Source organism: Tympanuchus pallidicinctus, unplaced genomic scaffold, assembly GCF_026119805.1.
Source record: "Tympanuchus pallidicinctus isolate F22 unplaced genomic scaffold, pur_lepc_1.0 scaffold1, whole genome shotgun sequence".
Lineage (NCBI taxonomy): Eukaryota > Metazoa > Chordata > Aves > Galliformes > Phasianidae > Tympanuchus > Tympanuchus pallidicinctus.
The window spans coordinates 55,707,625-55,829,520 of NW_026294618.1; the positions used below are offsets into that span (position 1 = coordinate 55,707,625).

General features: G+C 40.1%; 2 protein-coding genes and 1 long non-coding RNA gene across 9 annotated transcripts; 2 read left to right on the forward strand and 1 right to left on the reverse strand.

Annotated features, from left to right (window-relative positions):
- Positions 1-14,815: 14,815 nt before the first annotated feature.
- Positions 14,816-100,557, forward strand: ARFGEF3 (ARFGEF family member 3). Of its 7 annotated transcripts, XM_052674412.1 has the most exons (36): positions 14,818-15,130; positions 16,187-16,238; positions 30,941-31,022; positions 33,806-33,937; positions 47,555-47,623; positions 50,181-50,312; positions 52,768-52,890; positions 54,310-54,352; positions 55,346-55,424; positions 58,586-58,690; positions 60,737-61,061; positions 62,365-62,477; positions 63,210-64,120; positions 67,389-67,472; positions 68,805-68,971; positions 69,869-70,034; positions 72,158-72,265; positions 72,558-72,773; positions 73,024-73,134; positions 74,274-74,424; positions 74,895-75,209; positions 76,224-76,357; positions 77,632-77,777; positions 78,289-78,468; positions 79,141-79,285; positions 80,422-80,544; positions 81,731-81,834; positions 82,224-82,368; positions 85,153-85,281; positions 85,831-86,007; positions 86,555-86,669; positions 87,279-87,381; positions 87,978-88,109; positions 89,488-89,618; positions 92,594-93,821; positions 94,540-100,557. In XM_052674412.1, the coding sequence occupies exons 1-36, from the start codon at positions 15,046-15,048 to the stop codon at positions 94,729-94,731; spliced, it is 6,753 nt and encodes a 2,250-aa protein (XP_052530372.1). In that variant the 5' UTR covers positions 14,818-15,045; the 3' UTR covers positions 94,732-100,557. The 7 variants fall into 7 exon arrangements, with proteins under 7 accessions (XP_052530403.1, XP_052530372.1, XP_052530383.1 ...); XM_052674443.1 differs by lacking the exon at positions 94,540-100,557 and having other exon boundaries at positions 14,816-15,130; positions 89,488-89,649; positions 92,594-92,676; XM_052674423.1 differs by lacking the exon at positions 67,389-67,472.
- LOC128076854 (uncharacterized) lies at positions 100,353-121,381 on the reverse strand. Its single transcript, XR_008204689.1, has 3 exons — positions 119,862-121,381; positions 104,864-104,951; positions 100,353-100,472 (listed from the first exon to the last, which is right to left on the reverse strand). It is a non-coding gene; the product is annotated as an uncharacterized LOC128076854 (long non-coding RNA).
- Positions 109,633-115,778, forward strand: SMIM28 (small integral membrane protein 28). Its single transcript, XM_052675012.1, has 2 exons — positions 109,633-109,983; positions 114,551-115,778. Exons 1-2 carry the CDS (start codon positions 109,873-109,875, stop codon positions 114,947-114,949), a joined length of 510 nt encoding a protein of 169 aa, XP_052530972.1. The 5' UTR covers positions 109,633-109,872; the 3' UTR covers positions 114,950-115,778.
- Positions 121,382-121,896: the final 515 nt, after the last annotated feature.

A 121,896-nucleotide genomic window follows, 5' to 3' on the forward strand; every position in this document is an offset into this window, starting at 1 on the left:
ATCTGCCAGCTGCAGGGACTGCGGAGTGTGGTGGAGCATCCATGTAACAAGCTCAGTAGCACAGATGGATGAAAGTTCTCTGGGCCTCAGATTTGGATTTCACCTTGTGCAGTTCTTTGCAACATCCAAAGTAGAATTGAACAGTACTGAGGCGAAAATCCTACATTTAACCATAATAACATATTTTCTATATTCCTGTGTCTGTTTTAAATTAGTACCTATTTCTCTTTATGCTTTATTTCTGCTTTCTTCTGTCAGTATGGAAAAGACAAAAATAAGAAAAGGAAATGGAGATCTCCCTCCTTACATCCTCATTTGAATAAATCACAGTGAATCTTGTCATTCCTGGTGGTATGAGACTGACAACATGAAGACAACAACAGCGTGATTGTGCTTATCACCTGGGCAATGCTGCAAAGCACTATAATGTGCATTCCTGGCAGAAACTTTTTCTGGGTTATGACTCATGCTGAGCCCTGCTTTTCCACTCCAGTGCAACCTGCTCTGACAAACAAGAGATTTACAGGTAAATAAATAAATAGCCAGCTCTCATCATCAAACAGAATTTAATATAGAAATTCAAGATACTAGTACATCTGTTGTGTGCAGATACACCTGGATCCTGAATCCAACACCACACCTGTGCAATGACCTGGAGCCTTGTTCCCCTCCTGCTCTGAAGACCTAGGCAGAATTCTTTTTCAGATCTTCTCATTTACAGTCACCTGCCTGTAGCGAGCAAGGAATGGAGGTTTCTGGGGAAGAGTAGGTGGAGAGTTGAGGGGAAGGAATGAAAAGACCAGGTGATGCAAGCAGTAGGGTAACGCAAAGACAAGTCTGGGCAGTGGGTGAGAGCTTGCTAACAGTAGCTCTATCCGTGCACTCTGATTAAGATCTTTCTTATGTTAAAGATAGCGTTTGGAGTTCGTAAGGGTTTCACATTTGAGGGATGGTACATCTGCCTCCCAGCACAGTTAAAAGTAACCAAATGGAAAGTACAAGAGTGGGTGGAAGTGTATCCAGGTGAGGTGAAACTGCTCTTCACCTTACCACAGTAGCAAAGCAGAGCCTGCAGAGCTGTCAGCAGCTGAATGCTTGGTAGTTGAGCAAGTGGTGCAATACTATCTGGGTAACTTGGGCAAAGAGAATTAATACAGGGGGCATCCTACAGCTGTGAATAATGCACAGGTGCCCACTTTGTCTGCACTGCATATTGTCTTTTGGGCAGTTTAGTGAAGGAGCGAAATTTTGACACGATCCTAAAATCCTGACTAAAAGTCAGAACTGCCTTTATAAGGCTCACGGGAAAAGGTCCTCGGTGTCTGCTTCAGAGAACTAGGCACACTAATCACTACATGAATGTTCCCGTATGACACGTTAGGATGCAAACAGCTTGACAACCAAGTGACTTAATCCTTTATGAAGATATTTTTATCGGGAACCCATTAAAAAGCTGCCATAAATTCATCCCTTTGGCTGAACTGATGTATTAGCACCTCAGAACATAGCAACAGCATTCCATTTTCTTGAGCATTAGGCTTTTGTGCTCATCTTTTTGAAACACTTGACAGTTTCCCCCCAGTCACTTCATGTTTGTTTTTGTTTTTTTTCTTTTGTTAGTGGAAAAGAGTTGTGTATGTGTGCTAATACTACAGAAGTGAAGGTCTTCCCTCAAGCTTCCCTCAAACTGGTTTATTCTGAGGACATTAGTAACATTTGGGATTGGATTACATACTAGCAAGTAGAACAATGGCACTGCCATAATGAACCCGAGGCTAATTTATAGGCTTTGCAGTTGTGAATGTATTAGCATGCAAATCATGAGCAGCCTCCACCTGTAAATAAAAGAACTTACGTTCACAAAGAGATGGCTGTCCCCAAAATATAATAAGTATTATAAATTATAGATGGGTCAGATTTCGGCTTCCTTTGTATTCTTGTACATATTTCTCTAAAGGAGAATTTAGTAACACAGTGCACAGCACAGGCAGTTATATTGTTTTCTGCCCACTTATTACCTTTTGACACTCCTTCATTTATAAGGAAAAGAGCCATTCTGATTTACCAGTAGCTTTGAATAATATGTTATTAAATGCTAGTACTCTGAAAAGCTAGGATAGCTATGGCTCAGGAGATCTCTGCCCACAGCTTTGCCTCAGACACAGCACTTCTCAAACTGTGTGTGGCTTTAGGCGAGTAATTTAGTAATTTAGTAATTTAGTAATAAAGCAATCTATTCCTTAATTTCTTTAGAGAAGAAATAAACAAAACTGAACTTTGCTTAACCTGTGTTCTCTCTTTAAATAATGTTTGGGGCAAAACTGTTTATTGTCTGTGTATAAAGGATTGTGTATGTTGGTACACTGGGCACTTCTGGTAGCAGAAATAACAAATCTCCATCGTCCCTAGGCTTTAGTTACATTTTTGTAAGACATTTAGAAATTACCTCAGATCCCAAAGGAATAGGAATCTAAGGCGTTTGTTTGTGGGTTTGTGTGTGTGTATGTGCTTTTCAGAGGTCTGGGAGTTTTTTGAAACTTAATGAGAAGAACTTAATGAGGCAGCACTTACATCATTGGCTCTGGCAAGTCCCAAACACATGCAGTGCTGATGTCTGTACGACAGCTTCCTGCCACTCCACACTTCTCAAATACATTTTTAATGATAAAAGAGCAAAAGCAGCAAAATTGAGGAACTCCTACAAGAGTTCTCAGAACACGTTACCTGGTGGATGAGAGAATCCCAACATAGCACTTTCCTAGGGGAGAAGCTCTATAGGGAACTCAAAGAGAACTGTTATTTCCTACTGCTCCTTTCTGCCTACAGTCACAATTTCTTGAGGTTCGTTCCAGCTGAGGAAAAATTCTCCTAAAAGTGAAATGAACTTCTGACAGAAGTCTCACTGACAGCTTTGTTTATTTTATGGACATGTTACACCAAGCTGAGCCCCTGACATCTGCTCAGTCCCCAATCATAAATGCATTAAAAACAATAAAACAAACAAACAAAAAAACCAACAACCAACCCCAAACTAAATCAGAAGTGCAACCAGGAAATAAAAGTGATTTATCTGCCTGTACATGCTCCCCTGACAATGCAACTTGCACTGAAGATGGCTGTTCTTGTGATTCTGAAACAAATCATATGAAAAACAGTTCACACATGACACAGTAAATTTCCTTCTGAGCTGGAGCTTTCTTGAAGCAAACCTCCACAAGACTGTTCAACTGCACATATATGACATTGTGAGATTTATGTAAAGACTGTCCTTAAATATCTTGTATGCAGCTTTTATGCAAAAAATATCTTTTATGTTGTTTGCAGCTCAGGCAGTAAGGCACAATGGAGCGTGAATTATTTAAGGCATAATGCCTATGGTAGAGGAATGTATGAGGTGATAAATGTTTTTCATACATAACTGAATTCCACAGCAAGGCTGTGAGATATCTGAGGAGCACAGGAGGCATTCACTGAAAACATTGCCCAGTGCCATGTTCAATAAGAAGAAAGTTAAACAAACAGAAATGTGGCTCTCTGGTCTCGTGAGGATTTGAGAAACCTTTGCAACTACTTTTCTAGAGAATTATCATCAGAAAGCACTGAGTGCTGAGGTGAATAGATGAAGGGGGAAAGTAATTGGGAGTGGAAAATAACTGATGAGACACATGCAGGTGATGCACCATCCTTAGGAAGCATACATCTTGCTATTTGAGACAAATCCTCATCTAGACGTGCAGCTTTGTTACATGCTATTTTTGCTTCTTTCTAAACATAAAGGACATGAACCATCTATGCAACATAACCTGAATCACTATAATGCCTATATAAGGGCTTTCCCTCGCTAAATGAAATTACAATTTAATGTCTCGCATTCACGTGTGGAATGCAAATTACTGTAGAATTGGTTTCATTGCTAACTTAATGGGCAAAGATATTAATGAAAAGATTAACAAGAAGTATGTCCATTCCTTTAATTTCTCTTCAAATTAATTAAGTTAATAAAATATAATTAGCATATTTTATTTTCTCTTTGGATTATGAGACTAGAGACTTTAAACTGTGGCACATATATACTGCAGTATAAAGCAGGATAGACTTAGATCTTCTGTTGTTGTAACTCTACTGGATTATCTTCTGTGACTTTAAATACCCTGTGTCAGATCATAGCATCTGAGAAATTGATTCCTTATGGTACATTTCAGAGATGTGCACTGAATTTCCTTCTCAGAAGTGCATTTTGATCAATTATGAGACACATACAGAAAATATACAGCCTTGCAAATACAGACACCAGCTATCCTCTGTGTAAAGCAGCAGTCTTTGGGAATGAAGGCAGAGAGTACAGGAATTACTGTTGCCCTCCCAAGAGAGTACATGAACTGAAGCATCCAGCAGCTGCATGTGTGAAATATGTGAAGTATGTTAACTCATGTTGCTGGGGAAGACTGTGATAACTACTGGACTTATTTCCACTGCTGAAGAGAAACCCTGAAATGGTTGTTGGCCTTTGTCTTGATTCATTGGTCAACGCTTTGCACAAGGCTGAACCAAAACAAGTTCGTGTTGAATATTAGGAAAAAATTTATCTCAGAAGGAGTGGTAATGCATTGGAACAGGCTACCAAGGAAGGTGGTAGAATCACTGTCCCTGGAGGTGTTTGAGAAACATGTAGATGTGGCAATGAGGGACTTGGTTAGTGGGCACGGTAGGGATGAACTGACAGTTGGACTAGGTGAGCTTAGAGGTCATTTCCAATCTTAAGGCTTCTATGATTCTGTGGTTCTATGAAATGGAACCTAGGAACTTAATTAAAGGAGATAGAAAGGATTATTTATATTTCATATATGCTGCATTTGTGTATCTTTAAACAACATGACTAAATCCTTTTATTCTGATATCTGCTTTGTTGTCTGTAATGAGACAACAATGTTCTGCTCTTCTAAACTATAAAGACCAGCTTTTCTTTGTTGTGGGCAACCATAGGACTAATTTGTTCTTGAATGAAGAAATCATTGAAGTTAGGCACTTGGTATTTGTTATCATTCTACAAACAGGTAATAATTGCACCAGTAAGTGAAATGAATGATATTGTTGTGGCTGTGTGAAACAAAGGTTGTGTTTGTAAAACATATGCATGTCTCCAGTTGGCTGGTGTTCAGATGGGACAGTCTGAAGTTTACCTGGCAGCTGCCACAGTCATGACCTCATTTTCATTAGCTTTGCCGAACACTAAGTGGGGCTGAAGTCTCCCATCTGGATAGGAGTGGGGGTGACTGCTCAGATTAGTTTCACTAGACAAAAGAAAGAAGGTGTTTTGTCAATGTTAACACAATGTGATAATCTTTCTATGAGAAGATGTGCTGCCACTGTTAGTTGGCATGAAGAATTAAAATAAAATTTACATGCAGCTTGTGCATTAGAGTTATGCTTCTTGCTGCATGTTTGAAAACGTGTCCAAATCTTGCCAAATTTTGTAGTATCTGTCTACGCAAGTTTTATCAGCTGAAACTCTGGATAGTCTTTTTATGTTTAAATGCATTGTAAGCGACTAAATACAAATTTTCTTGTATTTGTAAGCCTGCACAACTGCGGGCTGTTATGAGTATGTGATGAGCTGAGAGCAATCAGATTTTATTCTCTTGTACCTAATGGTGTCCAGGTCAAGACCCAAGACATAAATTGTCCCAAAAGGAGACTACTGAAGAAACATGCAATTCTACCCAAGTTAATCTAACCTAATTCAGAGTAGAACTGTCCCAGTTACTGGAATATGTCATCTAACTTTAAGGATCTATGAAAGTATAGAAATTTTTTTTCCCTAAAAAGACAGAAGGGCTGTCTGGGATTAGGAATTGGCAAGGGGCAAGGCAAAGTAGTGTTTGTACAGGGTGAACTTTGTTGTGGAGAGAAGCATGGGAAAAGAAGGCAATGAGGATAGCTGAAAGCGTCTGCACATAGAGAAGAGGAAGAAGCCATGGCAAAAGTGAGAAAAAAGAACAAAGAGGCTGAAAATGGGTGGAGGTATGAAACTGGATGAATATCTGGACTTCATCATGTTGCACAAGATGTGCCTCCATGTCAACGGATTACTAGCAGGACAGAGGGATTTCACAAAATCCACGCCTCTGGAAAAAGGGAACAGAGGACCTCACAATAATTAAAAACAGCCACAACAATCTCAGGAGAAACAAACTCATTTGATTAATATAGTATCAGAATGCAAGATAACACACCATAATACAATATAATTAGAATTGAAGCTAATAAATCAAATATAATGAGACAGAAAATGTCCGAAAGGTGGATAGGCTTCACTACAACACTGAGGTGAGATGTGCAGTCCAGTTGAGCAGCAGGGAGATGAAGAATAGCTGACGAAGAAGAGCGCATGAGGTGACCTTGCCAGGAGTTCTATCTCCTCTCTGACTGCAAAGCCCCCTGAGGAATGTAGTTCTTCTCTTCTGGATAGGTACCCGGAATTTGAGCATTAACAGTTAAACTCCCAGTGCACTCACTACATGATGTTATGATATGGAATACTGATAACCAAAAATCATAAAACCATGGCACTCAATGTTTTTTCAATAATTGTACTTTTGGATCTATATTCTAACTAAATACTAATACTAGAGCATGAAGTATTTGGACAGAATTGCAAAGAGATGAAAAAGAAAAGAGGGCAGACTCATCATTAGCTTTTGGTTAACTAGCTGTCTGGAAATCATAGTGTTATTAATTGAGAACATCATGAACTCAAACTAGAACTTAAATATTATTGTACATAACTGTACATTCATTGGTTTTCAAATTTTAGACAGGAGAATTTCCATGTTACAATCTAATGTCTTCTCTTAAAAAATGCCATACACACAAAATTATTCTGAGGAATTAAACACTGAAAAGGCAAAAAGATGCCTTATCCTCAATCAAAAGAGCAGTCCTCCTCTGTCCAATGTCTGACTTTGTCTTTCCTATCTCCCTATTCCCAGTTGTCCAGGAGACAAAAAGGGCAAATCTGTGTGGCTACTGTGCAGCAATCTAAGTTCTTACAGATCAAATGACAGAGAATGTATTACAAAAGCAAATAGCTAAGTCAGAAAAGGTCCTGTTTTTTCATATCAGCAAGACTTTAAACTGGACAGTTATTCTGGCTGCAATTGTGGCAGTAACCTGAGGTACAAGAGTTACATAGGTCAAATCATGTAACACTGCAATCAGTGAGACTTACAACAGTAATGAAGCCAGGCTTCTGCTGTGTACAAATATGTTAAAGATCAAGCCAATTAAATAAATTCTGACTGTATCACTTTAAGTGTTCTTTAAAGAGCCATCATTCTAATAACGTCCCAGTCATCTGTTTTTATGTCTGGTTACCCTCAAGTACAACACAGATAGGAAAAAATCCAATTTTACTTGTATAAACTGAAGCATCTGTAGCCTTGTTTATTGGACCCCTATTTCCTCAAGTTCTTTTCTTTTATATCTTGAGTGTAGCTGAGCTGTAAGCTACAGAAATTGCAGCACAGAAGTCTGCAATGACATTCTGTGAAATCCCCTTTCAAACAACATATTAGTAAACACTGTCTTTCTGCTACATTTTCCATTTAAATTAAGACCAATTTTCAAAAGCTTGTAAAAATGAACATTTGGATATCAGTAGTCTCCCTCAACCCTAAAAGGCTGTGTGCTTATTTGCCTGTTGTTGTAATAAGAGATCTTGTCAATAGCCACTTAACATTGGATTTTCAGATCATGACTTCAAGGCAATTACTGTCTATTCTAGGGAAATTGGAAGCTGATTTCTATATTGCCTCGATTACAATTCCAGAAAGGATATGCCAATAGTGATCAGAACATTGACTTCATATTGCTTAATAGAAGTAATGAAATATAAAAGGGCATCACTAAGAAGAACCTCCAAGCCAGTCACTATACTACAGGTCTACTTAGAGATCATCCTTTCTGCTAATATGCAGATTTAAATGTCAAATTCAAGAATTCAGTCCTGAGCCCAGTCACATGGCAGAAAGAAATGTATAAGCAATTGATAGTCTTCTGATGGATGAGTGTGAAGAAGAGAAGGACCTGGGGGTGTTGGTTGATGCTCGGCTGAACATGAGCCGACAGTGTGCCCAGGTGGCCAAGAGGGCCAACGGCATCCTGGCCTGCATTAGAAATAGTGTGGCCAGCAGGAGCAGGGAGGTGATCATCCCTCTGTACTCAGCACTGGTGAGGCTGCACCTCGAGTACTGTGTTCAGTTTTGGGCCCCTCACTATAAGAAAGATACTGAGGCCCTGGAGCGTGTCCAGAGAAGGGCAACAAAACTGGTGAGGGGTCTGGAGCACAAGTCTTATGAGGAGCGGCTGAGGGAGCTGGGATTGTTCAGTCTGGAGAAGAGGAGGCTCAGGGGAGACCTCACTGCACTCTACAACTTCCTGAAGGGAGGTTGTGGGGAGGACGGATTTGGCCTCTTCTCCCAGGCAACAAGCAGGACACGGGGCAATGGCCGCAAGTTGTGTCAGGAGGTTTAGATTGGACATAAGGAGGAACTTCTTCTCTCAGACAGGTCAGGCACTGAAATGGCTGCCCAAGGAGGTGGTGGAGTCGCCGTCCCTGGCAGTGTTCAAGAGGCGTCTGGATGACGTGCTGTGTGATATGGTTTAGTGCTTGTGGTGGCAATGGTGACGAGGAGACGGTTGGACTAGATGATCTTATAGGTTGTTTCCAACCTTGTGATTCTATGATTCTATGATTCTATGTATGTTGGAAGTATTGAACATACTTTACTATATGGGGTATAACAGATCATTTGGAAGAGATTTTGGAGCCCAAGGTTTGCCTACCTTAAGATAACTTTCTGTGAAGAAAGAAAGTATACTAAATAGGAACTAAAGTATGTTCAGGATCTAATCTACTCTTTTAAATCAGAACATTTTTGCTTTTAAATCTGCTAAGTTGGTCTTTAAAATTGGGCAAATAAGCACTGTTAAATAACAGAGCCAAACCACATCTCCGAACTTTCTGGGGTTAGCAAAAAGAAATAATAAACAAAATTATCACATTTAATCTTTATATGTGAATAATAGATGAATGCATAAAAAGAAGACTGATTTAACCTTTATCACTGCTGCACTGTAAAACTGGTGACATTCCACTGAAACCAGGGGATTCGTTTCAAACCAATCTGTCTGGAGCAGAACAGAATCAGTAAATCAACACTATCAAATAAATTTCTATTTGATCTATATCTTTGTAGTTCTGTTGACTTGTTTCTAAATGTAACAAACATGGGGATCTGTCTCAGAGGAGCCATTTATTAAAATTAAAAATAGTGACGTGAGAATCTACTTATCTATTTTTAAAAATCGCATTAGATGGAATCCTAACACAAATTGAGGTTTTCTGGGAATATTTCTAGTACTTCAACACGTTTATTTACATGTTTAACACCTAGCAGAGTATGTAGATAGCAACCCATTTCTGTCCTGGTAGAGAGATATACTTAGGTCTCACTGACCTTTCTCGACTGTGTTTCACAAGCATCTGGCAGATATAGATTCTATGAAGTCCTTTTTTCCTTGGAGTGAGAGAGATCTTTCTCAATCAAAGGCCTCAAATGTATACGACCCTAAATATGTTTAATGCATTTCTAATTTTGAATGACCTACATTTCATACAGCATCACGACAATTTATCAGTTCATTGTCCTAGACACAGCTTCAGACAGTGTTTTTTTAACATTTTGAATATACTAAATATATGGTGGTCAGATGGTACAGTCTTTGCTTTTACATTCAACCAAAGAATGAACTGTTGTTACCATCTAGAATAGAAGCATAGAATATCCCAAGTTGGAAGGGACCTATAAGTATCACTGACTCCCATTTTTATTTCTCTTTCCATAGATTAAGACTATGGGAACCTCTGGATTAAAGCAAGAATAGTGGGACACAGCAAATTCTCTGAAATGCATCTTTATGGCCACTTTTTTGGAACTTTTGTGATATTAAGGTTAACTCTACAGTTGCTTCTAATTTCCTTTCCTCTTGAAGCCTTTTAGTTTCCTTCCCCTTTTTCAGCAGAGTCTGACAAAGAAAGAGCTTTAGTTCAAATCTCCATGCTACCTTTTCCTCATGTATTTACTCTTTTCTCCAAGCTTTTTCAGGGTTGAACAGAACAGGATACGGTACAGAGAAGGGCAATTAATATTACCAAAGATGATATATGAAATAATTAACAATAGTCTCCTCTGGACTGGAAAGAAAACAGCTGAGAAAGTATATGATCAATGCATAAGGAATAATAAATGGCATGGAAAAAGTGAATAGGGAATGCTAATGCAGTATTTTTCATAGTACAAAAGTTTGGCAGCATTAGCAGAAAAAAAAAGGAAAAAGCTAGAACTGTACAAAAATATTTCTTTTATTTGTGTGCCACTCATCTACAGAACTGGCTGCCAAAAAATGACTGTGAAGGTCAAAAGGTTCAAAAGGATTAGACACATTCACAAAGAAAAATCTGCCAGGTACTGCTGAATACATAAAGATAAAACCCCATCTCAGAAACTGCTTAGTCTGCAAATGAACAGAAACTGTGGGAGTTTACTGGAGGAAGGGACAGTCTTTCCATCCTCTCCAAGAATACACAACAAATCTGTCACAAATAAGTCTGTGGTTAGTAAGGATATTGATCTGACCTAGAATGGCTGTTTTGCATTTCTGATACCTTGTTGATTGCCTTTGTAATTCTGTGGGGAGATGAGAAGATTATGGTAGATTGAAGGCAGTTAGGAGGATTTTTGCTTTTCATTTGTCTTTGCAGAAAGTACATCAACCGGGGCAGAGTCTTGTCTCACATTTCTATCCTGATATGAGTCTCACTTTAATTTTGCTTTGCGTGTTCTTTACAGAGTAAACAGTGTATGGTTATACTGAACGGGCATTGCTGAATATACGCTAGCTTTGTTCACAGCTCCCAGTCCCTGCTCTCAGCAGCACCCTTTGTCACTGCACTTTACAGTGCTTTGCCTTTGCTCTGCAAGGTCATGTTGTGGAGGGTGCAGGAAGCAGCACCTGCTCAGGAACAACTTGATTGAGTATTCAGCCTCTAGTAACTCTGTGTAATCAAGCGAAAAATGATAGATGCCATCCCATCATCAGTGACATAGTTACAATCTCTACAAGCAAAACTAAAAGCAAATCCTTGCTTTGTTTTTCAAGGTCTTGCTGCCTTTCAGGAGAAGTAAGGAAGGGTACCTTCAGCTGATGTCAGCTGTCTGGTATCTAGCTAGTGCTAGCTAGCCCATGTTGCAGCTACACCAATTTTACTGATTATTTTGAACGATATGTTCAGCAAAAGTAAAGCAACATGTACAGAGAGCTCCCAGAAGAAAAATGAGCCCAAGGATTTTTGCAACTCTGATCGCTCCAATCAGTGGGGAAGAGAGTAAGGCAGGAACTCTAGAAAAGTAATTCTGAGACCTTTGGGTCTACATCTTTTCAAAGCCATGGAACTAGATGTTTTTTCATGTCATTGGACGGCATTTCTTTATATTTTCTAATCAGACAGGATTTTTAAGGGACACAGCCCCCCTCATTGGCCCACCTGCCTGATGTCTATAGAGTGCAATGAGATCCTGACCAATGTTGTTGACCCTGACATTGTTAAAAAGGCTAAAGAACAGGTAGCATGTGAATAATAATGACTAAATATATGATCATTTCACAGTCTAACAAACCTTTCATCCTGCTTTTCAATTGTGTATTCTATTCATTTTTAGAATCTCAAACACTACAGTGATCAATCAGGTGCATGCATGGACAGTATGGACATATGCTATAGAGATTTAAACTACATATCCTTCCTTGGCTACTGGAAGCAGCAGAACTGTAGTAGCATCAAGACAAGCATACGCTGTTCCATAATTCTGCTGACAAGTCTAATGGAGTTGTACTAATATGATTTTAGTGCTTTGAATATGTTGAGTAGGTTGGTTTTGTTCACACGCTTCTAAGCTTTTTCTTCATTAATAAAAGGACATCTGCATTTTAACAGCATCCCATTCTTTTAATAGAGATCCAGTCACCTGGGCTCACTGGGTGCTATGTAGGGCATGCAGAGGTCCAGGCTGGATGCGGCTCTGGGCAGCCTGGTCTACTGATTGGTGACCCTGCGACCCAGGGGGGTTGAAAGTAGGTGATCATTGTGGTCCTTTTCACCCCAGGCCATTCTATGATTCTATGATAACCTGCACTCACATATTGCAGTAGATCAGCAGCATCACCAAATGAGTCTCAGAAATGTCTTGCATATCTATCAGTGTTAGTAATATATAACCACAGCATCCTGCAGTTATGAGATCTGCATAGATTCTTCTGGCTTCCAACTGGACAACGCTAGAACTGTGCAAGGAGTCAAAGACAACTCTGTAGCTTCTACTGCAGAAGGTTGCTGGCCATGGCAAAGGAGGACTTAGAGCTATAAGAGTGACCATACTTTTCCATTCTCCCTACTCTGTAGCTAGACTTACATATCTTGTGACATTCCAGACCACCTTCCTTGGAGAGGAGCCCAAAGCAAATAAATGTGACACCCTGTCTGCACAAAATGCATTCAGTAAAAGAGTTTTAGCAGGACATGGTTACTCAGTATTTATGCGTTTACTGTAGATAAGAGACAAGGACTGATGAACTGCTGTTCATGGAGATGGCAAACCTTACATGAACAGTGTCAACAAACAGACTCATGGTATTCTGAAATGAATTTGCTTGAGAAGAGTCATCATGGCTTACTTGTTTTTCCATCTACGTAATTCTTATAGACATATCTTAAGATGCTCTAAACAGCACCTTCAGTCCTCTCACTCTTTTGACAACTGTGAAGAAAAGTGCTTAGGAGCAGCATTGATAGAATAAGGGGAAATGACTTCAAGCTTAAAGAGGGTAGATTTAGGTTAGATGTAAGGAAAAAATCTTTTACAGTGAGGGTGGTAATGCACTGGAACAGATTGCTGAGAGATGTGGCCCTGTCTCTGGAGACTTTCAAGGTGAGGCTGGATCAAGCCTGGGCAAGCTAATTTTGCTGTCTATGTCCCTGTTCACTGCAGGGGAGTTGGACTAGATGACCTTTAAATGTCTCTTGCAACTCTAAGGATTCTATGATTTTAAGTGCAAGTCTTGATTCTAGAATTCAAAAATAACTTAATCAACTGCTTCCTGAAAATAAGCAATTAGTTATTTACAATGAATGGACACATACATATTTATTAGAGTTCTATGGGTCTCAGTGATCTCTGGCATATCTTATCTACATTTAAAAATACCTCAAACATTACCACAGTCCTTTTTTTTTTTTTTTTTTTTTTTTTTTTTTTTTGCCCCCTAGGAAAAAAAAACCAAAAGATCTAAAAAGGTAGAAAAGGTAGAAATTGACTCCCATGCTTATTCCACTAAGTGCATCACAGAATAAAGAAGACAGACATGTAAGCAGGAAATAATTCATTCCCACTTCAGCCAGATCCTAGACTTAGAGCACCATGGTACATAACAGCTCTGGTCACTAGCTATTGCCAGTAGCTACTGCAGGTTGCTCATTCCAAGGAAGGTGGTGGAGCATGGCCAGAGATAAGAAACTCTGGAAAACAACTTCCAGTTGCTTAAAGGCTAGTTTGCACCCTGGAATCTGAAATGTAGTTGTTTTTCTATCAAAGCATGTTTTTTTAATCCTTAGGTGCTTTAATTCTAGACGTTCCCTGTTCACCTACAGACCTTGCTGGCATCGTTTTTTATCCTTTTCTTCAGACATAAGTTTTACAGTCTGGATTTAAAATGCAACTACGGATTATTCATTCATTATACTTCCTGACACAAGCAGGATCAGCCCTTGTAAGAATTTGGATAACGGACAGCCTTTGAAAGCTCAGTCCCCTATGGGAAACGCTATGGCTGATTCACCACGTGCCAATATTCTGTCTGCTGATTTACAATTGGTACTCTTCCAATTAGTGGTAGGAGACAACCACTAACACAGCCAGCTGCTGCACGGGCTGCCTCTCTGATCTGTCTCTTTTCTTATCTTGTTTGTCCTCTTGCGCCTTTTGAGGGAGTTTATTCTCCAACAAGACAAAGGCAATAAAACAGTCAATTAACGTGATGTAGTCACAGAAGGGGCGAGTTGCATTTCCTAGAGGTACGGCAGGGAACAAGAGACTGAAAAAGTGTTTCGCTGGGCAGAAAGCATTCAGGGGCACAAGGAGGCAGATCTGAGCTAGCAGTGCAAGGGTTGGTCGGCTGGCTGGGGACAGGAAAGCGCACACTTAGGGCACAGGTGAAGGCAAGCAGACCGTGCTGCCTGCCCCTCAGCATACCCCAGATGGGAAAAGCAGTGCAGATCCTGCTGGGCACGCGGCCATTTATTTCATTTCAGAGGTCGATATGCCCTGAGCACACGCCGCCAGGCGGGTCTGGCTGCCTCACTCCGTGGCTCCGCGCCCTCGGCTGCCTCCCGGAGTAGGGCCGACGGCAAGACCCGCGTTTCAGCTCTGCAAAGCCGACGCGGAGCCGCAGGCAGGCTGCGGGCACACCTGCGTCCTGCGGGCAGGGGCCGCCGGTCGTCATGGCGACCGGCCGGGCTGCAGCCTCCCCGGCCCCGTTGCGCTGCCCACCCGTGGGCAGCTGCCGCTACCTCTCCCCCCGCGGTGCCGGAGGAACACCCCGCTTCACCGCGAGCAGCGAGGCCGCAGCCGCCGGGCTCTGACTGCGGCGGGCGGGGCCAGGCGCGGCCCCAGCCCGGCTGCGCCACAGGAGGCTGCCCGGGGTGGGAGGAGGAGGAGGAGGGACTCCGCCGCGGCAACAACTGACGTGTCCCCGCCATGGAGCTCGGCGTGATTCATCAGCGACGGCAGGCAGGCTGCAGGGTGCCGCGCACCGTCCCCGCATAGGCACGGCCGATTTGGGGACAGCTCCAGTGCCGCATCGCGCTGCTTTTCCGTCTCCTCTATCACTGCCTGCACCTGTGCCCCCGCGGCGACGCTACGGGAAGGCAAGATGGAAGAAATCCTACGGAAGCTGCAGAAGGAGGCGTCGGGGAGCAAGCACAGGGCCATCAAGGAGAGCTGCACCTGGGCCATCGGTAAGGGCGGAGGGTGCTGGGGGCTCAGGTGGGCGCAGCGGAGGTGAGGGGAGGGTTCTGTGCCGCCGACGGCAGCGAGACCTCGGCAAAACTTGCTCTGCCACCGGCGGGACCGGAGCGCCTCCAGCGGCTCGAGGATCCGGGCGGCTCGGTGCTGTGGTACCGGTTCAGCCATCCGAGGAACAGCTATGTGCCCCTCCGCCCCGCTCTCGGTGTTGGCTTCGAGGGTCTTCCGAGGCAAATACAGGTGTCAGTGGCAACCAGATCCCTTCTGTGTGGGGCTGTGTTATCTCAACCGCTTCCCTCCTCCCCATTTCATAAATCACGGTAAACGGACACTCTAGGGCAGTTTTTTCTGCTAACTTAGATTCGGGTTTCTATTTCCAAAGCTGGATTATTATTATTATATATGTATTTTTTCTGGATTCCGTGAGCTCTGTGATCCTTGCTGTATAATGCAATGCGTAGTTGCTAAAATGTGTTTTTTTATGTGAATATGAGGTTAGGTAAATTGTGGATTGTGATTTGAGGTTCTTTTGGCAGTAACTGCTTGGAGCTCTGGTCAGTGTGACCCGAAACAGGATATATCAAGATTACTGTGCACCTAGCTTTGCTTCAGGTTTTGAGAGATGGCAATCTTTATTTTTAACGGTACACTGTTACAGCAGAGTCCATACCTGTTGCTGTCTCATTACTGGCCTTTCACTTTGGTATTCTGTGTGATTCATGAATTGATGCTGTGCTTGTGCAGCAGCCATGCTGATATCCTCTGTACTGTTCCAGTTTTGTGATGCTGAAATGCTTGCATGTAAGAGGGAATTTACTGAGGAAAGGCTATTATTTCACAGAATTGGAGAATCACAGAGTTGTTGGTGCCTTCTCATTGATACCCAGTGTGCTGTTAGGGCCATGTCAATCTATGGAGAATTGGAGCACTTGTGACAGATAGTCTGTCAGCTGGAGTAGGTGTAAGCTTTGGGGATCACTGCTTCAGAGATTCTACTACTAATGTGGAACTCAGTTTATTTTATCTTACTGTTTTCTTTTGTTATACAGAAACCTTGGATTCTCCTGACGCTGCTATCAAGATACCTCCTTATCAGCTAAGGTAAGAATATGCAATGTTGACATCGGTAGAACTGTGAGCATTTGTTAAATTAAAGGAAAAATTCAACAACAACAACAAAAAGTGAGGTAGATAGGAAGAGGCTGAATCTGTGTTTTCATTAGTTCATATATACATGCATCTCTAAGTTAACCCTAATGAGTAATTTGTTGATACACCCTTGGCCTTCATACATGAATAAAATATAAGAAAAATTGTAATAATGGGAAGAAGTATGTATAGCTGTGTCTTTTCACTTAGAAAATAGGGCTGTCTTATGGTCTGATACAGTTTGCTTTCAGTATGGTGATGCTTCTCAATTCTCTTTGTGTCTATATTTTCTTTTAAATCTAGATCTGTTCCTCTTTATTGAAAAATAAATATTCTAGAAATATAATAGTATAGCTAGGACACTGTCTAGGAACTTAAATAAAACAGTTCCTATGCCTGCTTCCTCTAGCCTGCTGAATTATCTTGAGTAAGTCTCATCCTTTTTTCTTATCTTCACTTGGCCACACCTCACAATGGAGGTGCTGTTTAAGATCTCCTTTTAGAAATCAATGCTGTGAAGGAAGTAAACAGGCAAAATTATTTGCTACCATAGAATGACTTGGATTGGAAGGGACCTTAAAGATCATCCAGTTCCAACCACCTCGTCATAGGCAGGTTTACCACCCATTAGACGAGGCTGCCCAGGACTCCATCCAGCCTGACCCTGAACACCTCCAAGGATAAAACATCCACAGCTGTCCCTTCCGACAGAACCACTAAGAAGCATCAGATGAGAATGTTGAAAACCTTAGGGTACATACTACGTGATGTAGCTTATAATTAAGATGTGAAATGTTTCCTTATTAGGAAACATTATGAAAGCTTAAAAAGTTAGCATTAGTTCAAAGAGCCTCTCAACAGATGCGTGGAAGAAGTCAGTTGAAACCTTTGATAATGCAGAAGTATCCTTTCTTATTCAGAAGTATTTGGCAATACATAATTGAGCTTATAAGAGAGTATGTAGAAGTGCTGCTATGAAGTTATCCTGTCCTGGATATCTTTCTGGACAGCAACCACTAGTAACTGCAGACAAAGATGACCTTTTTTTTCTCAAACCACAGTGATAATACTCTCCTGGGAGTATTTTTATTGCTTAATTTCTCTCCACTCATGTTGGTATAGCTTTGCACAAGGAAATTATGGAATTGGAGAGCTCATTTTTCTAGACCAGTCACCAAACAGGGAAGGAATAAGGGCAGTATTTTTGCTACTCTTGGATGCCTGTCAGGTGCAGCCTATAAGTGTCCGTAAGTGGCGTCCTGTCAATAAGGAATGGATATAGCACAGATCTGACACAACTAAATCCGGATACATGCACGTCCAACACAGTTAGATGAATAATTCCCAGGAGATCCATTAGATTGTTTACTGTGCAGTGTGGTTGGAGAAAATTTAGCTTTTTTCCAATTTGACAGTCTCTGTCTTTTATAAAGGGTATGGTCTCTTGATTTTAAGTACTGTTTTCATTCCGTATGATTTAGCTGGCTGTTAGCTCATTTTTCACTGGACTAATGGTTCTTTACAGGTATGCCTATTTTCTTCTTTCAATGTTTTTGTTGTTGTATTTGTTTAGTTTTGCGGTAGAATCTTTGTTGCTTTTTGTTTTTTTAATAAAGCTACTATCTTGACAAGTGTCAATGTGGAGGCAGTGTGTGGGTTTTTTGTTGCTGTGTATCATTTTTTAAGAAATGAAAGGTACATTAGAGAATTGGAATAACAGCTTTGGTAACAGGACCTTCAATATGGCACTGCTGCACAACCTGAGACCATCCCTGAGAAGTACTAATTTCACCAGCACTCTGATCTTACTCTTCTATTCTCTGCTAACAAGTTTCTATTAGACTCCAGCTGATCATCTTGGGCTGGAGTTTCCTTTGTGATGTACCCATGAAACTACGATAAAAGCTCATTTTTGCTAGTTAATTGTTAAAGAACAGCATTGTGACAAGTTGATTCCTAACACTGTAAAAAGATAGCCTTGAAAATGAGGCAATGACCAGAAATACAGCTAAGACTGATGCATCATGGAGAGATCCTGACTGTACTCCTTAACTTTTTTTCATCTTGAACAGCAGTGGATTGCATCATCTGCTTTAACACATATCAGCCTTTGGCTGCTTATCCACTTTGAATCTTCTGTTCACCCTTTCTACTATAGCACTAGTGGATGTAGAAGCAAGGAGGCTGGGATGTAGTCTGGAATATTCTGCAGTATTAGAGTTGGTGGGGAAAATGGCATGCATTTTCACTCCAAGTGGCCCTAGTCCGTAATTTGGATCTGAAATCCTTAGTTGCAACATACTACAGTTGCAACAGTGCTAAGGGCAGATTGGAAAGTAGTTCAGGAGAAAAATATATATTTTTTGAGTTCTATTCCAAGAACAACAGATAAATGAGTATTTTGAGTACCCTCTGTGCAGAGGGAATATTTAAGCTTGTTTAGTAGGAGATTTTTGAGTCACTAGAATATACTGAATACAAGAAAAATACATCAGTACTTCCCTCTGTTATATTTTGGCAAGTTCACAATTTAGAGTGTATCTATACTGTAGGAGAATGTGGGATAGAGATTCGTCAGCTGTCATGCCCAGTTGAGGTAGATACTGGCTCAGTTCCAGCAAATCTAGCAAGTGCCCGAGTCAGTGTTGTTTCTCTTTCTTTACAACACAGTATTTGGCTTCTGCTGGTGTTAGTGCTTTTGTTACTTAAATCCTTGTTTTTCTGTTGCAACTCAGCAATGATTTCTGCTCATAAGGAGGAGAGGGTATAAACTGTTACTCTTTCCACGCATCCCCCTCCCGCCCCCTTTTTTTTTTCCTTAAGATATAAAAGGTACGTAGGGCAGGCTGTGCAATATTGTTTCCTGAAGTGCAGGTAGGTAGCTGGCTCAGCTGTAACATTTGTATCAGAGCTGTTTCCAGCACCAGCAGTTTAGACAGTAGGTAATCTGCTGTGTTTGGGAGCACCTGGGATGCTTTTTCTCCAAGGAAGTGCAATGATTGGGCATTCCGTCTGGAATGTCATTCTTTAATTACTTTAATAGAGATCTATTGGGCATATTTTCAGACAGCTAAATGAGACTATTTTGCTGTTCAGCTTCCTTTGGTGTTAATTGAACTTATGAACTCAGTTGATGACCTTGAATATTAATTCTGCGAGGGGCATGATTTAAGTGATTCATTTCTTAAAGAGATTCAAATCTCCAACAAATATAGTCTTCCCCTCTGAGTCCTGCCAGATCTGCCTTGAGGTAGAAATATGCATGTGTTTTTCAGCACTTCAACTTGTGATCAGAGCGTTGAACAAAATGTTAAAGATTAGAGAGAAAAATGGGATGAAAATGAGCTCGTCAGTTCAAGACTTTGCCATTGATGCTTACTAAATTTTTGGGAAGGGATCGTCATGTAACCCTACCCTGGACTGAATAGAATCGTAGAATAGAATGAGTACCATAGAATGGCCTGGATTGAAAAGAGCCACAATGATCATCTAGTTCTAACCCCCCTGCTATGTGCAGGGTCGCCAACCACCAGACCAGGCTGCCCAGAGCCACATCCAGCCTGACCTTGAATGCCTCCAGGGATGGCGCGTTCACAACCTCCTTTGGCAAATGGTGGTGTTTATGTCTCTGATGAACAGGTGCTGTGAAAATTAAATATGTACTAAATGCTTGAGGAGACTGGATGAATGACTTATAAATAATGAATTAGATAAAAGGAGTTGATCACGTGGATGTTAGCTTAAGAGAGAGCTTAATGCTGTCTGCCAACCGACAATTATTTGCTCCTTAGTTGGCCCACATTTGTTTCATTGTTTTTCAGCTGACAAGTTCTGTCCTAAGGCCAACCACCTACACTGAGCTAGCCTCTTTTCTTGGCTAATTCCTGGCAAGGTTCTCCATTGCAGTTCTAGAGGCTGAAATGTGTTTGGTGAAAGGTAACTCTACAGACACGAGAAAATGAGCCTTTAAGAAGAACTAATAAGGCAGATTAATATTCATGAAATTGAGATGGAAATTGACTTCCAACCAAAATAATGGCCAAATGCATAGTGTGCCTGTTAGCTGGCTGTAGTAGAAGCATTGTCAGAAACCTGAGTTTGATCCTGGAGGAGTGTGATTGAGTGCAGAAATGCATGGGCAAGACTCTTGATAGTATTGGTTACTGTCTGTGCCAGCTCAGACTTTTCCCTGTGGATGTTAAAGTAATGGTCGTGAGACATGATGAGTGAAGCATTTTTGCACTGTAAGTAACGTAGCTTGCATTTCTTCTTCAAAGAAATGCAGAAAAGTCTTCCAAATGCTTACTTTTCCCTTCAATGTATTGATTGCAGGAAATAATTAAATAAAATGAAGGTACAGGCTCAGGCCTTCAAGATGCCTATTTTGTGTGCCTAATCAGGGAGATACAGACTGTGGCTTTCACAGGTGCTGAGTGTTTATAAGCCTGTTTCTGTTGGAAGCTGCTCTTACATTTATTTCTGGAAAAGCTTGCATCCCTCTGGTATTTCACATCTATCTCTCAAAACTAGTGAGTGTTTCTGGGGATTAGAGCTGGAAAGATGAAAGGTTGGTGATAAACAAGTTCTCCTGTAATAAGCAGCTTATTTCCAGTTCTGTCTCTCCTGTTTGTGCCCATGTGCTCATCTTGGTGCAAGTTTTTAAGGGCTGTTGTGAAGTCTGAGAAATCAGTGCAGTGAGAAACAGAAGTCAGTCTTATTTTTAGGTAACCTCTGAATACCTATCCTACTTGTGATTTTTCTGCAGTCATGGGAATTCGGGGATGCAATCAGAGGTTCTACTCTGCCGTTAATTTTTACATCTATAGTTTTACATCTGGCAAGCTGAGAAGTAACTGTGGCATATGAACTCTTAAATAAAACAGCATACCAATTCTATCATGTATGTGCTCAACAAGTAATAAAAACAGTAATGTGCTATGATCATGACCAAACATGAAATACCAGAGAGACTTTCATCCACTTAACTTTGCAGACAGTTCATCCATTTAAAGAATATCGAGGCTTGGGATCCATTTTGGCTTCTATATTGTGAAGAAATATTTGTAATTTCGTCATTTCATTTTTCTCTTACCTGCTTTATCTTGTGCATTGTTTCTCATAGTTTCTACTGGATGAGGATGGATAGGGAAGATGATTAGTTGTTATGCTTATTTTCTAAGTCTGATTTAAAAAAAAAAAAAGACTTTTTTTTTTTTTTTTTTAAATACAGTATAGAAGGTCTTCTTTCCATCCAGCACCCCTAATTTTCTTTTTCCTAACTACGAGGAGACTTTCAACTTATCTGTGAGCTGTTGAAGATTCTTACTTAAGAATTTTTAAGCAAACCTTAAGTGGATGGTGAATAGTGAACAGACAGAGTTACTACTTATCTAATGAGAACAATGCTTCTAAAATGTGAAAGTTTACATGTGCTTATTATGGGAATATATAAACAGAGGGGCAGATCTATCAGGAATACAAGCAGATGTCATGTCTCGCTCGACAAGTATGTCATCTATCATCTCTTGTGGCTGGTAGGGAAGTATGATACTCTGCTGATTGTTCTTTTTTGTTATCCATTGCATGCTGATCCATCTGATAAGTGGACGTTTCTGATAATGGTTTTGTGAGTTACAAAACAGATTATCTGAATTATATTTATACATAAACTTAACTGCAATTTCTGATATCCTATTAATGTTTGTAGTTCAAGAGTTGGTCCACAGCATCACTTGAGACGGTGATCTTTGAGTGCCATAGGCCAAGATAGTAATGTAGAGCATGTGTCTTTCTGTAGGAATTTGAAAACAACAAAATAAGTACTTCAAGTTTATAAAGTAGTGTATTAGCATGCTGGTTGGTAAAACATTGGAGTTCATGATTTAAATCATGTAGAACCTTTTAGATAACTAAATTGGGAAAAAAATAATGGATACATAAATGAACAACTTCATTAGTACTCATTCAGCCGTTTTTTCCCCTTCTATATGCTAGTTTTACTTTGGTATCTTGTTAAAATCTATGAATAGCAGTACACTGAATTTCTTATTGATTTGTTTGGAAGTGTTTTATGAGTGTAGCAGTTTGGCCAGGAGAAATGAGTGGAGAGGGACTAATGACTGTCACTGATCACTGAGGTCGGTTTTTGTAGGTTTTTTTTGAGGGGGGATGGGAATAGGTTGTTTTGAACATGCGTCTGTGTTAGTCTTTATTAAAACATTGCTTCCTGTTCTTACTGCCACAACAACCTGGTATTTACTGTTCCTCGGTTTTCCTCTTGAACCTCGCTGCTAAGTACGTGGCTCATCTGCTCATCCACTTCAGAGTTGCTTCCTGGCATTCACCAAGTGTGCAGTGAGTTGCCTGGAAGGCCTGTGGACAAGAAGTTCTAGTGGCAGTGTGGATTGCTGAGCTGTATCTCCTTGTGCTGTTGGTTTACATGCTGTATCCAGAGTTTGGGGGCCTTTGTGTAACCCACGTTGTGTATATAAATGATGTATATGCTCTGATCTTGATTTAGAAAATTGCATTCCTAATGCATGTATGACCAACTGTTGAGAAAGGCAGTGCAGTGTTGCGTGATACAAGATTTTGGTCAATGTGTATGTTTATTCAGAGATCCGTAGCTTGCCCTACTTCTTGTGCAATGAGCGTGTATTTCTGTCTCAGCAGAGCTTTGTGTCTGTCCTGGGATCACAAAAGTGACATAACAGCACTGGGGAGGGAAGGAGTGTATAGGGTCAGTTTCCATTTTGCATATCTGTATTCTTGCTGCCGAGACATGATTCCAGGAATGCTGTAAGGCCCTTTGATCTAGCAGTCCCTGAATGCCTGTCAGCCAGAGTTATGGCTCTTGAAGGAAATGAAGTTGGTAATGTGGGAAAAAGTACATGGGTTTTGAAAGATTATTTCTGTTACTCTTAGAAATCAAGCAGTAATTTGAGGTGAAAGGGGCCTTACAAAGGTCATCTTGCCCAACTCCCCTGCAGTGAACAGGGACATCTGCAGCTCTTCTTTGTGTGTGGTGATGTTGGTTGGTTGGTTTGTTTTGGTGTCTTTAAAGATACGTGCTGTTTAAAAGTTTTTACTATTTCATGAACCAGCTTTTTGCCCTTCCTGACATTCTTTGTAGCAGTGAAACTTTATATTCACCACTGCTTTGGCTCTTTGTTCCTTTTATGGATTTTCTTAACGTCTGTTCTGGATTTGTGGCCAAAGCCTGCAGTTACTGTGGGATTTATGTAATCTATTCTGTATAGGAATAGCACCAATAAAAGATTAGAGCTGTCATAGTTTTGAGCATTTGTCCAATTTGTAACAACTAAAACCTTGCCCTCAGGATGATGATGGGATAGCAGCATGTGTGTGTTAAACATCTGATTGCTTTGAGTACTTGCAAAGGAGAAGAAAGTGAGAAAATCAGGAGTCTGTTGGTAATTGCCCTAGATAAGGAAACATGGCTGGGGTTGTCCAAGAAGAGCTGTGGCACTGAAACTGTGTGAACTGCTTTTCTTGATAAGCTTTTAGAATTGCAGGCTCAGGTAGTTCGGTGAGTGCTCTGCCCTTGGGCAGGAGGTATTCTCTGAGAATGAGTATCTGACCCTCACCTCATCTTTATGCTTATTCAAATGCTAATAAATATGATCGGCTGAAGGATACAGATTATTTTATAATGAAGACTTGTCATCAGAGTTGGGAACAGTGTTTCCCCTACCTCATGCACAAAGGGCAATAATCTTTTTTTTTTTTTAGGAAGAGTGGTGCTGTATCACAGAGATTACATGATATCTTTGGAGACTGGAAGCACCCTGATTATTATTTCAGCCTTGTCCACTCCAATATTGTGTACAATCTGGTTGTCTCTCTTCTTCTTTCATGGAAGGTACACAGTGTACTTACATTTGTTGGTTTTGTGTTGGTTTTTTTTTCTTTTGCTATTGAGAATGGTATCAAGCTACTGTCTGGGAACATTGTGTTGAAATCAAAATGTTATTAGCAAGTATAGCAAGGAAGCGAATGACCTTAAAAGCACCGTGTAGCTGAGTAACAGTTCTGAACTGTTTAACTACTATAGCTGGTATGAGTTCTGTTGTCTCAGCTGAACTGGAGATCTAATTGTTTTATGTTTGCCTTTTCCATGAATAGACCTATTCTTCTGCTGGTTGGGCATATGTATTAGTCTTGGAAAATATTTAGATAATAAAAACTAACCTTTTTAATATCAATATATCTTTACTTATAATCTCATTCAGCATTTCAAACTGAATAATTGTTGAAGTTCTAAGTAATGAACTATATGAAGTCAAGTTTGAACGTTGTCCCTCTTTTCCCCTCCATCATAGTTTTCTTTCATATACAACATGCTTCACTACAGAGACGTGTTCACTTCATTGCAGGGAGGTTGTGCTATACCTTGGTTTGTAAAGCAAAAGGAAGGTTCTCATCAGAAGGCTTCAGCTTTGTCTTTTATCCTATTGCTTTAGGATTTCTACAAATACTATCAAAAATATTGTATCTGAGTAGAAGTGTCTGTTGCAGTCATCTGATCTGCCTTGCTACATTGTGGAGGCTTGTGAACCCCTGTACTTGTATGCTGCAAGCTCCAAACCTCTCTAGCTTGATTATTATTCTCTTTGTGAATGGGATATCCATATTTCTTCAGTAGAAAAAACAAATACCTTGAGTGTGCAAGCAAGGATTTAGAATCTGTTTTCTTCACTAAGAGTTGCTGCTTGAAAAAATGTGTTGATTTTTCCATTCCTCCTCCAGGTTTCTAGTACTTCTGTTATGAACAATGAAGTTCTTGGAGTTGTTTGTCAAGGTTCTTCAAGCAATCACAGGGAGAGAAATGTTACAGATGTTTCTACTTCTATATGCACATCTGTTCATATCGACACTGCTGGAGCTTTATACAAAATCATGTTTTTTTTTTTTCTATGGGGATAATATTTGTTTCTCTTTACTGTATTTAATGGTAACAGCTGGGAGTATGTCCAGAATTTTGAGAATTTATATTTACCACTTATTTTCTCATGGTGGGCCAGATTTTCTGCTTGAGTAAGTGAGGTTAATGGTGTTGCATGCCGTGATTGTTCATTTTAAGCTGTCAGGACTGAGAAGCTCTTCTCCACTGTCAGTGTTACTCTGACTAAAAAACGTCAGACTCTGGCTATGATTGTTCTGCTGCTTAGCAAACAGCTTATCAGAAAATGGCAACAGCGGTGAATCAAGTCATTATCTGTTCTTTGACAGGGTTGTGAATTATTCTATGGAATGCAAATTGCATGCTGATAACTAAGGTTATCAGCCCCGAGGTTCTGAATTTTTCTTCTCCTATGTAATTTTCAGGGGGGAGATAATGCAGAGTGATGTTTTGTTTTTAATCTCCTTTTAATCCATTTTCCAAAAGCTAATATGATTACACCATTTGAATGAAAGGAAATCTGTGGTTCTGTGAAATAACTTCTATGATAGTAGCAAACACTTGATTTTTAGTGCCCATGCCCCTCAGTCAATACAGTGGAGGTTAGGTGAGCTCTGGGACCAATTCAGGCCCTCACAAGAAAGAGTTAAGTGTGCCTTTTCCTATTTTCATTACAATTTTCATCATGAGATTGAATTAATGAGCCGTTATTCTCTTCTCACTGAAGGCTTTTTCCAGTACAATGAGGATAAAAAGATTTTTATGATCTCTTATTTAAAACAGGCACCTGTTTTGTTCTGACCTTTTTGGCAGTCTGTTTTGACTGGCCTGTTGTATCATCCCTTGTGACAGACCTGCAGGGAAAGAAGTGGGTTGATGAGCCATGGCAAACTCAGACTTTTAGAAAGGTCATTTTAACCCAGTGTACTGAATGTAAAGGCTATTTATGTTCTCATGACTCATTCTGCAGTTTGTGAAGCTGACAGTGGTGGAGTGGGGCAGCTCAAGCAGAACCCACCTGTGCTTCTCCAGATACTGGTTGTGGATTACGCACCTGTTCTTGTCACAGCCTTCCTGCTTGACCGTGGGCAGGCCTCTTGAGATTCAGTCCCACACCATGGAGGTCTAGTGGCAAAACTCCAGATGGCCAAAGCAGGAGCAGGACTGAATCTTCATCCTTGGATCTCTCTGCTTATTCTGTTCTGCGTGTTGCAAGGTCCACGGTTAAAAATGCTGCTGTCTCTTGTGAAGGAGTATCTGTCAGTGCAAATAGTTAGTGTTTGAAGCCCTTATTTATTTATTGGGCTTCAGAGTCAGTGGGTGGCACTCTTTGTTTTCAAGGGAGGAGGCTGGCTTCATGCTATTCTAACTTATGCTTATGTGCTATACCAGATTATAATGAGAACATTTGGGTTAGGAAAGCTGCTTTGTTTCTGTGCAACTACTTTGTCTTGAAAGAATCCTTATTCCAAACCCTTCTTCTGGAGTAACTCTTGCCACATCCTTTACATGTGTAATCTGAGAGATAAAGAATAATCGAAAGTTCCCCTTTGTGTTCATACCCCCCTCTGTGTCGTACCTGACTCATCTCATTCAGATTTAAGATGGTATGTGCATATATATACATATATATATATATATATATGCACACTTGTGCGTGTCAGTAAGTAAATTTGGGTGTTCCAGTGTGAAACTAGTTTCTCCACGGTAACATAAACAGAAAACACGTATACATTTTAAAGTTTGAAGTCCATCAATGGGCACTAGTTTATTCTGAGAACTTCATGTAAATTAAGTGTCTTACATGTGTAGCACAATGCAAGCTGAATGTATCGTCAACTTGATGCAGTACTGCAGACAGTGGAGTAAGCAATGTGATCCAATGACAAGATACCATGGGACCACTCAAAACAGGCTGCAATTATAAGACAGTTGCAAGGTGTAAGGGGAAGCCTTAATCTCTTTCTTAATTGCATTCTGAGACTGAATTATGGCTTACATTATCCCTTGCACAACCTTATTGAAACCAGTTCTTAAAGGGTACACTTTAATGAGGAGCAACTCTGTTTATTGACGTCATCATCTCTGTTCTGAGGATTGTCTTCCTTGTCCTTCCGTGTTCTCATACAAGCGAGTGATGCACTTAAAGAGCAGATCAAACTGAAGTGTGGGAGATAGTCAAGCTAATCAAACACTGTGAGATATCTCTGCAGGTTTTTTGTTGCTATAGCATGGAAATGCTGATGTTTTATAGACAGAGTGTATAACAAGAATAGGAAATGACAGTGCAGTTTGTTTTCTAGAAGAATACAATGAGAACAGAGGTAGCTGCAGCTACCTTAATTAGATTTTTTTCAATTAAACATTTTTAGCAAGGATGAGAAGTTCTGCTAATTGAATCTGTTCTAATTTCCATCCCCCTGCTTGTCATGTTTTGCTCTTCAGTTTGGGAAATATCTCAAGAAACAGCTCTTGTTGTTCTCTGCTGATTACAGTGTGTGGTGACAGATGGCAGGCAACATGCTGATGTGCAGAGTAGCTACATGTAAGCCATAGGAACTCCCACCTGTCTTCATTATAATGAAACTAAACTGGATCCAGTCCAGTGACTTAGGACTGCCTTGACTTCCTCCTCTACTACCAGTCTCATCCACTTTAATACAAGAAGAAGTTTGTTGTGCATTAGTAATGCCCACAAATATTTAAATACTGTTGCAGTGAACTGTAGAAAGTCTAAAAGAAATATGATATTTAGATCTGCACCTCTTCAGGACAGAGCAACTGCTAATTTTTAGCATTTCTGCAGTTGGTACTATACACTATTGAGATTTCTTTTGGTGTGTTTCTGGCTCTTTGAATACCACTTAATGCATTTAATGTTTTGGCACCTATCAATCGACTAATTTCAAATGTGAGTTTGCCCAGAGGTTGATACTGATGAATTTTAAAGTAGACTAGAATGTGTTTTGTGTTGGAGATGACTTCCTGGTTTAGAGACATGCCATAGCAGTACTTCTCACAATTTACCTGCATGCTACCTGTATTCCCAAGTCTGGGCAAAGCAGGCAATAGATGTGTTGGTGATACTCAGTTCTGTACTGGCTGAAGGTTTGCTGTCTGAACCCTGGATCAGATGTTTTGAAGTTTCTGTGTGAACTCTTGAGGAGATGTTTCCCACATGTGAAATAGTTTTAGCTGTTTTAGATGTGAAACTTATGGTTTTTTAAATGGTCTTTCTAGCTAAAGTGATTCAAGAAGGATTCAAGAAAGGATTTTGTGAGAAAATTGGTCTTTGTGCTTACCCATTTCTCAGAGTGTTCTGAGTGAAGCAAATTGACTACCTTTTTGTTGTAAACCTCTTTTGAGATGCACACGGAGTCTACTCAAGAGTTCTTTAGAAATCTGTGCCATTGAGGATTATTTTAAAAGCTGCTTTTGGTGTTATGCCAGATGGTCTTTTACAAGTTCCCATAACTGGGAAGAACTTACAAACACAGAAAGACTGCAGATTTGTCTCAAGAGATCTTTGCCAAGTACAGAAGCTTACTAGATTGCTTAACTGAGCCATGCCTGTGACTCCAGTCTTTAATTGGTTGTTAAAGAGGGGGGAGCTGTGTTTCAAGGAGCGTACAGCATTTCTGTGCTCCTTAAGGGTAGCCTTAGTGATTTGTGTCCCTTTCGGGGCAAGGTGGAGGGAAAGAAAGGAATACTAACTGGAACCACACAATAAAGTTGATTTTCAGAGTGAGTTTTCAGTCTCTGTTGTAAACAGGATCTGCTGGAGGAGTTTCAAGCTGAGTTCCCCAAAGCTGAAATAGCCAGTGTTTGGTAACCCCATCTTTATTTAATCAAAACAAAACAAAAAGGCAATTTCAGATTGTAGACTGCTAGTTTTGTAGGGAGATTAATAGGTTATGGGCAGACAATGGCAAGGTATGATTTTTAGGTAGCTTTGGCAATTGTCTGAAATTGCAGCAATTACTGCTCTAACCTGGAACTTCTTAGTTAGTTATGAAGGGAAAACTTACAAAAGAAGCAGATTATACACTGTGGCATAGTGTGTTTTAATTTATCAGAATTTGTTCCTTAAGAATTGTAAGAGAGTTGATCAATTTTAATTTTATATACTTTTTGACAGATAACTCAACATTTGGTCAACTGAAACTAAGTGAATTCAGGTCAAAGGCAGCTCACAGGAAAGAAGAGTAAATGAGGGAGAACACTTCATTTTGGTGTTCAGATCAGAGACCAAACATTCTGACTCTGTTTTGACCAGGGTGGGTGAGTTTGAATACATTGAGATTTTAAAACAGAAGCATGCTTCAGATGGTCAGGACTGTTTAGTTTGCATTTAGGCAAGAAAACAGGCAACTAGGTATCTTCTTTTCCTTCTTGCCCACTATACACCTGTCTCTAAGAGTGGAAAATTCATGCAGGTGATTCCAAAGGGGGTCTTTGTGGTATGATGCTGACATTTGAAGAGCTAAGACTCTCAAGGGCTGGCACAGGATGGTTTGCCATATGCAAACCTTGTTATACAAGTGCAAAACTAGACTCTGTGGGTACAGATAAGTGCCTTTATGATATGTGACCTAATGAAGTGTTGCAGACCTTCAGGGAGACTGCAGTCAGACATGGGCTCAGTATCTCTTATTGGGAATGTATTTCCTGCCAGTGAGCAAGATTAGCTTGAAAGGGCTTATGGTTGCTAAGTGTTCTCCAGATGCTGCAAATCCTCTCTGATGTAGAACAAGGAATAAAGAGAGAAGTTGCAGCAATCACAGCTCCAGGCAACGTTGGTTTGCTCTCCAAACAAGAAAAATCCAGTGTCTGAGTACTGAGTCAAAAGCATCTAAACTACTACCTGGGTCACTGGTTTATTTTAACATGCAAAAGTTTGTGTTATTCTATAATCAGGGTACAGTTTTATCATAGTTCTCATACATACTATTTCATGTGTAGGCATTTCATAGAATCATAGAATCACCAAGGTTGGAAAAGACCTCTAAGATCATCCAGTCCGACCATCCACTTATCACCAATATCTCTCACTAAACCATGTTCCTCAGTACAACATCTAAGTATTTCTTGAGCACCTCCAGGGATGGTGACACCACCACCTCCCTTGGCAGCCCATTCCAGTGTCTGACCACAGTCTTGGAGAAGTAGTATTTCCTAATGTCCAACCTGAATCCCCCATTATTTATTTTTTTTCCTCCATTTGCTTGTGTCTACACTGGTTATGGTTGTGGGCTGCTAATATGGCAGGACACACTGTACTGTGAAGGAGGCCATAGACCAAAGCTTCACAAATAAGAGGTTGGGTCTGAAACAACTTTTCTGGCAGTCTAAATATGAAATAGAAGTCAAGTGACTGAAGTACTTATGCTTATAATGCTGAGATGAAGAATCAGTAGTGATCTGTGAATCTTCTTTTTGTGCTTTGCATATTCATTTATGCACACGGAAGGCTAACAATTGAGAAGTATTTTGTGGAATATCACTTAAAAAAGTCATTCTTAAAAGTACATGAGGACATGTGCTAGCTTTCTTTAGAGGGGAAAAGTGCCTCATGGAGTTGTTGTGAAGCTCTCCTTGTATGCAACTACTATCTTATGGACAGTGATACAGACCTTCTGGAACATTGTTGTTTTTGTTTGTTTGTTTTTAATACTATTTTTAATTCCATTGTTCCCATTCACATTTATTTGCTTATTTATTCTTACTTCAGGGAGAAGTGTCTCCTTCCTCTCCAACTGGCTCTGGAATCGAAGAGCATGAAGTTGGCCCAGCAGGCTCTTGCAGGGATGCAGGTATGGCTTAAGAGTGGGGTGTTTATATTAGTAGGTAGTGGGCATCAAGGAAATTTAGGCTTTTCTTTTGAAAAAATGCTACAGAAGATGTGTCTGTCTTCTGGTGGATATTCATTTTTCTGTAACAGTATTCAGAATTTAGAGTGCAATTGAAGGCTGTTGATTCTGTAGAAGCTTGAAATGTTCTGCACATAGGTAGGAGTTCCTGACTTTCAACATGAGATGGAGATGTAGTCTTCCTCACGTGGCTCTTTGCCCTCTGCGTGGTCTTCAGGAAGCCTTACCTTACAGCTGCTTAGTTTCTTAGAAACTAGAGTGAAGTGATGAAGAAGCTAATAAAAGATCCTGAAGCTATTTGCAGGGTTTTTTTCCCATGTTTTTTTCAATATCACTGGATGTGAATGTTTTTGAAATTGCAGACGAAAACAACAGCAAGGCATGAGAAATAAAAAGGCACTATAGTATTTGACAGTATAAAATTAAAACAGTTTACCTTTCTTTTAATTGGACAAATAGCTATGCATCAGTAAATTCTTACCACTTGAGAGAGATTAGCTGTGGAAGAAACCGGTACACTGCTGAATTGTGAAATGCCTGCTACTGTTTTTCAATAAGAAGCTTCTCTCTCAAAGAGTAAGCATAGATTTGTTTGGGGAGTGTTAGGATGTAAGTACAAATTCACTTAACTCTGCATATGAGATATCAGGCATACTGTTAGAGGAGGTGATCCATATGGAGGCACAACATTGTGGTGTGAGGCTTTATCTAGGAAAAAAAAATGTATTTTCTTTAAAGTTACTCTAATTGAGCTTTGCCTTAAGAGTACTTGGGAAGATAAATGCCATAGTTTTTTCCTCTGCTCCTTTTCTCCTTCTTTCCCTTCAGCTTTTCCTGCATAGCACAACACCATATGGTAGGGAATATTGCTTTGGTCAGCTGCGATCAATTGTATCAGCTGTGTTCCCTCCTAACTTCTTCTGCACTCCTAGCCTACCCGCTGGCAGGGCAATATGAGAAACAGAAAAGACCTTGATGCTGTTCAAGCACTGTTCATTAATTGCTAAAACATTGGTTTACATATTATTTATATCAATGCTGTTTTGCTGACAAACCCCATACACAACACCATGTGGTCTGCTATGAAGGAAATTAACTCTATCCCAGGAATACAAAAAACAGTATAAGCATAGAAAATAGGACTACTTCATTCCTACTTCTACAGACTTGAAGCTGGGAGGGAGCTTAAGGACAGAAGTCATGCAGAAAGTACAAGGTAAAGTGGACTATTGAATGAGTGTTCTGGGACAGAGCAACGTTTTGTTCCTGGAAAATAAGACAAGGTTGTTTTTCTCTGCAGTTGGATCATCTAGGAGAGACAGTTCTGGAAAGATATTTGCCTGAGTGCATTTGTTGCAAGAGGCTGTCACTAACGGGAGGTACCAGTGAAATGGTTCTAGACTATGTAGAAGAGGAGTTCAGAGTACAGTCCTGAGGAAATTGTTTCAATGGCTACGTCCCCTTAATGTGTTACCTAACATGTGATTCTGATTAAATTTTTTGTTCTTCATGAGAGTGCATTAAAAAGAATTTGGAGCTGTTACGGTCTTTGAAATATTTTCACTATTGTTGTAGAATGCTGATAGAGCCTGGTTTGTTCAGGTTCAGTAAACAAAAGCAGAGGTGTTTGATTTTTTTGTTTCTTTGTTTTTAAACAAAAACAACAAAAAGCCCACAAACCTTTAGGGAAAACAGCAAGAGTAAACAGTGTTTTATTTGGGTAGAAAAAGAACTTATGGGCATGAACTGGTTGTGAATAAATTGAAGCCGGAATGTGAGAGGCAGTTATTTTTAGAAACTTGTTGATTTTTATGGGAGAAGTGTGAAATAACTGAAATCTTCTTGAAATGGGACATGGTTAGCTCGAGGAAGTGAGAATGTAACGTGAAGAGCTCAGTTAAGTGTTTCTATCTATCAGTCCCACTTTCAAGCATGAAAATAGACTCTCACAAAATCCTAGTGAAAATCTTTCATGTCCCACTAATATTTTTCATGTTGATTCCCTCAGTCTCACACATCTCCAGTTGTTGGAAGATGCTGGCTCTGATGCACTTTTTTCAAGACAAAGCCAGTCTGATTGGTCTGAAATATTTAGCCTGAAGCTTAATCAGTCTGAATTGAATCCATTCCTGGGTACCATATTTCCTATGGTTCCTATGCCTCTCATTTGCTAGCAGTTCTCTCCTTCTGAGGATTTGATAGCATTCGTGATAAGTCAGCTTTTGAATGACACTAAACGTGTCAGTGGTCAGAAATGCTATGTCCACTGTGCTTGTGTTCTGTGTCTTTCAGAATTAGAAGACAGCTGAATCTTTTGTCTCCCACTGAGCAGGGTATCTGCTAGCACTAGTTTGAGGTCAGGGCACTAACCTATTTGGGGATTTTTTTATTTTTTGTTCCCACTTTGTTTTGGAGGGATGGAAGGCATTATTTCGAATGGTTTGTGATCTCACATCAGTTGCTGATAATGGATGCTCCAAAGGCAGGGTGGGAAAGACACTGCTGGAATGGCAGCAGGTTCAAAAGATATGAACTTTTCCTTCATTGCTGCTTGGGTTTCCCAGTTTTTGCTGTACTTCCTTATATTACTGGATCACTTTGAATTTTGTATATGGAACATAGCCACTGTAGTACCAACATTAGTAGGCTTGGTATAGTAGTTAGTGGCAGCATTAGTCAGAGGCAGTATTGTGTTCAATCTGTGCACTGCCATTTTCTCTCTACAGAAGCTGCTGTCTGATGAGAGGTTTGTATCCGTGGAAACAGACTCGGATGAGAAACAGTTGCTTAATCAGATGCTGAATGCCGTCAAAGTGACTCCTTCGCTCAACGAAGATCTGCAGGTTGAAGTGATGAAGGTTAGTGTTTCCCACATGTCAGTTCTTGCAGCAGAGGCTGCGTAAGTGCTGGGATTAGCAAACAAATTAGATGTTGTCTTGGAAATCTTCACCATAAGGACAGTATTTGATTCCTTCCTTCCTGTTGGCGGATGTCAGTTGTTTTCATTTCTGCTTGGTTTGTGTTTTCCTGGGTAAACAGGAGATAGATTGAAAGAACTGTGACCGCTACTGTTAATACAATGTGAGACAGGACAAACAATTCACTCCATGGTAATTCACAGGTAAATGACTTGCAGATTTGGAAGTTTGTGTTTGGTGTTAGTGCTCATGAGTTGGACTGTACACTTTTGTAATTTTGTAACATGTGAATAGGTCCTTACTAGCTTGTGTCTCCATTGTAAAGTGCTAATGGTGGAGCATGATGTGTCTAGACATCAAAATGTTCCTGGATTAATTCATAAGAGAGGTTATGTTCTGTATACTCAGTGAACATTTTCTACTCTAGAAATGCTTTAGCATTCTTCTGCTTGTGTGTTAGGAAGCCTGGATGTCAGGAGCTATAGTTTTGGAAGGGAAGTGCTGTGAATTTTCCTTGCCCTGTTGGAGTTGGTGTATTATAACCTGCTAGTACTGCCATGAAAATAATGACTTCCAATACCGGCATAGTTCACTATGCGGTGGTGGCAGATTGCCATGTGTTTGGATGTAAAATGTGTACTTTGAGGTTTTATGTGCAATTGCTGTTCTCTTATAGAAAAAAAAAATACTCTTCTGGTGGTCTTCTTGTGTCTTTTCCATACCTAGTACTGATCTACGTATTTGAATGTACTTATTTAACTGTTGTTTACTTCCAAGTTCATAGACTAAGTGTCTTTAATTTTTACCTATGTGTGACATCCTTGTACTAAAGCATATATGTTACTTGCTTTGAAATTTCTTTGTACTAGCTGTACTCTACCAAGGAGGCTGGTTGCTTGCCTGCAGCATGCACTCTGTGCCAGAAGATGCATGAGGTTGAGCCTAGCAAGAGCGAAAGAGGATCATAGAATCATAGAATGGCCTGGGTTGAAAAGGACCACAGTGATCTTCTAGTTAACCCCCCTGCTATGTGCAGGGTTGCCAACCAGCACACCAGGCTGCCCAGAGCCTCATCCAGCCTGGCCTTGAATGCCTCCAGGGATGGGGCATCCACAGCCTCCTTGGCAAATCTGTTCCAGTGTGTCACTGCATTTTATGGAAGCAGGATTTTGCCTATAAACAGGCTTAACTTGAGGCATTCAGATCTACAGCTCTAACCCAGCATGCTTCTTTCTTGCCTGTAGTGAGAAAGGTGAAGGGTTACCTGGCAGCACTTCTGAGCTGGCACCTTCTCACTTTTTGGGTTTTTTTGTTTGTTTTTATCCTCTTGAGTATTGCAGAATCAGGATCTTCTTGAACATTGTTTGTTTGAAACAGTGGTGCAATAAGCAAAATAAATAAATGGAATATTTACATACTGTTTCTGAAACAAACAACTACCACTACCAAAAGTAATGCTCACCCCCCATTTTGTGCAAAAAAGTAAGGAAAACATTGTCTTCATTCTACTGAGTGAAATTTTAATGTATAAGTCCTTTCCTAAAGTTCTGTATAAATAAAAGGTAAAAATCAGATTTCATATATGCATCCCAAGAACAATGCAAAACTTTTATTTTTGTTCATTGAGGAAGAGCAGTGGGTCAAAAGATTTAAACAGAGCATTTAATGCTCAAGAGACTTTGTATCTGAGACTTACCTAAAAGCCAATTCAAGCAGTAGATCCTTTTTACGTTGTACCCTGAAGGTTGCAGATGCAGTTGCTACTACCTCTGGCAGTTGAGGTCTGGAAATGTGGCAAAGTCCTCAGGATTTCAAGCAGCTTGTCTCAACGATGAATTTTAATCCCTAGATCTGCTAAATAGTGTCATAAGGTCAGCATACAAGCACACATTAGACTGGGTTACTCCATCCATAGGTTCTCAAACACATTTTTATGCATTGCAGATATTAGATGCTCCTGAATGTGAGGTCTGTATGAAACTGGGTCAGCAATGTTTCCAGCCTTGTTCTTTGTGGCTTGCTGCATGGTCACAGTAGTCTCACAGGTATTGACAGTGCAACCAAAAGCTTTTAGTCATGTAAAACAGATTCTACAATGGAAATACAGGAGTGTAAAATCTCACTGTAACTTGCTGGCACCTGAGCTCCTGAAACACTTTAAAGCTTATTTGGAAGTCATATCCAAAATATCTTTCATCACTTCTGGCAAGTGTCCATCAGAAATTCACACTTTGCTAATTATCCATAGCAAATGCTTTGAATATTTATCTCTATGATTCTTTGTCATTCATCTGTTTTGTAAATGTGTGTGAAGGGATTTTGATGAGCTTGGGAGACAGAGTAAAGTTTTTACATTCAGGTATCTGCAAATTGGGATTGATAGTAGAAGAAGGAACACAAGACATAGACATAAGTGCAGGTAGTTGCTTTGATACACTTTTTGGAACTATTAATTATTATTATTACTCAAAAATTATATATTGTTTTTATATAAGTAATCAAATTATTTAAAAGGGACAGTGTTAGGCATAAATGGAATAGGAAAACTGTAGTGGTTGCTGTAAGTGAATGAAAAGGAATTCTAGCTGGATGTCTTTCAGCACTGAGGAAACTGAACAGCTGAGGCCACTGCTGTAGAAGTGGAACAGCTCTCAGCAGTTTATGGCTAGGTACCAGATCATCCTTATTTTTAAAAGTGAGTGTCATGGCATGCTCCACAGATTCCTGTATTGGAGGATCACAGAAACAGCACAGTGGCAGTGTTGAGGGCAAGGCTGGAAACTGGCTGAATTACATCTTGGGTAGCCAGAGAAGATTAATACTGCCGAAATATAGCTGTCAAGTAATGCTCAGAGCCTTCAAAGACACTGTAACAGGTTGCCCAGAGAGGTTATGAATGCCCCCTGCCTGAAAGCATTCAAGGCCAGGATGGATGGTGCTTTGAGCAGCCTGGTTTAGAGGGAGGTGTCCCTGCCTGTAGCAGGGGGTTGGAACTAGATGATCTTACAGGTCCCTTCCAATCCAAACCATTCTGTGATTCTGTGATTCATGTCTCACGATATCTCTTCTGTGATAGGTGAAGGTGATTTTGGCCTTTCTGTAAACTGTTCAGAAGTGGAATCTTACTCTGTGTAATAAGCAAATACTAAATTAAACTGCAGATTAGAGATTGCTGGCAATATCATTAGTTCTTCTGGATATAAGCCATGGATTGCATCTCTCCCTTAGGTGTTTCATTCAGAGCAATTATGTGGGAGAAAATTCGGAGTAGTTACTCTGAAGTTCTTGCTCATCCTTTTGCAGAAAGCTGTTAATATATTAGTAAGTACTGGGCAATTTCTATGTGAACAGAAGTAGTGTGCCCAAAAGAAGTCTGGTCTTCTGGTCTTTTCTATGAGGAAAGGGAAAAGGCTAAAACTTCCTGGCATGAATGTGCACTAGTTACAAACAGAGGCATCCTGGCTGCATTGGATTTCCCATATACTAATGAAAGGTTTCAATGCTGTTTACGTGCCAAGCATTGTATGCCTTTAGAGTATCTCAGTGACTATGCTGTATGCATATTCTCTGTACCTCTAACATATTTTGACAGCGATTTATTCTCACACTGAGAATTAAATTGAGCTTATTTATGTGTTTTAAATCATGTTTAAAGATGCTAAGAAACCAAGTAATCAGAAAAGCGTGATCAGCAGAAACAATGGAGCTGATGCAAGGCCACTTTAACATTTACCTTGTTGCCATGATACTTCATTATCGTGCTGAAAAACCTCATGTATGCTGAACCTGTTTGTGGTTTTCCTACGCTCAGCTGACTGTGTCAAGGGAAAGGAAAATCACACAGTTATACAGTACCTTGTTGATCTTCCTGTAATCTGTCAGTAAGTCGATTGCAGTTAAAAATGGAATAATATGAGTATTTTTACTTGCATATTTACATTATAGTATTTGTGTAAGCTGGGAGGGAGAGCTCTGTTATCACTAATCAAATGTTATCAGTTTTATTAGTGATGCATCGAAGTGACTCAGTGATCTTTGATATGTTTGCAGATTTATAAGGCAAAACTGGGGGGTGGAAGGGAAGAGGAGTAACACCCTTCACAATAGACCAGTGGTATGGCTGGCTCAGTTATAGGAATAATTCGGTTTTGTGACATAGGGCTGCATTATAACTGAGTGAAAAGCAATGCTGTATCTTGTGTTGAAGAATAGGGATATTTTGCTGGCCTTAGCGCTAGATGAGCAAGCAAGTAATTTACAGCAGAAAGAATTCCTGGAGAAACTCTTGTCTGAAGATAAATATGGGTTTGGGTGTGGCTGTGGGGTATGGAGGATCTTGGTTTCTTTTTTGATTAGCTGCTTTTAAATTCTGACTTCAGGTGCTTTAAACTGGCTGAAGTACTTCTGCTTTGTTTAATTAGACCTTTGTTTGCCAGAGCGCATACAATATTGACAAAAGTGCTACTGGATATGGCCAGACTAGCAGAAGAAAATGAAACTAATATGTAGCTGAGCATTTTTCTTTTTTCTTTGATTTTTTTTTTTTTTTTTTTTTTTTTTTTTTTTTTTGATAATTCTTCAGCTAGAGGAGCTAGAATTTAGCTTTGAACACAACTCTGGTGCCAAAGCAGGGGAAATGTAGCATGAAAGAAGAGGCTAGGGTGGAAAGAATCTGAAGCCACGATGATTTTTTCCCCTTTTTACTGAAGTTACAGTGACTTCCACTTACAATTTGACAGCTGCCTTAACAATGCAGTGCCTTTTTCTGTGTATTTATCTGTCTGTGATAGTATTTTTCTAAAATAATAATAAGATATTAAAAAAAAAAAAAAAAAAAAAAAAGGCAGCTCAATGAGCAATTGCAAGATAGTAGGTGAGTCCTCACTCAGAAATAAGCTCTCCAGATAAGGTGCATAAACCACAAAACAACGGGCATTGGCAGGAAACAAAAAAGGCATAATTCAGCTTTGAAAATTTCTGAGAAGATTCATTTACCTGGTATTTCTGCTACTGTGCTTGTGGTGTTTTTTGAAATAGACTTGTGTATTTCCCGGAACAAGAATCTGTTCTTCCATGTTTGCTTGAGGGAAGACTCTTCTAATCCCTGTATTTACCCACAATGAACAGCATTTTCATTTAGGAAAGGTTAGTTTGTTCCCAGTGACTCTTGCTTGCATTTGTTAGTGTCTTAGGTGTCTTATTGCTGACAAGCATAATTTTTCTGTTTTTATTCTGTAGACTTTCAGTGAACACTCAGCCAAAAAACTCTTTCTAAGCTTTGAATGAGATTTAATGAACCCTTGCTAAATATGCTGTGTTACAGCAATCTTTCCTCTGTACCTCTTCACTGCATTAATACAGCATTTGGGAGCTCTCCAGCAACAGTATTAGACAGCTCTTTCTGGGACTTCAGTTCTTGGTTTTGGCTACAGTCAGAAATGAAATCTGAGTTCTGTAAGAGCAGGTGGAATGGAAAATAGTTCTGCCTCTGAAATGCTGGTTTTAGATTGAATGTTTGTAATTATTTTTTCCAAGACAGGAAGGAAGAAGAGGAGCTGTTTGGTTGGTTTGTACTTTGGCCATTTGTGGTAGAGAAAAATTTACTAGGCATTTGAAAAATAGTTCTAAAATGCTTGATCTGATATGTTGACTGAGCGTAAGTCTAAAATCTTGGTCTCTCTGGACGGTTATATTTACTTTGGATGTTGGTAAGTGAGCTGATCAACATAATAAGCTCTCACAAACATGGATATCTTCCCACTGTTTTAAGCTTAAATGTTTATGGAATATATCTCTCCACATACACCTTGATTTTTGCTTAGTAGAATATTATTTGCAACTGTTTTGCTCTTTCTTGACTTGTGCAATATTATGGACGGGATAGCTGGACTGAAACAACTTGGTTTTAAAAATGTATACATACATTAACTTTTCTATACTTTGTGACATGGCATGCGTAATGGTTTTATTTAGGAATAAAAAGTGATTCCAGAGCACATTTAAAAGTAAGCATTCATTGGTGCAGCAGTAAAATTATGACTGATGAATGTGAATCAGCAACCTAATTACTAATAGTTGCTGTTAATTAATACATTTTAATAAATAACTCTGTGATTACAGGTAATTTTTTCCCTTTGGATACATTTGTGCACTACATTGTTGGGAACATTTTTCAACATCACTTGCAATACAAATTGCATTCTACTCTCTTTATGAGCAGGGAGGGCCCTGTTTCGTATGCAGTAAAAAAATTAATGTCCATCTTTATTCTCATGCTTTAATGCAGAACTGGCTTGAAATGCATATTAATGAGAACAACAAAAAATAAAAATAAAAATAAGAAAAAGAAAAAAGAAAATGCTGAAAATTTACAGATGAAAGTTTCACCAGAATGTGTTCATTATTACTGGCAACAGTGGTGCCTGATATGAGCAATGTACAATAACTACTTTTTTGTCCAGTCTGTAATTCAGAGATGTGATAAGTCTGCATCCTGAAAAGAGAGGAGTCTGCAAAAACCTGCATAATGTTGTGCACGCAGGATTCTTGTCTGCAGTCAGTCCCATCTTGCTATGCTAGGGTTTTTAGTGGCCCCCCTGCTCAACCTTTCCATAATTTTAATTGTTGCAATGTAGGCCAACTGCAAATCTAGACTCTCTTGGGTTCACTTCTCTCTCTCTTTTTTTTTAATTCTTAATTTTAGGTAACCAGGTTAATTCCAATGAACTGGGTAACCTACCTTGTGTATTTCGAGATAAGCTCATTCTTTCCTGAATTAATTAGGACTGTAGTGAATGCCTAGTACTCATAATTAAGATTGTGATGTTCCTATAAAGTCATAACCCCCTCCCTTCCCCCAGTTTTTAGGTGCTCAACCATCATAGCAAAATCCACAGTCTTGAGTTAAATACCCAAGCCTTCTCCATAACGATTGCAAAAGACTGGAAGGATAAGAGGGCAGGGTTTTTGGCCCTCTGTGGTCACTCCTCCTTCAGTCTCTAGTATGGGTAAGACAGAAGGGGCGAAATTTGATCAAAAATGCTTTTCATCAAATATTGTGTAGGTTTTGCTGTCTGTGCAGGTTTGTTTGTTATTTTGAAGGGCTCGTGACTGGCATCTTTTGCATGAGTGCTGATTTTGAAGAAAAACTGTCTCAGAAAGGAGAAATGGTGGAAGTTCAACAGTGCTGGAGTCTTATCAGTGAGCTGTTCTGTGCCAGGCCACATATGCAAGCAGTGTGTCTCTGAGTCGTACCTGCAGATTGCCCTGTGCTGTATGGAAAGTAGCAAGTCTCCAGCACTGGAAACTAACAGCTGTTCAGCATGGAGGGGAAGCACAAGTTCCTACAGGCTTTAGTCTTAGATGTATACCAGGAACTTGGGGATTGCTTAGCTGTTAAGGAAGCAAACCATAATGAAGCTGCATGATCACAAAGCCAAGTACAGAAACCCTTTAACTTTCATATATTGCCATTTCATCTTTCCCCCGCAGCTGGCCATTATTGTTTATACATTATAGTGCCAAGCAACCACGAAGACAACTTATCTGGCTTTTTAATCATTTCTTTCCTGGATGCAGGTCAGGAGATGGCCTGGGTCATGGTGAAGTGCTCTGAAAGGCTAGGAAACCTGTGTGTTTTTTAGGTTGTCTTCAGGCTATTTTCTCATAAAAAATAAATAAAAATCTGGTGACTTGAAACAGTGAGCTCAAATTGGCTGTCCTGAAGTACATTGTCACACAAAAGTTCTCTTGGTGTAATTTCGCTGAAACCTTGCATGTATCCCAGGTATCTGTGCATCTGAGTGTAAGGAAATTCACAACTCTTTTTCCTACCAAAAAAAATTTAGTAAATGGCAAAATCTTCCAGCCAGGGAATACATTTGTTCTTATTTCCTTTTTGGCTGTGGGTGGATACAAGTAGCTTCATTTTTCTGGGGGGAAGTGAGTTCAGTGGGAAGATATTGCAGCTGAGAAGCAGAGGCTTCAATATGTTTCTTTTATTTGTCTAAGTAATACTTAGGGCAATCAGTGTAATCTGCAGTGTGGTTAAACAAAGTAATCTAGTGCAGGAAAAAAAAAAAACCCTCTGTGCTGTGTCAAGAAAAATAGCAAAATTGCTATTGCATATGCATGCAGATTATGTTAGTCTCTACGAATGGGTGGTCGCTAACTTCCTTTCTTGGGCTTTTTCCTTTCTTATAGTTTCTAAATGTTACAGTTATGCTGTAACCATTTATTTTTTTTAATACTAGCATAAATTGTAGCAAGGAAAGAATACTCAAACATGTAATTACTTATGTGTATGTAAAGTGGTTACCTTAAGAATATTTGTTATAAAGATACATGGAACAGATCGATGTTTTGACTTCCTCTGCTTTTAGATGCCCCACCTATAACTTCCTTACTATAATTATCTTTCTTTTGGGTTTTACTAGTTAATTGCTTTTTTTTCCTTTTTTCCTTCCCCCCCCCCCAATGCTGTTAGTCTTTCTCATCCTTTTACACTTTTCCCTTACTTTTTTTTCCATTTTTTGGCCTCTTTTTTCCATTTTTTGACTCATATATTATACTACCTCTTCTATTTTAAGGGAGTTTCCCAGCACCATGAGCAAGCAGACCAAAAAGCACTTATTTCATGACTGAACTGCCTGAATCTCTCTTTAAAATGTCATTCTTCATGAGAAAAGGAGCATAAAAACTTTGACATCTTTCAGTTGTTGTTTTGTTTTTTGGGTTTTTTTTGCTCACTTGAACTGTCTTTGGGTTCATGAAGTACTGCAGTGTACCTAAATACATTGTAACCTGTGAAGTACAAAATGCAAGCCTAGCAATGCTGCTCAGCCTTCTCATTTTTTTCAAAAACCTTCCTTTCTCTTGAGTATTACATTTCTAATGACAAAGTCGCTGTCAGAGCTATTAAGAAAGCCAGTTAAATATCCGTTAAGCAATTGCTTTAAATCACTTCTTCCTACAACTGTACTACGTATGCAGAAGTTTCAGTTGGTTTCATACCACCATAAATAGTGCTCAGCAGTAGTTCTGTTCTTGTCTAGCAAACTAATGAGCACGGTCATCTGGGAGCATTCAGTGTGTCACCACTGATAATTTGTGAGGCTCTTCCATAGCAGATACTACCCTTTCATTTGAAGCCCTGGTGCATGCTGAATGCTGAGCACCAGTTGCTGGTGATAGCAAGGCCTTTCATGGGCTTACTAATTCATGGGAGACACTGCCTCCTTTCTCTTCATAATTAAAAACTCACTGTGTTTTGTATGGTGGTACATGATGGCACTGTGTGCATAAGTTCATTAATGCACTTTATTTCTTCAGCCCTTGTTTTCCTTCCAGAGCCAAAGAATGTAACCTGGCCAGGTTAGTAGCTACTGTGCCGAATACAAAGACATCTGCTGTTCTATTTTGCAGAAATACTGTATGACTGTTTTAAATGTCAAATTATTAAACAAGATGAGTAGTCTTACTTTGTTTTCTGATTGTTTTTACTCTTCTAGGGGAGGAAGTTTTGGGAATCATTCAAGCATATAATGCATAATATTTTACTAGACTACATGTAAATTAAGTCAGGAAAGACTTATTTTATGAGTCCCATAAGAAGATTAGAAATGGCTGGGCTGCAAGATTCAACTCTCTCAGGTCTAAAGTGACTGCAGGCATCCCAGATATAAGAAACACAGATGTTAAAATGGGACTTTGCTGGAAGAGTAAAATGGTGTCACTGGTGTTTTGATGTTGGACTTGCACGCTTAAATGCAGTGAATTGATGAAGCATCCTTTTATCATCGTAGATTACAATTATTTTTAAGATTTGTACCTTTGCCCTCCTTCACTGTCCTGGGGGCACTGCTTGCTTGCTTCCACACCTTGTTGAGTTCATGATTCCACCATAGGCTCTTCAGTGTTACAATTGCCTTTCACTACAAATATGTACTAAGCACTTGGAGAACTTGGCTGGCAGCACTTAGCACTCTCATAACCTAAATGTTCCCTCTGTAAGAGATCTCCTTAAAATAGACACTGTAATGTAAGTTAAATTCCACCTCAGTTTGAATACTGTAAGTCATTTTGTGTCTACTAACTTTCAGTGTAGAAGCACTTTTTTTTTCATTCTTACCTATTGTGAAAACTGCCTGTGTGTGCAATCTTATACTACAATTGGTATCCTGGGACTCCAAGGAGTGGGAATCGTATTTCTTGCTCTATGACAGGCAGAGCTTCAACAGTAATTAAAATTAATGTTTTCATTATGGGTAGGCCATTTACGGAAATCTGATCTCATCCAGGCATTTGCAAGATAATACAAGCCAGTTATAACATCCTAGAGGTTGTGTGATTTTTTTGAAACAATCTCTACAGTTATCTGAGCTCCTCTAAAAACAAAAGGTTGTTTTAAAGTCCATACCAATTAAGATTTCACCACAGTGATGCAAAGCAGAAGCTGATTTTCAACTTTGTTTTGTAGTAAAAGTGGTACTAGGAAATGCTTTGTAATATAAATGTTTTTTCACCTCCAGTACAAGTGCTTGTGAAAACAAAATGTCACTGCATAAGAAAGTCTCTTTTCTTAACTTTTTAAATATAGACTGCTTGAATTAGTATCGTGAGCAGTTAAGCAGCCTCTGGGATTGCATTGGTAGTACGGTAATGCAGTGGTGGCCTCTGTGTGAAGGACCCAGCAGCTGCCCCGTGTCACATAGGAGCCAATTCCAAAACAAGCCAGCTGCTGCCCTGAGCTGGGCTAGTGAGTGATGCTGGTTGTGCCTCATTGATAACATATTTATAGAGAGGGCAAAAAATGTTGCAACTGTGAAAGGGAGAAATGAGAAGATGTGAGGAAACAGCCCTACAGCCCCCAAGGTCAGCACAGAAGGTAGAAGGTGCTCCAGGAGTGGAGCAGAAGCTCCTAGCAGCCCAGGAGAGGCCCATGGAGAAGTAGGTTGTCCCTCTGCAGTCCACAGGCGCTGTGTAGAGATCTCCCCATGCAGACATGAAGTGCTGTGCAGCAGTGGATGTGTCCTGGAGGGCATACAGCCCAAGGAGAGCCCCACAGCCTGAGCCTGAGCTGCAGCTTGTGGAACGGAGCCTGTGGTGGGGAAAGGCTGAGGGAGCTCTGCCCTTGTGTGTTGGAGCAATGCATGGAAAGTTGCAGCCTGTGGGAAACCCACACAGGATTGGTTCAAGAAGGACAGCATCTTATGGGAAGGACCCCACTTTAAGCAGAGGATGACCATGAAGGAGCTGTAGAGATAAAGCATTATGGACTGACTGCAGCCTTGTTCCCCTGAACTGCGTGGGGGGAGTTGAGTCTGGGAAGAAGAGCAGGGGGGAAAGGAGGGAAGGTAGTTTGCATTTTGCTTGTTTTTTTTCAGTATCCTACTCTGTTACTAATTTGCAGTCAATTAAATTACTTGACAGTAATTGGTGAGCAAACTCCCTGTCTTTATCATGGCTGTGAGTTTTTCATCACTATTCTCTCCATCGTAATGAGGAGGGGGAATGAGAGCAGCGTGGTAGGCACCTGGGTGCCAGCCAAGGTTAACCCACCACAGGGATATACTGTCTGGAGAATCAGTGTCTGTAGTGCCTCTGAGTGATTAAGGGTTGTTTGTTTGTTTAATCCCATCTTTCATCCAGTAATCTCAGAAAAAACTGCTGTCATCCTGTTCCATTGAAATGGGAAAACATGAGTTAAGTGCCTGGAACATTGCCGAGACTGTAAATGAGCTCTGCAGCAGTGCTGACAGCAATCATAGCTGAGGGCAGTCTTGTGCATGGTCAGAAACTGTCTTCCAGATCTTAGAAACAATTTGTAAGGGAGGATGGGAACAAGTTAAGTAAGCCAAGAATATGCAGAGTCTGGCAGATAACTTTGTATGTTTCTGTGATTTTGAAAACTGTGAAGAAAGTTGGCTTAGAAACTGTTTATCTCTAAAGCTAAGTGCTAAATATGTTAAAAAAAATAAAAAATAAAAAAAAAATGATAGGACACAAACGTTGTACTACGCAAGAGTAGCATGTCCTTTTCATTTCTCATTACCTCTAGTGTTTGTCCAAATCTGTCAGCATCTACTTACAAAGAACTGAGTGTGAATCAGGGCTAGATATCATATATAAACTATATAAAGCTGCTGTTACATAATGTTGTTCTTGGAACACTTCTGGTTGTATAATCATCTTTCCTAAGAATAGGAACAAGGCCCTGGCCAGTATTTTCTTTTTATTATAAAAATGCAATCAAATAAATTGTGGATAAGGTGTGATAACCTGTAGCGAAATGCAATTCTTCTGCTGAAAAAAGTAAAGAATAATAAATTAAAATATATATACATATATATAAAGATACCATGTATTTCAGTGGGTAGAAGCTTTTCACACTGACTGTCAAAATGTGAAGGAGGTTATTTATGTTCTACAGAAAAATGATGCACTCATCTGTGGGCAGGCACTTTGTCTGTACATGTAAGAGCAAACAGATAATGCTCAGAGCTTCTTTTGTATTTAGTGTTCAAATTGCCCTAAAATTATTAAATGCTTGTTTCCTAGTAATAGATTTTTCTCCTATGGTGCAAAATAACAGCAAGGAGGAGAACTCTCTCAGAGATTAAGTATTATTGAAGAAGGTTCAGGGGCTTCAGCTTGCTTAAGAAGTACTAGAGTTATCTGTGGTTCCTTTGTTCTTTTTGAAGACTTTGAGATGGTTGTAGAGATCATGATCTACAGAGGTGATGTGACTTGCAAATGAGAGGTGATCCAGCTTGCTCCTTCAAACTGTTACAGTAATTTTCTATTGTTCCAACTTACTGTGGAAAGGGCAACACAGTGAAGAAAGAAAGAAAGAGGACAGTAGATCAGACTCTATCAGTCTTCCATAGTGCTGGAGGGATTGGAAAGGGAGATGAGGGAGAGAGTAAGGTGAAAGGAAGGACATTGCCAGATGGTGAAAACATCATGCAACACTACCTTCATTCCTAATCCCTTGTGAACTGGAGTCTGAGAATTACTTTTTACTGTGCATTATCAAGTGACTACAGTATACTTACTGGAAATATCCTAAGGCTTGGAAGTCCTTTCTGTGCCAAGTGGCAATTAATGGCTTGTTTCACATAATACATGCGTCTGTGTCATCTGATAATAATTTGTATTTCATACTTTTTTTCCTCCGTTGTTTGTCACACTAATGATAATAAATGAATGGTCTGATTATAAATCATGGAAAGCTTGTGGGTGAAGTATAAATAGATTTTGGCTATCAACTGGTTTGCAAGGCTGAGATTGATCACAGATTCCTTGGCCAGATGTGTGAGGCTGATAAGTAGTCCGTTGGGCTACGCCTCTGGTGCCAACTGTTGCAACTTTTCAGGAGGAAGCAACTGAGTTCCTTGATATTGCCAACCCCTTTATTCTAGTAGCGTGGTGCTGAAAAGCTTCTGATATCTACTCTAAAAACGAAGAGAGGTAGCTGAAAATGCATGAATGGGGAAGAGAAGCAATAACAAATGAAATTTAAATTTTCTTTCTTTCTTTCCTATCTTTTGATTCAAGGTCTTGCTCTGTATAACATATACCTCCACATTTGAGCTGAATGGGAGCTCAGTGTTGAAGATTGCTGAGGTAAGTTGTACCACTGTTGGAGCCACTTAATGTTTCCCCTCCAGCTAGACTGTGTCTTCTGTGTGTATCCTGCCTGAATCTGAAGTAGTCCAAATCACAGCTGCCATCTTAAGGGCTCATACTACTTTGTCTAGTATGAAAATACAACTACAAGTTGTACAGAACTGGTGGGCTTGCATGAGAAGGTGTACTTTTTGAAATTGACTGATGATAGTGGACTTGCAATGCTATAGCATACAATTCCTCATGTTTATTTTGTTTTGCATTTTACAATAGGGAAACATCCTTGTGTTCTTAATAATACATTATTGTGCTAATTCTGGTGCAACCCTAATACTACTGAGTTTCAATAAAGGGTGATGTGTGGACTACAACATGCCTCACCAGCAGAAGTGCCACAATATGCCTTCTAGTTTTCCTAATACTTCCAAGTAAAGGTTTTATTATGCCTCTGGATACGTGGTGTTATCTAGGTGCTACTAGGTGTGTCTCCCCTTTTTTCCAATCAGATTTTAGTCTGAAAGTCTTAAGTTGTAGAGGAGCTTTGGCTGTAGAAAACCATACATGTGCAGTTCTACAAAGCGAGCATTTCTGTATGAATTGTGTAGCAAACCACTGGACTGTAGACTCAAGTTAGAGAAGAGACACAGAAATACTTCATTCTCCTGCACAGCACACATGGTTATGTACAGAATGTTTTCTGAAATTATATTGTTAATGTAGGGGAGAGCTAAATGAAGCCCATGAAATGCCCATGAAGCAATATAAGGATGACGTACATGTCCTTGCAGTTTTTACATACCATCCATTTCCTCCCAATGTATATGATAACTGTTCTTTTTGAAAATAAAGACTTATTAGTTCTTAATATTGCCATATTTCAGACCCGACCACAGCAAGAGGGTTCTTTAAATGTTCCTTGCTAGACTCCCAGTAAAATTCGTGCATGTAAAGCCTCAGAGATGAATTCTATCTCAGTTTTTACCATTTGTGAGGGGAGTTTTTTTTTGTTTAAACAGATGTTCTGCCCAACTCATCCCTTGTTTTCTTTTTGCTATGTGAGGTTTCCTTTTCCATGAAGTGTGGCTGTTTTTGGAAGTCTTTGTAAGCCCACCTGTCAAGGTTGCAGCAAGATCAAGCTGAACTGGTATTTAGAGCCATTCAAACTGTTTTAAGTTTTACTAAACCCTTCCTAAGTTAACATCCCAAACAGAAGAAAACAGATTGTTTCCTTGCTGCAGTTTTTTGCAGCAAACTTTCCAACATGTAGGGCATAAGATGATTAATTCAGTTTAGTCCATCTCTGCTGCAAGCAAAGAAATCTGACTTAGACAAAATACATGCTGGGAAAAGCATTTAATGGCTCTAAACCCTTCTGATTTCAGCATAAGACTAGAGGAAAATGGTCAATCAATCATGATCTGTGTGCTATGAACTGTATCAGAAATAATATTTTCTGTTTTCTCTGTAAATCTGGATAACAATAGACCTGCTGTTCATTTAAAACATCCTGAAAATATTTTTTCATTTACTGAAATTGAACCCTGCTGTTGTGGATACTTGCAGTTCACTTCCCAAAAGTCCATCCCAGCTTTTAAAATTCCTTGCTAGTATAGTGGTATGAGTTACCACAATGATAGTTTTCTTTTTCTTTTAAAATGGGTCAGATCCATGATAAGTGCTGTTAAGAACTGCCATCAAAACAAACAAAGCTTTTAAATCCCCTATGGAATTAGAATGAACCATGATAGAGAACACAAACGTTTTTATTTGGTATGTTTGGAGGTACAGGTATTTTCTCCACAATCCCTGAGAAAATATTGTTTCACTGAATGCTTACCTCTTTCTATTTAGCAAATCCCTTCAAGCAATACATGCTTCCTCAGGTTCTGTTCAGCCAGGTTTTAGGTAAGGCAAAGACTTTATCAATTGGACTCAGTGTTCCTTTCTATCTGAATTCTGCAGTGTATAGGCGGTAGGAAACAGATAATGATTTCTGAGTTCAGCATTTGCTTAGCCCCAGCATTTATTGTTCTGACTTGCTCTAATATAAAGATGGCAGAGAGGAGCTATGCAATTCACTACCCCTGCTATTTGGCATTTCTTTTCAGGTCCCTTACTTTTCCTAGCCTGCCCTCTGTAGCAAAGCAGGAGCTACTGCAGGATTGGAAAGATGCTGCCTGTGTTACTGGTGGACCTCAATCTGGGGATTCACAAACAAACAGGGCTACCACCTGGTTGTTTTGCACTGTCTAGTCATTCTCAATATGTACAAATCAATAGCGCCATGAATCTTACTGAATATTTTCAGCCTGAAATGAGTGAAGCATCCAACAAGAAGAGTACTACATTATATGGTTTAAGTATTACTAGTAATGAAAACAGATTAAATCTTGCTATGTGAAACTTCTCATGCTTGCCTGGACCACTACAAGAAAGTGTAGCTTATGTTCTAACCGTTGTTTGTCATGTGTGTATTTGTTACTTCCATCTACATTTTGAAAGTTTGTTTGATTCTGTTGTTTCATTAGCTAACCCTTCTGTGTTTTGCTCTTAGTTGTGTTTTGCATGCAATAGAGCTGGAAGTCCCCGAATGCATGAAATGATCAAAATGTCCATTGCATACCTCCTTGGGGCCCTGAGCTCTCGAATTTTTACTGGCAATCCTTCATCAGTGGCTTTTCAAAAGGTACCTTGTCCAGCCATTTTAGAATGCACACCTCCCATAAGATCAGAGCTCACGTGGACAGTGCTGTCACTCTTTCACAGACATGGGGAGGGGGGAAGAAAAAGATGATATCAACCATGCTCTTACCAGAAAGTCAGCCTATCTCTGAGAATGGCATTCTATCAATTAATTCAGGAACTCTAGAGAGATCGAGAACAATTGTTCCTCCGTGTCCAGCAGCTCAGCAGCATTTGGAATGGTATGGCCTCTCTGACTCTTTATGGTAAATAGGCTTTAGGATTCTTTGTTCTCTGGAGGGTGGTAACTGAATGATGGGAATAGTTGATCCTTTCTTTTAACTTACAAAAACACCTTCACATGCCAATTGCTCTCAAGGTCAATAAAATCCTTTGTTTTGGGAGGGGATTGGAATCTTGAGAAAGAGCAGTAAGAACTGAGAGACTGCCATTTGTAATGTCCTATCCCCTGGATCCCAGCTGTATTATGCTTTGGTAGCTATTTGTGTAACATCTTGAGGCAAGAGTCCAACAGAATTTTGGTCACAATGCAGTGTCAAAAAACTGCAAACAGCTGAGCATGGAGCTGGGAACTAGATGATGCACTGATGTTCTTTCATTGTAGGCTTCTCACTGGGGTTCTCCCAGCTAAGGAAACTTTAGGCTGATTGCCAGTATTTAAAAGGCAAATATTTATGTAATTTATGGTGTATCACAATAGTATCTTCTGTAGTAAGAAAAACCATTTAGAGGCTTTCAGATGTAGATGTATGTGCCATATTGAATAATAACTGCATATGTGTATACATATATGCTTCAGTATAATAGAATCGTAGGATGGTATCTGTTGGAAGTTACCTTATATATCATCTAGTTGCAACCCTCTTGATCAGGCTGCTCAGGGCCCCATCCAAGCTGGCTTGAACACCTCTAGGGATGGAGCATCCACAGCTTCTCTGCCAGCCTGTTCCAGTGCTTCACAACCATTCTGAGTAAAGAATGTCCTCCTAATATCTAATATCCCTCTCTTAGTTTAAAACCACTCCCCCTAGTCTTATCTCTGTAAGACTGTGAGAAAAGTCAGTTTCTCTCTGTTTATAAGCTCCAGTTAAGTACTGGGAGGTTTCCCCAGGACCTTCTCTTCTCCAGGTTGAACAAGACTATCTGTCTCAACCTTTCTTTATAAGAGAGGTGCTCCAGACCTCTGATCATCTTTGTGGCCCTTCTCTTGACCAACACTAATGGCTCTGTATCTTTCTTGTGCTGGGGGCCTCAGACCTGGACACAATACTCCAGGTAGGGCCTCATGAGGGCAGAGCAGATGGGGACAATCACCTCCCTGTCCCTGCTTTCCATTCCTCTTCTGATGAAGGCCAGCATAGTTGGCCTTCTGGGCTGCAAACGTGCGCGGCTGGCCCTCATCAAGTTTTTCTTTTATCAGGATCCCCAAGTCCTCCTCAGCAAGGCTAAACCAGGTTCTTCTCTCAGTCTTTACTCGGGACAGGGATTGCTCTGGATGAGGTGCAGCTCATTGTACTTAGCCTTGTTGAACCTTGTTAGGTTCACGTGGGCACACTTTTCAAGCCTGTTGAAATCCCTTTAGATGGCATCCATTCCTTCTGTCGTATAGACTGCACCACTCAGCTTGGTGTCATATGCAAACTTCTTGAGGGTACACTCAATGTCCGTGTCACTGATTAGGATGTTGAAGAACACTGGTCTGAAGATGAACACCTGGGGGGACACCATTAATGGCCAGGCTCCATTTAAGCACAGAGCTAAGGACTGCAATCCTCCAGCTGTGACTGTCCAGCCAATTCTTTATCCCCTGAATAGTCTACCCTTTGCATCCATGTTTCTCCAATTTAGAGATAAGGGTGTCTTTTGGGACCGTATCAGAGACCTTACAGTAGTCCAGGTGGGTAACATCAGTTGATCTTCTCTTGTAAACTGATATAGTCACTGAGTCATAGAAGGCTACCACGCTCATGAGGCACTATTTGCCCTTACGCTAATTACAGAAAAAAGATGGGCGAATACTTATTACTAAAACAACAACTTTAAAGGATTGGAGTGTATTTATGTCATACAAAATACAGACTTGCCAAGTGATAGTTGTGAATAAGTCTCTAGAAAAGATCAATCAAACTAACATTTGAAGATATATTTTTGTTAAAGCGCAAAGCAAGTGCCAAACTCAGTTGGGCTTGACAGAAGGGGAAGATTTTTGCCTTACCATTCCTGCAGCTGTGAGACTTATTAACTAATGAGCTGCATTTTACTTGGTGCTGTTTACTCAGTTACCCATATTGCTGAAAGCTTTTCATGTGCTAATAAAGCAATATGGAATAACAAGGCAGGCTGACTATCTGCATGCAAGAGACCTTGGTATCCTCTTGAAGTGTGTTACTGGTAAGTTACAGTTAATATCTACGTATTGCTATCTTGTTTCTCATCAGGTTTGCATTGAGACATATGTATCTAGCTGTCACCAGCGGAGCATTAACACCGCTGTGCGGGCAACCCTCAGCCAAATGTTGAGTGACTTGACTTTACAGTTACGACAAAAGCAAGAAAATATGGTGAGCCTTCTGGCATCAACAAATGGTTCCATTCCGTAGCTGCATACCTTTTAGTTTCTCTGAATGCAGTTCACTGTACTGGTTTATTGTGCCTTATGGATTTTATTTCAACCTTCCACAACTAATCCCATTTGGAAGCTTTGTTGGGCTCTGACTTTGTGCCTGTCTTAGAGCAGTCTATCAGGAAGGCAACTCTCACATTGGCGGTTCTATTTGGCCGTATTTTGTTCTCATTCTGTTAAACAGAAGAGGGCTTGTTCTGATGTCAGACTACTTTGACCTTTTCCTTTTCTATCTTTTACTTTGTTTGCTTGTTTACCTGAGATTTGTGGAAATCCTTTCACCAAAATATCCTGCGTTACAGATATTTACATCAACCGAACAAATTCTCAGCTGTTGAAAGTGTAATTGAGTTTTTTATTGCTACTCTTTTTAATGAAGGTAATTTAATGGAATCTTTTGTCTGCTCAGTTGTTAGCAAAAATATTACTTCTGTTTATTGCATTATTAAAACCCATGGGAGCTGCTTAAGTGAAATCCCAACACATTGTCCGCAAAACTGTAAATGTTCTGGGCATATCTGAAATGTCATTGGCTTCTTAGATCTGTTTATGCATATTTGTATATAAAGAAGCAGGTACTAATTGTAAAGGTCAGATTATTTTCCCTGTACCTGTTTTGGGTTAAGGTGACCACTTCTGTTTTGGAATGCTGGACTAGATTATTTTTATCCTAATAAGTACCTGCAGAACTGAATTCATAGATTTACTAAAAGTTATTTTCTCTGTGTGCTAAGTATGTTCATTTTACTAGCCATAATACTTGGGGAGGGGGGAGGAACAAGGAAGATTGTTGTTTTAGAAGTTGAGTTTGGATTTGAAATTTGAATTTTGTTAGTTCTGCTCTAAATGCAGCATAGGTGAAGGTATGTGAGAACTGCATTGATAGAAGGAATCCTATACCACAGCTGAGCCAAATGGTGTAAGAGGTTATTTCCAATTCCCGACTGTCATTAATTTGTGTATTGGCACTGCAATATTAATGATGATGGTGTGATAAACTCTCCCATACTCAGAGGATTTGGGTTTCTAAGTATCTTGTGAAATCTAAACTGTGCTTTTTTTCTCAGTTATTTTTATTGAGACCTACATGCCTAGTTATTACTGTGTTTTTGTAGCTGTAGGAAATCCCTTAAGAGTTTACAAATCCCAGTTCAGCTAAATGAGATATGAATTTCTTAGATCGAAGTGATTGTTTAAACATTTCGTAAGGTATTAAGCTTCACTTAAACAACAACAACAAAAAAATAAAGATAGAGGACATGGATTTGTTAAGAAAGCTCTGCTGTTAAAGCATTGCTTGTACGTTGACTTTTCTGCTACGTGCACTGATTATAGCACATCTATCTTTTCTCAACAGACAATTGAAAATAATGAGGCTCTGCAGAAATTCAAAAGTCAAGGTATCTGTACAGCTTTTTTAGTGACTCCTTCCAATCCAACTTCTTAATTCTTCACTTTCCATTCATCAGCACACGGCTGTTGAAATCACAGAAATTCCATCTTCAGGATCTTTCACCTTCTTCATAGCGTGTTACTGTTTGTGTTACTTGTGATAAGAACTGAAACAGCCCTGTTAGCTCCTGATATTGCCAAGTAGTGCCTTCATTTGAGCCATGTTAACAGCATTGCTCTCCACATAGTTATAAATGGTTGTTTCACAGTGCTAACTTCTTTAATTAAGGTGTTTCAGAGCTCTGGAGAAAGAGTCAATAAGTGGATTCCCAAATTGAAGCGGACTCATAGAGCAAGATGGTAGAATCTGGAAGTGGCTGTGTTTACTGTATTTTGGGTCAGGGATGGCATTTGTATTATGGCAGCTTTTGAAAGCACGTTACTATCGAAGTTATACTTGCCATATTATAACCTTACAAGAGAGTTTTTCTGCTCTCATTCTGGCTTATTATCCACCGTCTTCCTTGGGAGTTCAAAATATTCCCTGCTTTTGAATTTTCTCACTGGATTTCTGTAGGACAACTTGCGTGGATGGAGGCTAAAATATTGAAAGTGAACAACGATTCCCTTTTAAGATCTCTGTGGATGAGAGAGAAGCTATATGGAATGCTGCAGAGATGTTTAGCTCCCCAGAGAAGTACTGGAGCTAGTCCCTTTTTTATAGTTATTATTTGCTTATTCTATTACCTGAATTGAATTTCAGCTAACCTTTTCTAAATGCGCGTAAGCATCAGTGCTCTCTCTGGATTTAATACTGCTGCTTTGTCATTGTATGGAGATCAGTTTCCAATCTAGGACTTTTTCTTCTGCGTCCTGTCTGAATTTTGGCTGCCTTGCCTATTGTTTATATGCTTTGACCAACTCTGAAAGTCCATGCAGTGATTTGAGGTTGTAATCTCCCTGCAAATATGTAATGCCTCTGATCTTTGTCCTTTTTGGAGGTACTTCAGCTGAGTCTCTTTGTGATGATGTTGTATCTGTCCTCACCGTGCTCTGCGAGAAGCTCCAGGCTGTCATAAAGTGAGTTATTTCAGTTTATAATTTGAACTTGTTACCTGGAGATTGGGAGTTTCATTGATTATATTTGATTGTATTGTCATAGTTCTGAGATTATGGAATAAAACTGTGATTAAATTGCTTGTGATAAGAAGTATTGTTCATAATGCATTAATTCAATTCTCACTTGATATGAGAAGCTAATTTCACTGTTTAGCACTGTTTAGCTTTAAAGAGCTTCCAACAAATCTAATCTGTAGATAACTTCCATACAGTAGTGAAGAGCTTGTCAAGGGACAAGTTTTCTTTTTTTGGCTTGCTGAATGTCATGAAAGCAATAATTGTAAAGAGAACAATTACAGTGCACGTGGTGAAATGTAGTAGAACTTGTAATATCTAAGTGAACAAAATACACTGAGACAGATAGTGACAGAAAATTTAATTTCATTTAAAGTGCATACATTCTTCACAGATTTCTTTACTTACTGTCATGCATAGATTGCTCTGAAAGTAATGCCTCCGATTTATTTCCATGGAAACTGCAACAGATGCACAAAGAGCACAATAACACTGTTTGATAGAGAAAATTCTCAGCTACAAAAAAGTATTTTTCAACATGATCACTGCCATTAGCTATGCATTTTTTCTAGTGGTGGACAAGAGCATGTGTGCTGTGCTTCTAAAACTCTGCACCAGCAGAGGTGACTCTCTGTTTCGCAGCTGTTGTGATGGCATTGTTGCTAGGAAAATGTTGCCCACACAGTCCATCTTTCATCAACTTGAATGGATGGAAGCCAGAAGGTGCCAAATCTGGGCTATATGGTGGGTGTGGCAGGTCAGTGCAGCTAGGATTGGCAGTCCACAGTTTTCAAACTGATATGAGGCCTGGCATTATCATGTTACAATAGAAAGGCTGTCTTCTTTTCCAGCCTGACTCTGGAAATTCAAGCCTTTATCAGCTTGGTCAGCATCATGGTATAATGGTCAATTGATTGTTTGTCCAGGTTTTGAGAAGTACAGAAGTCTTCCAAAAGACAGTTCACATCTCCTTTATCTGCTGAAAGCTGCATCTTGCATTTTCTCTTCCATGGGGAATTTACACTGCCACTCCATGGACAGCCCTTTTGACTCTGTCTCATAGTAGTAACGTCACATCTCGTCACCAGTAATGATGTGATCCAGGAAGCTGTCACTTTCTATTTCACATTGGTTCAATAGGTCCTGACAAACTCACATATTGTGTTCCTTCTATTCCTGTTTGAGCATTTGTACGACCCACTTGGTGCAGATTTTTTGATGTTCCAATGTTGCCAATCGTTTCCAATACAATAAAGCTGATACTCAGTTCCGTACATAGTTCCCTGATCATAATCTGCGAGTTCATTTGGATGAGCTGATTAAGGTGCTCTTCATTTTGTGGTGTGGCAGCAGTGCATGGCCATCTGGAATGTGGCTTGTCTTATAACTTGCTGTTGCCACTGCTGAAATGCACCACCCACTACCTCCACTGTTATCCATAAACATTCAGCAAGCATTAGTGAATGCCACTGTGTGCCATTTTTGCCACACAGAGAAATCATAGAGTCACAGAATTGTAGGGGTTGGAAGGGACCTCCAGAGATCATCGAGTCCAACCCCCCTGCCAAAGCAGGTTCCCTACAGCAGGTCGCACAGGTAGGCATCCAGGCAGGTCTTGAACATCTCCAGAGAAGGAGACTTCACCACCTCCCTGGGCAGCCTGTTCCAGCGCTCCGTCACCTCACTGTAAAGAAGTTCTTGCGCACATTTGTGCAGAACTTCCTATGCTGCAGTTTCCAGCCGTTGCCCCTTGTCCTGTCTCCACTCACCACTGCAAAGAGTCCGTCCTCGCCTTTCTGCCCCCCACACCTTAGATATTTATAGACCTGGATCAGGTCCCCTCTCAGTCTCCTTTTCTCAAGGCTGAACAGACGCAGTTCACTCAGCCTTTCTTCACAGGAGAGATGCTCCAGGCCCTTCACCATCTTCGTGGCCCTCTGCTGGACTCTTTCTGAGAGATCCCTGTCTTTTTTATACTGGGGAGCCCAGAACTGGACACAGTACTCCAGATGAGGCCTTACCAGGGCAGAGTAGAGGGGGAGGATCACTTCCCTCGACCTGCTGGCCACACTCTTTTTAATGCATAGAAATGCAATGCCAACCTTTGCTTCTGACGCCATTTTGCCAGACTGCTACCGTCTGTCACACAGCAAAAAAAATAAAAATAAAAATAATGTAATGGAATGTTGCTGGGAAGTTTAAACCTCTGCTGCCGTGCTACCAATGGGTCACCTCTGATGTCGTGGCTAGTGTAATAAAATAGGAGGCATTACTTTCAGAGCTGCCCTCATACATCGTGAGATATATTCGTCCAGTTCTCATTTTGGACCAAAAAAGCACAGCAAAAAACATTTAGTTTACAAAATGTAAACCAGAACATGAGTGCTGTGGAAGCTACCTTCTTTTGGCAGACCTTAACTTCTCTTGTCTGCTGAATCCTGCAGATAATTCAGAGAATAGTTACAAGTACATTGTACATTAAAAACACATTGATTCCGAGTGACTACAGGATCTTTCACATTCTTCCTCTTTAAGCTCATTTTGTGTTTGATTTATAGAGTATAACTGACAAGGCTCTGAAAAGGGGCTGTGTGATCATGTAAGTTTTTGCCTGTAGACATTGACTTGCAACTGTTGTGGTTTTCATCAAGGAAACAAAAAGATAACCAGAAGAAAGTAGTCTAAATGCCCATAAGATTGCCAGAAGAAATTGTTGATAATTCCAACGTTTTCTAGTCATCCATTTTTCCTCTTTTTAAGAGTTTCTTCAACTTCAAGTTATCAGATTAAATTTGAAAAATAATTGCTATTTTCCTTCTCGTCATCTTTTGCGTCAGTTTCTTATTCCTTACTGTGAAATTTGCTGAATTAAATCTATTTTCCTTACATTACCTACAAGAAGTAGTAAAAGATTGCTGCACACGAGCTGTACAAATTAAATGGGGTGATAAAAGCAATCGTACCACTGTAAATCCATAGGAAGTATCAAAATAAATCACTGATGTAAATTGTGGTATGGTTTTCAAGCAAACTAATGTGGTTACTTGAAAATAAGTAAATAATCTTTGTTTCAGTGTGACATGACTGGCATCTTTTCTTTTTGCCAGTGACAATCGACAACTTCAACTTCTTTATTTGGAGTGCATCCTCTCCATGTTAAACAGCTCCTCTCCAACCATGCACCAGCACAAAGGATTCACTGATCTAATATGGTGAGTATATCTGAAGACTAATACAGATAGTCAATTTATAAGTAGAAGTGACCTTTCCCCAGTGTAGAAGGGCCTTTCCCCACCACCACCCATGCAAACAAGCCTGCAGGAAGTCATCAGATAAGAGCAGAGCTCTCTATTAACCCTCTGTCGGTTTGTTTTGTACTTCATACAGGATTTCACAGGACCTCATGCTCAACTTTTACCCTGTGATTTTGAAGCTGAATTGTATAATTCTGGCCCAGTTCTAAAGATGCAGTGTACAGGAGCACTCAGAGCTTCCTTTGCTGTCCCAGAAAAAAATTGTATAACCTGGTGCTCAGTGTCTGCAAGTCAGGAAGGTCTTCCAGGCTGATAACACTTGGCAGCATTGCATGCAGACTCCGTACTGAAACCTCTGGGAGCTTCAGTGTAAAATCACCATTTTCTCTTTCATGGCATTTTGAAAGTTTCTTCCTTTGTATTTCAAACAGCCCTTTGTTTATGCTCCTATGTCTGTTTTTGGGGTCATCCTGTAAGCAAGGTCACCGAAATGATCACAGTTAAAAGAAAACGCTTCCTGTTTCATTTAAGTTTATGTTAGTTTGATGATCCAGTTTACAAATCTGCAGAGATTTGTGTTTGTGCTTGTATATCATGAGGGCAAGTCATGAGGGGCAGGACCTTTTAAACCTGCTTTGCTACCAAGTAGTATGTATCCTCCGGGTACATGCTAAAGCTGAATAAAATTAACACAGGGAAGACATGAAACGGTTTATAGTTAGGTGATGTCTGCAGTTTTTAGCAGCATAAGCATTCCCTAATCCATTAACTGTCTAGTGAAGTTGTGAGCCAGACTGATAATCGCCTTTGTTCTTCGAAAGATAAAGAAGATTTAGTGCTCTGTTCGTCTGTCAGAGTGTTCTTCATAGTTTGATACAGAAACACTTTGATGGAACTAACGTGGGGAATATGTTGCTGTTGCTACTGTACTTGTGCCTTCTCTGAGGCAGTGAATTAATACATTTTGAAATGTCCCCGTTTACATTTTAAATAAATGGAATAAGCAGACCCAATATCGTTATCTGATATCTGTTTTAAAAAATGGTTTTTATACTGTGAGTTTAGGAGGCTGAACAGTTTTAGCAAAGTCTTTTAAGAGAGGCAGTGAAAATTCTGGGCAGCATGAAAAGCTTGGGAAATAAGATGTATGTACTGGTTTACTTTTGATGCTGAAGCATTACTTGTCACTGGGTGTATGTACTAGGTGTCAGCTGAGCCTCTGAGGCACATGGTTGAAAATTGGGTTTGGGATTGCTTTCTCATGTAGCATTTCAGTTTTATAAGTTATGATATTGCAAGCTAGAGTAAAATGGCAAGTGTCTGAAGGCAAGGCTGACATAACAGCTAAATGAACAGAGGGCAGAGTTGTTTTTGACTCTGATTCCACCATGTTGTTGAGGAGGACAAAGAGGAAAAGAAGGGATTGGCTGACGTGGAATCATTTGAACGTTTCTGCAAAAAGACAGTTTAAGGAAGGATGGTGTGTTTACTGGCATGTGAGAATTTACACTGCATACTTGGAGTTACTGTAGAGGACATTCTCAAAAGCCCACAGCTAGGGCTGCTTAGTGACATACATGCATGTTCAGAGCAGCAACATCAAGCCATGCAGTTAGCAGAGATTGTTTTCCATTTGGTCAGGTTTTTTTAAGTTCCCAAGTTGGACAGAAGAAACACTTGCCAGCAGAAACTTGGTGTTCCTACCTCGAGGTATGTTGTAGCTAATTAAAGAGGGAGGTATGCTATTCTATGAAGGACACAGCATGGTGCAGTAATATGAACTTGGAAAATCAGTATCATCTTTATAAAACCCCCAGAAGCATTTGTGTATGTGCTAGCTTGCTGGTGCCTGGGAGTTTAAAAGAGCCTCATGTAGTTTGTTATTCAATCTAACCACTGCTGTTCACTGATTATTAAAACAAGAGTGTGTGCTATGGGCTATTTTCATTCTGTTCCTGTGAGATTTTTCTGGTTACCATCTGCTGCTTTTTCTCTTTTTCTTAGGAAGCAACTGTGTCCAGCCCTAGTAGTAATCCTGGGAAATCCAATCCATGACAAAACTATCACCTCTGCCCACAGCAGCATCTGTCTAGAAGCTGATTCACCTTCCTCAGGGGTCTCTGATCATGGCCGAGGTTCAGGCTGTTCATCCACAGCACCTGCCCTCAGTGGGCCTGTTGCACGGACCATATACTATATTGCTGCAGAACTGGTTCGACTGGTGGGGACAGTGGAATCCATGAAGCCTGTGCTGCAGTCTCTGTATCACCGGATATTGCTTTACCCACCACCTCAGCACCGAGTAGAAGCCATCAAAATTATGAAGGAGGTAAGATGTAAAGTCCAGGTGCAAATCCATGCAAGTAAAGCAAAACGTTAATTTAACAGTAAATATTGCTGAGATGTGCATACTTGTCTGTTCCATACTTTAGCATTAGTGGTGCTGTAGTTGCCCCTTTCTGAGTACAATTTTTACATCAAAGCTACTCTGATAAATATTTTTAGTTTTACAAAATTGTAATAGATATATTTGTCTCCATAATGCTGCTATGGCAACTCCGTGTTCACGCTTGGAGTGGGTCTTATCACTGAGTCATGACTGCTCTTTTGGATGACATGCAGTGTAGTGATTCTGTTCTCAGCTCCTTTGGCATCTTTCCCCACTCTCTGCTCTTGCTAGAAGACATTCATCCTCACACTGCAGTGTTCCTGGCATTAAGGGGAATGTATGCTTTGATTATGTGCCAGATTTTTGAAATATGGTTTCCTTGAGCTTTATTAGAGTAGCCAAAAGGAAGCTGCCAGTGTCACAAGCGGCTGTCAAGGCCAGTCCTTTATGGCCTGTCACCCTGTACCTGTGGCAGTGCTTGTGAGACTTCTTCAAGCAGCACATTTACATCGGCTGCATTCTTCTCGTATTGTGGACTGCAAAGCAACATCCATAATTTGTTTGAACAATGGTTTCTTTAGAGGATTTTTGTTAGAGAGGCTGTCTGAAGATCCCTCCTAACACCACACAACCACCCACAGGGTTGCTGTCAGAACGCCCAGTCATTCTGGCACTTACCTTCCTATAATTTTAAACAATTGCAAGATGACAATCTGCATTTCATTTTTAAGATATTTTAGGAAAATATTAGTTCAATTTTTTTTACCTTCAGGATCTCTCTGTTACCTCTTTCTGCTCATTAATACACTTTCTGCCTGAATCACTTCACAGAAGTAATCGCTTTGTGTGTGTTTTTGAATGGGTGACTTTTTGTAATGGGTGACTAACAAGCAAAACTCCCTTCAGTATATAATATAATACAATATATTTGTACATTTAGGCATTTGAGATTGTCTTGGTTGCAGTTCAGTTGAAATATGTTCAGTCAGTAATGTAAAGCACTAGAGAACAACCTGTATGTGATGCATGCTGTATATGTCATTTTTCTATCTAAGCATTTCTCCTTTTAAAAAGAGGAAAGATAACTTTCATAAATAAAACTTAAGTGTGCTGTTTTAGTTTGCTGAGAGAATTTGCAGTACAGCTGCTTCAGGTTCTAGCATTTGTCCAAACTATGACTCATTTATTGTATTTAAATAACATTTAAATTACCCTCTAATAACTTATGTTTCCTTTCCTTCAGATACTTGGCAGTCCTCGGAGGCTTTGTGATTTGGCAGGGCCCTGCTCTTCTGAGTCAGAATCCAGGAAGAGGTCTATTTCTAAAAGGAAGTCCCATCTGGATCTTCTCAAGCTGTATGCTTTGTTTCCTCCTTTATTCTCTTAAACCTGTGTGCACAAGACACTTAAATAGTTGCACCTTCAGAAGCATACCCACGTATGAGCAAGTCAGGGTATCTCTCAGGTGAAATAAGCTGTGAAACAATGTGGTGGATAAAAGCTTTTACTGATTTTTACTAAGTCTGGGCTTGTTTGTAAAAGTAACCGCCTTGAGGAGTTTTCAAAAATACCCATATAAATTGTTTTACAGCTGGAAATTCTTAGGTATGGGTCCTAATATTGCAATGAAGTGATCGTGCTTATTTGGAAGTACATTTCCAAGGTGAAGTCAAAGGAGGTAATCCAGAATTGAAACATTGTCAGATTGAGCAAAAAGCATTCTTCGTTCTTATAAAGAGCATTCTTGCTGATTCAGGACGCATAATTTAATTTCAGTTGGGGGAGGGGAGCATTGCTTGTTTGTTTCATTTTTCAGTGTGAGTGCTTGTCTGTAAGGGAAAATGCACTGTGCATGCTGGAAAAAATGCCCAGTAACTATTTCCTTGGTTGGCACTCCCTTTACAGATTGGCTGTGTCCACACGGGAGATGTAATTATTTGTTGTAATTCTAGTTGTCTTTTCCAGAAGTAGTACAACAGGACAATTTCACTTCTGTTTTTCCTAGTTCTGGGAGGGTTAGTGTCAGATGATAATGACAGGCTATCTATATATACTGCATCACTTAGATAAATTCTGTTTTAATTGTAGTATCATGGATGGGATGACAGAAGCGTGCATCAAGGGTGGTATTGAAGCATGTTATGCTTCAGTGTCCTGCGTATTCGCCCTGCTTGGAGCACTGGATGAGTTAAGCCATGGCAGGGGTCTTAGTGAGGAACAGGTCCATCTGCTCCTCCGGCGCTTGGAAGAATTGAAGGATGGGACTGAGACAAGCAGGGACTCCATGGAGATCAATGATGCTGACTTCAGGTGGCAGAGGCGCATTCTTTCCTCAGAAAATCCTGCCTGGGAATCAGGAAATGAGAAAAGTCCTGATATTAGCATTAGCGTTACCACAGACACTGGTCAGACCACTTTGGAAGGAGATATGGGACAGACAACTCCAGAGGATAATCTGGAAAGTCAAAAAAACTCACTGCCGTCTCCAGCTGGACATGAAAGCAAAGAGATTCATTATAGAGAACCAGAGTCAGAAACCATTGACCAGCCAGATGTTGTTCAGAGAAGCCACAACATAGTCTATCCAGATATAACTAACTTCTTATCAGTTGATTGCAAGACCCGGTCTTATGGATCCAGGTACAGTGAAAGTAACTTCAGTGTAGATGATCAGGATCTTTCTAGGACTGAATTTGACTCATGTGATCAGTATTCCATGGCAGCAGAGAAGGATTCTGGCCGGTCAGATGTTTCGGACATAGGCTCTGACAATTGCTCCTTGGCTGATGAGGAGCAGACACCACGAGACTGTCCAGGTACCAGGTCCTTACGTACTGCTGCTCTCTCTCTAAAGTTGCTGAAAAACCAGGAAGCAGACCAGCACAGCGCACAGCTCTTCATCCAATCACTTGAAGCTCTTCTTCCTCGGCTCATAGCTCTACCCAGCATAGAGGAGGTGGATGCAGCACTGCAGAACTTCTCTTCAGCTTTTTGCTCAGGTTTGCAAGCAAATATTTACTGTCCAACCAACATGCACGCTGTAAGATTCTCTTGTAGGAGCTCATCTTCAGAAAATGTGTCCAGAATAAGAAGGTTTGTGCTCTACAAAGCACATTCCTCTTCTACAGCATATTTCCTTTAGAGTGGGACAAATTGAATATGTAGGTTAATCCACGAGCACTTAACAGACTCTGGATTATGTCCTCAGTCAATAGTAAGATCAACTTTTCCGTAGTACGATATCTCTTCAAAGGCTTGTGAAGATCTGTTGAGAAAATTTGCATGTGCTGATGTTGAGGAGAGGCTGCCCATTAGCATGAAAACTAGGGGTGTGGGGAGAACTGTCACCTGTTTTGAAAGGGATTCAAGTAGCTTAATATGTTACCTCAGTACTGTTAATAATGCCAAGCCTTGCAGAGAACATAATAGAAATCTCACTACAATAAGCTATTGAAAAGATAAGAAAAGAGGATCAACTCCTCTTTCTCGCTCTCTTTTTTTATATTGCAATTTATCATGACAGGAAATTGAGAGCTCAAGTTCAGACCAACTGAAAAATAGTTAAAAGATCTTACCTTGTAAGAGGTAGAATGCTTACTCTTCTCTCAGGGTTAGATTTGGGATTTTGACTTGGTCAATCAAACAAACAAACAAAAAAAACTATGTAAAGGCAAGTCTGTCCTGTTGATAGTATAACTAAGATATGCACATATTGTTAGAGAGTTTTCTTTTTCCGGGCAGTAGCAGAGGTGGAAATGTTCATGAAAATATATTTCTCTGTTTCTTAAATTTAACTCACCACAATTGCCTTTTCCATCACTTCTCTCCTAATCACTGCTTCATTCATTTGTGCTCTCGTACACATTACTCATACAGAGTCGGAAGGGATGCCTCTGCTGTCATACATTAGAATTTTAATATAAAGCTGGGTGAATGTGTTAACACCACACAAATAAGCTGATATTACTGATTTTCTGTTTTAATGCTGCCCAACTAAGCCTGATTCAGGAAGATAGTAATAAGGCATTCGTAACAAAGGAGTTGTCTTTAAAAGGATGTTGATTTTATTCTGAATTGAGGTGCTTTAAAGCATTCTTCCTGTCACAAAGAATTCATTTTCCTGTAAAATAATGAAATTGTAGCATAAGTCCACGATTAGAAAGCTCATATGTAGATGAGCATACAACATATTTCTCCTAACCTTTTGTCTATCAGATTCTACCCTGTAGAAGGTTCTGAAGTGTTAGAAGAGGTATACCTAGCCAAATTCCGGATTTTAAAGCTAAATATGACTTTTGTTGTCATTCAGTATGACTAATACAGTGAAAAAGATAGAAGGATAACAGTCCATTTTTGCATTAAGTTTATATTGTCTGGTTTGTACATTTCTCTTAGAAAGATAGCCGGTCTTAGACTGTTGAGTTGAGGAAGAGCCTTCACATTTCTAAGAAAGCTAGCCTCACGATGTGATGGATCTTTGTGATTTCATAGGGCACTCCCCTTCTTTTGTACACAAGGTCTGTGCAGTTCATATTTCAGTAGGACATCTGGAACGAGGCTCAATCGGACTGAAACAGTCCTTTAATGTGTACCTCTGATCTTAAACACAAGTCCATCAATATTTCTGAGGTGAGGACGCGTATAGATGAGAGGCATGAGTCTGAAGGCCTATTTAAAATGTGTCCATGGGTGGCAACTCTCTCCCAGAGAGCTTCTGAGGCACCAATTCTGCATCTGAAGGGAATATTAAATTATTATTTCAGAATTCCTTCATTAGCACCAGAAATTCAAGGCACAAAGTAGGTGATGAAGTTAAAGGAACTGATATGACTCCTTGGATGTATAGCATCTGTTCATGTATAATTCCTCAGGACTACATTAGGAAATTTGAATATCAGTTAAGATTCAAGTTGAGAAGAAGAGACAGATGCAGTTCTGAGACCAGCCCATGCAGAAATAGTAATTTTCTTTCTGAGTCTTTATTTACGTGCTTTGGTTCATTCATAAATTTTTCTTACACAAGGGAGCAGTGAAATATGTTAGTATAGAGCTTTCCTACCAGCTAGATCCTTAAATATCATTGTAACATTGTTTTGTTTTTGTAGGGACTGAAAACAATGAAAGAATGTAGGAATTTGAGGTGTTAACACAGGAATTTAAGCATGGAATCGGCAAAGAAAGCTAGGCAGAATTTAAAGGAAAGTAAGATTTGAAAGTCAGTTGGTTAAAAGCTGGTTATAATGTTCCTTCAGAAGGCTCTCCCTTGCTTGTTGCTAGATAGAATAAATGCTAAAAAGATCCTACTGACATTGGAGTGTGATGTCTATCTAAAAAATACTAAATTGTCTAGAAATGGTCAATATTGTCTTGGCTTGAACAAAATGTTTCATTTTATGTAGGCTCTCTTTGACCTTGCCAATTTAAATGACCTGTCTGTTTTAGGGCAATGTACTAAGCTTGCTGTTTGCTATGGCTGGCAGATATTTATAAGTAAAATTCATGATCAGTATTATCTTAATTCAGACATCACTATTCTCTTGAATTACTGTTTTAAGGAATTAATTCTAATAATTGTGTGCCATGGTGTTAATAATCATAGCAATCATTTTAGCACCAGATTTTGATTGCACAGCTTTTAGTGGCAAGGTTTTTGTTTTGTTAAGCGTCAGTGCAGGTTGTTTATCTATCAGCCTTTTGAGAGGATGAGCTTCTGTCAAACGTAGTTAGATGTTTTCTGATATTTTAGAAGGAGTTAGAGGTCAGATTTTTTCCAAACACTCAAATACATGCCCTGTTTGTTACTAGCCTCTTTTATGTGCAGCTATACACAAGTGTGCTGTTACAAGCAGTTTAGCCCACATTTTCATTTATGTAACACTTCACATTGAGTCGATATTACTGTAGCTTATTCTAGGTCCAGAAGTGCTTATGTAAGATACCACATATTAAATCAGTATGTACTAACTACACCAAGATCCAGCACTCAGCAAAGCATGAAGATCCATCTTTAACTTTAGTGATGGTGTCACTGAAGCTACTTATAGGCCTGCTGTTAAGCACAGGGTTGTGATTTTGGGACTAGCTAAAGATTCTTTGTTAACATTCACCATAGGAAGCCTACCACAAACACGTGGAAACCCGTGTTGGTATAATGTGTGGCCAGCCCTGTCACCCCTCTTCCACAAAGGTTGCTCCCTTGAAAGAGTTGTTCATTTTTTAGACCCACCCTGGAACAGTTACTCTCTCTCTAAATCCGCCCTCAAACAGTTATTCACCTTATCCACGCCCCCAAAGTGACGTCAGTGGAAAGTCCGAGAAGGCAGCAGCACAGAACTTTCAAACCCTCACGAGGCAAGAAAAACATTTGCTTTTTTTTCTGTGTGTGGATTTTTTTTTTTAATTATTATTTTTTTAATTTTTTAATGTGGATGATTTGTTGTATTTTGTCTAAGAACAGGCATGAGATTTGTGGTGGGAGGAATATGCTCACAGTCAACCACTTCAGCAGCTAACTAAGCGACGCAGCTGTGCTTCTTCATGTAACAAACCTTGGAAGCTCTCTCTTTCGTTTCATTACAAATGTTCCTCTAGGAGAAAACTTACTCCTTAATTTCCCCTAATCAATGTTATATGAGATGGTTATATGAAATGGTATATGGTTTTCACACTTGATGTGAAAACCGTGAAATCTTGTGGTTCATGGTGGGAGGGAGTCAAACATTTCTGGATTTTTTCATGGCTCAGATGATAGCTCAGAGGAATTTGATTAAGTATTGCTCATACTTGATTTGTTATTTTCTACCAGTAGGCCAGCTAACTCAGAGGAAAATGTATGTACTGCCCATCCTACCTAGGAAGGAGAGATTACACTCTACAGTCATGCCCAGTGGTACACCTTATATACAGATAGTGTTTTCAGGAGTACTGAATGCTTACAGATAATGGCTTATGGGACTGGCAAGTACTCAGCTGTCCAAAAAGCAGGTGTTATTATGAACTAAACAGGGCTTGGAGTTGTAATGAAGTCCTAGCCAGTTTGACTCCAAATATCTGTACACATGACTCGAGGCCATGGAAAGAATGATGCCTTGACAGCCTGATCTAGTGGGTGGCAACCCTGCACATGGCAGGGGGTTTGGAACTGGATAGGATTTAAGGTCCCTTCCAGCCTAGGCCGTTCTTTGATTACAGCCTGACCCTGCAAGGTGCTAAGCACTCCAGTCCCCATCCAGCAATTCATTTAGCTGGAACAACTTTACTGGGATGTTAACTGGTCTCTCATTAGCACTGTTTGTGCCAAGTATGCTCAATTTCCTGTAAGTACACAGGCTGTGCCTCTGCCCCTACCCACCTCACCTTTCTGGTTACCATTGCAGATGTATCCTGCCCTTTGCTTTGTACCTGGCAGACATCCTAATGAATACTGGTGCTCCTTATGCACTTCAAATTAAGCATATTTCTTTGCTGGACTGTGACTGGACTTTTTTGTGTGCTGCAGCACTGCATTATGGATGGACTGTTTAGTTCTCTACTCCCTAGTACATTAAATAGAGCAACTTCTGCTGACGATTCATTAACTATTCTAGCAATCTGTTGCTGCTGGAATGCTAGGGTTAGTTTCTGATCTTTTTTTCCAGGCAAAATCTGTGTAAAATGTGAGAGCTCACATGGTGTTTTTGTTAGGTACGATGCACTCACCAGGATTTGAAGGAAACCCAAATTTCAGCTTCCAAACTCTGATGAATGCAGACAGTCTCTACATGGTCTCTCATTATACTCTGCTGCTAAACCTGAAATTGGCCAACTCAGATTACTACAGGAAGAAGCCTCCCCAAGCTCCTGTATTGCTGGTGAGTTGGTGAATACAGAGAAAATGCTTGAAAAGAGATTGTTTCATTTCCTTTCACATAAAGCAGTCCGCATGTAAGTGTCCTTCATGATACTTGCTAAGTGGAGAAATAATAATTGCAAATGAAGCAAACTACTTATAAATTTTGCATGATAAACATCATGCATCTGAATTACGCAGCTTCTCTGCAATTCAGGGAGGAATGAATGCTGCCTACTGATTATCATTAAAGAAGCAGTCATTTTGATGGATGCTGCATCTTTGTAACAAATCTTCACTGCCAGTGTGTCATATATTAAGTTTTTTTAGTCCCTACTATAAAGGTGTGTGCCTTCATCTTGCAGATACTTCTGAGCATATTAATAAATGTCTTGCTTAATACCAGCTTTGCATTTATACAAATGAAGGCATCAGTTGTCTGAGTGAAAGATAATTAGGTTTTAATACCTAAGTATTACTGAAAATAGTTCAGATGTATTTAATTGAACCCCAGTTTGTCTGTGACAGCTGTTCAATGCAAAAGGGCCTGACTGCTGGACAAGCAGCATTAGGTGCCACAAATTTGTTTTTAATGGAGTAGAGATTCTATCCCCACCCTGTGAAAATGGTAAGAGATCATCTTGTGCCTTTGCTGTATGAGAACTGTCATTATTATTTGTGTCTTGCATGATCTACAATAAGAGAAAGGAAAGCTCTTTATTCGTGTATTCTCCAACGAGAATTATGTTCATGTCATTTTCACCATAGAGACATGCTATAATTCTCTGTTAGTTCTTAGTTTTGTATAACTTCATTTCTACTTCTGCATCACCTTATGCTCAGGAATGGATCTAGTGCTAGAAACTCATGCTGTAGAACTTGCTGTTGTCTTACTTCTGGCTTTTGTGGTTGCCTGCAGAAAGAGTTCATGAAGCAGGTACAGTCCAGTGGAGTGTTGATGATATTTTCCCAAGCCTGGGTTGAAGAACTGTACCACCAGGTACTAGAAAGGAACATGCTAGGGGAAGCTGGATACTGGGGAAGCCCTGAAGAACACAGCCTTCCACTTATTACCATGCTGACTGGTTAGTACAATGTTATGATGGCAGGAACTAACTTCCAATTGTGTCTAAAACAAGCTACAATAACACTCTGCTTTGGTCCATTACATACTGTGTAATCAGGCAGTGAGTGGTGTTTTGCTAATGTGCACCACTCAGTGGTGGCAAATACCTAAGTGCTTGTTCTGGGTCAGACAGGAAACTTTAAACTCTGGGTTTGAAAACAAATAAATCCACTGAAACTTCATAGTAGTCTTGAATCTCTGTGGTCAATGTGCCCCAAAGGTAATTAGACTGGAATGACTTGTTTGCTCAACTTGTGGGTTATCATCTGTGTGGTGGCAATGTCCCAAAGGCACAGTTATTATCAAGATCCAGATGAGCAGAGACTCCTCCTTACTGTCTCCAGAGGAATGCATGCTAATTAAGATAAATGATGAGGATATGGAATTAAAAAATAAAAAAAAAAGGCACTTTATTTTCTCTGAAAGGTGGCTGCCTTTTGCTTCAGGAGATACTGATAGACTTCAGGAGTTGTAAGGAAGAAATGCACTTCTTTAAATGCTACTGGACCCAGTATCCTACTGGTATTCCTAATAACTTATGTGTAAAATCATGTGAATTTTGGTTACCTTTAGAAAATATATTATGTTTATTTAAATTACTTGTAATCTGGACCCTGTTGTATATAATGAATATACCTGAATCACACAGCTGCTAGGCTCTCCAGTCAGTTGTAGGCTAGGTCACTCACTGAACTTCTCTGAACTTCTTCATTTACACAACATGAAGATGTGATATGCAGTTTTCTCTTTCCATAGGATGACTTTAGTAGCACCACTGTGTTGAAATTTTTAAAATCTGTCTGGGGATACATTTAAGTGTATGCATAAAGGAGAGTTCTGCATATTCTGGCCAAATGAATACAGAAGAATGTTTGACAGTATGGTGGGGACGGGAAAGGTTGATTTGTATACTGAACCAGAGCATATTTTAGTTCTCTCAACTTCAGTTACAGCAGGTTTGGTACCTTTTAATGATGAGTGGTAAGTCTGCTGTTTTCTTGATGTCATAGCAAAGCCATTTCTGTATGCCTTTGGTACAAACAAATATAAATAGTGGATTCTGGTCTTGGAAGCTTTCCACAGATTTTTCCCCCTTCGGTTCAGATTTGTGCTATGCTAGGGATATGCCAAATGGCAGTAGTGAGAAGCTGAAAATCCAGAGCATCTCTAACAAGTAATGAAAAACAATCCTTAGCTTCATTTGAGAGAAAAAAATATCATATGTGATCTGCTGAAAGGCAACAGGGTGCCTATGATACTACAGTGATATAAAATACACTGTCTTTATGAATGTACGTACTGTATGATTGCAAAGAAGTAATTAGAACAGTGTATGTATGGAGAACACCGCTTCAGCTGAGCCATTAAGTGGTAATCAGAGAGCAATGTTCTGAGAGGTTGTTGCTGACTGTGTTGAGACCAGCGTTTCCTTTAAATATTGTATGATGAGCGGTCAGTTGGGAAGCTGAAACAAACACTTTTGGAAAAATGATAGCTATGTGAAAAAGAGACAGACGGGCTTCTAGGAAGCAAGTCAGGCCAGTGTCCTTAATATTAAACTCTGCGTTGCAAATTAGTCTTGTGTTGGAGTAAATGTTGACGTTGAACCCATGTAGGTCTAACGCACTAACAATTCCATTTAGAAAATAGGATCCCAGTGTGTCAGGGGGACTGTGAGATATAGGAACACATGGTTACAGGATTTAGCAAGATTTTAAAGGAAATACTCAGAAATACAGAGATTGTGCATAAGTGTGCAGAAGGTCCAAAACAATAAGAAATACCATGTGATCTTTACCAGAATTTCCACTGACTGTGTAATTTCAGGGAGCTCTTGGGAGTAAGGGTATTTCCACTCTGTAAGAAAAAGCTGGTGATACCAGGCAAAGAATATAAAGTGCCACAACTTATGTTTATACCAAGGCTTCACCAGGCTGCCAGAAAATAGAATCTAAAAAGCATACATGAGAAATCAGGGACACCAAAACCTGCTTGAACGTGGATCCAGTAAGAGATACTTTCTTTTTGCCATCTGTTTGTTGAATAGTAAGTAATCTGTTGTTCTCTTTGATATTCTGTCAGACATCGATGGCTTGGGAAGCAGTACGGTTGGTGGCCAGTTGATGGCATCTGCTTCAGCTCAGTCTCCTCTTTCCCAGAATCAGAAGACAGATGATTCTGTTGTTGCAGGTATTGAGAATATATTGTAAGCACAAGTGTATCTACCAGTGGTGAATTGTTCTATACCGTAAACACACTTGGGTTTAAGAACAGCATTTTAAGATTTGAAGGAAGTGTATCAGTGTATCCTGCATATGAGCTTCTTTTGTAGCTTTCAGGCTGTATACCTTTATTTCCACCATATGAAGTCCAGCATGCAGGGGACATTTATGACTTCTTTTTTTGCATTTTTTAACTGTTGATAATAGAGATGCTGTTATGTCATTTTCCAGTAGTGATAGTAATGCATTTCTCACTCCAGGAGTTGCTTTTGCCCGATACCTCTTAATTGGCTGTTGGAAGAACTTGATTGACACTTTGTCTACACCGCTTACTGGTCGCATGGCAGGCAGCTCCAAGGGGCTGGCATTCATCTTGGGAGCAGAAGGAGCCAAAGAGCAGAACCAAAAGGAGAAGGACTCCATATGTTTGAGTCTGGATGGATTGAGGAGGGCAGCCCGCCTGAGCTGTGCCCTAGGTACTGCTGTGTTTTATGTTGCCATGGCACATTCACAAAATAGGACTATAACTTTCCCTACATGAATTTGGAAGAGAAAGCAGTATTCTTTTCTAGTCTGGGATGATCAAGGAACCTGTAGAACTTCTCATAGAACTCACCTTACCTACAACATAGACATATACATCCATTTACTTGACTCAACCTGTCATTCAGATTGCTTGAGGTTAAGGAGGAAAAGCTAGTTAAACATTCTGCTGTTTGTTTACAGGAGTTGCTGCTAACTGTGCATCTGCTCTTGCCCAAATGGCTGCTGCATCCTGTGTCCAAGAAGAGAAAGAGGAAAAAGAAATCCAAGAGCCCAGTGATGCTATAGCTCAAGGTGACAATGTGATTGAATGATCTACCTTATCTCATATTGTTTGCAGAGATGCAGATGGAAGGTGCTTTACTATACACAAAAGAATGACAGAGGGGGATTATTTTTTTATAGGCATAGGACAAGTAAGTCTAGAGGTTTCAATAAATGTCTTGCTGTGGTAGGTTCTTAACAATATGTCAATTGTAATTTATATGGAACTGAAATCAGCTAAACAGCAAGTAAGGTTAACTGCTTTTTGTTGTTTTTTTTAATGTGCACTTCCCAAGTTTTGTGACACTTTTACAATGAGAGGGCATCAGAAAAACAGTATTTTGTTGCTATGTTGTGTGAGAACATAAACTGAACCTGACTTGTCTTGAATCATGTTCAAGGAAGTTAACGATTAAAGGAATTAAATTAAAGAAGTTAAAGAAAAGGTATACCAGCTAAAATGTTTTGCACCCCTGTGCAGAAGTTCCTCACACAGTGAAAGTCAATAATGTCTTTTATGGCTGGTTGGAGATCAGGTAACATCTGATTTCTAATGGCAAGAAACCCATAACAAAGTATACATTTGCACTGATGACCCTACTTGGCACTGATTTCAGTGTCTTAGTAGAGAAAACAAACCTGAGGTCTGAGGGTAAGCTATCTTTTGAGCGCTGTGCTCAATATAACTGAATTGAGTTGGCCAGCCTGCATAGAAGCAAAAAAGAGGTAGTAGCAGTGGCCAGAGGCCATTAGCAAATGCTCTTTGTTGGGGCTTTTATATGGAAATGAGGTGTAATCCACAAACCCTTTTTTCTATTGCAAAAGAGATTTTAGTAACAAATAAATAAAAATCCAGCCAGCACAGAATAGGAACATGTACTATTGCTGGCAATGCTACATATGTTCTGTGGGCAATAAGATGTGAATTTGAGGCTAGAGGGTGTTAATCTCAGACTGATTTTTCATAAAATCAGTCCACAGGAGTTTTCATTTTAAAACTGCCTTATGTTTATGTGGAAAAAATGAGATTCTGTAGTTTTTTTTTTTATCTAAATTCGAACTTCTTTTGTAGCTTTCAGGCTGTATACCTATATTACCACCGTATGAAGAAGCAAATGTTTGTTTAAAAGCTGGAGATGGCAATGTTCTTTTTGGTTTTTATGCTGCAGTGAAACAGAAAGTGGAGCAGAAACTCGAACAGATGGGGAAAGTGCAGGGTGTCTGCCTACACACTGCTCATGTTTTGTGTATGGATGCAGTCCTAAATGTGGGCCTGGAGATGGGAAGCCACAATCAAGACTGCTGGCCTCATGTGTTCAGGTACTTAGCAGCTTTCCCAAAAGAAACATAATTTTCTATGTCTTGCCATGAAGTACCAGTCTGAGAAAAAGGACTTTACATACTCTGGGAGTCTTCTTCATAGCCAGTAACAGAGTGAATTAACTGTAATTAAATTGAATTAAATATCTGTAAGAGAAAAATCACTTCTTTCCACATCTGTTTGGAGACTAAATCAATGCTTAGAAACTTCAGTGTTGTCAGAAGACTGTGTCAGATCCTGAAACCTAAATGGCCATTCAAGTTCCTCAGATAGGCTGTTTGCTATATGAGGACATGGGAGGCCAAGGGATGTAAGATAACACACTATCTGTGATGTGTCTGAGAGTTTTGCTTACAGCATGCTTCTGACTTGAGTAGAGACTCAAGCATTTCTTCAGTGAGTCCTCTGATTTAGGGACACAGGAGCTGTTGTTCTGTGGCTTTAATCCATCTTTTCCTTCTGTTCTCAGGGTGTGTGAGTACATCAGCACTCTGGAGCACACCCACTTCAGTGATGGCACCTCCCAGCCCTGCCTTACCATCACCCAGTCACAGCAGGCACCTGGAGGCCCACATTCAGACACTGAGCTGGGAGAGACTCCTCAGGAACAGACCCCTGAGCAGGAGACGACCCTCAGCAGTAATCCTGTCATTCAGCCAGTTTCCATCCAGGAACTTGTCAAGGAGAGCAGTAAGGGCAGAGCTTTCGACTTCCGTGGAGGCAGCTTGCTGTGTGGGACCAGTGCTGCCAAGGCTGTTCTCACACTCTCCACACAAGCAGACAGGTAAAAGTGTCACTAGATTCTCTGCTCCTAAAACAAGACCAACATAGACCTTCCTGTGATGCAGTGGGCCCTGATCCTTGTGTCTATTGCAGTCCCCTTGCTTCAGTTGAGTTTTACAGGGGAGCTACGTATCACAGCCAGCAGCTGTTAAAAGACTTGGTTTTCTGCACCTTTGCTGTACTTGCCCTGCTTTTTGGAAGCGCTGGGATGGGTATGTCTGAATCTGCCAGTAAATCACATGCATCCTAGGAGTGGTAGTTCTATTGCTTGCATGTAAGTTAATCTATTTTGTTTGCTCATTAAAGCAGACCAAAAAAAAAAAAAATAGGTGTCATGCCTTGACAAGAAGGGACAGAAGCAGTTCCTACTGTCAGAACAACAGAAAGTTTTTCATGGAAAGCAGAATCAGGGAATCATGATTGTGTTAACTTCTGGCTGTACCATGTGAAATTTCTTTGTGATTCTGTGGAAACTTGCCTCGAATCTGTGCAAAATTTTAAGGGTACAGGTTTATCTCTTAAATCTTAAGAGCTCATTGCAGTTGAAAACAATGGCTCTTGTTTATATTCCTACATAGCAATTCAGATATAGCAGCTTTAGATCTAAGACTTAAATTCAATTCTTTGTCATGTTAAGGGGCTTTACAGATGGAGCAAACTGCTATGATCAGTGAAGCTCTGATGATGTAAGTTGGGAGAGCTGAGCATATTAGCTTTTGTAATTATTGTTTATGAACTGTTTATGCAATTAAGATCCACTTAAGGGGCAGTGGTGATTCCTTGAAAAAGTGCTTTTTTGTTGTAGTGCTGCATTTATATCTTGGAAGGGTTCTGTTTGGTCCTACAGCACTCTACCACCCTCCAATTGATAACATTTCTGGATGAAGGTCTTCCTGTGTGTGTTGCCAGAGGCAACACACAGCAGTTACGTACATTTAAAGGTTTTCCTCTTGCAAATGCATTTAAGTCTCCATATCATGAATTTTTCAGTTGATTTCTATTCTTTTATTCACAGGCTCTTTGAAGATGCTGCTGATAAGTTAAATTTGATGGCACTGGGAGGCTTCCTTTACCAGCTCAAGAAGGCTTCTCAGGCCCAACTTTTCCATTCTGTCACAGACACAGTTGATTACTCCCTAGCAATGCCAGGTAGAAAAAAAACAAACAAACAAACACAGACTTCTTTGTCTCACATACAGCTGTATGGCTTGCAAAATTAGCTTTGTACTACCTTTTAGTACTTTGCAACATTTTCTTAGGGTTTTAATTTTTCCGCTTAAATTTCAAGGTATAAAGAAAACAGTATTTATTCTAATAAGATCTTTCTGTAGGAGTACTGCAAAATCTTTAGAAAAGACAAAGAACTTTTTTTAGACAAGGACCACATCTACCCCTGCTGTGAGACGCTTCAAAGGACATTTGCTTAGAAGTGTTCATAGAATGAGTGATAACAAATGAAGCATGCAATTGAGAAATGAAAAATTCAGCAGTGGAAGTTGTCTGCTTACTCTTCCCCAGCAAAGTGAAGCATATACCTTACAGTACAAAACCTGTAGAAAGTTGTCTGTCCTGTAGCAGACATGAAAACTTCATTGGTTTCTCCTTTCCCTGGGGTGTTACTTAGCATTATCTCAGTATAAAAATTAGTCATTCTTTTTTGGTTCCTCCTTGTCTCCAATCGCTTTTTTATTTATTTATTTATTTTAAGTAAAAAAAAAGGTATGGCATTATGTGTAGCAGTAAGTCAACAGTAGTAGTAATAATGATATCCACATTAAGGTAGGGCAATTAATTGGATATATATTTTTACACTGAAAGTGGCATATACATATTTTAAACTAGCATATTCTAATGAGACAATGAAGTGTATTTTCAAATATTATAAGAGGAAAGGAAGATGAATTGTTTTCAGTAGGAAGTAAAAGTATTAGTGGCTGTAGAACACATGATCCTTTTCTCAAATTCTATGCTTCTCACCAATTGTGTGGTAATAAGTACAAAAGACAAAGCAACACAAAATAATCTGCAGTCTATATTCTTTCCTGTAGATGTCACCAGAGATCTTCACAACTACTATTGGGCTCTCAGTAGCAATTGTTTACCTCCTTGCTTAACTTGTCTGCTTTTATCCATACTGGATATCATAATTGAATTATAATGCATTATTTTCCAAGTCGTTATGTCTTAAAAACGTTCCCAAAAAATCTTCCCTCAAAGGAAAATGAGATGTTTTTATTGCATTGTTCATAAAGCTTGGGTCTATCTCCTGTTCTTTTACCTACCCAGGTATAAGCTGTGTTTTACACTGATTTCTTTCTGGCTGAGCATTATGAATTTTGATTTACGTTTCTCTTCAGACATCCAGAGATGAAGGAGCAGCTTTTTGTTTACGCTTCTGTTTATTTTGTTTTACTCCCTTGTAGGAGAAGTAAAATCCACTCAGGACAGGAGAAGTGCACTTCACTTGTTCCGACTTGGTGATGCCATGCTCAGAATTGTGAGGAGTAAATCCCGCCCACTGCTCCACCTCATGCGCTGCTGGAGCCTGGTGGCACCTCACCTGGTGGAGGTAGGATTGGGGAGAAGATGGGAATGTGTGCAAGGGATGGCAAAGCTGAAACAGCTGAAGAAGGCATAATGGTCTTCTTGAAATATGTAACAGCCCTTAGCATTGTGTCCTATTTGATCTGTTCTCTTCACTTTTAAGTTCCATAAATGGCCAAATATAAGCATGACCAAATGCCACTTTTTATCAAATATGATGTATATACATAAAAACTTTTAAAAGGGAAAAATTGTCACCTGGTAGCAACAAAAGGTAGTACTTGACATGAGATCTGTTCTGTGGGGTTTATTATTTAATTTATTTTTAGCTGTCTGCTCCTTCAATTTTCATTAAATCTTTAGGCATCTGTGAGACCCCAAGCAGCTCATAGTCTCAATCACCCATTTCCATAGCAGTACTTTCCCATTTTCTTGGCAAATGGGCTCCCTAGTCATGATGAAGCTCTCATTAGGGTTTGGCATCATGAAGTGCTTTTGTGTTTGGGTGAAGTCTTATACTCTTCCTCTCCCTGCAGGCTGCCTGTCACAAGGAGAGGCATGTGTCTCGGAAGGCTGTCTCTTTCATCCATGACATCCTTACCGAAGTGCTGACAGACTGGAATGAACCTTCTCATTTTCATTTTAATGAGTCACTTTTCCGCCCCTTTGAGCGTATCATGCAGCTGGAGCTGTGTGATGAGGATGTGCAAGACCAGGCAAGTCAGCACTGACTAGGGTGCCTGTATGTGACCTACCATGCCCATAAGAAGGATGGTCAGCAGAGTGCACTTGATCCACTTGAATATTTCCCAAATGCCCTTCAAATGGTGTCCCTCAATTATCTTCAGGAATTCAGGAGGGCCCTGCCTACCTAAATCAGCATTATGGTAGCATACAGATATCTTTCTGTACTTCAAAAGAGCCTTGACGTGTTGCTGTTCAGTGTAGCTTACTATTTTTCTTCTGTAAAGCAGTTGTGAATGATATATGTGTGGCCCTATTCCACAGTCAGGTCTTCCTTCAGGAGCAGACCCAAATGTGATGCTTGAATCTACCAAATTATTGTTATATTTCCCAAGATTCTAGCACACCAGGCATTATAACAGTACCTTTGGAGAATAATGTTATACAACGCAGAAGCGCTGTTTTCAGAACTCTGCCCCTGACTACTTACCTGTTTATTGCTTAGACTAGCTCTTTAGTAGAAGTGCATCTGGCTTTAAAGTGATTTAATTAAGTTATCTAACAAAAAAAAAAGTCTAGATTTTGAAACCCAGATAAAAGAGTATATCTAGAAACGTGTTTAAAGCCTTCCTCATTCCTTCTGCAGGTCCAGCTTTGTATCAGTTCTGGTTTTATTCTTTGAGCCTTTCCTACACTGTTTGCAGGTGGTCACCTCCATAGGAGAGTTGGTGGAAATGTGTTCTACCCAGATCCAGTCAGGATGGAGACCCCTGTTCAGTGCCCTGGAAACAGTTCACAGCGGCAATAAGTCAGAGGTTAAAGAGTACCTTGTAGGAGAATACTCTATGGGTAAGGTCTTCAGCACTGACTATTTTGTGTATTCTTCTGTTTCGCAATCTAATTCCTTGAGGCCCCAAGAAATAACTCAGTACATTTTAAATGCCTGACCGGAATAGATACTCTGAAACAGTATAGCTCACAAAGGCACTGTTATACTCTAAGACTGTACTAACGTATCTGATTTATTAGGTTGGGAGTAAAAGCAGAGATAATTTCATTTCTATCCTTTCAGTTCTGGCAGATGAGTATAATAAGAAAAAAATGCTTCAAACCTACTTGAATATTTTTGAGCAAAAAGACAGTGTGTGAGTGCTGAGCATAGTTGAGTTCTTGTCACTGCCCTGCTGTAGTGACTGCATACAGTCACTGCCTCTCATGTCAACCGTCTTTCTTACCATGTGAAACCTCCTGCTCTTAAACATTAATGTCAGTTGGTGCGATGCTCCAGGTAGGTACTTGTTCAAGCACTCGATCACAGGGGTTCTAATTACTAGTGCTGTTACAAATCATTTGCTTTACAATTGATCCTACGTCTCTCTCAGAGATGATTGCAAGTATGGAAGCTGGGTAGTTAGGACAAATAATTTTAGTCTGTCCTTTTGACACATTTACAGGTTAATAAATGTTACAAGCCATGCATGAGGGGTATGGTTTGCCTCCGAAATTTTGTCTTTCAGATCTGTTATTATCATGGCAAAATGCAAGTTTATACAGCTTTAGTAGACTGATTAGCTACTTAGGAAAAACAAAGCTATTTTGTCACTGTATCAGAAGAGTCAGAATAGTTTTCAGTGTGACTGCTGTGTCATCTTGACAGTTAGGACTAAGGCTCCACCAAACAACAATGTTACACAACTGCTGATTGCATGTACCTGCTCTTACCATGTGGGCACTGGTAAGCAGATATTTTTTATAGATGTTGTGAAGAAAGGAGTCAGCATTACTTTCAGTGTAGGGTTACGCGAGTTGCCTTGGGAGCAAAAGAGGAAAAAGCATGTTAGTTTTTACTTCTAAGATGACTGAAGCATTTCTGTCTCTTCCCGGAACAGAATTGATCCTACAGATTCAGCTAAACTGTTTAGAAACTGTTGGAAATTCATCTTTATGGGGGATGGGAAGAAGTCCTCATCTTGTAATTTCCACAGGGAAACGCCAGGCCCCAGTGTTTGATGTCTTTGAAGCATTCCTAAACACTGACAGCATCCAGGTCTTTGCCAATGCCGCCACCAGTTATATTATGTGCCTTATGAAGTTTGTGAAAGGACTGGGTAAATGCTTTTATTTTCCTTATATTTTATTAACTTACGCTATGTCAAACTTGATTCTGCCAAAAATGAGAATCCTGCTTTGTAATACAGAGTACTGTAGGGAAAAGAGAAGCAGTGTCTCAGTTTCTCAAGAATAAAGTCCAAAATGATTGAAAGAGAACTTCAGAAACATTTTGAATGCTATCAAGGGCATGAGTTATAATAGAAGCAAAGATACATCTCTCTCTTTTAAATGTTTTCGTCATTTCATCTTATTTACATCAGGACTTGCTTAAGTTCAGTTTTAAAAAAAAATAAAAGAACACAATAATTGAGATATGACCCTGGCACTGTGCAGTGACAGCACAGATTGTTTGTAACAGATGGTATGTCTTATATTTAGAGGTCAAAGCTACATGGCTTCTTTGCACCCTTTCCCACCTCAGCAGTGTTTTGCATATGCAGTGCTGAAAACCTGCTGAACCTTGATTGAGATCATAAGCATTAATTTTTCTGTTGCGTTACTGAGGACAGCAGAGACAAGGTGTGTCAAGTCTCAGTGTAATCTTGGTGTTTCACCAAACTTCAGAGTAGAGGAGAGTGCTGCTGGGTCATTCAACCCACAAGTTCTTTTGCTTGCCTTGATTGTTGCAGTTAAACAGTTTTCATTGAACTGTAAAATTGGTATATTTTTCCCGTATGTAAATTGCAAAATTTCTAGTAAACAGTAAAGGTGAACTGTTTTTTTTCTTTATACATATGAATACAACTTAGGCCAAAGGATCCACAGGGATAGTAAGCTTTGGAAGTACCTAACTGCAATTATTCCTTTCCTGTTAAGTTATTTCACCATTTATATCAATGGGGGACAGAATTCAGCTTATGATGACGGACTGGAATCGTAATTATTATTACAAAAGAGAAATAAACTTGCTCGTCCAGTACAGCAAGGAGAACATGCATCCCTTGTGTAGAAATGTTGTCATATTTCTTCTAGGTTTCTTAGTTTCATGAGATAAGTTTGTCCCATTTGTGGTTACACATCAAAAAGCAAGATATGAGAATCGTTCAGTTGTCATCTAATAAGATCAGACAAAGGATGATTTCTGCATTCTATTCAGACAGTGGAATTCAACTGCATGAAAAACAAAGCTAATCCTGTTTGTTTCTCTTCTGTCCCTCCCACTGCTGCCTTTCCCATCCCCAGGGGAAGTAGATTGTAAGGAGATGGGTGACTGTGTGCCAGGATCAGGATCAGCATCTACAGACTTGTGCCTTCCCGCTCTTGATTACCTCAGGAGATGTTCTCAGGTATAGTGAACAATCTTGCACAGGTACTAACATGGCCTAGGAGACAGTCCTGTCCTCGAGGCTTTGCATCACTGGTTAGGTAAAATGCATGAATACAATAGAATTTGCTACAGAGCTGCTGGTAAGAGGCTGCACTGCCAGAGAGAGACTGGCAATCTGAAGGATCCTCGTGAGTTCTGAGCCAGCTAACAGCAGGAAAACTGAGGAGGTAGCAGCACTCAGAACTGAAGGGCATGTGGGGAAAAAAAACATTCAAAACCTAACAGTTGCACATCCAGAGTGACATAAATTCTTATTTGCATAGTTACTATAAAACAGAGCTAAAAGTAGTGACGTTTCTCTTATGTATTTTTTTTCTCTCTCTCCTTTTTTTTTTTTTTTTTTTTTAGTTGTTAGCCAAAATCTACAAAATGCCCTTGAAACCTATTTTCCTCAGTGGCCGGCTGGTTAATATGCCCCGAAGAGTGCAGGAGCAGTCAGCCAGCAGTGAGGATGGCATTGAGTGCATCCTTTCTGACTTTGATGATGACACTGGTAAGTGCACTGAAAGCAGGAAATGTAGGATTAATCAATTGTTTCTTTTACATGTCACTGTAAATTTTGCCAACTGCTGAAAGCAAAAAGGAGGGGAAAAACTTCACAGAGTTTATTGTGTCTGTTGTCTGTATGCACATACAACTTAGAGTTCAGATTCTGTCAATTTCTGTATGTTAAAAGCTACAACTCATGTATGAGAAAAATGCAAGCAGTGTCACGGAAGAAGGCAATAATATTGTAATAAAATGAATAAATATCAGGGTACTTAACATGTTATAATACAGCGAATACAGACATATGTCTGAGAGCAAACACAAAAGTACTTTCTGGATCCACAGCTACTGTTGTTAAGGAATGAAAACCTTTTGAGGTTGATGCTGACAGCCCTTCCTTTCAAAGAAAAACTGTCAGTGTTGAGTTGAAGTTTACAAAGATAAAGAATACTTACTTAGATATGTTTCCAAACTTAAGTGCCATGGTCTGTTGAACCAAATGAACTAAAATCAGTAGGAAGTGCTGTGACCTCCAGAAAAATGACGAACATTATTCTCCTAGTTATCCGTGTTGCTTTTGTGGGTTGTGGATTAATCAGGTGTTTGAAGAACACCGGAACTAGATGTGCATGGAGCCAAGCAATAGAGAAACGCAGACATAGTGCTTCTGAATCCACGCTGGCCCTCTGAAGCAGAAGCTGGTAATGTACTAGAACAATACTAAGTAAACCGAGTTTACAAAAACAGAAGGCAGTGCCTCACTGGGCACTGGGGTCCCTGAGAAAAGGGCTGTTGACATCATCTACCTAGACTTCAGAAAAGCCTTTGACACTGTCTCCCACAGTATTCTAGATAAGCTGGCAGCCTATGGCTTGGACACTCTTTGCTGGGTGAAGAACTGGCTGGAGGGTAAGGCCTAGAAAGCAGTGGTGAATAGAGCTAAATCCAGCTCGCGACCCATCATGAGTGATGTTCCCCAAGGATTGCTATTGGGGCTTGTCCTGTTCCATATCTTTATCGGTGACCTGGACAAGGGGATTGAGTGCACCCTCAGTAAGCTGGCACACAACAGCAAGCTGGGAGAAAGTGGTGATCTGCCAGGGAGTAGGAGGGCTCCTCTGAGGGATCTGGACAGGCTGGATAGTTGGGCTAAAAATAATGTGATTAAGTTTAACAAGACAAAGTGATGAGTCCTGCACTTTGACCACAACTCCAGTCAATGCTACAGGCTTGGGTCAGAATGGATGGCTAGAAGACTATGTGGAAGAAGTATGGACCTGGGGGTGTTGGTTGATGCTCAGCTAAACATGAGCCAGCAGTGTGCCCAGGTAGCCAAAGAAGGCCAGTGGCATCCTGGCTTGTATCAGAAGTGCTGCCAGTAGGAGCGAGTGATCATTCCTCTGTACTCAGCACTGGTGAGGCCACACCTTGAGTAGTTTGTTCAGTTTTGGGCCTTTCTCTTCAAGAAAGATGTCCGTCAAGGCCCTTGAAAGTGTCCAGAGAATGGCAGCAAAGCTGGTGCACAAGCCCTATGAGGAGCACCTGAGGAGACTATAATCATTTAGTCTGGAAAAGAGAAGGCTCAGGGGAGACTTTACAGCTCTCTGCAAGTCCTTGAAAGGATTATTTTGTATAACTAATGATAGGACTGAAGAGAATGGCTTCAAGTTGCAACAGGGGGATTCAGGTTGGTTGTTAAGACAAATTTCTTCTCCGAAAGAGTGGTCAGGTACTGGAAGAGGCTGATAACAGAGGTGGTTCAGCCACCATCCCTGGAGCTGTTTAAGAAACATGTAGATGCTGTACTAAAGAATGTGGTTTAGTGGGGAAGTATTGGTGGCAGGTGGATGGTTGGTTTGGATGGTCTTGGAGGTGTTATCCAACCTTGGTGATTCTGTGATTCTATGAAAAGTCAGTTCCAAGATCTTGCAGAATGTTTTAGCCTACTTTGCCTTAGGGTAGTGCAGTGTATTTTCATAGTGTCTTTTATTCCGTGCCAAATTATTCAATAAGTTGCTAACAGAGAATGTTTTTAGCTCTTCCAGATTTGAAGATAGCCAGACTTAGTGCTGAGTGAGTTGTGCTATTTCCTCACTTAGAAAGATAATTAAATAATTCTGTACAAAACAGGTACAAACCGTTCTGGGCAGATTTGCAGTACTAATGAGATCCCTTAGTGTTATGTATCTCACATACAACTCTACTGCTTGCAGGATTTCCTGTGCATTCTTATGGTTTTAATTTTTCCAGTTGAAATTTCAAAGTGCAAATAAAACACATCTAGTCTAGTTGAATCTTTTTGTAGGGGCAATTCAAAACCTGTAGAAGGGCTGAGCCCTTCTAAATGTCCATTTCTTTGGACATGTACCATATCTGCATCTTTTGTAAAACACTTCAGAGGACATTCATTTCATTACTGGACTTAACATTTTTTATGCTTTTTAAGAAAGAAGATTCAATTGGCTAACTTGTCACTCAATACTTGAAAATAACTTAAAAAAAAATAAAACAGCAATTGGACTAGTGGGAATGGCAAACTTAGACCAGAAAAAAGTATGTAGAGGAGGAAGAGTGGGACAAAACATGAAACTAAATTAAAGGGAAAGAAAAGGAGACAATCTTTTCAAAAACTGATATTGCCCTCTGCAATTATACCACAGCAGTGAAATGAGAAAGTACTTACAATCTTTTAAGTTATTTAATTGCTTAGTTTCCATCACTCTCTGAGTTCCACCTGTGGTCAGTGCAGTGTCACACTGCTTTTTAAAGTCTGTTTTCTTACTTGTAGGCCTTATCAATGTCTGGATTATTCTGCTGGAAGAATTAACAACTGCCATATCCAACTGTCCCCGCCAGCACCAACCTCCAACTCTGGATCTGCTCTTCGAATTGCTGCGGGATGTTGCCAAGACACCTGGTAATTAAAGGATAAACTCTGAGCTACTGGAGCCCTGGCCTGTCCCTTGTAGAATACTAACCCACCTCTATAAACTGTGATATTCTTCGTGCAAGAGCTGCACAGACATGCTCAAATACAATGGAATTTTCTCAGAATGGGATTTGTGGTTCCAGTTAGTTAACCTATTGTTCTGTGGTGACAGAAGGCATGCTGTAGGAGTACGTTTAAGTCCTGCATACACAAATTAAGAGGTGCAGTATTCTGTCAGTGTCCTGGCTACGGAAAACATTTGCAAGTGCAGGAAACTCATAAAATTATACAGTTCTGTAGGCCTCCTGAGCAGCACAGGAGATTCACAGTTGAGTAAACATTCATGTACTCAGAACTAAAACTAATCTCATGATGAAATCTACAACTGCACCATTCTCTTAACCCATAAAAAAGAGTTTCAGAAACTGCCTTCTCTAGAATCACCCCTGGCTTCAAGCTTGGAATGAATTAAGAAACTTATCTGGAATGTAGGCTGTGTAAGCAAAAATATGCAGCCATCATTGTGTTTATTTTAAGGCCCAGGATTTGGCATTTTCGCGGTTGTACATCTTCTTCTTCCTACGATGTCCCTTTGGCTCCATCGCAGCCATGGTGACCATTCTTACTGGGATGTGGCATCTGCTAACTTCAAGCATGCCATTGGCCTTTCTTGTGAACTCGTAGTGGAGCACATTCAAAACTTCATACACTCAGGTATGTCCTAACACTGTCAAATCTCCTGATAGTTGTTTAATGGCACATTACTGAATAGCTACCTGGGGAGGTGATTTCTTTGCTTTTTTGTTTGCTCAAGTGTAAAACAAGAGGAGGACGGTTAAGAATTTGTTTTCTTTTTTATTAACAAATAGAAAAAATATAACTTGGAAAGGGATTTGTGGAGGTTATTTTGTCCATGCTGTTGCTCAGACAAGGGCTAACTTCAAAATTAAATAATCACAGTGTTCATTTCCAAAAGAAGACAATGAGACTTCAATCTTAAGGAACATTCAGAAACAGAAGCTAACAGAATTTCTCTAGTATAACTGAAGTCTACACATTTTAAATCATTAACCTCAAAAGGACAGTTCTCATTTCAATAGGATGTGATGCATGTTTCAAAACATGAACTCTACTGATATCTACATAGAAAGAATTGGTTTTGCAAAGTTTCTGATTTGCAGTAAGCATGTCAAGACTGTCTTTAATTGCAATGCAAAGGCAATGATGCTAAATAAAACCAGTTTGTATCTTTTCCTTACAGATATTGGTTATGAAAATATGATCAATACTATGCTAAAAGATCTTTTCAAGTTGCTGGTCGCCTGTGTAGCAGAACCAACAGAAATTATTTCCAGAGTCGGCTGCTCTTGTATCAGGTAACAATCTGTTAGCATATTAAAAAAAAAAAAAAAAAAAAGTACTTGTGGACAGACTAAGTTGGCTAGCATCTCAGAAGCCTGCAATATATCTCTATTTTAGACTTATCAGCCTTTTTTTTTTTTTTTTTAACTGTTTTCTGTCTGTTTCAGAACCTGTAGTTTTGCACATTGCTATGTCTGTCATTCCTGTAAAAATATTTGCACAATGCATATATACAGTTAGTCGATAATTAATCCTTAGGAAAAATAATTAAAGGGCTTTCTGTGGCAATTCACAGGTCTTTGAGCGTAGTGGATATCTTTACAGTCTTCAGTTTATTGCAATCACAGTCAAAATAAACACTCCATTATATACTTACAGAACATATAGTTCTTCTTCAGGAGAGATGATTGTTTAAGGAGGAAAATTGAAGGAAAAGCAGTCAGAAATTCAGCGTTATATCAAAAAAAATGGGTCAGGCTAACAACTACTAATTCTTAGGAGACTGATTATTATTAGCTAGCTACTAAAAGGACCTTTTCTCTAGTTTTCCACCTTCTCCCATTTCAGCTGAGAACTGTTCAGTTATTTCTTACAGTAATGTTTTCCTGTGTGCCTACTTTTAGGTATGTATTAGTGACAGCAGGTCCTGTTTTTACTGAAGAGATGTGGAGACTTGCATGTTGTGCCTTGCAGGATGCGTTCTCTGCCACTCTGGAGCCAGTAAAGGTAAATGCCTTTTTGCTGACAGTCAAAACTATTTATACTTTAACTTTTGACAAGTTGTCTCACACATGCACACGCGCACACACATACATAAGGTTTTGGATACAGAGGCTGGAAAATAAGATTATGTTTTAGTTTTCATTGTTTATTTATTTAATCACAGTGAAAGGCATTGGATGAACAATGGAGACAGATGTTTTTTTTGAAGCACGTTACAGACAACAGTGATTAATAACTTTAAATTGCCCCACCAGCAAGATAGCAGAAAATCCTTACCTTTTGTTCCAGTTCTTCTGAATTGGTTAAAAGTAGACAGAAAAAAAAGTTGCTTACTTGTTCCAGTTGCTGCATGCTCCATATAGATTATTTTTCAAATCACCACCATGTGACAAAAAAAAATTCCCTTTAGTTCACTACTATATAAGTTTGCATTTGTATCACATACACTGAATACTGAATAGCAGGTGGTCCATTGATAGTAACTGGGAGAGATCCCTCCCACTCTGAATTTTGTATTAAAGATGACCAAATTCAACGGTTCTACAATCACTGATTTAATTTAACGCACAGTGAAAGTCTGATGTTGTGTTTCTCTATAGAACCTATTGGGCTATTTCCACAGTGGTTCTGAAAGCTTTAGTGGAGACGCCTGTGAAGTGAAGGTGGCAGCCCCCTCCCTCTCGCCGAGTGCTGAGGCTGAATATTGGAGAATCAGAGCCATGGCACAACAGGTAGAGACTGATATTTCAGTGAAAGTTGGAGAAGCCTTTCAACTTGGGGTTTTTCTTTGAGTACATTTTTAGCACAGCTGTCCTCAAACCCTATGAGCAAATCAAATGAGACTTCTTCATCACTAGGCTATCATGTATCTAACAGTAGTAGTGAGAAAAAGTAATGAAAACTAGAAACAAAAACATTAAAACTTACCCTCTAAGTGGCTTGGCTCGGGGTAGATGCATAGGCATTTGATCAGTATTACAAGCCTGTTATGTAGTATAGCTTTAAAAAAGGCAGTACTAACATAAATCAGTGGAAACCTTTCTGACAGAAAAAGGGAAATGGCATCACAATGAATACTCATCTAGAACATCATATGCATTTCTGACTATTTTGTTAAATAGTGATTAATTCAAAAAGCAAGAAAAATAAATTAGGACACTGTGATATTACACTAGAAAAACTAGGTTTGTTCAACTTCTCAAATCAAAGTTTGAAGAGCAGTATACATTTTTTTGTGTGTCTATAAGTACATGGGTATAGATTGGAGAGAAGAAAGTTATTAAGAATTAGAAGGTAACGATGACATTGAACTAATGATTTAAAAATCATCACTAACTGCTAATCAACTAAGTAGTCTGGGAGAAAACCTTCTCAGGGTTCTTTTGTCTACAGTGAATGTTGTTCATTTTGAGAAAGTGTTTGTGTGAAACAAGCTCCTTAAAATACAACAAACTGGACTTAATGACCTGAGTCATTATATGGCAATTTCTGCATGGGTAAGCAACTGGATTAAAAGAGCCAACAGATGTTTAGTGTCAGTTTCTGACTTAATCATATCCTTAATCATATCCTGATGCTGCTTGAAAATCTGAGATGTCTCAGATGTTCAGGATTTGTGATCACAAACAACATGGCAGTGGCAGATATTGTTTGAACAGAAAAAGTGTTTTAAAACTAAATTTCTAGAGAGGCAAAGCTCATAAAGTAAGAAATGGAGCAGTTAGGCTTCTCTAAGAGACATCCCTCAGAGGAATTGCCTGAGTTCCTCTCAGCGAGGATTTGACACATCAACTAAGCTATGAAACAAAGCTACAGCAGTGAGAGTTGTTTTCCTACTTCCCTTCCAAGTAACTACAAACCAGGTGTCCATTGTCTCCTTGTGGCTGAAAACCATCCTTCCAATAACAAACCTTTCAAGGAGGAATGGGCTAACTGTGTAAGCAGGTCTTTGCTATACATGGTACTTACAGGTAGTAGCTTCCTTTCATCACTGTAAAAAAAAAAGTTGTCATAGATCTTTCACAATTCATGAAATTCTGCTGTCAGGCCCTTCATGGACCCATTAGACATGCTAACCCTAATTGTTTTATGTAATTTGTCATTTTCTAGGTCTTCATGCTGGAGACTCAGTGCTCCCCAAAGACCCCTAGCAACAAGGAGGGATTCGAACATGCCCAGTCGTGTGTGCTCGTCATTGACCTGCCACCAGATAAGAAACCAAATGGGCATACCCAGAGAAGGTAAAATATCTCAGGAGTTGTTAAAAACAAGGTAAAATTATTGTCAGAGATGGGAACAGAGGCTGTGCCTTTCTACAGGTCTCTTCAAAAAAAAAAAAAAAAAGCTTCTAATAGATAGTAAGAGTTGGTAGGTTGCAAGTGCCTGAAGAAGGTGACACAAAGCTTTAAAGTAAAGGAAAGTAGATGAAACTAGGAAAATAATTCTCATGGGAAATATTAGGAAAACCTTTCTCACACTGAGATGTTTTTTCTTAGAGGTGTAAAAATACCAGTTTGAAGAAAGCTTTCAAAGTGCTGTTACATTTGTAGTGATACCTAGCAAACGAAATAATTTCTGCTACTCTTACTGGTCTTTTAAATTCAGTATTATTGGATTAAGAAGGTTGAAATGGGTTAATGGGTAATTGGAGCAGTATATAGAGGCTGCATGAAAATCTGTAAAAGCTGTCAACATGCTAATCTAGGGAACTTTTGTTTTTGCTTGGCACTTTTTATTTTTAAAGAAAACCTTTTATATTTTACCACCTCAGAAAACCACGTGTCTGCATGACTCTTAGTCTTATCCTGCCAAAGAAAATTTCTCTTCACTTGCACTTGGTTGTTTGAATAACCATGATAGTATCACAAGGCCAAGAATCAGTGCTACATTCAGGGTTTGTGTTTATATTGCAAGGTATTTAATACATTATGTAAAACAGTCTTATACCAGCTACCAAACCTGCTTCTGGACCACTTCATGCATTCTCATTCAAAACTGAATAGTTCAGTTTTGTAACCAGGAGTCAGAATGCGATGGCCTTCTGTAGTTGGTCAGGAGGAAGGACCATGCAAGCAAGAAGTTAGTCTTTAAATAAATACAGCTTGCAATTAATACAAACTCTGAATGATCTCATACTGCTCTTTGTCTAACTGCAAATGCATATTCCCTTATGGGGAAATATTACCCAGCAATACTCATTTTTTGCCAAAACAGGACTGAAAAGTTGACTGTGTCACCACTTTTCATATTACTTGCTAGCAGCACAGTAATATGCCAGTCTTGCACGCTAGTTAACTGTGGCCTTTGAAGTTTTACTTTAACCTTAGTGGAGTTTTCTCTTTTCCTTTTTGCTTTTGTTTCCCTGATGCTGCATCGTTTCACAGGAAGCTGGGGTAAGGGAGCTCTTCCTCCTAAAAAGTAGTCAGAATAAGAAAATAGTGTCCTTAACCAGCTTTGGCATCGTGTTTTCACCTATAGTTCTGTTCTAGTTTTTTGGTTTTTGTCGTTGTTGTTTTGTTGTTCATTTTAAAATTGACTAGTACTTTAAATTGTCCTTGTAAGTTGCCTTAATGGCTGTTATAAAAAAGCAGACCTCCTTCATACTGCTCCTGCTTTTGGAATGGGGTTAGTCTCTCGAAATAAGTAAACGTTTAATTCTATATGCACTCTTAAGAGCTTTTCTGAGTCAGAGCCTTTAATGATTTTTTTACAGCAGAAAACTACTTCCCCTCAAGGAGCTCCAGTGTATGTGTTAATCATCAAGATTGTACTGCTGTCAGATAATAAGACTTAATTTTAACCGCCATATCAGCACTGGCAGCTACAGCTATAGTAAGTGAGCAAGCTGACATAGATAAGCTAACCCTAGAAGCACTGTTCTTTCTGACCTATGGCTTCTATGTATGTCAGGCCCTCAAAAGTCTCAGGACTGTCTGTTTTAGTTTAGTTGTGTTTTTTTTTCTTTTTTTAAAATCAGGACCATGTGTTTGACTTTTCCAATCAATTAACATAAGGATAAGATTTTTAGAGGTCTCAAATTGAGCATCTTAAGTTACCTGAAAGTTTACTTTAACTTAGACTTAAAACTTCAGTATTGCAAGCAGAGTGAAAAGTCTTTTCCTCACCTGGCAATAATGCTACTTAAACTGTGATCCCTCACAGTTTCCAGTTCCCTAAATCTAAACAAGTACGTACAACGCATCTACTCTATTTGAAATATCACAGCTTTCATCTGATGCAGACTTGTTTATAATTACTAACTTAAGATGGGCTTCACAGTTTATAATTTTGTGAGCTGCCAATGTTTTGCTTTAACTATAATCCAACCCACTTCTTAACCTCCCCTGCCTGTAAGCCTGCCAATTATTAGTGAATTACCTGAAAACTTCATCTGGGAGAGGTTGCCATTCATATGTTCCCTGTGCAAATAAAATCAGTGAGATCTAGAACTGCTCACAACATCCAGCAGGAGGGAATCACCCAGTATTGCATGTAAGAAACAGGGCTAAGACCTCAGTAGTCAAGCTGAAATCATAAGCGCAAACACTCACCAGGACTTAAGCTTCTTTGCATGTTCCATTGCACTGCTGATGAATTTGAAGGTTTTTTTTTTGTTGGTTGGTTCTCTGCATTTTATTTTTGAGATATACCACTGACGTTATTGGAAATGGAAAGCAAATGGCAAACCAGCTTAAGCCTCAATTTGTCATGGCAAAGTTGAGGTTTGCTGAAATGCCAGTGGAGAAGTTTTAAGAGCAATTCTTAGCTTTGAGTTCAGTAACAGCAAAAATAGAAGATGTACTTAGGATCCAAGGGCAAAAGTGCTGAATAATTTGTGTTTAAAAAATTACTTAATTATAGCAGTATGAAAATACTAAGGGTACCTGTAGCTATAGTATGATATATATATTTTATATATCTATAAAATACACAATAGAGCTTTTTTTAATACTGCCTCTGCAAAGTTCCATTAATGCTTTTGCTATGGTCAGTTATTTTATTTAATGCATGGAAGCATCATCCCTTCCAGGAAGGCTGAAAGACCATTCTAGATAACTTCACCTTCGTTCAATTCTTTGTAACAAGGCTCTTAAATTTTGGCCTTTAACACATATCCTTCATATTAGATTCTAAAACATGAAATACTGGCAGACTTGTAGTAAAAATGTAACATACAATTATATTTCTTTTTCCTTCCTATACTTGGTTTACCAAGTATTCCTTTTAGGACGATAGTGGTGAGCTTGCTGTCACACCAAGTACTGCTCCAGAATTTATATGACATCTTACTGGAAGAATTTGTTAAAGGCCCTTCTAACCTAGAGGAGAAAATGACAATACAAGTACCAGAAAACAAGTTGGCTGGTTTTCTCAGGTACATCTCCATGCAAAACTTGGCTGTCATCTTTGACTTACTGCTGGACTCCTATAGAACAGCCAGAGAGTTTGACACCAGGCCCGGGCTGAAGTGCTTGCTAAAAAAAGTGTCTGGCATTAGTGGAGCTGCCAACCTGTATCGCCAGTCAGCAATGAGCTTCAATATTTACTTCCATGCTTTGATTTGTGCTATCCTGACAAACCAGGAGAACATCACTGCAGAGCAAGTGAAGAAGATCCTCTTTGAGGACGATGAGAGAAGCACTGACTCATCACAACAGTGCTCTTCAGAAGATGAAGACATTTTTGAAGAAACTGCCCAGGTCAGTCCTCCTCGGGGAAAAGAGAAGAGACAGTGGAGGGCTCGAATACCATCTCTGAGTGTACAGCCTGTCAGCAATGCAGACTGGGGATGGCTGATCAAGCGGCTTCATAAGCTCTGCATGGAACTGTGCAACAACTATATCCAGATGCACCTAGACCTGGAGAATAACACAGAGGAGCCTCCAGTGTTCAAAGGCGACCCGTTCTTCATTTTACCATCCTTTCATTCAGAAACCTCCACCCCATCAACTGGAGGGCAGTCTGGAAAGGACACTCCATCAGAAGATGACCGGAGTCAAATAAGGGACCAACTGGGAGACAGCCTAACACCACGAAGTGGAGAAATGCTGCTACTACCCCCACTCTCAAGTCCTAAACCAGAGAAAAAAGAACAAAACAGGAAAAAAGAATGGTGGGAGAGTGCTGGCAACAAGATCTACACCATAGCCACTGACAAAACCATTTCTAAGTTCATGACAGAATACAAAAAAAGAAAGCAGCAGCAGCAGGCTGTGACATCCTTCACCAAAGAGGTCAAAGTGGAAAAGAAAGGGGAGCTCCTGGGCTCCAGAGGGCAGGACTCACCCATACTCCAGAGGCCACAACATCTTATAGACCAAGGTCAAATGAGGCATTCATTCAGTGCTGGCCCAGAGATTCTAAGACAAGAGAAGAGACCACGCTCAGGATCCACAGTCAGCTCCCTGAATATATCTGTCAGGGATGCAGAGGCCCAGATACAGGTAGGACACTTAAAGAATGCTAATAATGGCAATAATTTAAAATATATCTAAAGTATTTTTTCTGTTGCTTTTATCACAATAATAACAGTCTCTTCATAAGATGTCTACCTTACCTAAATAAATCATCATGATGAGGATTGAATATTTCAGCAGCTGGCACTGGAAAAACCTTATTCTGTTCCATCAAAAGAAAATCAATCTTATGGGAAGATGTTATCAGGTATATACCAGTACAGTTTCCAAGAGTTTTTCTGTGATTGAGGCCAAAACTGCACTTTCCTAAAAACAACCAACAATGAACTCTGCTTACTGCTATGGGCTCCAGCCTACTGAGGGCTTTTGAAAATGTGAGGGTACTTGGTGTAATGCTTTTTTATTTAATAAGCTTTTTGTTAATTCCAAAGCAGAGTGGGCCCTGTTACTAAATAGGAACTTATTTGTATATCTGAGTAATCAAATCAGCAAAAGCATTAAATCTTTGTTCGGTGTGGGATGAAATAATAGGTGATGAAGAGTGATCTTGATACATGAAATACAAAGTCAAACAGCAACATACAGTACTGAATTGTGCAGTCAACAATAAATTAATATGCTGGTATTGCTGAGCCTTCTTCATGAAGCTGCAGTGATAAGATGCCTTTTCTGTCTAATCTGATAGACTTCTCTATATAGAAAGGTATTCTGAAGAGTCTTTTTTTTTTTTTATCCAATTTCATAGGCATGGACGAACATGGTGCTGACAGTTCTCAGCCAGATTCAGGCTCTACCAGACCAAACTTTCACAGCCCTCCAGCCAGCAGTGTTCCCATGTATCAGCCAGCTGACCTGTCATGTGACTGATATCCGTGTTCGTCAGGCAGTACGGGAATGGCTGGGAAGAGTGGGCCGTGTGTACGATATCATCATTTAAACTAGCTGTGCTCTGTTGCAAAGGGGAGAAGACAGCCAGGATATACAGCAAAGGGGTATTTGGGGTTCATTAACTGCCTGTTTGTTGGTGATAAATTAAGAAACAACGAGCTTGTTGATATATTTCCCCTATCCACTTGAGACTGTGTTCCTCACACATACTTGCAGAGCAGGTGATGCATGAATGTGTCCGGGGGCATGGAATGACCCCAGAATCTGCCAGTAAATCAGACTGGTATCTAAAGTCAAAATACATTTCAGTAACCTTCATTTAGATTCAAATTTACAGCAGCAGGAGTCACATCAAATTCTAGGTAAACATCCACACTTGTAATTAGCTATGAATGGAACCATCAAACCAGGCAAGCAAGACCTATATAACAAAACATAAATAAAAAGGTGGCACTTGTTCAGAGTAACTTTTTCCATTCCGAAATTGGCATGAGAGGAAAGCCAAATAAAGATTATTACAGTACTATATGCCTTGCTAATTGAAGAAAGTTGAAATTTATTTTGCTCTGAGAAGAGCCTTTGAAATCTGGTGATATTCAGAGTAGCAAGTGAGTGATTGTTAAAGTATCCCAGGTCTTAAACTGGTGAACCAAACACAGGCTATTTGTCCTTTCATTACCCTTTGAAGTAATGCTTGGGGAAAAAAGGCACTGTCAACCTGCCTTCTCTACAGCATCACTCTGGCTACTTCAGCTATGACCACAGGTGGTCATTTTTCCACATATATAATTTCTCCAAAAGGCTACAGGAAGTTTGTTTTGCTGTTTTCTCTGAAGCTAGAGGGGAAAACACACCACAGAGCAAAGCTACAGCCAGTCTGCATGCCAGTATCCAGCACTCACAACACAGTGAAGTGTTCCTCCAGTTCAAGCAACACTGCAGCTAAGCTGACTTTAGCATCTATTCTAACTACTGCAGTCAGGACCCTTACACTAAATTTAGCCTATCACTCTATGTTGAAGTTCATCAAGATGGAAAATAGCCTAAAAAGAATGTAACTAACCTTTCTGCTTCTCTCCCCTTTCTCATCTGCTGTAGTAAACAGGGAACAGAGTCTTATGTAGGTACATACTCCCTCTGTGCAGTGCTTCTATAAGGACTACTACAATCTGCCAATATTATTAGCGGGGGAGAGGTGGAAGGATTGACTACTGTACTGTCAAATATTCACACTGGACACAGTGAAGGGTTACTTTTGCTTCACAAAGTATGTGACAGGGACTTGTACTCCTATACTACATCATTTGTTGATTAGATGTTTAAGTAATTCATCAGAACTAATTTAATCTTGGGTGATCCCTTAATGATGTTCTTCCAAGACTTTTTAAATGTTCATACCAACTAAATATACATCTTTGGTCCCTGCATCCTCAAAAAATATCATCTTTTTACATCAGTCCTGGACTTTGCTCAACTGTTTTTAGCATCTTGAACCTAAAAAAATAGAGGGTCAGTTAAAAAAAAAAAAAAAAAAAAAAAAAAAAAATGTGCTGAATAGCCTTCACCCCAGCTGATGCATTTACTACGAATCTGTCACTGTCATCCTGCCTTTGCCCTCCATCACCCACTCCCCATTTGCCAACTGCTAGATTTGTGTGTGAGGCATACTTTGTCCTGTACCATTCTGCAGTGTCTGTCACACTGTTTCTCTTATTATCAGAACTCTACTTGCAGAATTATTCCAGGAACATCAAAAATTCCATAAAAACAACTCCTTACCATGCACACTGACTTGAAACATAAGTAATTTAATAATAGTATCAAATGTCAGTTTTCCCAACAGTTGTAATACTTCCTTGGGGACAGGTGAGATTATATTCCAAGCCCTTAGCATAGTGTTAGATTTCTGTTGCCATGTTTTTCTTACACATCTTTAGGTTGAGTAAAAAAGGTGGCTATATATTTTTTTTATCTTTTTATTTGGTATCTATACAGAACTGCTTTTAAGGCAGGATGTTAATTAGGCAATAGCCAGAATCAGAATAAACACCTGCATGCAAGGGCACTCAAATGTGCTATTTTTCATTATACATTCATTTCAGGGATTGAGATTTTCACTGTGCTTACCCAAAACTAAAGCAAATCCTTAATTTATGTTGGAGAAGTAAAACAGATAGCAGTACCAAGGGAGTCACTCAGGATTCCAGAATGGGGCCAGTTGTTTAGGAAACACCATGGTTCCATACTGTCTGTAAATCAGAAAGAGAAGCTCTAGGAATGAACATGACTGCCCCCAGCCAAGCACCTGAACACAGCCCAGCCCAGCATTACCTGCTTAGCAAGCTGCTCAACCAAAGCACTGCTGTACTGCAATGCATTTTAAACTTCTCCTTCCAAATTATACACTAAGTGCCCATTGTCACCCTTAGTGCCTCTCTTTGCCCATACCCCTCCCTTAGGAAACCATCTAAGGGCATAAGTAACTGCATCATTCCAGAAATACCATCTAAAAGCATGGGAGGAGCACAAAGGAATCTTTGTGGCAGCAGGCTTTAGGTGAGCAATCTTTAACAGGTGTTGCTCTTCCTTTTCCTTCTGTGCAAAATGGTAAGCAGATGAGGACAGCTAACCACCACTTCAGGAGCTATTAGTCTGAGAGCAACATGTGGAGTTGGTTCATCAGGCTTTTTTTTTTTTTTGCTAGTTTAGCCATAGACATTAGCAAGCCCCAAAGTAGCAAAATGCTGAGTGTGAAGTCACCATTTTGTAGGCCTGTGTGCTTTGCTCCATTCATTCTTCGGACCACTTGGTCTAAAGCTGCCAGCTCAGTGCTTGCAGGCCTCACAGTGCAAGCTTCATGCCCAGAGAAGGAACTTGCACAGAATGGTCCCAGGGAAGAGTATTGGCACTAGCCCCTAGCTCTGACCACCCCAACACATCCAGCAGTGCAAAGCACCCCTCCCTGCATCTCCCTCACATAACACATTCCAATTCTTATAGCCTTGTAGCCCACTGTGCAAGGTAACAGCAGCATAGAACCAACTACTGTTGAATCAGAACATTTATCTCCTGGTTAACATGCTTTCATCAGGACGTTAGGATTTAATTCTCTCCTAGAATAGGCATTTATCATAACTGATTTCATTCAGCATCCAGACAAAATTATTAGGGAAAGGGTTACATAGACCTGGGCAGAACTTTTTCTTGTAAAATGCCAAACACAGCTTTTGTCTCATCACAGATAAAACAATACACTACATCTGGAGTATAGCTGGCTTCTGTGGAGGACAAGCAGAGTTTTCACCCATGGTTTGACCCAGCAAGGTACTTTGTCTTGAATTTGAGCTTCAAGTTCTCTTTACTGTAAAATTCACCAATGAGTTCTCATTTGTCCAAGAGGTAATTCCCACCTCTGAATACCCCATGTTACCTTATGTAATCTCCATTTGCTCTGAATATAGTGGTATCTCAGTGCTGGTATCTCCACTTCAGAACTCAGCGCAGGACCAGTATGAAACTTGAGTGTCAAACAGGCTAACAAGTAGAGAGGTCCAGCTGTGTGTGCTGCCTGCATTTGCCATCTCCTGCTACAGCTTAGGCCCGCTCTCAGACTGCCCAAGCCATTGTTATTAGTGGGAATATTTATACTCTGGACTCAGTCCTTGAATCCTTCAATTCTTGCATACAAGTCAACAAGTTCTCAGGAAGGGGAAAGTCCTGTATAGTTCCTGCTATCTGTTGTGGCCCCTTATACACCTCATTCCTGGAATTCCACAAAAAAACAGCACACATTCCCGTGCGTCAAAGTGCTCCCAGACTAAAACTAGAACCTTCGCTCTTGCACAGATCCAGTTTTAATGTGCAAGAAGCCAACCATAGCAAGCCTTCATTTCTAACCAGCTCTTGTATACAAGCTTAGTTGGAAACTGAGCGTGCAGAATTTAGCCATTTTCACTTTTAGCAATTAGAAGTGCTATTAGTCAATGATAAATTGTTTTTAATTTAACAAATTCAACCAATTCTTCCCTTCCCATATCTTATTTCTGTGAGGGTATGATAAGATTATGCTTAAGCAAGCAATTTAATCAATATTCTGGTTATAATCACTTCTGGGAAGATCTGTTTATAGTAGTAAGCATGGCATATGAAATTAGACAAATAGATTCTCTTTTTCCTCAATGTCTGATAACTCCGCAATTCTTTAAAGAAATGATGCAATACCATCAATTTAAAATATATATATATACCTTCTCCTTCAGTATAAAAGGACCAACTTACCACAGCACAGAAGCACAAATGTTGGATTTTATGCAATGTAGATAACATCTGGCAGCTACTGACCCCTCTTCTCTGAGTCTCCCCATTTTGAGCAGAGCTTCTGTAGGGATACAACATAAGGGTCTATCAGCAGCACTCACCAGCAACATGCCTGGCTCTCCAGGAAGTTGTACAGTTGCATGGAAGAAATCTCACCTCCTCTTTGTTTTATCTCCACTACTGCCCCTTTATATGTGATGCTAACTACAGTTTCATTTCATACTAAACAGCTTTGGACAAACATGACAGTCTGGCTATTTAAAAAGAAAATAACAAAGCACCTAGCATAAGTATGCACTGTTCTTTTCACTTAATGCTGAGAGGTCCAAGACAAGAACCAGAAGCAGAGAACAGGGGAAATGCCCTAATTCTGACTATGGATATCAGTGGAGCTACGCTGCATGATCCTGGATTAATGCAATAATGAGCTTGCCTGTGGGACCAGATCCCTCAAATCCTCTTTATTTTTGGCAAATTCACAAGCAAAGGTTTGCTTACTCGCCCCTGCCACAGCATTTCAGGGAACTGGGGTTATGGAAGGCTTTCTTTGTTAACAAAAAGTGGCAGGAGGATCTATTTCAATTCTTGCAACTCAACATCCCACTTATCAAAAAGTAGTTACATACTTCCACCTATGGAGCATTAAGGACTTATTCCTTATTTTCTTTCCACACCTTCGCTTAGCATAGTCTGTGGTGAAATACCATACTTCCCCAGGAAGCAAAGGGAAGCAGGAGAGCTGCAGGGACAAATACCACCTCCCCAGTCAGGCCATGGCTGCTGAGCCCCCAGATCTGTGGAAGAAAGCATGATTTGATACCAAAGTGAGAGCAGCCAGGAAGGGCCAAGCCATGTGGTAGCAGAGCCCTGCGCTGCACATCATTTCAAGGAGCAGATGGACAAGAGGTGTGAAAGTATGAAGTGACAGCAGGGAGCAACTTCATTTAGTTCCCCTCACCTTCCCCTTCCCCACCTCCATTTTTGTCATTATTTATGATACCGCAAATTTACTCCATGGGCCCTCTGACCAGAGCTGAAAACTGATAGAAAGCCAAAGGGAGTAGACACTCCATTTTGCCAAAGATCTGATTATTCCTATTCCAAAATAAAAAGCAAATTCTATTTCCATGATGATGGCTGCCATAGAAAGCATTTTATTACAAAGCATTATTCCCAGGATTTCATCTCTATAACTGTATATTCAGGAGGAGCCACAAATGTTTTTAAAGAGAGACTATAAATGTCTAGAGTTCTTACGCTGGATTTACCTTCTACGGAGTTCATACCAAGCTGCAGTTCCCCAGTTTGATTCATGTTTCCTCCCTCTACCTTTCTCCTTTAGAATAACACCTTCCTGTATCTGCTGCGTTCCGTTGTGCTGCTTTGTTTGGTTCTTCAGTGTCCATTGGTCAGGAAGTCACTGTAAGCTGGCTTGCAAATTGTATTTTGTGTATATTTTGTTCAGACTGAATTCTGAAATGGAAATATTTTAAAACAAAAAAATTAAAAACTATTTATGTTGCTTGTGTTGTAGAATAAAGAAGCAAATGCAAAATAATCTGGTGTTTGTTTTGTCTAAAGGTAGTTATTTTCCAGTTTGTAGTCAAGCAAAACGTTGCAGCACTGAGGACTGAAATGCTGCAGGACTGCAGCTTTCACAGGTGGCCTGGGGAGCTCAGTGGCTTGGAACTGATATTGGGTTTTATTTTTCGAGGAGAGCTGAGATCTACACAGTGTAACAAATGACCCTACACCACTCCACACCAGAGTTTGGGCTGGGAAAGAGCAGGGGGTGAGGAAAAAGAAGGATTAAGACCGAGATATCTAGAAAGTTCAAGTAGAACGTGTGGAATTTCGCAAAACAAGTGATTTCACCCCTCATTAATTAATAACTAGCAAAAATACTTCTGGCTGTGATTCCATTGGAGATGGTATTTTTGGAGAAAAAGGAAACAAAGCAAAACACTATAGCAGAAAGGACATTACTTTCCTTCATAGTTGTAACCTTTGGGGCTGAACTCTTAACGTCCCACTTACACACAGACATACACCACTTTACTACCACTGAAGTCCAGACAGTGCTTCTCCCCTGCTCCGTGCTCCCAGTGTCAAAGCTGCTGTAGATACACCAGGGACAAGCAGAGATCCACAGAGCATCATTTCTCAGCCAAATGGTGCTGGGTTTGCAAGCCAGACACTCCCCAGCCATATTTCCCTCTAACGCAGAGTATAGCTGGCAATCAAAGTGTTCCCATGCTAGAAGTGCAGCCCAACAGCAAGAACTATGCAATGCTTCCCTCCTTGTCACAGCTATGCTAAGCCACCCTCTGGCACCCAAATCTCTCATTCTGACCCAAGTTGGATCAGTAGTTTCTCCTGTTTAGTTTGAAGGAATCATTACGTGAAAGCATGTCCTGCCCAATCACCATGCAGACTTTCAAATGCAAACAAAATGCAGTTACAGAGAAAGCAATTGTCAACCAGGACTCTAAAAGAGAAGGGTTATGGTGCTTTCTGAAAGCAGGAGTCCTTCAGTGACAAGACAACAGTCCATGTAACATTTATGGTACACTCCTGTACACCTGTGGCTTTCCATAGGGTCTCAAGAGTGAAAATTCAGCTGCCAGCTATCCCACTAAGGCTTACTGCCATCTCCAGACACAGCCACGTGGAATCAGAGCTTGAACCTCCATGGTCAGATTCCTGTTGTTACTCCAACCTGCTAACTACATTAAAAAGCCAGTAAGGGGCATCCGCTCACGCAAACATCTCACCTCTGTCCCTCTAAACAGATATTTCCTTTGACTATCCCCATCATAATATTACTCTCAGCAGTAACTTAAGCACTGAAGCAACACAAGCTCTGGCCTTCAATGTTTGTTACACAACAACCCCATCAGGAGGAAGGTTAAAAGAGATGTATTAGAGCAGATTACAAAGCAACTAAATGAAGCTGTGATGCTTTGATAGCCTTACAGCAATTTCTGGTGAAACAAGAGTGTTAAATCCCAACAGTCTGATCTAATTTCATTCCAGGAAACTACCTTCTGCTGCTCTACATATCTCACTTAGATACCATTCAAAAGATTTTCTTTTCCTCCTAAATAGCACTGTTTAATGTAAAACAGCAGCTGGGTACATACAGAAAATACCATTCCACTATTTCCTTAACTCTTGACATGTATGAGGTCCTGTCTGTATTCTCAGAGTGGGATCAGATCAGCCTGGCTTCTGCTGCCACTGGGTGGGAGAGGTCGACATATGGTACAAGTTGTGAAGTTTATTTGTAGTTGCATTGATAAGACACTTCTATTTCTTTCATTTGTTGGCTCACCAAAGAAAACAGCCGTCATCAAATATATATATATTTATATATATATATATTTATATATATATATAATTTAAATATGTAATTATTATTTTTTTAAAAGCCAACTGAATCTCAAGTTTTCTCTCTCCTTCAGTGGAATCACCAAACTCATCCACTAGACTCCTGAGCAAGGTACAAGAAAGGCAGTGACCACTGAGTGCACTGTTATGTAGGCAAAATTCAACAGATTGCATTTGGTACAGTTAATTAACTGGTGGGGAGACATTCCCATAGGAGCTTTCACCAAACATGTTCATCAGCAAAAATAGATAATGGTTCAGTTTTAACAGGCTAATTTTTAGGTATAGGAAGGTCAACTCTTCCAAATCCATCTACAGGCCAGCAAGAGACAGTCACCTTAAAGGCTCAGAGGAGGAAAAACTGCCACCAAACCATACAGACTCGCACATTCCTTCAGTAGCTTTGGTAAAGCTCTCCTTTCTCTGCCATAACAAGCAGATTGATCTTTCTTTTGGTCCACTGAATATGCCCAAGAAGGAGGTAGAAACAAAAGGTAGAATCAGGCTTGGGTACTGTCAGTTGAACCACGTGAAACAGGTGATCTCCAATTTCTAAGCTTTTGGCAAAGAAGGTAGCACCAGGATAAACCTCTTCACATCTAATATTTAATAACACTGTTAACAACAAAGTTGAAATCTTTATCCAAATGGCTGATATGACGTCCTAGAACAGTGCACTCAGCATCCAGATTTCAAAACTCAAAGAATCCCAAACAAATCAAAGCCAGGCTGTACGCACCATTTTCTGGCTCCTCATAAAAAAAACTGTGAGAATAAATCCATTTGTTTTGTTCTGCTTTGTTTTGGCTTGGTTTTGATTGTTCAGGGGACTTTGTTTGTTGAGGGAAGCTGTTTTGAAACTGATAGATATGCACCCTTGAAGTAGAGACAATACCTATGGATCACCATCTCTAAGGAAACATGGTGAAGCTGTTTGTTTGTTTGCTGTGGTTAGCATCAGCATCTAAGGAGGTGTCAACATCCTCATCTCCCAGCACAGTCAAATAAAATAACTAAAACTTAAAATAGTTTAGAATATATATTCAAGATAGCATTTCTCAATTACTTCCTTTACTACATTTTTGACCATCACATTACATTTCTGGCCTTTTTTTTTTTTTTTGTACGTCAAATCAGAATCTCCTTTGTGCCAGAGACTATGAGGACACCAACAGGCTAAAAACATGCTGTATTTAAATCTGTCCCTGTAAGTATGCCCAGAAGGTCAGAAAGAGACAAACCTTCAAGCTTGGGAAATGAGAATGTCAGACATAATGAGAAAGTGAAAAATGGTTTTGTAAATGCATTGCAGTAACTTGCGTAAGGAGAGGAGGGTGATGAGGCTCTTGTTTGGTTTGAAACCCTTACCTGCAAAAGCAATTAATTTTCTCTTGAGAAAACATGGGAAGATGTTTCTATGTAGAGATGCAATGATTGTGCATAAAAGCAAGGAGGAAGTTTGTGTGCCCTGATAAAAACGTTCTTTCCAAGTCCCAGCTGCAGGGGTGTTCATCAGAGCAGATCTTAATTCTCCCCCTCACACAATTCCTTCCCTTTTAAAAGGACACTAAATAATTGAAGATCTCAATTCAGGCTCTTGTGACCAGCCTCAAGCCCAGGAGAGTAAAGATTATTAGTTTGCAAAGCCAATCACAGGGAAAAGAAGAAAAAATGGAAAGTTAAAATCTAGTTTACTAATATGCTTTTTTCTTGCAAACTTCCAATCAAATCATAGAATCAGAGAACGGCCTGGGCTGGAAAGGACCTCAAAGATCATGTAGTTTCAACCCCCCTGCTGTAGGCAGGGTCACCAACCACCAGACCAGGCTGCCCAGAGACACATCCAGCCTGGCCTTGAATGCCAGGTATGGGGCATCCATAACCTCCTTGGGCAACCTGTTCCAGTGCGTCACCACCCTCAGGGTGAAAAACTTCCTCCTAATATCTAACCTAAACCTCCCATCTCAGCTTAAAACCATTCCCCCTTACCCAAATCTCCTTTAGTATTTCATGGGAACAAAAGCAGTGAGAACAATGAAAAGGAAATGCAGCATAACAGCCTGCCACAGGATGTTTTAGGCAGAGCTGTGCTGAGCATAGGACAAGAAGGATGACCACCATTAGGTGTGGATCTCTGGTAGCACCTCCTTATCTTCCTTCCCTGCTGTGCTCACAGACTACAGAGCACTGACTGCTGAAGTAAGACAGAGAAAGAGGATGATGGGTCACACCAAATGTTACACTGCGTCATTTCTGTCTATTTTTCACATCTCCTGCTTGAGTATGAACCCTGATTAATGAACTGTATTGAATGGGCAAGTATCCCTTTCAATGAGGCATCATCCTCCATAGGTGAAAAGTAATGTTTGGAGCCAAATGAAGCAAAAAACTGAGCTGAAACAGCAATACACAACGCCTCTAACCAGTCAGGTTCAGTTGTGCCTATACAGCCCAACCCCATTGTAAGAGCTCACCTTTGCAGGCCCAGTAATCCTCTCTTTCCCCCAGCAGATGCCTGGTTCCTCTTCCATAAAACACCCTGATACCTTGAGAGATTCAGACCTGGACAAAGGATGAGATTTCCATTTTGCAGTAGAGGTTACATACCTGCCTAAGTAGCTGACTCAGCACACCACTGCCCCAGGTAGAATCTATCTTCCACATTATCTTGGACCCAAGCCTTCACCACTGTGCATCTCAAAAGCCACCCATTTACATACAAGGCTATCCACACTGAACAATGGTTCTCGGCACCTTCCCAGACTTCCCAATTATTTTTAACTTGTAATTACTTCCCTCCGAACATTTAGACATCAATCGTACAAAATACGCATTATGCTGTGAGGTGCCTCCTGCACTTGAGGGGACACCCAGGAAGGACACCTCTCTAAGAGTCCCTCTTCTCTCCTCCCAGTTGACTGGTGAGGAAAATTTTCCCTTTTTGTTCTCAGGTTGTTTTGTTTTGTTTTGTTTTGTTTTTGTTGTTGTTGTTTTGTTTTGTTTTTGGTTTTTGTTTTTTTTGTTTTGTTTTTTTGTTTTTTTCCCCCCTGTCCCTTTAGGTAGCATTGAGGTCAGTATGCCACCAGCCCTGATTGTAAAGCTTTGTGCATTTAAGGCTATTGCACCCGCCTTTGTTCAACAAAGGTCACATCCCTGATTTATGGCCTGACTGCAGCTTTGCCCACAAGCCCAACCAACAACTGCACTTGAAAAAAATAAAGCTTTTGCTGTGTCTTTAGATTTGCCATTTTCCTATATATAAGATTTTCTTCACATATTTCTATAGCAAACTTTATCTTACAGGCTGCAGGGGACTGTGCACTTTCCCCATAAGCTGTAAGTAGGAGTCTTCAGGCCCAGAACAGATTCATTTTCAGGGTGCAAACTCCAAATTGAAACAGTACATGTGTTACTGCAGAGTTACTGTGTTATTGTGCGCTTCTTGAAACAAAATGTGTGTTATTTCAAGCAAAGCACTGTTCCAGTTCACCTAAATGAAAACTGCGCAAAATTGCCAAAAGCCTTTCATCTGATGCCCCAATAAATAATGCACACTTCAATTCAGAAAGTTTCACGTGGATTCAGAAGTCCGTGGATTGGAATCATTTTCTCTTTCTCCCCGAAGGAAAGCCTTTCCTTGACAGGGCACAAAGTCAAACACTTGTCTAACTCAGTCCAACACAGATGGGATCTGCAGCTTCAAGAAAGCCACTCAACCAGTCATAAAAGGGGGTTAAGGAAAAGCAAGTAACAGTGCCTTCACAGACCCCAAAGCCCATCTACTACTGAACATGAGCCAGCAGCATGTACTTGCTGGAAGGCCAACAGTAACCTAGGCTGCAACAGTAACCAGAATAGAAAGGATGCGGAGCTGTTGGAGCAGGTGCAGAGCAGGGCCACAAAGGTGATCAGAGAGCTGGAGCACCTCTCCTAGGAAGACAGGCTGAAGGAGTTGGGCTTGTTCAACACAGAGAAGACTCCCAGGAGATCCTGCCCCTGTTCTCAGCATTGGTGAAGCCTCACCTCAAGTACTGTGTTCATTTTTGGGCTTCTCAGTACAGAAAGGACATCGAGGTGCTGGAGCAGGTCCAAAGAAGGGCAACAAGGCTTGCGAAAGGCTTGGAGAATATGCCCTATGAGGAGAGTCTGAAGGAACTGGGGCTGTTCAGTCTGGGGAAAAGGAGGCTGAGGGGAGACCTTATTGCTCTCTTTCAATATCTGAAAGGTGATTGCAGAGACAGCAGAGCTGGTCTCTTCTCACTGGCAATAGGACAAGGGGAAATAGCCTTAAGTTGCACCAGGGTAAGTTTAGGTTGGATATCAGAAAAAACATCTTTACAGAAAGGGTTGTTAAACACTGGAATAGGCTCCCCAGGGAGGTGATTGAGTCACCATCCCTGAATGTGCTTAAAAACCATTTGGATGTGGTGCTCAGGGACATGATTGAGCAGAAGGTTATCAGGGTAGTATGGTTAGGTTGTGGTTGTACTCTATGATCTTTAAGGTCTTTTCTAACCAGAGTGATTCTATGACTTCACTGTGATCTCCCAGTACTTGAATGGAGCTTAGAAGCAGGAGGGAGACCAGTATTTTACACAATCTGACAGTGACAAGACAAAGGGTATGGGTTTAAAATAAAGAGGAGATCTAGGGTAGATACTAGGAAGAAATTATTTATTCAGAGGGTGGTGAGGCACAGGCTGCCCAGGGAGATCGTGGCCATCCCACCCCTGGAAGTATTCAAGGCCAGGTTGGAGAGGGATCTGGGAACCCTGATTTGGTGGATGGCAGCCCTGCCCACAGCAGGGGGTTGGGACTGGGAGGGCTTTAAGATCGACTCCAACCCAAGCCGTTTTGTGATTTAGGGCACAATGGATATTCTGCTCCCTATTAATATCAGAGGCAATACAACATAGAGTTACACCCCTTGTCTCTAATATCTCAGCACATCAGAAATAGGAATTATTTATTACCAGATCTTCATTCTGAGAGTTGGGAATGTGCCCATTTTCTGCACTGGCTTCCTAAGAAAGTCTCTCCCTTCTTGAACATTAGAAGTAGTATTAGCAACACTGACCGATAACTATCAACAATCTTATATAAATCTGTAAAAAAAAAAAAAAAAAAACAAAAAACAAAAAAACTTTAAATCACTCAGGTGTTACCATCCCACCTTAACTATTTTCTCCAAGTTGACAGGATCAAAATGAGTCAATGAATTACTTCCAAGAACAAAGGCAGGAGAAAAGAAGAAGGAAAAAAAAAAAAAAGACTGATGCACGCTGAAGTCTGAAGAGCTCCAAAGTTCTTCCTCCTCCACATCTAAAAGCATCAAGCCTGACACCTGGCTGAGAGGCTTGGACTAGAGGATGCTCCTCCCCTGCATCTCCACAGGGAAGCATGCCCAAGCCATGGGCATGAACTCCATGAGAAACAGGTCTCAAGCGATCCACAGAGTTGCTAGAAACCTGTCTGATGTGTTACCACAGCTTCAACATGGAGTAGCAGCACTTGAGTTTTGCACAGGCAGATCTATACAGATGCACTGTATTATAAGCTGCAGACCCCCTGGCAGCAGAGTGTGTGCTCTCTGTAACCTTCTAACAGGTCCATTGATTGTAAAGCCAGAGAGACAACCATTATTGTTCCTATTATCTGCATGACAAAGGACTATGTTTCCTCAAATTTACACTTGGCCTCAGCTCTACAAAGTTAAACCACTCTTGAAGATGTTCCAGAGGCCAAGAATTCACAGCACGTGGTAAGTTAGGTCAGTTAGCCTTTGAAGTGCACACCTTATTTTGGCTAAAATTTATCAAACAGAGCAATGATACCATAAGCAGACATCATCTTTCTCTTCTCCTCATTATTCATGGCAGTCCCAAAGCAAATTTACAGTAACGTTTTAAAAATAGCATTCATAATCTTAGGGGTTGTATTAAGACCCTAATTAAGATGGTATATGAGCATTTCATGCTTGTACGTGAGATGACAGATTTAAACCACAAGTCTCCCGAAGGAATTTATTTTAACACTGTGGTTTAGGATGGATAGTTTCATTGTTGCTTCCACACAGAGTCCTGGGACACCAAGCAGAGGAATTTGGCTGTCTCAGTGTGACCTGTTGAGTCAGGACCCAGCTGCTCAGAGGACACAGCAGTTCACACCTGGGCTGCCCCGACTGCTCTGAACAAGGTCTACAGTTTTCTGGGACCAGTGACCTCAATACAACTTAAGAATCTTGACCCCCAGATTTTGTATTATCAGACCTGAACAGAAATTTGCTTAAACAGACTGACCTTGAGATGCCATACAATACACACTGCAGTTGAATAGGGTATTACCCACAGCCTCCCTCTGCTCAGTGGAAAAAGAAAAAGACACCGTAGCTATAAGAGTAATGAAGCACTGGAATAGGTTGCCCAAGGAGCTGGTGGATGCCCCATCCCTGGAGAGACTCGAGGTCAGGCTGGAGGGCCTCTGAGCACCCTGATCTATCTGTTGGCGTCCCTGTTTATTGCAGAGGCATTGGACCAGAGGAACTTTGAAGGTCCATTCCAACTCAGACAATTTTATGATTCAACTAACTTCTTTCTCAGTAAGAGTTAAACCCTGAACCACACAGATGAAATATTGCTCCCATTAGAGGTTAATATACATCCCTGACATTTTATTTGCTTGAAGAACACAGCAAAGGCTTCTCACTCAAAACAATCTCTATTTAATAACTCACACCCTAGAAGCCAGTAAGCGAGCTCTGAGTCAAATACACTGACAACTCACTACTGAAAGTGTTCGTATGCTCACAGTGACCAAAGCTGCCCTGGCAGCTTTCTCTCTCTGGATTTACCATTAACATTTGCATTCTCATGCTGCTAAATAATTCAGCATAGCATTTAGCCTTCCGTCCTTGTCTCTCTATGCAGCAGATACTTTCACTGTTTATTGTAGGCATGAGCCACTGGGAACAAAAACCTGCCTAGATCTTTGGTTCTTCTGGCACTCTGTAGCAGACAGGGAACTTTCACTCTTGGTATAGGAGCTTGTTATTATTATTTTGTTGGAAAAGCATTTGTTAGATCCCTAAATATAGGCGGTTATTTATCTGCATGGAGTCAGGACCATGTGGTCTCAGCTTCACATGCAAATTCCCTTTTTAATAATCCTAATGCGGGGAGCCCTCCAATCAGAGCACTATCAGCCACGGGTCCCTGATACCTGATGCCAGCTTTACTGGTAATGTAGGCCACTGAAGCAAATCCACGGAGATTGACTTGGAAGTGAAGAGAGAAGAGGAGATCCGCCTGCTTGGCTTCCTGACACAGGGGTTTCTATTTGTTTTCTCCCTTTGCTCAGGACACAATTTCCACACGATCATTAGTGGAGAGCAGCCCAGCGGGGTCAAGGCTAGGAGGAGGGGACGCAGCCGCAAGCAGTGAAGGAAGGTGGAGGCACAAAGGCAGAAGAGCGGGTGGACGAAAGCATGAAGCAGCTCCTGGACAGCAGCTGGAAGAAATTTGGACACGCTGACAGGGGGAACTACGACTGGCTGAACACTGAACCAGGTGGGCCACTTCTGGAAACAGAGCTCCAGGTCTGTACCTGCCAGCATCTGTGGCACTTCCTTTGACTTTGCATGTGTGTATACATTTGTACAGCGCCTCAGTGTATAGCACAGAGTCAGCGTGGGTGTACTGAGCTGTCAAAGCGGTAATACTCAATTACATAGAGCAAAAGCATGTATGTTCTGTTGTGGTTTTAAATGCATCTGTGGTGAAGGAAAAATCATTAGAAGAAAAATCTTGTCGGAGCAGCTGCTAAATAAGTTTCTTTTAAGCAGAATTCATTGCTCTACTCCTGGATTTCCTTTCTTTTAAATACATGTCTGTGCTTTGGGTCTGGTCCCATGAAGCCTTTCTGCAGATGTTAAGAGTGAGTATCAGGCGACGATGAACTCTTGTTCTCTAAGCTGCACACTGATTACTTCTGAGAGAGGATAACAGGCAGGCGAGTGGGGAGGAGGGGAGGGAGTAGCTGTCAGAGTGGAAAACACAGCCTGCCTGCTTGTGCTTCTGTGTGCTTTTGTGTAGGGAGATGGCTTCTCTGAGGGGAAACTAATTTCAAGTGCGCACGTACCCCTAGTAAACGCCTATGCCAAGTAGCACTAGTAAGCACACTGGCCATGCTACTTAGCTATCAAGTGTACTGCTGTAAAAGAGAAGTGTAGGTGTGTGGGGATGTCAAAACTGGAGGAAAAGCAGCTTTAAAAACAACTCTATGATTTTAAGAGTCTACCTCATCAGTAGTATCTCATCAGACTGCTGGTGTATGAGTTGCAGTGACTTCGCACCTTGAAACTGGTTTTGTCCGACTGTGGGAAACAAACATCATCAACACAATCACATTCTAACAAGTATTTAACACTTCAGTGTAAATTTAGGCTCACCTCAAAGTTGTGCGTCACTGTTGATGCATACAAAAACACATCAAAATGTTTTCCTGTTTGTCAGTTTGGCTTTTGACAAGCAATAACAAATCCGCTTTAAGCAGCAGGGTGGGAAAACATAGAAAAACATCTGGGCATGGGCCACAGTTATTGACTTCAAAGCAGACTTTGTTCCAAATCCACTGAAAACATTTCAGAAGTACCTATTTCCTGATCCAATTTCAAGCGCCTTATCAAAAACACTGGTCCGAACACAAGCTCTATTTAAAAAAAATCATTTCAATAATGTTTTAAGAACTCAAGCAAATCATTAGCAATACAATGAATTTTAGCACCAGCCACTTCAATGGGAATTTAAGGAAGTCAAACTTTCCTTTTTCTATCTTTATAAGAAAGCTTCCTTTAAACTCATGTTTCGCCTTATGAGGTCTTTCTCTTTTAAAGTAAGCATCAGGTTTCTTTTTGTCTAAACGTGTTCAGGTCTAACCTCACTTAATTCATTATGGAAACGCCACACAACTCATCTGTGCTCTCCATTTCATTCCTTTACCAACAGGCATGAGTAAGAGCTCATCTTAATTCCTATGGTTCACATAATCTGTAATCCAGCAACTGTACATGCTCAGCACATTAAAAAAAAATGTAAGCAAGCAGATTACTAATGAAAGGCTTTGCTATTTCTGTGCTGTTCTCCATGTTTTGGAAAACTGACCCTTTGCTTCACTCCCCATAACGGTGAAAGTAAAAAAAGAATTAATGGAGCAAGAAGTAATCCACAGTGCCCAGACCACCCAACTAAAAATCAGTTCTAGAGAGGAAAAAAAAAAAAACAAACAGGTCTTTTTAGAAAATTAATCCCTTTTACTGCTGCAGACTTTCCTGCCTTCCTCTCATTATGAGGGCTATTTTCCTTGTGTTTTTGTAGCTTATTTCATGCTGGAAGTCCTAATCTTACTATTGTCAATTACAAAATCTACAGTAGCTACCAATGGTAACACAGGCAGAGCATCTTTAATTACTGAAGATGCAGCTTCATTTCTAGGGCATTTTGTTTTCCAGTTCCAGCAGTTATTTTCCACCATACATATTGGCTCACTGTTTATTTTTAGCTTTAGAACTTCAGAAAAAAACCATTTAGTTTCATTACAGTTTTTGGTGTATGTATTATGGCTATAAATGTTTCCAAGAATTTATGTCAAGATCTCTGCAACATTGTTCTGTAGCCCCATAGCTGCTCATCTCAGAAACAGGCACAAAATTGCACCAGAAGTACTGGGATCAACACCACTTAGTTTTTTCCCCTGTACTTTAGTTGTGTTTAGATATATCTGCAAGCTATTAATCAGCTGCAGAGAAAGTTTCTTGAACCGTATCTCCATGTAAAACCAGACTGAAAAATGTTTATCAGGAGGCTGTATCACAATGGACAGTAACTCACTGCGGTTTATGCTTAAGGCCCTGAGCATCTGTAAATTCAAATCCAGCCCCTCAGTCCATTCTTACCTGTTTGCCACTCTATTTATTCTACATGCCTCAGACCCTACGAGGCCATGTCCCAGACCAGGCAGCACCAGGCAACTGTAACACCAGGCTGTGCTTCCATCAGCACAGGAATGAAACAACAACAGTCCTCAGTTATTATTCAAAATCGCACTTTTCTTTTTCCCCACTGCAATTCATACAGTCATAAAGGTTGGAAAAGACCTCTAAGACCATCTAGTCCAACCACCAGCCCACCTCCACCATGCCTACCAACCACGTCCCTCAGTGCCACATTTATTGAAAAACCCCGGGGATGGTGCCTCCACCACCTTCCTGGGCAGCCTGTTTCTATGCATTATTTCTCCTTCTGAGAAGAATTTTTTCCTAATATCCAACCCGAGAAAGCAAAAAAAAAAATACATTCATAGTGGTGATGCATTTGGCTGGAACTGAGACTCAACATACCTTTTACTAGTCTCAAGTGTCAAACACTTATCTAGGACAGAAGGTAAGAGTGCCAACCACAACAGCACACAACTCACAAATGTTTTAAAAAGTATGTGAAACTGATCGACAGCTTGCTCCCTACAAATTAAACCTCAAACCCAAAAAATGTGCTCTTCACCGATAGCAAAAATTTCTATCCCATAAAATGCTATTCCAGCTCTTCCAAATATCCATTAAGAAAGTACTGCTAGCACTACAGACTCAGGGAATCTCAATAATCTCAGTATACAAACTAAAACAATTTTTTCCTCACTTCTTGCATGCAGTGTTTTAAGAACTAAGTAAGGTAAAGAAAAAACAACCAGTAGCAAAGTTTTTAAAGCAAATCTCCCATATTTATTAAGTATTCTAATGTCTGCTTTAGAATAATAGCTAAGTGTTTTCTTTGAACTTTTTATAGCTCACTTGACAGTGAGGTAAGACAACAGCTTGTACTGCCAGAAGCTCATTAATAAGAAATGATCAGTAAATATGAGATAATTCTTTAGTATGCATTTCCGTAGTTAAAAGACAGCTGAGAAAAAAGCTTAATAGCTCATCCATGATAGTTTTTATGTATTTTAAAATGTCTTCAAAAGGCTTAGCCTCAGACCCACAACAACTCAGAGGGAAAAACAAAAGGCAGAAATCTGCTCTGTTTTGCTGCTACAAGTAAAAAACAATTTACAATTTACGTTCTTTTTTCTAAGCATTACCACATACAAATAATTTAATAATATGACTATGAAATGGAGAAGTAACAAAGGCATGGCAGACAAACGGCTGAATATAGGTTACAGCATAGTTATGCAGCTACCAGAACCACCACAGTTCTTGAAGGATGAGCATAGACGCTTTTCATAAACTCTAGACTAAATCTGAATGAGATCCAGTTATCAGAAGCTAGAGCTAGATAGACTTAGATTGGAAATAAGATCCATTCAATTTTAAAAGTGAAGCAAATACAACAGAAAAAAAAAACAAACACACGCATGTGTCACTGAAAAAAAAAAAAAAACCTCATAGCTTAAAACTTCTGACATCCTACAACACAACTCAAAAGCTTGGTGCAGAGGTCTTTTGTCCATATTTCTAAACAGGGAAATGATTCTGGGATAGCTGGCAGAACAGGCTCAAGGAAGAGCCCCTGTCCTGGCTGTCCCAACAAACCAAGTTTTATCTGGGTCTGGCACGTAAGGATAAAGCAGCCAAAGTCCAGGTATTGCTGGTGGTTAGTCCTGATGGAAGGGGCAGCTGTTATAATGTTTGTTCTTTAAAGTTAACAGTCAAGATTTCCAAACAGAAATGACATTATCCAGTGGATGTCTAGCCCTTCTCCTCTGCAATTCAGTATTGCCTCAAGTTTTAAAAGCTCAACCAGCCTCTCACAAGAGAACAGGTCCCAGTGATCCAAGAGTAATAACTCATACAAAAATACACACAGTTTCATGCTGTCGGTATTTTTCCCCACTCACAAAAAATGATTTTTCTAGAAACCCAGCTCTCTTAGCTACTTTGTCATTTATATTGCCTCTAGTTGTCGAAGTGTTTTGTTTTCATAGACCAGCTAGCAGGATTTGGCAAACCAGTAGCTTGCAAAACACGCTGTGTTAGTGGCACCAATGCAGACAGAAAATAATTCGGGAATGAAACTGCTAGGTCATTCCTGGGAGAACGTGGGTTTTTTTCCTCTGTGATTAAGAGGTCTCCATGCATCCAACACACTACCTATTTGCTTTTATTACAGAGTAGACAACAGATAAGTTCAACCAAAGACGACATAGAGCCATTTCTGTGCATCATTTTGCCTGCCACCATGATGCTCTTCCTGGCATTCCTGCTGCTCTTCCTGTACCGCCGCTGCCAGCGCCCCATCCCACAAGGGCAGATCTTCAGCATTGACCTCCCTGAGGCCCTGCCTGAGCACGACGTGTCCAATTTCTTTTCTGTGCTGCCCTGGAACAGCGAGCAGAGTTTTCATTACTCCACTCTCCTCCCGGATGCCACGTTTCTCTCCATGTGCTTGCCTCCATCCTACGAGGAGGCCACAACAAAGACTGCCCTGGGTGAGGCTCACATTGAGCTCTCTCCAGACCCAGTGCCTCCTTACGAAGAGAGCACACAGCCATCCAGCAGCACCAAATAAGCTTCCTACGGAAGTACCTTAGCTGAAGCATGCTGCCCCTCAAGGCATAAATACAGATCTGCTATGGCCTTTAAAATTAGCACAAATAATCCAAATGAGGCAAAAACCAATGAACTGCGAAGCAGCAAACTTGAAGGAACAAGGAATTAGAATATTCTAGAACAAGGTGAAGAGTATTTTCCACGTGTAGCAAGGCTAAACTTCAGTTCTATACTGGTAATGAGGAAATCTGAGAGAATGGAGTATGTTGTATGAGGATTAGATTTACAGACGGATGAGAATCTGCCCATCTGCAATCCCAAAGAAATGTAACAACACTGATGGCTGGACTTGATGATCTTGAAGATCTTTTCCAGCCTAGATAACTCTATGATAAATTATACTACAGATTTACCAGTTGCAAAAAGGGCTTTTAGCATGAAACTATGCCAGCTTGGCTTTTTCTACTTTACGTGTTTGTTTTTCATTGAGCTCCTAATAAGTTGATTTATTTAGTCAGCATGTCTTAACATCACATCATTCTTCAGTGCTCTGGAACAATCGATCACAGCACTCAGGAATGCAAATAAATTAAACTCTAAGGAAGTCTTCCAATTGTCCCAAGAAGTACAGCCATGCACCTTTCCTGAAGGCTGACTTCCAACACTACTGAACAGTGAGAGCAATCAGAGAAGACCAGATCATTCTGGATGAGGAAGACTCCAGCACCATCACACACAAATACACGTGTTTGCTACAAGACAAGGCCTACAAAATTCCAAAGTTCTAGGCTACTGGCTTGACTTATTTTCCAGTGTACAGATTAGAACAATAAATTCTGTGACCGTGAAATTTAGGTACCTTGTGTTAAAGAATTACAGAAAAAAAAAATTAAATGCACAAAGGAAAAAACCTGGTTGGTATTTCAAAACAGCATTGCAGTCACTTAACTACTAGAGAGAAGTAAATGTTATTTAAATGTGTTGGTGCATGTGGTTCTCAAGAGGGCTTGCAAATCCTTGCTTTTAGAGACACCTTTAGTTTCTTCTTACTGAACAGCACTTTCACCATACTGACAGATGCTCTTGTTGACTGATAAAATTCAGCCTCCATTGTTTCAAATGTAACATATTTTGCCTTAAAATATCTGCTATGTTCTGATATCATTTACACTGTTCTTCAGCAGCTTATCCTTGCCATTCTAGTGCCTGAACGCTATCCTGGGCTCAACGTTCTAAGCTGCTCTCCTGTTATCTTCATTACAAGTCAGGCAAATTCTTGAGTGATATTTCCAGTGGTCAAAAGTGATGTTCTAGAACTAGCCAAGAATTGCTATTCCCTCCAAGAACACTGAGTGATCATCTCCCACATAGTGTTTTTTGGGTAACTCAAATCCTGCATCAGAAAAATTGTTTGCTTGCATTACTATAGAAAAATTAAGAACAGATAATTGCTCGTGTCCAAATTAACAATAACTTATACTCCATTACTTCAGTTCCTTTTTCTAATAGACTACTTTCAATTTCATCTAGAATTAGTGTCTTGTACCTCATTCCAAAACCGTTTTATCTGGTCTTGCACGTTAACTGTCCCTAGAGGGTTTTAACCTACCCAGCATCTCATTCTTAAATCACCGCTGCAAATCAAAGGTCCAGTTGATGAATTACTCTCCATAGCATAGCAACTGCCACTGATCATATCAGCCCATGACATGCCCAGCAGTAACCATAGTGACACTGTCATTGCTACTGCTCGATCATGTCCTCTGTAGAAAACATAGCTCATAGTCCAAAAGGAACTCATGCTCTGCTAATCTCAAAGTGAAAGGCTTACAGCACATCATCTAAAAAAGAGTCATCAGCGTTTCAGCATTGGATGAGATGACTGAGGCATTAAACTTTCAAATACAGAAAAAGTAACTGCAAACAGAACAAAATGATCCTTCGTACTTCATGCCTACAGCAGTTTAGTCTTGTGCCAGAAAGATTAAGCTACAAGAAAAAATTCTAAAAGCAAACTACAGTCTAAAAGAGCAGTGAAGCACTGAGAGCATCATCTCTGGTCATAGTAAAAAGTTGAACAATCATCAGCAGTGAATGATGCTAGTTGGGGTCAGGAATGCTTAGATGTTCTCTGGGCCCTTCCCTGCTCCTACATCATAAGGCTGTGTGAAAAATAAGGTCTGTTCATTGTTTCTAAGTCTTATAAGAAAATAAATGACTCTTTGAACACCAGACACCATGAATTTTCACATACATGCATAGGTCACTGTAAGCCTGTGCTATATAACCGCAAGGTGCACATAATTTTTTTGTTTTGTTTTGTTTAAATCCAATGAAGATTAGAACTTATTAAAATATCAAAACCTGCTAATATACATGCGTGGTCTTCTGAGTTGTGGGCTCACTGGGATATGCAGGGTAACATGGTGTTGTCTTACTAAGAAACTGAAGCAAACAGCCAGCAATGTGATTATGTACATACTAAATATAAACAAGCAGTTGTAAGAAACTGTGGAATAGTAGAGGCACCCTCTTACTAAAAAGACTTTCAAAGGATTAGAGGGCAATCTCTATGCTCGACCTCTCCGTGAGAGCTGTCAGAGTCCCTTAGTGCCCACTGCTTTGTGGGCTGAGATGCACACACACTACGTGCAGATGAAAGCCTTGTGCTCAAAATGCATTTAGAGGAAAAGAGCACCAATAGTTTATACAAAGTCGTTCTATTAAATATGCACTGAAAGAATAAAGCCCACATCTCCTACAATAATATAATGGTTTAATATTAATAGAATATCCTAAGCATGGTAGAAGCTCACAAAAAGTATTCAGTGAAACCAATTCATGGTTACATACAGACCAAGCATCTGGCACCTATTCATTGCTATGCTGAAAACTAGCTTGTGACTAGCTCGTCTATTCTTGCTGGTGGTGAGATGTGCTCTCAAAACAAGACAGTCAATGCTAAATCTTCTGAAATAAACACTTTCCACCCTCAATCTAGAACATAATCATTGCCACTGGTGTGCAAAGGGAGAAGAAGCATTTCAGTGCTTCTATCCCTGAGGAGAGATACTTATTTGTAACAAATATTTTGACTGGTAATTCAGTCCTGGTTTCAATGAAGTGGAAGAAAAAGGAAAAAGACAGACACAACATCAAGTCAGTGTGTTTGTAATAGTTCAACAACACCACAGCGGCCCCGATAATAAAAGCAATGACTTAATCCACAGTGACAAGGATTTTACTTGGGTTCCTAAACCCTCAAAGCATCTGAATAAAGACACACAACGGCACGCTTTTGCCAGTACCAACTCCAGTAGCAATGACTACATATATCCTAGTAGCAGAAGAACTCTTATGAATGTAGTTCATAACCAAATGCATGTTTTTAAGTCAACTGCTAATTAAATTCCTCTAATAGACGTCCAAGCACAGAGAGTGTAAAATGGAGAAATACTATTCCTGCTCCATCTAAGGAACATACAACAGAACATACTTTGCAAAAATAATTAGAGAAAATGCCCATCCAGAAATATACCTCTCACGTACTTGCTTTTCTCTCCCTTATTTCCCATTCTTCACTCCTCTCTCATTTGGCTTATTTCACTTTCATACCAGATACAAAAACAGCAACACAGAAAGGGAAACAAATGCTATGGGCTGACCCAAAGCCACTAGATGTCAGATGTCACGTTCTACTCACAGTCTGGAATTTGAGTTTCTCATCATAAAGAACTTTGCATTAAACCAGTTTTTCCTACAGGCTAAAAAGAAATATTCAAGTTTATTTCTACAAACACACTTCACTACCTGTGGAGGCAACAATATGCCAAATCATTTAAGAGGAGTGTCTAAAAACACAGTACGTGCTTCAGCACTGCAATATTTATCTTTGTCGTTTTCTTCCAGTTTAGAAAACACACAGCTGACAATACCCTCCTAAATCACTGGGGCCTCAAGCTCATTCAGACAGAATATACATTTGTCTTTTAGACATGAAAGTCAACTTGAGGAGAACTACCCTGTGCTGTGTCTTTTCCCCTTAGCAGCCCTGGTGCTGCAGCTTACACCCACCCACAAGGCAGCAAGTCTCTGGGATTTTCTGGTAACGTGAGTATAAACTCCTTTTGTTATAGTGCTTTTATTCTTTGGTTTTAAACCCTGATTTTCATTAAGCCTAGGAATTAATTCCACTTGAAGTCTAATCATCCTTCTTTTCCCAATCTCCTGTTTTCTTTTTAAAGGGGAAAAAAAAAGGAAAAAAAAAAGGAAAAAAAAAAGAAATCCATAGAAAATGGTTTGATATCTCCAAGGAGTACTTGTTTCTAATTTCCCATCATTCCTCTTTAAACAATTAATCATTTCTCTTACTCTTTATCTATGACTGATACTCATGAAGAATTTCAGAGTTGTTACAGTTTGCCTGTGTATTTCATCACATGTTTTTTTTCCTTTTAAGACTTCTGAGATTTATTCTGGGATTCCCTGCTTTGAAAGTTATATATCACCATTTCATTCCTTATCCATACACACATAGCTTGAGGTCTGGTGAAACAAGGTTGTGTATCTACCACATTACAGAAGAATAAGAAAGCTTATGAATGCTCTGATTCTATATCTTTAATTCCAGTTTATGGACTAGAGATACCAGGGGTCTGCACACTTCTTTTAAGCAGCCATAATTGGTGTCTAGGAAAGCTGGTTCACACACGTGCTAAGTAAACACACCAGTACATTAGGACTGCAGAAATATTGACACCCCTAGAGAAAAGGTTACATTAAATTGATTTTTCTTCTCAATATTTATCTAGTGTGTATCATTTTAAGAGTTGCAGTATCCCCAGTGCCCCACCAAACATCACCTAGAATAAAAAAAGTCTTCCAAGCTCTCTCTACTCCCTGCTAGCATAACATATAATGGAATACAGTACCTTTCATTTCAGGTCACAGGTTCCAACGCTATCCAGTCACAGGAAGACAAAATCTTGCTCTGTCCCAAGCCTAGCGTCACTCCGCTGCCTGCTATGGGGAGGACACTGCCAATGAACTCCATGTGATTGCAAAGACTCCAAGACAACAGCTCACAGTTATAAACCTTAGCACCTCTGAGATGCACAAAACAACAGAGAAGTTCCTGCTCACACTAGGTCAGCCCTCATCTTCCCCATGCCAAAATGCATGGAGGTACCTTGGCCACACCTCCTGCATTGTGAAAGGAGAGAGGAAGCTGGAAAAGCTCACAGGCTGCCCCCATCAGTTCTCAGAGCAGGTAAAACAAATCTTCCACCAGCACCTAACGAACTTGCCTAGCCACTCCCAGCACTGCACGTTTGTTTACAGGTATAGAATCAGAGGGAAACTCACCTCAGTATTCTTTGCTTCTTCTGTAAACAAAGTAAATGCTTTCCAGTAAGTCCTGAGGATTTTATGTAAGACTTACTTTTAACATAAGATCTCTATTATTAATTCTCTTCCTAACAGCCAAGACCTAGGCCATTAGAATATATTTTTATTAGAAAAGTAGCAAGTTAACACGCTGATAATGTCTAGATTTGTGTGCTAGTGCTTATGGCATTTATGAACCAGGACTTGAGTGAGCACCTCTTCTTTTTCCTAGAAATTTGACCTGGTGTAAACTAGAGCACAATGGAAGCACTGCTGCTTGATACTGCATTTTATGCTTTGCAGGGCAGACCCAGAAACCAGAAGGCTCCTTTTCAGATCTGTTATTCCTTATCTAGTTTACTATATAAGCTTACTTATACCTTATTTTAAATGCAAAATCTGAAGAGATTTTAGAGACAGGGCCACCCCCTGTACAGGCACAGCACCTGACTCAGGCAATGGCAGCTGAAGGTGATGGCAGCAGGTGGCAATGGTGGCACAGGGCTGGCAGCAGCCATTTTCACCCTCCCTCACACTCGCTGAGTTAATCACATTAATCCGCTTGTGCAGCCTCCACTGGGATCATCCTAGGTTTGTGAGAGGTGGCCAAGAGGCTCTCTGTCCTGGAGCAGTGAGACAACTGCTGAGAACCAAGCAAGCACTGGCACCTTGTGTTCACTGAGACCTGGTCAAATGCCAGGTCTTGTATATCAGTGACACAAGTTCTTCCCCCCTGTTTTAAGCTTAGTTTCTGATCCTCTTCTCCTGCTGCCATCAAGTGTCTGCAGAGCTTGTGCTTACTTTCTCCTACTTTACACCTTTCTCTAGGAGTGTCCATGCTGGTAGCCAACCCTGGGCCACAGATACCCACAGAAGGGACTGGCTGGAGATGTTGTGAGGAAGTACAGGCAGCAAGAAGGGAGCAGGGTACATGCTGATTGTTGGATGTGACTGGTAGCTGTGCCAATGTGATCGCCAGGTGGGAAATAACACAGCTGAGAAATATCACAGGGAGTGGAGTAGGCAGCAGGTGAGCAGAAATGGTGAGGAAGGCAGAAGTTACTTCACAAATACCATGCTACTTTCTAAGAGCTTTTCAAAGCTTGCATCAACAATAACTGTAGATCTTAAGGTTGCACACATGACCTTATCAGAAATTAAAACAACTTTTAAACAATCATTATACAGCCAAAAATGTTCTTGGCTAGTTTCAATTAGATCCTAGTGCTGGTCTTGAGAACCGGTTAGATGCTTCCACCTGGCCTACCTTTTCCAGTCCCACAGGTAGCTGTGCTCTTTTCTCATGCCCAACTGTGAGTAAATTGAACTCTTTCTAGTCTTCAGAGGGGAGATAACAGCTTCAGCTGTTATCAAATAAGCACCTTACAGGGATCAGAACAATCTTTTTGCTAGGTCTTCAGAGTGCTCTGCCCATGGGGAGCTATCCCCATTCCTAACAAGCTTCCCAAAACCTAAACAGTCAGGACCAGTACCAGTCCTTCAGGCATACTCACGCCAGTCCCAATGCTAGGAGTCTTCCACATAACTGAAAAAAAGGTTGTGTTGTTTAGTAAGGAAGGT

Bases quoted from the DNA above. Each gene is read 5' to 3' on its own strand.
- ARFGEF3 (XM_052674412.1), top strand. From the start codon at position 15,046: ATGGAAGAAATCCTACGGAAGCTGCAGAAGGAGGCGTCGGGGAGCAAG. The intron at 85,282-85,830 runs GTAATTAAAGGA...GTTTATTTTAAG, and splicing joins GGATGTTGCCAAGACACCTG to GCCCAGGATTTGGCATTTTC. The intron at 86,008-86,554 runs GTATGTCCTAAC...TTTTCCTTACAG, and splicing joins TCAAAACTTCATACACTCAG to ATATTGGTTATGAAAATATG.
- SMIM28 (XM_052675012.1), top strand. From the start codon at position 109,873: ATGAAGCAGCTCCTGGACAGCAGCTGGAAGAAATTTGGACACGCTGAC. The intron at 109,984-114,550 runs GTCTGTACCTGC...CTTTTATTACAG, and splicing joins TTCTGGAAACAGAGCTCCAG to AGTAGACAACAGATAAGTTC.